Raw genomic sequence first — 128,503 nt, forward strand, 5'->3', positions numbered from 1 at the left:
ATTTGAAAATTGGATTATGAAAATGAATGAAATGTTCACATTTTTATCTCATATTATAAACTGAATAGCCCTATTGAAATCTCTCATGCTTTTTAAAATAACTTAATAATTTATTCTGTCTTTTGTAATTTAACAAAGTATTTACAGTATCTCTGAAGAAGCTGAACACAAGATTTCAGTAGCTGGCAGTAATGACTGGAAAAGTTGAATACGTGAAACTTCAACAGTTTGCAGTAAGAACAGGGAAATCAACTACAAATGATCAGGCACAATAATGTAAAGATTTCTGTTCCCAACGAATGACGTATGCACTTCCTGAAACTTAAATATGAGCCTACCTTAAAGTCCAAGAAACATCATAAATGATAGCCCCAAATGTATTACATTTATTTTTTAAAGGTTTAAGTTTTATGTTAGTTTGTTCTTTACTAATTGTATGCTAGCTCTTAAGTTTCTTTGGTGTGAGTCTTTATGTTTGATCTTTTTCAGACAGTCCTGTTATATCTACATTCAGAAGAGTGCAGCAAAAAAAAAATTAGAAGGCACTCATGATGTCTTTACCATTCTATCAAAGACACCATGACCATTATGACCGTGCATATCGCCATAAAGCACTGCAGTCAACTGTAAGCCAGTACCAAAAAGAAACCAAAAGCAAATCTGCTCTCTATGCTCAAGGATCTACAGCTTATGCTAGGGGTTCTGCAGCCTATCGCCATGCCTCTGCAGCAGACTTCAGCCTTGAGTCTTCAGCAGCATACAGCCGTGGCTCTTCAGCCTATGACCTTGAGTCAGCAGCCTACAGCTATGGATCTACAGCCTATGATCACTCTGCTGCACAAAGTAAAAGATCTGCTGCCTATAGTCTTGACTCTGAAGCCCTCAGCAAGAGCTCAGCTGCCTATAGTCATGGATCTGAATCAATCAACAAGCTGGCTGCAGCCTACAGACTGGGATCTGAAGCCTACAGTCTTGGGTAAGGCAAAAAGTACATCTACCTTTGAAACAGTATTCCAGAACAAAAATGTCTAACTGTCTCTTATTGAAATCAATGGTAAAACTCTCCAGTTCTTCAACACAAACAAGTTCTGTAACTTGTGTTAACATATTTTCCAGTTTTTCCTTGGCTTTGAGACTGGGAAGATCAGCTTAGTTTGCTGGGCTAACTCATGTGTGATGGTTGGATTGGCATGAGAATAGCACTTGCAATGCTGACGTGGCTGAATGATGACACATACAAGTTGTACCTTCATTCTCCAAACTGGCTGGGCATGAGCCACCCAATGTTTTTGCCATACTAAGAGAGCTGAAGTTAATCCGCATTGTTGAGATAGCTTTTGGGTTGGGGCTGGCTCTTACTTGGCCACATTGGAGCAGTAAAAGAACTTGGAGCTGTTCTCCTAAGTTTGAGCTGACATGTCCATATATCATTATTCCTTGGAATAAATGTTTCATTTTTGTGCTGAGTGAAATTGAACAAGAATTGTTCAAATTATTCAAGAAATTGAACATTTCACTGTGGAAATAGGTTGAGGTATACTATTTTCAAAGAGTACCATTATATTATTTTTTTTGTTTATGAAAGTAAATATTGCTCAATCAATGCATTAGCAGAATGTTTTAGATACCATAGCCTCACATTATTTTAATGTATCTCAGAAATTAACAGAAATTAGGGGAGCATTAAAGTAAGATTAGATCAGTTGTTAGCAGTGGAGGAAATAACAAACAAATTATAGACCAAAACATCTGCTCTCCATTATGTTAATATAAAATCAGAGTATTACTAGCAGAACCAATCATGGCTTGTTCACCGGAAAACTTGAATTCTGAAAACTAAATGGCCTCCAGGGATTTTGGATAAAGATGGACTCCTGGCCAAAGCCACTGAAGGAAAGGCTATTGTACCATAGTAAATAACGCCTTGCGATTGCAGCCTTCACTTGGCTTTCAGGAAGTTCAGGGTCATGTCTCTATTTGCCAGAGTTTGTTCATGAATTTGAACCTCAGGCAATTAGAGCCCAAATGAATGACTGGAGTGCCTGACTATCTTGGGCTAGATTATATCCTGTTTTTCCTGTTGAAACCATTTCTGTTGTGTAAATAATTAATCGCCGAATGGAGTAGCAAAAGAGTCTCATATGTAATCTGCTGAAGAAGGGATGCAGACTGGAGGTGATGGGACTATGTTTCTAGAGAGAGTCGGGTAGGGGGAGGTATCCCAAATGGCTCCTGCACTGTAGTGACGCAGCTATGTGTTGCTGCTCACCCTAACCCAAAGCCTCCCTATTCTCATAGAAAACTTTGAATATTCCAGTAAATGGGAACACTGTTTGAAGTTACAAAAAAATAAAAATGGTTGTAAAAATAATTGCTGCCTAGCTTCATTTACAATCTCTTCAGTGACACAGGTTTGTCAGATATTTCTTCTGAAACACAAGTCTTCTCACCAAGAACTCTAATGTCAGCAAAGCAATACTACAGGAAACTGAATTGTTTAATGTACTGAAATCGTACTGGGAGAGAGCTTAAAACATTTCTAGATTTCCTATATGTTTTAATAATAATAGTAATAATAGCTTTTGTTTTGAAACAGTATATTTGTTGCTATTTGCAAGCTACTCTGTAGTACAAGAGTTGCCAACAGACCTCATACTATCCTGGCAACCAGAGATAAGAATGTCTCAGCTGCAATGTCTCTCTGTGATCCTGTCTTTGTATTGGAGAAACTCAGTGCTGCTATGGGAGACAAGGACTTGGGAGATTAGGTTGACCAATTTAAACCTTTCTTGAATGAAATTTAATACACAGGAGAATATGGTTCTGAATGGCAATGTTTAACATAATTTAATGGTTAATATATCCTCAACGTTGGTATTTATTTAGTTTTGGAAGCAACTGCTTTGTGGCCATTTTGTTGCAATTTGCAAGTGGTACAAGTAGAAGAATACCATGACTATATTGTTAATTGTGGTCCAATTTAAAGTAATTTTCCCCAAGTTCATGCTATTTTCCCCTGAAAGCCCAAAACACTTCAAGAGATAATGAGGAGACAAAAAGCGTTACTCAAAGAAATTGAGCAAATCAAAGATGTTCTGATTTCATCATTATGAAAGAAACGGTGTAACAGAAAAAAATGAATGCTTCAAACACTTTAAATTTTCAAAAAGTTCAAAAGGCCTTGAATCCAAATGCTGCATCTAGGTGACCTGGAGCACTGGTGGTTGCTTGAAACCTGAATGTGCACACGAATCCAAAATCAGATTAAATTGTTCAAGTAACAGTTGATTATTGCATATCACTGGATTTTAGTATCACATCTACATTTATGTTTAATGTGTTTAAAACTTTTTATGTTTTGAGGATATATTGTTTTGAGGATAAACCTTGCTAAGCCCAAGAGGAAAAATATACAATTCAAATACTGAGCTTATATTCAAGACACCTCTTATTTTTATCTGAAGTAACTTCTGCTAAACTTTACTATTCCTGCAAAATGTGTCTCAACCCTTCCTGTAGCCACTTCACAGAAATGAGTGTCCATAAAGAGGCAATGTTGATATGCAGGTAGTGCAATGTGAGGAATTTATCACAGGAAAGCACTGGCAAAGGACTTGGGGCTGGGTAACCTGCAAGACCTTGACTTGATCCCAGTTCTCTGATGTTGGAGACTAGACTCGCTTGAGTGGAAAATATGGACAGCTTGAAGGAGCTGCAGTGACAAAAAAGGTTCCATTTGGAGACGGGCTGTCTGTTCTTTGCATTTCAAGCTTCCTTCAAACCCATGACAGCTTGAAGAAGAGGAGAGAAGTGAAAGCTGGCAAAACTAAGAGCAAGTGCGAAGGCTTTCAGCTCTGTTGGTAACCACTTGCCAAAGCTGTAAAATCCTGGGCTCATAAAAGAAAGCAAGCCTCATCATGCAAGGACTGCCACTTCACATCAAGCCCTGCACCAAGCCAGGAGGAGTACGGCCTGCTGCTACCCCATGGATCCTGATGGGCCTGCAGGCCCAGCTGCACGCTGGCAGCTCTGTCCCAAAGCTGTGGTAGTGGCCACCCGTCCTGCAGGGGTGTGCAGTGAGGTTTGTGTGCCCCCTATGTGGTTCTTCTGTCCACTCCCACAGCAGAGCTAGGCACCAGCCTTCTTCCACAGCTTCTCCATGTGCTTCTGAGAAGCTGAGTCAGGTCTGACAAATCTTGTAGCTGTCAAATTGGAGTGCTGGATTAAGTCCCTTACCTCTTCTTCATCTTCATTTTTCTTCTTTCTTTCTTTCTTTCTTTGGAAGCTCCTTGTTCAAACTTCCATTGCTTTTCCATGTGTAATTTTCCTGGCTGAGAGCATCAGATAATCCCAAGCAAAGGTAATTGTGTCACAGAGTGGTTATCTGCCACCAAACTTGCAATTAATGCAAGTGCCAGATAGTAAGAGTGAATGCTCTTCTGAGCAATAACGTAACTGGGAACAGGATAGGGCTGAATAAATATTACACTTTAAGAAACATGAGAAGACCATGATCTTGACCTCCCTGCTGGCACTGCTCATCCTTTGGTTTATTATAGGTGAGGGTTAAGGAGCAGGCTTCCAAACATCACAGCCAAGCATGGAAATTGATTTAATGCAACTTGCCATGTGGAAACAATTCCCCTTTAAAAAAACTTGTGGAAGCTGTGTGAGGGAACAGCATGATTATTGCCAGCAATATTGCCTGAGCCCATGACAAATCTGTCAGCAACTTAAAATGAATTTAGTCACCAAAGAGTGCTTCTCAATTTTAGAAGCTGTTTTTAAAGAGCTTTCTTATGAAAAACTGAAAAACTTTCTATTTATTTTTTTCCTGCTGTAACTACACCTTGAGAGATTCCTTTTGGCTAATGGAGCTCCTCTGCTACAGCTATGGTGTATACCACATGCATCCCTTTCTGCTGGTGGAATTAAGTGAAAGAGAGAAACATTTAAAGAAGCATGCTAAGGACAAGGTGCATGATTTACTAATGGTGTAAATGAGCTTACCAATGCCTTTTCATGCTGGGGTGGAATAACTGTGAAATAGGGTGTTGTGGTCCACTCCTAGGAAACATTTCTACCTCCACTGGGCTCAGGATCATTTTGTGCAGGGTGGGAAGCTTGTACCTTCAGGTGCAGAAACAAGGGCAGTGCCAACATACTGAAGTATATTCATATCTTGAAGGTATGAGAATATATATGGGAATAGGACATCAAAAAAAAACCCTCTGTTTGTGAGTTTCACAGGCCCTGTACAGTGTTGTATTTAGTTCCTCTGGTGGGCTAGAGGGAGCACTGTTAGAGGCTGTGCAGGACTATACCTGTGCCTTTAGCATTTACAGTCATCCAGCTCCCATTTCATTCCATAAATTCAGTGACTCTACTGAGAAACTAAGAAAATGTTGGCATTGATATTTTAACATGCTGAAAACTTATCAAGAAATGAGGACACTAATCTTGGGTCACCAACCTTGATAAGGCAGTACAGATAGCATCTGACCTGGAAAAAAATATATGTATGCTAGCTGGGCAGATCAAATGAGGCTGAAAGCTGCTAAAAGGTCATGGTACTGTTCCTCCCTGCGAAACTAGAGAGCACTGATATCCTGCTCCTTCTCCTCTGGGGAGATTCTGTTCCACATATCAGGTAAAAGGTTGGAACACTTTAAAATAAAGGGCAAGATTTTAGAATCTGGTTCAAGAAAGTGGAGTCCTCCCTTAGGCTACCTAAATAATGGTTGTAAGGCAGGGTTTGTTTTTTGTATTGCACAGGAAGAAACAGTAATAACAAGGAAGGAAAACATAGAATCAAACCTCATGATAGAAGTAATGACCAATTTGTTTTCACATGCAAAGGGGCCATTTGAATAAGCATTTCCACTAGACTCCATACAGCTCATCCTGAATAGATGCTAACATAAGGAGGGTTTGGAAAGGAGAAACATTTTCTACCATTTCAAATTTATTCATCTCAGCTTTTAGTTTATGCACTCCAGTTCTGAAAGATTTTGGAGTTACTCTGGATACTCCTCTGAAAACACCAGCTGGGTTCTCTGATGTGGACACAAACCAATTAGAAACTTAGGAACAGCTGTGGGAGAAAGTGAGAACAAAACAGACAGCATATTCTGTCAGTGTGTTAATCCAAGGTATGCTTGAAGCTGAAATACTGGGTTCAGATCCTACCATCTCATCCTAAGAAGTAAACAGGAAAAGATCAGAGATCAACAAGAACAGTAGTGGGAGGATACCTAGAGAAGGTATAGGAATTGGGGCTCTTACCTTGGGAAGGTGGTAAACATGAGCATGTAACATCAATGTATAAAATAATGAAAGATCTGCAGAGAATGAACAAGGAACATAAGGAACATTTTTTCCACTATTCTTCACACAGAGAAGCAGGTAAGCAGCAAATATATATATATATATAATGTCACAATTTAAAACAGGCTCAAAAAAAAAAAAAAAGTGCCATTTACCTATATTGCTACAGCAATGATTTCAGCTCACTCATGACATCCCCAGATCTTTGTTTGAAACCAAAAAGATATATCGGGGAAAGTATTTCTCTATATGAACTTAAAAAAAACAAAACACCTGTTGTTGACTATTGTTGGAGTAGAAAACTGGCATAAAAGCACCCTTGACATTATGCAGTGTAACACTGCTCAGAGGGGTCTTGCTTAGTCCAGATCGAGTTGTTGGAAGAACAGCATCTGAAGTAAATTGATTGGTGTCAGAGAGCCTGAGTCCAGCAGACAACTGCAGGACCAATGTGGATCTGTTATTCAGTTTGCAGCTATCACCTGTGGCTTTGATAGCGGAGTGGTCTGTACCACCACAAAGTACCTGGAGGCAGCTCTTAGAAGACAGCACAAAGACTCTCACTGCAGCTGCCCCTTCAAGCTGAAGAAGAAGAAAGGAAAAAATATCCAGAAAGGTGCTTTTCTGGTCCTGAGCACATACAAATGAGGACTGTTCACTATGCCAGCCAAAGCATGCAGTAATATGAAAGACCCAGGAGTACTAATCCAGAAAATAACCAAGTGTCTGCAGTGGAAGGTGCCTTGATCAAGAGACATGCAGCTTAGAAAACTCTGGAGTTACTGGGAATCAGCTGTTCATGTATAGTATTTTTATCCTATTCATCATACCTCTGAGAAAGTCCTAATTCCAGCCCAGTTTTCTCAGGTTGTGGTGGAGATCTCTGGCATTAATCTGAAGGATTTTGGGGGCATATTTTAATTAATGCCAGCTGTAGTAGGCAGAAAAAATGAAGATGAGTTATTCAGCTTCAGCTACTTGCAGTGTTTGATTAAAAACAAACAAACAAGCAACAACAACAAACAGAGCCTAAGAAAGAAAAAAAACATGCAGAGGAGATCTCAACAAAAGACCTGGCAGAAAGTGATGAGAACTGCTATGCATACTGCCTGATGATTCCCTATATAGGTGCAGGATCTAGACCTGAACTGAAAACCAAACTGATAAGATAGCCAAATTCTGCTTTATGAACAATGAGCAGGTTTGGATGTAACAACTCTGAAAAAAACTGAGCTGAGATTTTCACCATATTTCGTCTACTTTCATGAAAATCAAAACTTATTGACTTTTAAACTAAAGTCCAAAAGATACTGTGATTTTTTTCAAATTATCAGAAGCCAAGTGGTCTCCTTAAGGGTTCAGCGTAAAGCCTCCAGGCAATCTGATGACAGATTCACAATTCCAGGTTTGCCCCATCTTGAAATAGGACAGCTATAAAAGTCACCCAATAAGTAAAGGACTGCAGCTCCCTACAGATCACAGTTCATTAAAAACATTAAAAAAAAATGATTAAAAAAAATCAACCTTGGCTTTGCTTTTTCTCACCATTTATTTGACAATGAGTTGCCTCCATGCATTTGTGGTTGGCCATAGTGGTTGTACCATATCATCGCCAAACCCAAGAGGGGGGCAACCTTTTGCTTTACTCTGCCTGGGCTGTTCCCAAGTGATTTCTGCTTGGATTTCTCTCCCTAGAGCTGTGTCTGCCTCCTTTGGAGTCCCTCCCCAGCTGTCTGGGGCAGGGAAAAATTTATCTTCAATGTTATGTTCTACGTGCTTTACATTCTCAGGGGCCCAGTGCTGCTATGAGGTTTGGTTATTAGCCTACCAGCCTTACCCTGGGGACTGGGAGCAGGTTAGCCCTGTGAGAATGGTCCAGGTCTGGACGCAGGAGCCTTGCTGAGAAACAGTGGCCTTAATTCTGCTCCTCTGTCTTGTGCCATGCAAACAAAGCTCCAGTCCAAAAGCAGGTTCATCTATGATTTCCCTTGGCAATGTTGAGACAGAGATGAATAGGCAATTCAGGGATTTGTAAAAGTCTGAGAGCTAATGGGGATATTCCATCTCTAAGATATAAATCTGGCAGCTTAGGATGTATTTGGAGAAAAGGAGGGAGGTATTTGGAGTTCTGTTAATATTATTTGTAACCATGTTAAATATAAACCCAAATATGACTGCTTCAAATATGCTTCATACTCATCAGAAGTCCTCCCCTCTAGCTGGGGAGTCTTTCCCAGGTTTTCCAGAAGTCTTTCTTTTGGTTTGCTTTTCTTTCTTCCCACTCACTCTCCACTTGTCTGGGCAAAGTGAAATGACATTACTTCACTCAGATCTGTGCTTTCAGTAGTTTGGGGTGGTGTGGGAGGCCAGTGGGAATGGAAAGAGCAGTTACCGGACAATTCACTGCCCTATATTTTCTCTAAAAAGACCTAAAAGCATCACGACTTTGAATGTATTTGCCCACTGACAATATTTTGTTAGGGGATCACACAATTTGGGAACCATAAATTTTGGGAAAGTAGAGGCCATCAGTTCAGACACAATCTCTAGAATTACTTGGTGGTCTCAGTGACCTCAAGACCTACCAAAACTATGTATATAAACTCTCCAAGTCTCAAACCAATCAATGAAATATGCAGGTATATTGTTTATTCTCTGTATTTAGATTTAATATCAAGGGGCATCAGTGTTATATTTGTAATGGTCCCTTTGTCAAAAGTGCATTTAGTTATGTGTTTAATAACTCTGAAGCCATGGTTATTAAAGACAATATTTTCTTTCTTACCAAACAGAGAGCAAAAATGTGTAGTACTTTAATATTATGTTGGAGTGTTTCTTAACAGCTTTTTTCCCCTGATTTTAACAATATGATTTTTATTGCAGACTGAAAGATTCCAATTTAATGATTGAAGATCAATCCTATAAGATGAGTCCCAAAGCAAAAAGAGCAAAACAGAATTTGATATCTGAGGACAAAGAAAATGAAGCCATAGACTACTCAGTGCCTATATTCTCAGGACGGTATGTCCATTTTCCTTTTTTTATGGTACCTTACTTCTGTCATTTTATTAGCTAATTATAAAATAAGAAATCCATTGTTTTTTTTTTTTACACTCCTGGATCTCAAGGTGATTGTTTGCACTTCGTATGGGTGATAAAAAGACCAAGAGAAGTTAACTGACTGGCAGAAAATCCATCATGGAGGTCAGTCATCCAGAACCAGGACAAATGAATCCAGGTGTCTGGTCTTTGTTTCAAGCACGTCACCAGGGCCACTTTCTATGAAACTATGATATAATTATAACACTGCTTACCGGGAACTGGACAAACATGTTGTCCGCATAATTTAGCTTACTCTTGTGGTTTAAAGGCTTGTAATCCAATGTCCCCTACTACACATTAACCGTAGAAACAATGAACCAATGTGCTAATGTTTTGTCCTGGCACAGAGAAAACCTGGAATGAAACCAAGCAATTTCTCAAATCCGTCATAATGATTCATACTGATCTCACGTGTTGTTGGTATTTATTGCATGGTTACTACTGATGTAATATGTTTTACTGCAGCACTGTCCTCAGTAAAGCTGAATGTGAACTTTGTGTGGAAGCCAGAAACCACACAAGCAAGGAGGCTCCCTTGCCCTTTTCTGGGTATGGCATGATGATTTTATTAGGAGTCTGCAACAGGTCAGGTGTAGCCATTTGTTCAGGTTGATCCATACCAGGGTGTGGTGTGGAAAGCAGACATGAAGGGAGCCTGGGAGAAAAATTTCTTGCCCACCTGCAGCTGAAGAGAAACCTTTCTCCAACTTGGCTTTCTTCTGCCCAACACATCTTTTATGGGGCACATCAAAGCTGTTTGTGGGAGTCAGTGCGCTTGTGCCTGCTGCTTGGTCAGCACTCAGGAAAAAATGTCACTTCTGCCTTCATGTGAGACTGAGTTCCACCTTGTCATTGGGAGACATCACTGCTTTTGCCTTCTGAGCATTCTTCTTTTGTGATGAGACCAGCAGTTTTGGTTTTTATTCCCCCCCTTCCACTATCCTGGAGTAATATTTACTCACCCCTTATAGATTTATGTGCCAGATTCACTGCTCTTTGACCCCACCAAGCTTCAGAAGCGCACACTCTTGCATTTTTAAAGGATTTCTTTGGAGCTCCAGCTGTATCTGCTGTGATAGAAATACATAAATACGTCTCACACAAAGCTTGCTGTAACATATTTTCAAGGTTTCGCACTACCTATGTGCTTTACCCAGTGTTTCTGCCATCTGTCTCCCATGCCCTTAAACACAAATATGCTCCCTTTTTATTGTGTCTGGAGTCTACAAAAGTAAAATTTATAGAGTTAGTCAATAGCTGGAAATCCCAACTGATGGCCTGCACTCCTGGACAATTATTTTAGATTTTATACAGACTCCTGTGGTCTTAACAAATCATGGCTTTTTTTTTTTTTTCTCTCCTTTTTTTTTTTTTTTTTTCTTCATTTCACTTTTTGTTCAGTGAATACCGTAATATCTAATTCAGTGTGATGGTGTGTTGCATCATTGAGTTGTGTCTGTCTGACGCTTTGAGATACCACACTAAAGCACACTGACAGATTTTTACATCATAGTCACTATTCTTCATCTTATTACTGTTGTTGGTATCAGTATCATTTTTTGTGCATGATGACTCAGAAAGTTTTCTGTGCTTTTGTGCCACTGAAATTACCCAAACAGATCTTTTGTAACTAGTTTAAAAGTATATAAAAAAAAGTCATATGAGTCATGTTAGGGTGCCCAACTCAACATGGCATGAAGCATTTCAGAGTGCCTGTTTTAGTCTTTTTTCTGTTGGCATCATGTTAATCAGTGCATGCCGAGGCTGCAGAAGTTGCATGCCACATTCCTGTCAGATACTTATTTTTGTTTGAAAGATAACAGCTGAAGCCTATCGAATCATGTGCATGTTAGATGTCATTCCCAAATTCCCCTTGTGAAACTGATGTGTGGCTTCCCATACGCAGATAGCTTTTACAAGGAATAGTTATTTATAAAGGTCAGCTCTCTGTGTGTCCATCGGAGCTGTTGCCCATGCTGCTGGATGACCTTCAGCACAGGGTCACCCTTTCCATGATTTGATTCTATTTCAGACCCTTGGATTCTGCTGTATAAACTTTTTTTCACTCAGATTATTCAGCTCATAACTCTTCCCCTTAAGCACCTAGCCTAATCCTTACAAGATAAAATTAGGGAGAGACAGCCAGTATTCCAGATAATAAAAATATCTGGACCTAGATTTAACACCATAGGTGCTAAAGATACTGGATATCTCTCATGGGACTCTTTGCAGCCACTAATAAGTCTAAGACAAAGGACTGCAGATGGCAGATACTCTTTAAATAATTGTTTATGTGTGCCATTTGAAGGTTGATTCTCTTGTTTCTGTTTGAAAAGTATTTCCTATTGAAACCCCCGAGACTTGGCTGCAGAATCAATTCTTAAATGGTACTCTGTGCTGCTTCTGATACATTCATCATTTCAGGGGACTTGTTTCTCTTTGATCTTGGAAGATTATAACAGGAAAAAACGATTAATGAATCTAAATATTTAATACTGTTGATCAAAAGTGTCTAGGGACCACTGCTGCAGACAGTTAGGCTGAGTCCTGTATTAAACTGAGGATATTCATGAGCTCACAGATGATGCTTTATGCCTTGAGGATTGGGTCCATATTGTGAAGTTGCTTAACCACTGTAATCAAGGAGAAAATAACGTCAGCTTGCCTTTGAAAGAAAATGTCACTGATTCATTTAAACTGAATGTAGATAGCTACGTTCATATGCATTAAACTGCGTTTTCAAAGACGTCTTTAGAAATCTCTGTGGTATCTCTGAAGCTTAGATGATATTTGTGTGGGGAGCTGATACGCACAAGTGAAGGGTATCATCCCATTGATACTTTTAAGGATCATCCTGTTAAAGCAGCCTGAGACTCAGAAAGTTCAAGGCAGAGTTTGAACAGGAGGGAAGTCAAAGCTTGAAGCTTTTAAGTACATTTTTAGCCTTTTGAGGAATTTTTATGAGTAATTATATTTACATCATATTCTACTGTTTGATTGTCTTGCATCTCAATGAACTGACATCATTCTCCAAAGATTAGGAGTTGGATAGTTAGTTATGGGCTTGAATCCATATTTTCCTGAGTGATGAGATGTCCTATCAAATGCATAATATTAGCAATCTTAGAGAAAACAGAGAAAAATATTTTGATTTGTAGCAGTATTGTTTTATGATAAAACAATGAGGTTGTGTTTGAGTGCCTTCTGGAAATAAGAGGCTACTTTATAGTGTTTGCAAGATGGCACTTAACTAGTACTTACTCAGAGCCTCTTTTCATTATGTCATCTAATGTTAATCTAAAGTAACTAAACTCAGCAAAAGGATATCAATGCTTCTAATTAGGTCAAGGAATTCTCATTATGTATGCACTACTATAGGAACTATAATGTCCTGACAGTGCCAAAACAAAATGACTGCACTCGTACTTCCACATATGCCTCTCAAAATAGGATAGAATCCATTGAGAGTACCACTTTGCATCCTGATTTGTAGAAATCCTGAAGGAGATACTTCAAGGAAATCCTTAATTGTTTTTGTGAAGACTATCTTTGTGAAGAAAGGACTTCTGTAAGACCTTTGACACGGTCCCACATGACATCTCCAAACTGGAGAGGAATGAATTTGAAGGGTGGCCAATTCAGTGGATAAGGAATTGGCTGAAGGTGCACCCAGAGAGTGGTGCTCAATGGCTCCATGTCCAGGTGGAGGCCAGTGACATGTGGTGTCCCACAGGGGTCTGTCCTGGGACTGGTGCTGTTTAGTATCTTTATCAGTGACACAGACAGCAGGATCAAGTGCACCCTCAGCAAGTTTGCAGATGACACCAAGCTGAGTGGTGCAGGTGATACAGCAGAAGGAAGGGATGCCATCCAAAGGGACCTGGACAAATTAGAAAAGTGAGCCCATGTGAACCTAATGAGGTTCAGCAAGTCCAAGAGCAAGGTGCTGCACCAGGGTTGGGGCAATCCCAGGCATGAGCACAGACTGGGAGAAGATCTCATTGAGAGCTGCCCTGCAGAGAAGGACTTGGTGGTTCTGGTGGATTAAAGGCTCGACAAGAGCCAGCAGTGTGTGCTTGCAGCCCAGAAGCCAACTGCATCCTGGGCTATTTGAGGCCCTGCTTGGAGTCTTGCATCCATGTCTGGGGCCCCCAGCACATGGATGCAAGGAAATGGACCTGTTAGAGCAGGTCCAGAGGAGGGCCATGACGATGATCAGAGGGCTGAAGCACCTCTCCTATGAAGACAGGCTGAGAGAGCTTGGGCTATTCAGCCTGAAAAAGAGGAGAGGTCTGGGGAGACCTCACTGCGGTTTTACTATAGTTAAAAGGGACTTATAAAAAGGATGGAAAAGGATTCTTTACTCAGGTAGATAAAGACAGGACAAAGGGGAATGGTCTTAAACTAAAAGAAAGTAGAATTAGATTAGAAATTAGGAGGAAATTACTCACTGTAAGGGTAGTGAGGCACTGCAACAGGCTGCCCAGAGAGGTTGTGGATGCCCTAAGGTGTTCAAGGTCAAGCTGGATGGGGCCTTGGCCTACCTGATTTAGTGGGTGGCATCCCTGCCTATGACTAGATGATCTTTAAGGTCCCTTCCAACCCAAGCCATTTTATGATTCTAAGAAAATACATGGAAGATCAACCACACATTGAAGGATTGAATTCTCTCTTAACAAAGAGACCTTGTGTGATATGCAGTGATGTTCAGTTTTTGTATAAATCACAAATATACAAAATATATACAAAATACAGCAAATTACAGCTACAATTATTCCCTGTCCCTTTGGTATTGTTGCTACAAATGCTCTAACTGATACTTAAGCCTGGCAGATCTGTGGATGTGCTTGACACTCATCACTATGGCAATGGAGATACAGGACCACAGCAGGATAGATGTCAAGTGGAAAGTGTACATGATGTGATTATACAGAGAGACACTGAAAATAGCTACAGCTTCAGACAGTGAAGCTTCTTCTTTGAATACATGTGATGGTTACAGAGATAAAGGTCCTCAAAGCAGAAATGTGTTATGAAAGGCTGTTGGACATTTTACATCCACTGTGGTTGGCTAACTTGATAGAAAATATAAGTGGAATATGTTCTCAGCATTTTCCAATGGCATTCTATTTTTTACACCTTCTTTCAGTGAAGTGAGCATCAGTGGGATCACAGACACAGAAGAAGAAAGAATTAAAGAGAGTGCTGCATATGTTGCCAGGAGGAACCTTTTTGCAACCGGTGAAGGAGTTAGTGTCAGCAAAGTGGCCAAGTCATCTTCTGAAGAGGAACATCATGAGAAAAAATCAAGGAAAGTAGCAATCCGGGAGTCTGCTGAACGTGTGGCCCTGAAGAAAACGGTAAAAGAACAGAGATGAACACAAAGCTGTAAACTGCATGGGTCTTCTTTGTTTGGTGTTTGTCAAGTGCTTCACACATCAGAGCCCTGATTTACACCATGGGCAATCTCAATAACGGCAGTAAAGACCAAAGTATTTGCAATTAATGTATTTTCAGTGACTTAAAGTCTTGTTATCTTGGTGTCAGGTGGATAAGAAAAGAGGCACCAGGAACTTTGCAGTAATGCTGGGAGACAGGGAGGGCTAATGGAGCAGGGGAATTCTCTTTTTTTTTTTTTTTTTTTTTTTTTTTTGCACCCACACCTATTTGAATGGTGCAGCATCCCTTACCTGAACCACGAGGCAGTCTCTAGGCAACACTTGCTGATAAGAAAGTGATGGGGTAAATCTAGCATTTTATGGCCTGGGAACAAGCTTGTCCAAAGTGTTTACTCCTGGGTTTTAATCACAATGTGTAAATGATGGAGGCAACCGTCAAAGCATCTGGAACTATTTTATTTAGCTTTGATATTGTTGCGCAAATTGTTAAAAAACAATATTCAGAGGGTATTTACAAATACATTATGACCAGACTGGGAGAATATCAAAAGAAAATCAGTTTTGTTTAGCTGATTTATTAATGTTCTGAGCAGAAGAATTGGCAGTATGCTTCTAAAATATCCTCATGAGATGAGGTTGGAAAGGGTGTAAACACTTTGAAGGACAAGGTTAAAAATGCAAAATCATCTTGAAAAATTGAGAAATAGTGAAGGTGAAATTTGATAACAAATGGAAATTACTACACATAGAAGAGTACAGTGGGGAATGCCTGTCTCGGTAGAGGTACTGAAGGATCTGGAAGTTATAATATTTATAATATAATGTCAGTCAAAATCAGGATTCTGTTGTATAAAAACAAATGTCCTTCTAGAATGCATTAACAAAAGTATTTTTATTAAAACATAGGAGACAGTAACTTAATTATGTTGGAAACTGTTAGACCCCTGATAATGAATACTTAGCATTTAATGAATGTCGAGGACAAGTAGAACATATTCAGAAGTGAGAAACAACAAATGTAGGCAATATTGGTATTGCACATTTTATTAAAGATTGAGAGGATTATAAAAACTGTCTTCTTTTAATCGCCTTAATACAGGGAGCTGTAATTCTCCATATACATGAAAGTTAGGGCAGAAAGTTTAATTTGCAGAAAGCGGGATTTATAGTATATTAATAGCCTTTTTTCCAGCTCTGTGAATAGTCAAGCAGTTGAAACAGTTACCCTGGGAGGGTGAAAGATTCCCCTCAGAAGGAAAGGTTTGAGAGCACATCTGTCAGAGATGCTGTAGGCATACCTGATTTTGCATTAGAAGAGTAAAGAAGACATCTAAGTTTCAGGCCTATTTCACCATTCATCATGTACACCAAAAAACAAACAAACAAACAAAAAAACCAAACAAACTTAAATGTGGAAAATTATTTTACCTGTGATCATTTTAAGAGGAAAAAAATAGGAAAACCAAATCTAACTATTTTGGAAGGAGAACCTCTTGAAGATGAAAACATTGATTTCCATGTCCAAGTGAGATAAGTGCATTAAGTACATATCCGGATTTTAGAATGAAATTTCCATGCTATTTTACTGCTTTTAATAAATACAAAAATTCTTTTGAGAATTAATAGTTTGCACTTATAACTGCAGAAACCGATGATGAATTGTTTCTTTTCCAGCTAGAAGAAACTCAGGCATTCCACAAAAAGCTGAATCAAGATAAACTTTTACATCCTCCTGAGTTTATTATTGAGCCTCGTTCTCACACTGTCTGGGAAAAGCAAAATGTCAAATTTCACTGTACGGTGGCTGGCTGGCCAGAACCCCGTGTTACATGGTAAGTTTGTATCACTGAAAGTCACCACTTAAACAACATCTAAACTCACCTCAGTGAGTGTGGATTTTTTTCAGTAAAAATACAAGATCGGTAAAAATACAGGTAGAGAGGACACCCTTTTTATAACAAACACATTTCAAGTCATTGCACAAGAACAAAGAAAAATACTAAAAGGGAAATAATTTGTGTAACAACAGTACAAATACATAGATCTTCAGTACTATCCTTAAGAGAATGTTTTCCAAGTACTTCTGTGTAGTCTATAAATGCCATTAACCAAAAGCATTAACAAGAACTACCTGCTTGCCTGCTGAGCAGTTATACTGCTGAATCTCCGTAAAACTTAAATCTCAGGATGCAGGACGTTCATAGAAGACACATCATAATTATTTGAAATCAAAAGCTGCAAGTAGATCTAGGATCATCCAAATCTGAAATCTTTGGAGTCTGTTGGAGTCTTTTTATACACATGGTCTTTGAACCAAGTCATTATTGTAAGAACACCAAAATATACTCTTAGTCATAGCTGAAGGTCTGATTTGATTTGAATTAAGGTTTAACCTGAATGGAATTTAATTTAGCTTAATTAACACTGACTTGTGAAACTTTACAGTCTCACTATCTATTATGCTGATATTTCTTAACTCTTTCATGCTACACAAACACAGTCAAGTTGTTAAGGTAATAGGTAATAACTTTTTCAAACAAAATGAGTTTTGATACTCACTTTTTAATTTAAAAGATTCTTATAGAATGTGTATATAGAATGTATGAATGTGTATACAAAATGAAAAAAAAAAAAGCTCATGTTCAGCATTAAGCATTAATTAGCAATGAGTTCAATAGATACTCTATTGGCGGAGCCAATATAAAGCATCTATTATACCATGATGTAATACTCATATTTTGTATTTTACTTCTACTTCCCAAAACTGGATGTACTTAAACCAAGCCTTTAGTTATTTGATTTTGTTTTCACTGTGAACTGGCCTTTCATCTACTTGCTAAATGTGGATGGTGGAAGTTAATGCATTATTTTACAGTACATTTGAATTCCAAAGGGATTTCTGTTTGCCACGGGCTACTAATGGAAAAGATGATTTCATAGCCATTTCAGCAGGTGTCTTTGCTCAGAATTAGGGAATAGTTCTGACCTGGATTTGTCAGCTTTCATTCAGCATTTCTAAGTAAATGTCAGTTGTGTATTCCAAACAGACATTCTTTGTATAAGCAATGAAGACTTGTTCATGCTGTGCATGATAAATTATAAAGCTTTGTGGACTTTCTGTAGAGAAAATCTTGCTATGTGATGCAGCTGTCCTGACTCCCTTGGAAAAAGCATATGGAAAACCCAGGACATTTGAAACCAGTAGCAGAAAGCATAAACTATCAGTGCATAATGACAGTGGGAGGTTGCAGTCCAACATTAACTAATGACTTGGCTCTTCTGGAATTTGCGTTTCCAGAAATAACAAGTAGTCTTTCTTACATGAGTCCTATTCTTGCCATAGATTAATATAAATAAGTGAAAACTGAATCAATTATTGTTTAATAACCTGATAATGAAGACAAAATAAGTCTTCTCAGTGCTGGCTTGACTCACTTAAAACTTGTTTCTGCACAGCACTGCATGCCGTGAAATACCTTTGCTACCAACAGGATCCAAGGGATGCCCAGCCTTTTGGAGGAAAATTAGAGATCAGAGTCAAGTCCTGTTCCGTAGGATTTCATATGCCCTGGAAAACATTGGGAGCAAGTAGCATTATTCTATTTTCTAAACCATTTGACACAGTATATGGAATATAAAGATGCCCAGATGTTGCCAGCCAGGGGGACACCATTGTGCAGATGAGGTGAAGAGTGGTGGTGAATGGATTTACTCTTAGTGGACCCAGGCTGTAGGTCAAGATAATGTAGTAGGAGATCTGTAATGAGTTCAAGAAGATCTGCAAAGGTCTGAAGCCCAGAATAGAGAGTACTGTTCTGCATTAAGTCCCTTTCCATAGACGTTTTAGTGAGAGGAAGATTGGGATGAAAAGCATTAGGGTTTATGATCCTTGCTCACTTTGGCACTTGGACAAATCCCAGTGTATTACTGTGTCCAAATATTTGCAGTCAGGGAAATATATGTTATTGTATAACACAAAAAGTGCTGAAAGGCAGTGTTCAGATTTATTGCAGATATAGCTCAGTCCTGATATATAGCAAACTCCTAATATTCTTGGTAAAAATAAAATTGGATATTACTGACTCTTTTGGTGAAGTGGGACACGCCACTGGCAACAGACCAATTCCCTTTCCAGACTGATAACCAGGAGGGAAACTGATTTTTAAATTCAGAAATGAAGAAGCAAAGCCCTTTGGCTGGCTATCTGCTATGATTTATGTAGAGAAAGGTTTGTTTGGGCTACATCAAAGTGTGAGATGAAGATATTTTTATCTATCACCATTTGCATTCCCACTTCCCTCATATACACAGCACAGGGAAAGCTATACTAAAGCATTACACTATCCTAGGGAACACTTCTTCTTTATATACCTCAAATCAAACCTAGAAGTACTTAATACAATTCAGTATTTCATTTTATTAGACTCCTATTGCCAGCTTGTTCCATACTGCTCACTCAAGACAGGATTCACTTGAACAGTTATGCAGTTACACCATGTATTTTCCAGGATGAGTGACTGTTTTAGTGATGATTGGTGAGAAAGAACCTACCACTAAATTGTCCCTCTGCAAGTCTCACATAAATATTAATTTAAATTCTGCAATCAGCAGTGCCAGCTCACTACTGATCAGTACTGGTTCATTCCTTCAAGCTACTTACTGGGAATTTTGAACACTAAAATTTCCTACCTGACTCCCACTATTGAGGGTAACGCTCATAGTACGAGAATCAAGAACATACTCATAGTATACACTTGTAAAAGCTTTTTGATAACACAGTTTTCGCCAGGTGCCTCACTGCAATGCACTTTCTGACCAAGACAATTTTTTACCAGTCTAGCTCTATCTGCTTTGTGGTTTCCACCAACTTAATTATGCAAGTAAAAATAAAAATAAAGATAATTTCCTACATGGCATTTCTGTGAATATGCAGGTTTTAAAATTACATCAAAAATGCAAAACAAAACAATACCTTACCAAAGTAGGTAAGAATGTGACAAAATTTTTATTGTTTGCCATTCAGAAAACCATGAAATGTTGCTCATGAGAATCTTCCATTCCTTAACAAGTAGCAAGTTGAAGTTCATGGTAGTATAAGCTTATTTTCATCATGTTCAAGACTATTTTTCCTTTAGCTAGAAAATAAAATTCACCCGGGGCAGGAAAAAAAAAGAGAGAAGTTGAGCTTCCAAACATATATAATGCTTTCCCAAGATAAACTATATTTTATCTAAGAGAAACATGCAGAAATTGGTTTTATGTTTCAAACACCAAGCATTTTACCTTTTAAAGTATATAATTATGCTTCCATTTGTGATGTATTGTTTCTTTGCTTTTCCATAGGTACAAAAACAATGTGCCCATCGATGTACAAGCTCACCCTGGCAAGTACACCATTGAAAACCGATATGGGCTGCACTCACTGGAGATTAGCACGTAAGGGAATATTAGATAATTTAACAAATAACTTAAGCTGAAATGTTACTGTAGACTGAGACCTGCAAAGCATAAACATATCTCTTGGGGATATAAAGATAAGAGACATCAAGTTTATACATCTGAGATGTATGGTATCTTCTAAATGTTGAAGTAGCTCTGGTTTTCCTCAGCAGAGTATATGCCATTTACTTAAGTGAGTAATTTATCTTTAATATTAATATCTGCATTATTATTTTATTTATGGTTGACTCAGAAACATATAGAACACTTGTGACTATTTTTCCATTTGTCTCCTTCATGAGTACAGTTAAATACCGAGAAATACCTAGTTCAGGGTAACAACATTTGAGTTAACCATTTTTTCAATATAGCAATGTCCTGATTCTTACTGAAATGAGGAACAGAATGGAGGAGTCCTCAGTTATACACACACACACACAAAAAAAGATCTTTAACAGCATTCATCCTCCAACTGGGAAATTTTTGCAGTAAAATTCTGTCAAAAACCACTGAAATCCTGAGATGTAATCAACTACTTCAACCTTCAGCAACAATCTAGTTTTGACAATCTAGGTACTATTAGGTGCCTTTTGAAAATATTTTATAAGTACCATTTCGACAGTTTCCGTATCAGGCATCTCTCCATAGGAGAAAATAAATTAGAAATAACTTAAATATTATCAGACTTTTTTTTCCTACTTCTGCTGTACTGTCAATTTCAAATCTGCATGCAAATTTTGAAGAGACATTTTTTTTCAAACATGGATTTTTAATATTGAGAAAAGCTTAATGGCTACAACCAGTCCAGTGTCCTGTATATCTCCCACACTTTTACTGATTTATAGGTTTTACCCTGATTTATGAGTTTTTGTTGTTGTTGTTTGTTTGTTTGTTTTTTTAAAACATAGGATCGGGTATGCCAAGGATTAATGGGTGCCCTACCTAATAATTTCTCTAATTTTAGGTGTGATTTTGATGACACTGCTCAGTACCGGGCATCTGCTATGAATGTTAAAGGAGAAATTTCAGCTTACGCTTCCCTTGTGGTAAAGAGTAGGTTTGCAAAATATTTCCTTGTTTTTTTGTTTGTAAAATGCGTGTTACCAATTTCATTTCTGTAACTCAGAGGCCTTTTACCTCTTGGCGATAGTGACTGGACTTGCTCTTTTTCTGTGTGTGCATCTAGGGTACAAAGGAGACCTTGATGCAAGTCTTTTGCATGCTGGAACAGTTTCCCAGCCTCTGAGCTGTAAGTTGCAATATATGTTTGTTTGACACATCCATTTACAGTTGTGACATTATGACAAATGACTAAGCAGAATATTTTGTAACATTATATATATTAAAAAAAAAAAAAAAGAAGGAAAAAGCTAGTCATCTTTCAAAGGTACTGAACTCTCCAATTTCAGATAGCGTTTAGCCTAACCTGCAGGGGACGATGTCTTCGCCCTCTAGGTGCATGGCTACTTGCTTATACAAGAAGCATCATTTTAATATTGCTCCTGAACATGAAATAAAATCGTCAAAGAGAGAGACACTTCATATCTTGCAATATGTAAAACATATCCTGGAAAAAAGCTAGAGGGTGTGTGTGCTTCAGTAGACTGGCTGATTTAATAGTTTTTGTCTGCTATGTGATTTCATGTGGTGCAAGAAGGCATAGAAAAAATGAAATTGTCAGAAGCAAATCTGAATATGTTGGCTGTATCAAGATAAAAATCATAGTTTGTTTTACCTGAGACCCTCACATTTTGAAGTCATTTACAACAGTGTGCATACTTTCTTGATCAGAAATGTTAAGAAAATCCAGTAGCATATGAGTGCTGAGTACCCTAGGCACCCTGTGCATGGAAGGCTTGACAGATGAGAAACAAAGACATTTATTTTAGCAGGACAGATAAGTAGATAAGTTGGGATATGATGCAAAGGCATATGATATGTCATTTATGTACTGAAGCTCTGAAATTACAGAAATACAATTACACACTATTACAAAATGAAAGGCCATAAGTTTTTCATGTCATTTGGGATCTATCATTTGGTGATGGAGAAGGAAGATGACAATCTGTATATATGCATTGAACACAGGAAGACTGTGAGCTACCAGCATAGGGCATTGTGGAAAAGGAAAACGTGACCCTAGCTTTTATCAGCTGAGCTCTTTTCAAAAGAATGGTGGAAGGACCTGTGCCATGTATGTGCAGCACAGGTATAAAGCACATACAGTATTCTGTGAATACTGAATCATTCAGGAATTACGATATCATGTAAGGTAAGTTCAGGGGCAGGTACAGGCTGCACGAATGCCCGAGGGAGTGGAGAGCTCCCTTCAAAAAGACTTAGGGTTTAAAAATGAATTCTGAGTGGGCACGACTGCCTTAAGATGAAGCAAAGAGTTAAACAGGGGAAGAAAAGAGACATCTAAGGCAAAGAGCAGCTTGACCTGAACAAATCAGTAGTCATAAATAGAAGAATGCTTAAGTTATATGCATGATAATAAAATGACAAAACACTCAGTCTGAAACTTTGGAAATTCTGGGATGAAATTCTGAAGGAGCTTTTCCCTGATAAAATAAACTAGAGTTATATGAATAGAGAAATAATTGATTCCTGGTGATAGTAAGTGTTTGCATTATGTGACTCTACGATTACTTCTGAATACAATTATTGAATACATGTTGTTTCTATTTATACCTCAAAGTTTACCAGAGCTTGTATTCTTAATTGTTGAGTACTTTCACTAACTACTCTTATCTCAAAATGAAAGAAAAGGTAAAAACAACCAATATTTTTTCCCCTTATACAGTTGGGGTTACCCCGCATGGCTATGCTTCCAGGTTTGAAATCAGCTTCGTCGACAAGTTTGATGTAGCCTTTGGGAGGGAAGGCGAGACGATGAGTCTGGGCTGCACAGTTGTCATCAGTCCTGATATCAAGCGCTTCAAACCAGACATCGAATGGTACAGAAATGGTGAGCTACACTCATTGATGTAGATCTTTACTTCTTTCAGCATCTGCGAATGTCATGATTTGGTCAGTATTTTCTCAGCTTTCTAAGCAGTAATATTTCCTCTTTTTGATTCAAAGTTTTTCAAAATTTAGCATTCTGAACTGAAACCACGGTTAGAAAACAGAGGAATTGCTGTGAAAATGTCTTTTATCTTTCTTAAACAAATTTAAATACTAAAAGTTCTAACATCTCTGTGGCCCATCTACATAGCCCGCATAGCTTTTCCTACATATTACATTTTAAAAGTAATTACACAAAGCTGTAGTGCAATAGCTGACAAGAAGCTGTTCTTTTCTGAATGTAAACCTTGAAGATGAAGATAAAACTGACATGAGAGCAGAATTAGCTGTAATTTACGATTGTCTTTGAAGATAGAAAATTGTACAGCAGGAATGGTCTCTTATGCATTTCCAATCTTTTTCAAACTATTCACTGTATTCTCAATGCATTCCTTTAATGTTTTTGCCTAGTTCTCATCATGAAATTCTCTAATTTCTAGGTGTTCTTATTACACCATCCAAATGGGTCCAGATGCACTGGACTGGGGAGCGAGCTTCATTAACACTGACTCATGCAAACAAGGAAGATGAAGGTCTTTACACTCTACGTGTGGTGATGGGAGAATACTACGAAGAGTACAGTGGTTATGTCTTCGTTCGAGGTAGAATAATGGTTTATGAACTGAACTCATTGCAGAAATGAGGAAAATCTGCTGGCAAAATCCGTCTCTGTTTTAGGTGCTTTTGTCCAATAAAAAGATAAATATTTTTATAAATAATATAGTAATTTTTATATAAAATGAATTAAATTCATTTATGATAATACTTTATATTAATATATTCCAGCATTGTTGCTTCCAACTTTTATCTTTGGAAAAATTGAATGCGTACCTCAAGCTTTGGTGTCACATGCTAGAAAACTTCTAAACCACACTGGCATTCCAAGGAAAAAATTTGGGTTATTGATGTAAATTCCCAACTCCTTCTCAGTTTCAGCCTGTGAACAGCACCAAATGTAAAACATAAAGAGGAAAACTCTATAATTCAACTTAAAAATGTATTTTTGTAACTAACTCATGCTACCTAAACCACATTGTTTAGATCAAGATTTTTTTTTATGCACCATTTGAGGAGTTCTCTCTAATGCACGATACAAAAAGAAAAAATATGATAAAAGGGAAACACAAAGATCTACACGTACACCTGGGGAAAAACAACCTCATGCATCAGTATGTGCTGGTGGCTGACTGGCTGGAAAGCAGCTTTGCAGAAAAGGCCATAAGGATCTAGGGGAACACAGGGTGAAGAGGAGCCAGCAACATGTCCTTGTGGCAAAAGTTAGGGACATCCTGGGCTGCATTAGGAAGAGGGTCACCAGCAGGTGGAGGGAGGTTAGCCTTCCTTTCTACTCAGCACAGGTGAGACACATCTGGAGTGCTGGCTCCAGTTCTGGGCTCCTCAGTGGTTCTGTAACATAAAGCAGTAAAGCTGACACCATAATTTAAACAAAGAATTTAAATGTTGTTTTTCTGGATGTTATTTGCTTGTACCACTAAAAACTTCCTTGAGTTTCTATTAGAGTAAATATTTCTTTAAGAAGATCCATGACTATCAGGTTACGTGCTGAGTCTATATCTGTCCCAGCTGCTAAAAGCAGCTGAAGCATGTAATGCTAATTCAAAAGGCTCTGGAAATTTTTGGCTCTGAGAACATGCTTGGAGTGTCACTGCTTTCTCAACTGTAGCAAAGCTGTGTGAGATAACATAACAGTCTGCTCAGAAAATATGACTGAAGTCAGATGTTTTCATCACCTGAAGAAAGAGTGGACTGAAATGTGAGTCTGTGACCAAGCAGCAAGGAGAATCAGTACTTGTTTTCTTGTTTAAAATTGGGTTGCCATACAAATAAATGATCTTGTTCCTGTTACGTCTTCTAGCACTTCCAGCAAGGCAGGTATGACCTGACAGTGAACCAGCTACCCCTTTCACAAGAGTATCTTACTAGCCAACTGGTGAGCTTGTCAAATTCAAATTAGTTTAATTATTTTCTACTTAAATGCTCCCCATGGTCCCCTTTGGCTAGTGTGTTTCTCACCACTCCTCCTAATTTGTGGCCAGGTTACTCCAAACTCTTAAATAGTTGTTTAAGCACAAATAGATGTCCTGTGTCACATGTAGAAATACGCATGTGTATTGCTGGAAGTGAGTAGGGTGCCCATCAGGCTCATAACATCAGCTCTGTAGACAGGCTTAGAGAGAAGGGGTTACTCTTCTGCCATGGCTACAGGTCAGTATTTGTCAGCGAGCTGTCAAGGGTGAAATCCTAGCCCCACGGAGGCTGATGAGCAATGCTGATTGTCTCAGCTATTTCCCAGTCTGTCTTGGAAAGAAATTGTGGTGGCTCATGTTTTGTCAAGCAGGAGATACGGGCAATTAAACCTCTCATAGGCAGGTCATTGAAGATATCTTGTCTTTACCCTTAGTGTTGTTATTATTTTGCTATGTTAAATGGATTGCTTACCCTGTACATTATAGTTTCAAAAACTGGATCTAGTTAGCTGTAGTTAGAGCCTGCACTCAGTAACTTTGGCACAGCTTCAAAGCTTCCATATGATGCTACTGTGTCTAAAAGGGAAGATACAGAGTAAAGTTTTTTTTTTTTTTTTTTTTTTTTTTTAAGAATACCATTTTATTTAATGAAGAATATTAAATACTCTTATAAGGCTTTTTTTCTTTCTTTCTTTCTTTTTTTCTGAAAAACAAAAGCATAAAAATGGGAAACGACATACATTGTAATACAAAACCTTGTAATGCCCTGAAGCACCAAACATTTTAAAAAGTCTGTGTTTTAGATGGAATTCAAGAATAATATTTGTTAGCCAAACTTTGTTTTTCTTCAGGTATGTACAACTTAAGTCTTAAGTCAGGTCTTCCTTAGTAGTAGCTCACAACAGGGCCTGAAAAATGCTATATGTAATTGTACAAACTGATGCTGTTCCTGCAGAGAAACAGCCTCTTTTCTTTGAAAGTCTTCTAAATAATCTTCTTGCAAGGGTTATTTTTCCCTACAAGAAAATCACTCCATCTCAAAATTTGAACTCTGACTGTGTAAACAGTGTAATTCTCCAGTGCCCAGCACTGTGCATTACTATTTAAAGCTTTAGATAAAATTTGCCCAGAATCTGATGTTATTCAAGGCCCTTTGACACCAATAATCTCATATTTGTGATGAACACTTGAAAGGAACAATATGCTCATCCTTATAAAGGTTATATTCCAAAACGTGATATCATTAAACTTCAAAATGTTTTGGTACCTTTTCAGCTCATATCTAACCAAAATCAAACAATGAAGTACTATGTGTGAAGCTAAGACATTTAATTCATTTTAGAAACAGAACCATGTTCAGACTGGCATTTTCTTCAGCAGAGGTCTTTGTTCTGCGGCTGCATATCCAGCAAACAGTAGTTCAACAAAGTTGATCATTCCAGAGGATGACCTTGTAAGAAAGCAAAACAAAACAAAATAACAACAACAAAACAAGTATTTGAATAGAAGAGGTTTTGCCTCACAGCTCTCACTGTGGGGTCAGATGAGATCTGGTCAGGGAGCTATATGTAGCAGTATTGACCCCATCAGTGTTAGAGGTATGTGGCAGAAATCACAAAAGTGAAAAATGTGTTTCTTTTTAGACTGCAGTGTTGTGTATTCAGTAACTGAATCCTTTTGATTGAGCTATTGCCTGGCTGCAAGGCAAAATGTCAGCCTTATCTAAGTAACATAAGAGGTAAATAGAGAGTCTGCCAAGCTTTCACTTGTCTTGCCAGTGTCTCTGGCAGCTACCTCATCAGAATTCACGATACTAATATTTATTTAAAATGCCTAGATCTGTTATATTTACATTATGTTGTAACATGTTAAGTATTTGTAAATGTTGCGAAAAGCAAAACCTGGAAAGACACTGCCAATATAAAAGCAAATGATTTTTGAAGCCAGTAGTATAACTTTTTGGCTGAGAAAGAACAGAGTTTGGTCCTTAAAGATTAATTGTGAAAGAACTGTGGTTCACATTAGGAAATGTGTGTCTCCATCCTTGCAGATGCTGATGCTGAAATCCCAGGAGCCCCTGGAGCACCGCTGGATGTGCAGTGCTTAGATGCCAACAAAGATTATGTCATTGTTTCCTGGAAACAGCCAGCTGTTGATGGAGGAAACCCCATCCTTGGGTACTTCATTGACAGGTCAGCAAGCACACCAGTGTGAAAAACTGCTATGCATTCTAACTCAAAAACCTAAAAGCACGTTTAAATGACTGAGATAAAGTGGTCATTGTTATTTTCATTCTTCATGCTTGCCAGAAAAAAAACAACTTTTTGTCTTAGGTTAGATTGGCTGGGCCTGATCTAAATTTCAGGGAAATAATTATGCCTTGGTTTGTTTCAATACACAGAAATGATCCTGCAAATCACTGCTGAGCTCTCACTGATTCTTGTGAGGCTCAAAAGGCCTCAGGATTTTACAGTGCTGGTACCTCACAGGGTCAGTTCCTTCAAGATCAGAGCTCTCCCTCCTGTTTCCAAATAGTTACCATGCCCCAGAAAGCAAAATCTTATTCCAAAGGGAGTTGGATTTCTTTATGTGCTGTTGTTTTTCAAGTTCTCATGTTCACAAGCAAATTGCATTTATGTGTTTTTCAATTCAATTATAAGAATTGGAGATAATTTCTAAAAATATGAAAGGTGAATATGTCATACCATGACAGGATTCCAGAAGCTTGGGATTTAAGAAATTCAGTCACTATTTTGAGACTTACAGTGAAGTTTTCAGAGTTGGTAATATTTTTTTGAATTTCAGTAATAGAATAATACATCATCAGTGACATGGAGTTCCTGTTCAATTCAAAGCTATGTTACTGTTCTCCAGCACATCACCATAAATCAACTGCCGTGCTTTGGTATAAACTGCCCAGCAGCAAATGCCCATTTTCTGTCATGTTAATACGTGGATATAGCACGGCCTGTGGTGCATATTCCCCCACGTGGCCAAGTTTACTTTCCACCTCGCGATGTTGCCTTGTCATACCCTTCAGCCCCAAAGACACAGCAGCATGTCCTTTTGTGGGCCCTGTGGGGTGAAGCAGTCTCTTTATTTCTGCAATACCAAAAACAGCTTCCTTTGGGTTGTTTGAGCAGCAGCACACACCCAGGTCCACCTAATGAAATTGGTATATTTCTAGCATAGGATTCTAGAAGATGTGGTCAGATACTAAGCTCAGGACTGTTAGAAATGTTCCCTGCTGTGCTTTGGCAAATCGCAAATTCTGCCTGTGGATCAGTTACTGAGAAAACAGTGTTGAAAGCACTCAGCTTCCTCACAGAACCTTGCAGAGGAGAAATCCATTAAAGAGCATACATTTGCATGTCTTTGGTAGTGTTTGATTTCAGGGTAGGTATTTAGACACCCAGATATTCAGCCAGGCTAGCCCTTGCAGCATGAGCAAGCCACCTAAAGCAGCACGAACAGTCTGTGCTAAAGCTAAAACTAGGGCATCCTTCACGCTGAGCAGAAACCTGGACCACAAAACCACCCTGAGTAAGACCGTAACACTTGCCAGAAAACAGAAGTTTGCATGTACTGAGAAATCTAGGCTTCCCCCTAACATTTACTTCAGCAGGTATCAATAAAAAATCAGCAGCAATAAAATGCATCTCCTGAGCTGCTGGTTCCTTTTCCTGCTGCCCATGTGGCTGGATGCTGGGAAGCCACCTACAAGGGCTCCTGGGGTGATGGCTCCTGCTAGCTCCCTGAGCAGGAGTCGTTGCTCTCCCTGCTGCTGGTTCTCTTCTTTCTGCCAAAAAAACTGTGTCTTACCAGGGTGTGAGGCTTAGCAGTGGAATGAGCACCACACTGCTGGGTCTCATCATTACAACATTTGCAACCACAGCAGCATCCAAAGCAGGGCTTCAAATTCTTCAAATTTGAAGCTGGGTTTCTGACTTCAGTCATATTTACAGCTCTCTGTGTTCTGGGTTGGTCACAGATGAAATCTGAACAGAGGCTTCCACACACCATGAAGCCTCTTGCTGTACAGTAGGGCAAATGCATGCAGGATGAGCTCTGCTCCTGGCAACTGCCAAGGATACACGTATTTCATGTCCCTTCAAGTATGCTGAAGCTGACACTCCCCGAGCCTCCCAGAGCATACTTTGAAGGGTTGAACAGTGGAGTGAGTTCTGTCTGTGTCCCCTCCCCAGTTCGGGAAAGATGGAGCACAGCTGCAGGGGATTCAGTGCATAGGCAGGTGGCACTTCGACCCTGACCCCTTCTGCAGCTGCTTTGGTTTCACCAGCAGACACCAGTGCTGGGGAAGCTGGCTTGCTTCAGGCAATGAACGTGAACGGATGGTGAAACTAAAGGTCTGGGTGCCTGGAGTCTGCGTTTTTCCCTTCCCAGCACTACTCCTTCCTGCTGTTTGTATGTTTCAGGTGTGAGGTTGGCACCACCCACTGGACCCAGTGCAATGAGACTCCTGTGAAGTTCGCCCGTTTTCCTGTCACTGGTCTGATTGAGGGCCGCTCCTACATCTTCCGAGTCCGAGCGGTGAATAAAGTTGGCATTAGCCTACCGTCACGGGTGTCCGAGCCCGTGGCTGCCCTGGATCCTGCTGACAGAGCCAGGCTTAGAAGTAAGACATGCTTTTTGTAGCTTGCCTGAAAGGCTTAAGAAGCTGTATGAAAAATAAATAAATAAAAAGTCTCACTATTTACTCTTAAGCCTTCAAAATCCCACTAGAGGGAGCAATGCAAAAACAAAATATTTTTTGGAGACGTTTGCCAAGAAGGATTCATCTCAGTGCTCTTTGCACAAATCGCTCCAACAGCTTGAATGGCTTTGCTGGCTACAGTGCTGCACTCTGGACTTGCAGAAAGCAGGGAAAAGGCACAGGAGAGTAAATTGCCTGAAGAGACTTGCTTTTGTTCCACCAGCAAAATAGCTGAGTGGATCCTGTGAATAGTCACCCTCTGTGCTGCAGGCAAGGGCGGCTGATTCTGCACTCATGTGATGACCAAAGTCTTTCAATAACATCAGCAAAATATCAGGGCAGCCCAACAGATTATTGATCTCAAGCCCTCTGCTTAACAGTTAACTTTTTACAAGTCAGGCATATTTCTCCTGTAGCCTGGAGACGTCCTAGACACAAAGGCCTGGGTGATGAATTTAACTAAAAGTTTGCTTCAAATTCCCCTTCTCCACCCACATCCCAAAATCACATGCCTGAAATCCAGGTATTTCTACTCATCACTGAAGTTTTACTATTTAAAATGGCCAGGTATGACACTACTAGGAAATACTGTGGTCACACGTGAAACCTGAAATCTGGGAGGGCTTTTGCTTTTCACTGGGAAGTGTGGAAGCTGTCTCAGGAGAGGGAGTCTGATTTTGGTGACCTGTTGCATCTCCTTTTCTCCCTCATGATCCACTTTTCTTCCCATCTGCTCCATCTCTAGTCTAATTTCCAAAACAAATCAGCCAATGTAAGGTGAAGCACATGGAGGTGGAGAACAGCAGTTGCAAAAATTATCTCTGAAAATGCATTGACCTGGCTGACAGCATTGAGCTACATAGCTGTGATAATATGATAATGCAAAGGCACGGAGAGAGCCACCCAAAGCATATCAAGTTGGTGTGTTGAGTCAGGCTGAGTAATTTCTGTCTGTGACTATGACCCTTGTTCTGAAAGCTGGAAATGTGAGGGAAAGTGGGTTAAAAAGAGACGAAGAGCAGCCTTGCCTCTTCCTTTAATGAGTGAGCTTATAAACCAAATGAACAGAGTATGGAAAATGAAGTTAATTCTCTAAAAACAAGTGAGCTTAATACCTCTGAGTGAGCTAAATACCTCTGCTTGTCACTTAAGTGACTTCAGAGAAATTTCAGCAAGGAATATGTGCCTCTGTTGATTAATTTTTTCCTGATGTATTGGTTACAGAACTGCTTTAAACTAGGTTTGAGTATCCCTACACGAGTAACAGTCACAGCAGTCACCAAGAACTGAGCTCACGTGAATCCTGCAAACGTTAGTTTTGAACCACAAAGGACTCAGTTTGCTCAATATTTCAAAAGTTTGTGAAAGTTCTCATTTCCATCCTCTCTATGACATCTGTTTCAGGTCACCCTTCCGCTCCCTGGACAGGACAGATTATTGTCACTGAGGAAGAACCTGCAGGTAAACACAGCCCTTTTGCCTACAAAAGTCTGGCTGAGTAACTAGGAAAACTTCCATTGAGTTCAATGGACTTTGGCACACACCCAAAGTTCGTTGTTCTGAAGAGTCACTCAACCTTGAACAACTCTGGCTTTAGCTTTCGTTATTGAGGACTTAATAAATAAACATGTTTAACATTATAACAATGACATTTAAAACCAGTACATAGATTGCTTTAAATACTATGTTTTCTAAAAATATCAGGTGCCAAGATATGTTAATACCTGTCCTATACTTTAATCACAGCACTGATTCTGATACAAATATGAAGGAATTCATACTCATTTCCATTTCCTACTCTTCTCCCCTGTACTTCAGAGGGTGTTGTTCCTGGTCCACCTACAGACCTCCAAGTTATTGAAGCCACAAAGAACTATGTTGTGCTTAGCTGGAAACCTCCTGGACAGCGGGGCCATGAGGGTATCATGTACTTTGTGGAAAAGGTAAAACCAGAGAAAATCAGAATCATGTTGTGGCAATCTTTTTTAAAGTTTTCTTTGCCGGCTTTTCTGGAATTTCATTTCCACTTTCAAACTCAGGCTAGGACTAGATGTTTATTGACATAATTGTTGCTGTAGATTAAGATAAAGTAGGAGAAAAAAAAAAATAAAATGATACATGTAATTACAAAAATGGATGTAGAATGTGTCACACACTGTAATAGCCTTTCATGAACTGTGTCATTGACCGACCATAGGGTAGATAGGCTGGCAAACCCACTCTATAATGAGAAAGCACAGGGCAAAATCAGAGCTGTATATATATCATTCGTATAAAATAAGCTTGTCTTGAGGGACGGACTGTTAACATTTTGGAGGGAGGCATTCTGTGAGAGAGTTTCTTGGCATCAGCACTTTCTTCTCCAGCTGCCTTTTCATATTTATTGTCTTCGTTAGCTTTCCATTTGCTTCACCAACTCAACAAAGGTGACAATTTTTATTTTTCTAGAACAGAATCACTTTTAATTTCAATGTCCTGCTTTTCTGAGCTGTTTTTCACATGGCTGATAGCCTAGAAAGATCTTTACCACCACCATTTTAATAGTGTCTCATGGTTTCCACTAACTTTTTTATCTGTGCTTTTCCCTATCACTCTAGAGCTGTCATCATGGGAGATATAAATATCTTCCCATTATGTGTTTTTCATCTCTTATGAAATCTAGTCTAAATAAATGAGTTTCACTTAGCAACAGTCTCAGAGAGGATGAATATATGAATTTTGAGTTTCCATATAAGAAAGCTTTTTGATAACCTATTGCATGCTGAGTACCGAACATTAGTGTCACGTATTGAGATAATGTTCTCTTGAGAATTTGAAATCCCTCAGAAACAGGACCTATTATTTGAAATTATCTTTAATGTAAGGCAAAAGTTGATTGTTAATATTAGCAGTATAAGTGACCATGGTATGTAGAGCTTCTAGCAGCAGAGATAAAAACAATTCACAAATAAAATGCACATGCCTTTATTTTGTATTTTCTCCTCTGGGAAATGGAAGTCAGACTAATTAATTCTGATTAATTCTGGAAGTCACCCAAAAACATCCTCAGGAGTGGCATAATGGCATCTAGAAGCAACGTGGTAATATTAGAGTTTTGTTCTCTGGATGATGTTGAATGACTACAGAACTTCTTTTGAGGGTGGTCTATAGGGTTAGGTATGGAACTGAATACAGTTGATAGCAACATCACTTCCTTGCTGTGGAGAAGTGTTTAGCTTTGATATATTACAAGCAGTAAGCTTGTATGTGTGACTTCTGGAGTAGGTGGGCAGATTCATAAGCTTTGAAATACACCTTATTCTGTGGAATGGCTGAAACCAGGAACATGACTCCTTGTTTTCCATGTCAGATGTGCATTTGATGGTGCATGTAGAAAGCCTTGTCAGGTTAGATTCTCATTGGTCAAAGACTTCTGCTGCAAAAGTTGTTTCTGGGTTTGCAGTGCGTTGCTGGCACTGAGGAGTGGCAAAGGGTGAACACTGAGATTCCTGTGAAGTCTCCTCGCTTTGCAGTTTTTGATTTGGCTGAAGGCAAATCCTACTGCTTCCGGGTTCGCTGTTGCAATTCAGCAGGAATTGGTGAGCCTTCAGAAGCAACTGAAGCCACTGTGGTGGATGACAAACTTGGTAAGTGTGTGGTCATAAGTATTAAGTTACCTTCATGATTCTTTTTAAGTTTATGATGTAATTGTTTTGCTTGAAGATAGCTGTCCAGCTGCTAAATCAAATATGAAGAGTCAGTGATATATTCCCTTTATTTAACATAATTTTGGATTAGGTCATTGAACCTCTAACATATAGTCAAATGGCAGATAGAAACCAAGGGAACTGAGCTGCAAATAATAACGCCAAGAACTGTAAAGATTCAAACAATGGAAGAAAATGAAAACTTAAGAAAGGACAAAACCATTCTGTTTTACTTAGTCTGCATTGAAAATAAGCACAGACATTAGTAGAGTTTAACCTTCCTTGTTTGCCAAATCAAACAAAAGTGAAGAAGTTAATACTTATATGGATGCAGAAACTATTTCTACTGGAAGAAAGTCCCAGATGTTCACCGCAGTAAAGTATTAGTAGCTTGTCTACTAGCTACATAGTAGCTTTGTCTACATGAGCATTTTCTTTTTCAGAACAACAATACAGATTTAAGTCCCAGGTCATCTCTGTTTACTGCATACTGGTTCAGCTCACAGAACAGTTTGACACACATGAACTACAATTCCTTAAGAAGAAGAGTAAAACAGCTCTCTTCAAAAAACACTTAGATGCATTTTGCTATTTAATAGGGGCATTGGTTTCTGACTCCTGTGGCCTGTACAGAATCCTTCAAAGTGCACCTGACACTTTTTCCTTTTTAGAAAGCTCCACATGACATTTCTGGTGCAGATGTTCAGCACAGAGAAATAACCTAAATGTAATCTGAAGGAAATGTCCCAAACTGTATGCAATGGAGACATGAGGAATATCATCACCAAAACCTTGAACTTACTGATCCTGTCATGTTGTACAAAATTACTTGTTTGAGATCACTGTGGATTTTAGAGGGGTTAAAAGAGCATTCATTGTGTTAATACAGTCAAGAATAAGATGTCACCCTTATTTTTTATTTGTTAAATTTGACTGGCTGGTCATTAATTTATTTCTGTTTCTCTCCCAAAGATATCCCCAAACCTCCTGGCCGTATTATGCCAACTAGGAATACAGACACATCCGTTGTTGTCACTTGGACTGAACCCCCAGATGCCAAGGATCTGGTTGGGTACTACATTGAGTCAAGTGTGGTTGGGTCTGGTCATTGGGAACCATGCAACAACAATCCAGTGAAAGGCACGAGGTAATGGATTTGAAAGCATGGAAATTATGGTCACCAGTTTTTGTTTGTTTGGTTGGTTTTGATTGATTGATTGATTGTGTTTATGTGATTCCCAGCCACCAAGAGAAACAGCTCACTAGTTCTAACTATTGTACAACCTATCAGCTTGATGAAAAACAGTACAGTGAGGAATGAGGGAACTTACAAATATGGAAAACTAAACTGCATAATGTTTGGAAGAAAAGTCCTTCATTTGGAAGACTGCTGTAAACATTTATAGGACTGTATATCTAGCATGTCAGGAGGAAATGTGGATTATATCATGCTAACAATATTACTTTCTAACTACTCTTTCACTTGCAATTATCAAGATATTAATGAACACTCTTAAGCCGTGTGTGATAGTAAGATCTTAGAGGTCTTCTCCAACCTAAACAATTCTATGATTCTATGAATATTATGTGCTTTCACATAGTGTTTCATGCAAGTGTTGGTGAAGTTTTGTGCTATTTGCTTATTTCAGAATATAAAATTATTATTATATTATTTCAGAATAATATTATTGTATTATTTCAGAATATAAAATGTGATATTTATTCACCTTAGAAATAAAAATGTTGTTTTGAATTACAGTATCTTGCTATGTAATTGCACTGTTTAAATTTCTACCACTGCATTTATATTCTACACAATATAATTTATGATACAGACAGGCGCAGGCTGTCTGTTAACTGTTGGTTTTCTGGCTGAGTCAATTTCAAAGCATTAAATGTAGCTCATAGATTGCTTGCCACAGTATATTTTGATGTTTTGAATTGTTTTCTTCACAAATCCAAGTGAAAGCAAATGATTCGGAAAAGTCTAGTAGAATGGGTAGTGAAAATTCTGTTCTGAAAATTTTGATTCAGGTTTTATTTTTCTCCTCATAGTAAAATTTTAATTTTTTGAATATATTTTATGTTTTCCACACTTTTTTTTTTGCTGCTGGACATCGTTGTATGATGCCAGCATTGTAAATGCAGAATATAAAATTATGAAGTAGGGCAAAATAAAAGGAATGTGAAGTAAAATACACTTAAAATACACGTGGAAAAATAAATGTATTTTTGGAGTAAAATATTGAAACTTCCAAAACACATTTTTTTCCAAATTAAACATTTTCTGTGTTGGGATTTTTTTTTTTCTTTTTTCTTTTATTTTTTCAGGGTTTGTGCCAGAAGAAAAAATACATTTTTTCAATGCATTCATTATGCAATAAAGCAGAAAAACTATTCTAATACAAGAGTCTGTCTGACTTAGATTATAGAACCAAAAAAATTCAATAAAAATTTGGGTACTTTTTTTTAGCTCTTATACAATGCCCTATAATATCTGTGAATGCTAAAATTTTTCACTTCTGATTGGAAGTAAACGATGGGAACTTGTGATACAGCTGTCTTTTGCATATGTCATGAAGGTATCCCACATGCAAATATAAACTAAATCTTGTCTCTGAAGATTTTTGCATTGTTCCCATTAAGAAGTATGGATTTTATACATCATCAAAGGTAAGATAAGTAGGCCCTTTGGTAACAGGAGAACTTGTATAGTCTTAGGGGGGCAAGAGTATTGGTAAAAAGGGATATATCTAAAGATACATGAATTCGACATTATTTTATATGCGTGAATGAGGTGCTTAGACACATTCTGCATTCTCTGACCTTCACAGAAGTCTCTGGCTTCATGTTTTATCCTCAGTTTTCAGAAAGCAGAATAAATTTTACAGAAGAAATGCTTCCCCATTCTCATTTTTTTTTTTTTTTTTAATATTACTTTCTTCATAATATTCCTTCATTGGTTTGTTTTTAGATTCATTTGCCATGGGCTCACCAATGGCGAGAAGTACATTTTCAGGGTCAGAGCTGTTAATGCAGCTGGACTCAGCGAATTTTCCCAGGATTCAGAGCCTATAGAGGTGCAAGCAGCGATTGGTAAGTTATTTCCCATTACTCTGTTCAATGGTAAATATATATATATATATAATATATACCTTAGAAGTAAAGATGGTCTCAGCATTTATTTGTAATTGATTGTTTTGGTTTACAATGCTCTCCACAAATAATGCTTTCTCTATAGAGTCTATCTATTGCCTCACAGTCACACTTTCACTGTTACTGCACTCTTGTAGACAGTTCACCTTCACCATTCAGCCTTCTCCAGCTGTTTCTTGTGAACCACTGTAGGAGAGCACTACTAAGTTCACTTCATAGCCATCCTGGAAAAAGGAATGTCGTTTGGACCCTCTAAAGTGGTATTTATCACCTCTAATGCACACCATCTCATAAACAGGCAACTCCTAAGAAACATGCTTCCACACCTAAACCTAATAATAAATGTGGTATGCTTTTTGCAAACCTTCTATAACCCTGTGTGTTCTCCCTTTGTTAATGAATTATTTCTGTTTGCCACTGCCTGAACTAATCCATAAGGATTAATGAGATCATTGTACTAGAACAAATTGTGTGTCTGCAACACACTCACTCTCATTTGTATTGAAATTGCATAACTCTCAGTCATAGAGCAGAGAGATGTGGCCCCAGGCAATTTTATGAGATCATGTTAAAAGGATAAAAATATGAGTTGGAAGATCTAATACTAAAATAATTATAGCAAGTGAAGATTACCATTAACGTTTCATTTTTCTTCTGCTCTGAAAATTAGACATTATTAAAAGAACATAATTTGTGAGGAGGTTGAGAGGTATTCTATGCATTTCAAATTTCTGTGTCTGTGCTTAGCTTTTTGTCCATAAAAACTGTGATTTGTCATATTTTGGCTGTATTGTTCACTGTTTGCATTTCTTCACTCTGTTGAGTAAATGAAGAAAAAATAATGTACTCTAATTAAAAATGTCTTTGCTGTTTTCTGGTGATTATAGGGGGAGGACTGCTTCATGGTGTGTGTCCTGAACTGAGTGGTAAAGCTGGCGGACTAACAGACTGCACTACCAGCTGGGAAGGCATGCATGAGTCCTCCCAGCCTATATTTGACACAGATGCTTTGCTAAAATGCAATGCTAAATTTAATAGAGACCCACTACCCAGTAGCTCTGACAAACTGGGCAGTACAGGAGACAATAACATGAGAGAAATGGTTAAGGACGCTGTCAAATCTGCACCACAAAAAGTTGCTGCTGAGCAGGCAAGTAAGTCTCAACCCGGGGATCCTTTGACACTGGAAAAAGTGACAAAGAAGAAAGATGTAGGTGAGAGTTAATAAATAAATAGCTTTCACAGCTCTGGTACATCCCCTTTGAATGGGTGCAACCTGTACTCTTCCACGCCGCAAGTGAACGTTCTCTCCAGTGATGCATCTTCCAGCAGACCTATTAATTATGTGCTCGACTCTCTGTTAAGGTCATTATGCATGTAATGTTATCAGAGACCGCTTCGCAAACTTAGAAACTATTGAAAGTGAAATATATACACCCATTTACTAATTTAATAGCTCGTCTGAGTACATATTAATGTATCCAATACTGTATGACTTCCATATCACATCCGTAATTTGTTCTCTGTTAGGAGTCTTCTTACCTAGTCTCTGGGTTATGTGTGTGTGAAGGAAATAAAATCTGGTTATGATGGTAAGCATGAAAATCTATGTTGTGTTAAGATACATGAAGATCCTTTGTGAATTTATGCCTAAGCTACAGCTTATCCTCTGAGATGCAGTGCTAATGAATGTTGTGTTCTATTTCTGACTGATGATAATACATAATGAGGGATACCTATTAAGTTGAAGACACATGGACAAAATCACATTTTATGTTGTCAACGCCTAAACACCCATCATGCCTAAGAAATACGGAGCTTGAATTTCATTCAAGTCCTGGTACCTGGCCAGTGAACTAATTTAGTTCACCTCCCATGCCATGGGAGATTTATGAAGTGAGATCCAAAAAGCTTGTAGCCAACAAACTACAGGCACCTGGGGCTAGCTGACTGCATGATAAAACTCCAAAGACAAAGGGAAATATATATGATGAAGGATTTCCATCAAAATTAGAACTTGAAGGTCACAAACAGTGCTCTTAACTGGTACGTGATGTACTGAGTGTGGGCAAATATTACCCCAATAGATATAGAAAAAGCATTATAAGAAAATGGATTGGGATGAAGTTAATGATTTCTGTATTTTTGAAAAGTATTTATAAAAAAAAGAGGATAATGCTGCAAATTTTCTAAAGTAAGTTCCAGTAACAGACGTGTTCCATTTCTGGTCAGTCTACAGTGCCTGTGATCATGCTTCCTTCCATTAAGGTAAGATGACGTGAAGGGTGCAATGATAAAATTTGCACAGTGTGTAAATTTAATAATAAAAATAAAACACAGATAAGCTACATTCTGTGAAGAGAAGAATGCGAGCCTATTAAACAAATGAGCTACAATAAATATGTGTGTGAAAAAAAGGTTCACTTTCAGCAAAAGAAAACAAATCATTGCATCTCCAACTTTTAACTTTTCTTGTAATGTTAGTTTTAGTTCCTCATTTTTCACGGTTTTAAAGCAATTCCTCATCACTTACATCAGAGCTGCAATTGCAACACATTCTTTCACTATGTCTCAGCTTGCTTCTCAAAAAACAAATGATTTTGAAAATTAATTCCTATGCAGTTTGGATGTTTACATTTGGTTTATGGAAGCTTTTATTCTGCATTTCTCATTCCAGTGAAGCCCCCTCCCCCCAGCTAAGCAAATATTCTCCTAACCTGGAAATGCACGATGGGGGCCACCTGAATATGATAACCAAACACCTGTCTGCCTATTGAAACATTACTTCCTACTTATGTGTTGTTCATGTTAAAACAGCTGCTCCATCTCCTCCTTATGACATCACGGTACTTGAGAGTGTTCGTGACTCAATGGCACTAGGATGGAAACAACCCAAAGTCACCGGTGGAACTGAAATTACCGGCTACTACGTGAACTATCGTGAAGTGATTGGTGGAGTCCCTGGGAAATGGATGGAGGCCAACATTAAGGCCATCAGTGAGAGGGCATACAGGGTAAGAGGTCAACTTCTGCTATTGCTGGGGGTGCAAACAATATTTCCAAAAGACATCTTAAAGATTAAGATGAATTATGATTCAGTGTGCAGATTGCTGTTCAGAGGCTTTTACATCCATGGCACATGTTTCTGTTGTGTCTTCTCATGCAAACATACCTTAAGTATATTAAGAATCATATTAAATTATTTGTTTTATTTCCTCTAGGGTTTTTAAGAGTCTTTGCTTGAAAGGTGGTACACAAATAATGGACATTATTACACTAGTAAGGGTGACCTCAGAAAACTAACAGATGGTATTAAAGCAGTGGTTTTATGTAGGATAGTTAATGTGTTACGGAAACTGTAGCTTCTTGTACTACAGAAATTCCATAGTGCAGTGAAATACTCTTATCATTCTACTAACTTTCTTGTTAGTGTTTGTTCAAGGTGATAAAAATTGTCTGTTCACAGAAGTTTTATGTATACATTTAGTGCAATGTCCACATTGTTAACCTTATTGCATTAATCCTCTTGTTTAACACGTAATTCGGTAAAGAATAGAGAAGCATATGGATGATAAAATTTAATTAATTTTGTTAAACTTCTCAGCAAAATTATTTGCAAACTTATCTGTTACTCTGGCACAGAATTCATCTGTGAATTCATTCCTCTGGACATAGCCTAAATTTTTGTTAGTCAGGCCCTCAGAACAACTGGCATTCCTAGTGGACTTGGTGGACCTACCCCAGTGCTTAGTGGTGGTGGAACTAGCTCTGTGCCAGCTGGCTTTTGTGATTAGTTTTTGACCCAATTTAGAGGTACATTGCTAGCTACAACTTAGCTGAGCTGCTTTACAATTGTAAAGTAATGCTGGGACTGGGTTTCACCCTGCTGCAAGGACAACTCTTGCCTGAAGTGAACTTGCTCTGTATCACAAGACATATCAGTATACCTGTTGAGCAATACCCTGCTCCCTCCCTGACAACCAAAATGTCTTCAATAGGAACAGGGTTTTAGAGTTTGAGCATGCTAAGAACACTCATGTATGCTCTACCACCGAAAAAGGAAAGGCAGGAGAGTTATCCCCTTAATGTATGATGTCAATAAAGCTTTCATCTCTTTGGGCACTTAAAAGCATGCTCGTGTGCTGAATAATTGTCATTGTGACTTTCTCCTAAAACCTTAACCCAAAGTTAATAAGTACCATTTTATTGGTTCTGCAGATACAAAACCTGAAGGAAAACATGGTGTACCAGTTCCAGGTGGCTGCAGCAAACCTGGCTGGGGTTGGGACACCCTCCCTACCCAGCCAGCCCTTCAAATGTGAAGAATGGACCATTGCTGTACCTGGTAGGATCCTGAGTGGGATGTTGAGGTTACTGCCTGCCACAAGGTGCTCTTGGACAACTAATCTAAATTGTCAATGTCCTTAGTTCCAGGGGAGTCAATGGGCTCTGAAGTTCATATCCAGGCCTAAATCTCCATCACTTTGGTTTGATGCACTGATACATTAAGCAATCCCCATGTAACAAGTAACAATTTACAAGCAGCTTGTATTTTCTTTATCTTTCCTGTTTGGTTTCTCTACTGTGTCTTCCACTGTGCTTCCTGGTTTAAGTGGTAGACATAAGCACCTGTCTAAGGGACAAGGCAAAGAAGAATGAAGTCCTGTAGCCTGTGTGTAAACATATCGCCTCAAGGCCAGATCTCTAACCTTTTAACACCCATTGAAATTAATGAAAACAATCTCCATTGATATCAGTGGACTTTAGAACAGTCCTTGAAGCAGCATGTCAGCTTAATAATTAACTTATTTCCCCAGCTTTGGAGATTATTTGTCATTTTTGTTTGTTCATGGATATTTGATCAAGATACCAAATCTCAAAAATTTGGATTGTTTTTGGGGCTAGTCTTTTTATTAGGTAGAGGTCATATTCATATCTGGTCTACATCTGACAAAGGAACTGCACGTGTTGTGTCAGGTCTGGGTGTGCAATGTGGTGTCTGGTTTTGTATTGTTGAAAAATTATGCATTAGTCCCTTTGGGCTTTCTTTTGATACCACAACTCCAATTTTCACTCTTACCTTTCAGGGCCACCTCATGATGTCACATACACAGAAGTCAGGAAGGATTCTTTGGTTTTATTGTGGAAAGAGCCAGTTTATACGGGTCGTAGTCCTATAGCTGGTTATTACATTGACATGAAGGAAACTGAAGCAAAGGAGGAACATTGGAGAAGTGTCAATGAGAAGCCACTTCAAAAGAAATTCTTGAAGGTAAAATAGTTTAAGATTCAAATAGAAGTATGACAGTACAATCTTGAAGAATTCATTCATAGATAGTATCATCTTTCATGGTTCCATTTAATGAAACACTAGGATACACATGTATAATGAACGTGTAGTCATACATGGCAGTGACTTGCAAGAGGATACGGTATGAGAAGCCTAAAAGCAAAAGGAAACACTCCTAAAACTACTTATCATTCTTATAACACAGGAGACTTCCCTAGCATTTGCTTGCCTAAAGGGTAAGGTAGGCATCACTACACAGAACAGATGACACGAAAACAGATTTTGTGATAATGTGGTAGGTGATTTTTTCCAACACAAAGTACCCTCTCTACACATTTAATGGCAAGTAAAGCCCAAGCTTTTTCCACTATACCATTTTGTGGAATGACTTTTAAATAAGTGATCAGCTGTACCTCAATTCCAGAGATATATCTGAAGTGGCTTCACTACTTTTGTGTTTTTCAGAACATTTGGAAAATATTACCTGTTTTAAAGGAGCATTTGCAGGTGTTAGAATATTATTAAGATTGCTCAAGTCACTACAAAGCATAGAAGCATAGGGTTAAGTGCCATTCTGGTTCTAGATGGGTGTGACTGGGATATTTTGCCCTGATAATTTTGTTTTTAAGAGCCAGAATTTACCTGCAGTAAGACTGTCCTGTTCCAGAGGTCAACGGACGTGAGTTAAAAACATCCTGTTCCAATAATAATACAACAATGCTCCTTTTATAAATAAATCAATGACAGTTATGACACTGGCTAAAATGTTAGCTATGCATACAAGGAAGGAGCAAAACAAACAGATTAGTCATGTCACTCAAACTGAGAAAAAAAAATGAGGAAGAAATATCTGTCAACTAGAAAAGGAGCAAAACAAAAAAGAAAGGAAATATAATTGTCAAGCATCAAGACTAGAACTGTAAGAAATGTGAAATGGAAATCAGTATTTTGTAATAAATCATGCACGTATTGTTTGCTTCCTGCAGATAGGTGGCCTAACAGAAGGTGTGAGCTATGTGTTCCGTGTGCGGGCGACAAACCAGGCTGGGGTTGGGAAACCATCAAATACCACTGATCCTGTTGTAGCTGAGACACGACCAGGTTTGTTAGAAATGTTTCCTCTTTTTTGTTTTGTTTAAAGAGGTTCCTGTTTGTGGTATGTTTGCACACAGGCTGTATGCGAACAATCTGACCCCCCTCAAGTCAAACATTTTTACTATGCAGGAAACAAGTTGAGGGTCATATCTTTTTTTTTTTTTTTCGGATGTATTTTAAGGTCAGAACAGATTTCCTTACCATAACTACCTGTTCAGGAATATAGAAATACAATAAAGTTGTAATACTTGTATATAGCAAAAAAAAAAGATGCACTAAAATCAGCCCAACCAAACAATTGTGCAGGTGTAGGTTTTGCCCTTCCTATCATAAACCATTTATTTATCTCTCTCTTTTCTTTAATTTATGCAATGTGCCTGAGGAAAGGGTAAAAGAAATTACTATTTTCCCTTGGCATTTAAAGTAAAGGTTTTAAAAATTGTCAAGTCATTTTGGAGACCATCTTCAGGAAGAATTCAAGTGCAGCTGTTCACTGGAGTCATCCTTGATACCTGGCACCAGCATGTCTATAATGCCAGAAGAAAAACAGGAACTGGTACAGAGACAGAATCTCTGTACCTGGAACTTCAGAAACCCCCTGAACTTTATTACAATAGATAGGTATCATGGGTGACTTGGGTGACCAGCTTTTTGTCACCATTCCCTAAGAGGAAACACAAGCATGGGCATGTATCTCTGAGAGCCTTCCTTTCTTTGTCCTTGTTTGTGGTCAAAAGGTTACCGAGTAACAGATTTTTGTCTCCTCATAAGAGATGGGACTTCAGATACAAAACTAAAAATAAACAAAACCCTAGAGCAAGCTAATTTTAAAGCTCTCTGGCCTACTAATCCATAGACTGTGTTAGAAGTGGAGGGGCTGGACCCACCATACCCCTGTTTTTCCTCAGACAAGTTCCTTTCCTCTGCTGGGAGATTCCCATGCCTCATCCCACCTGGGAAGGTTTCTCAGAGACCTAAGGGCACAGGAAAGGAGGCAGGGGTGTGCAGGGACACTGACGGCTGGCACAAGCCAAGGAGGTGATGACCTGGGCAGGCCTACACCTGAGCCCTGGCTGTCGTGTTGGACTCCCAGTGAGTCAAGAAAGCCTGAAAAAGGAGGTTTGAATCTGGGGGTATAAAAGAACTGGAAAACTTGGAATGGGGAGACTGGAGAGACTTAGTGAAGCTGGGATGGGAAGAAGGGGCTGGAAGTAGTGGATGGCAGGTTGAGAGGGGGCAAGATTGTGGTATGGAGACTAAAGAGGATACACCATGTGGGCAAAAAGGGCTTGGGGCACGAGAGCAAGGCATAAGCTGTGAAAGGACTAAGAACACTTAGCTGAGAATAGGTTTGGGCTAGATTAGGAGGCAGGTGTGGTTGTAGTGGAGATGTGGATTGCTCTCTGATGAGAAGATCAGCAGCCTTAAAATGGTCACAGATTGAAGCGGGAGGATTATGGAGCTGGGAGCCCTAAGGACTGGAGGCTTGGGAAGTAGAGGCCGTGAGATATTTGGGAGGAATAACGACAAAATCGGGAGTCTGGTAACTCTGTGGTGCTCTGCTGTACCGGATGAGATGAAAGAGGGCACCACAGGGTAACTCTTACCATATTGACAGCAATATCTGAAATAACAGGACATGCAGGATTGTTAGTCCCTCTGCTCATCTGCCATACATCCCTTGACTTCATCTCTCACAGCTGTTGCATCTTCTTTTCTCTTTCAAAAAAACAGTAACCCTAATTTTAGATCTACAAACCACTGAAGCATTAGGCTTATTTCCATCACCTGCAAGTGGAGCAAGGCAAGGCTAAGGAGCTTGTTCTTGAAAACAGCTTAATACTGCAACAACAACCACTCTTAAAACAAAAATCAAGCCAATATTAGTATTAAAATTTTGGTTTTATTAATACATTTTCCTTCAAGGTTAATATCTGTCAGATTTTTGATAAAAACTTGTTATGATAATAACCTTCAAGTGTACTAGGAAAAGGATTGGTCATGCCATTAGAATTCCAAAAATACAAGAATGTAAACTCTTGCAAAGATGATAATCATGAAAAAAATAAAAATAAAAATAAAATGATGATAATAATAAAAAAAGCACAGCAATTTTGACATTTTTTATACATTTACTTATACAAATCTGGTTGACCCATATTTTGAGCTGAGGTCTGCGGATACAGTATTCACCAAACTAAGCTTCTTAAAAGTGTTAAGAAGGAACAAAAGGCTTATTAAAAAAATATTTTGGAAAGCAGTCACTTGGGTAGGCTTTCAGCTTTCTCACTCAAACCTCACAAATCTCAAGAACAATGACACCATTTTAAAAAACTGCCACAAATCATTTGGTGTTGCCCAATGAATGCTGCTTTTATTAACATCTTAGATGGAGACAAAATATTGTAAGGTCTCTGTAGACAATTCCTGCTGGAATGTGGCTGGAATGTTGCTTTTGGCAAATGTCTAAAATCACCAGGAGACTGAGCTGTCCAACCAAAGAATGTAAGTAAATAACATCCTGAATGAAAATACTTGTTTTAGTATGAGTGGTAGCAGTTTTCTTTATCCAGTAACATATGTTAATATAATGGTGTAATAGTTTGCATCCACCTTCTGTTTGAAAACCATATTCAACTTTTACAGTTATCTCTTAAAACTAAATGAAAAGCCCATACACATTAAAATAAATAAATAAATAAAAATCCAGGCTAGTTTTGAGCTGTAACTTTGTCTTCAGGCAAAATCACTTTGGTGTGTATGGATCTCACAGGAGGCAGAGGAAGTCCAAGAGCAGACTGCAGCTCTTCCCTATTACTTCCCAGGTTTGCCTTAGTCCTTGTGCACTTTGGTGCAAAGTGAAGTTAGCTTCTGATCCTGCATCAGGCGCTTCAGGAGGGCTTGGCACAGGAATATTATCTGCCCTGGGGGTCAGACTATGGGGTCTGACCTTCACCCTCACCTGAAGAGCTTCACTGAGGGATTTTGTGAAAGGAGCCTTTTTACAGGAGGGCTCCTGTACATTTCTGTGAATCCTTGGCTATAAGACCATGCACTTGAGGGTTGTTTCTGCCAGAGCAACCTGCTCTCAGTTACATCTGCGAGGCTCACCTTGTGAGGCCACTCTCACACCAGAATCAGGAACACACTAAGATGGTGTAAAATAAGTTATCTGCTTTTCTTACACTACCTTAGGTGCTGCTATGACTGAAGCCACAGCAGACCTCAAAATTTAACCCTATGGCTGCCACAGCCTACATCAATTGTTTCACTTTAATCACACACCCATTTATCCATCAAAATCCCTTCAGCTACCCAATAGCCAATGCCCATCTTGAGAAGAGAGGCTTTGGGCAGTGTGTTTTGAAAGTTTTAAGGCCGCATCTCAGAAATTAATGAAAAAATGTCCCATTGAATTTTTTTTTTTTTTTTTTTTGTAGACAAGATGATGCCAGTAACTCTAGAGTTTTATGTTATCTCTTTCCTTTCAGTGCAGTGAAACCCTGGAGATAATCAGTATTTGTTCTGACATCTAAGTATTTTATTTCTTATGATAACTTTATGAGTGACTTTGGATGCCCTGTAGAAACCACCAAGCTATCTAGAGAAGGCAAATTAGACTGCTACTGTTATGGCAGCCTCTTCAGTTTCACATTGTAGGACAGGTGGAGCCCTCTGCTCAGTAATTAAAAATTTTTTTTTTGTCTTACTTCCACATAAATATTAGAAGTAAAAACCATCATCACTTCTGGAGATACATGCTATGCATTGTTATCATAATGTCAGTGCTTTAAAACAAATATAACAGATGTTGTCCCCGTAGGGAACTTCTGGCTGTGATTCTCTGCACATTGCATAAGCTGCCATCCAAAGATTCACGTGCTAATGATCTACAGGAAACTAAATACTAATGAAATATAAAGTGATGAATTTGCATATAATAAATTACATTATAACATTCTTGAAAAATGTGCATCTGCCTAGAAAAATACTTGTAGACCAAATCACCTGTTGGTACTCATTGTGCTTCATTCCTGGGAGGGCTAGTAAATAATAGGACCAAAACAGGAATATTAATCTAATCTTTCATTAAACAGTTATGGCAAATTATAAAGAATAAGAAGGCTGCACGTACACCTATTGTCATTACAGGAGCTACTCACAGTGCTGGAACAGGACACATACAATACTAGGGTGACGAAACACAGAAATCTCCTTGCATACTTGAGGCTCATTAAGAATTATGATGAAAACAAAGCTCTTAATTTCAATGTCAGGAATAGGGCTCTTGTCTTAAAGATACAATATGTTGTGGAGAAAGCATGTCATTAGCATTCTGGGCAGCCTGAAATTGCCTTAGACTGAGTAATACACCACGAGTGCCCCATTCAGATGTAAGACCAAGCTCGGAGCTGTTCAGAGGAGGAAGCTGGATGTCCTCCAGCACATCTCAGTTCTCTGTGGTATTCTCAGACAAGCTGTTGAAATTAAATTTAACACCACAGATGACGAGATGCCCAGATGAAATTCCCTCGGCTTCACCAGTGTGCAAGGGAGCAGGCAGGAGGTACATTCAGGTTCCTGACCTGGGCCTCACTCTCAGGGCCCTGTAAGGACAAACTGGGTCACCTTATTCAGCTCAAGGAGGTACTGGCAAAACAGGGTGGGCGACTTAGCCGCTAATTGCAAATATTCACTCCCTTTGTGGGTCCAGGATTAATGCTGCAGACGGTGGCAGGGCCAGATGCCAAGCATAGCAATTAAACCAACCTCCTGGAGTGAACCCAGAGTCCCTGAAAATGTGCCTCGGTTGCACAAATGAGCACTGCTTGGGCTGCTCGGTTGTTTCCTCTTTTGCCTCCTGCACCTTTTGAAACATCTGCATTTGTACCCAGTATTCCCTTCAGAGCTCTTATTTGACTAGGGAATGAGAAATTCATACTACATAATGAAAGCGCTGACTACCCCTTAGCTGGAAAAATATTGCTATTTAATATTTCAAGCATTTAGTGGATTTAGAGACTTGCTTCCTCCCCCTTTTCTCCCCCCACCCCCTTAGGTTTTTCCAGAGCAAATATCATAAATCTCTTGTGTGCTTAGGCATGTTCAAATAAATCTATTGATTTATGATGCTCTTTAATCTGTTCCTTAATTTTACGGCCTAGAATGACAATTCTAATCATGAATCAAGGACTGAGGATGCCAGTGTTTTCAGTGATTTATGTGCCACTTGAGAAAATGGCAAGGATCTTCTTAATCCACACTATGAATCATACCTATACATTTGTTTGCTGGTATCTCTAAGAAAGTGGGATTGTCTTGTTCTGATCTTTCAGGAACTAAGGAAGTGGTGGTCGATGTGGATGACAATGGAGTAATTTCCTTGAACTTTGAATGCGATCAGATGTCTCCAAACTCTAAGTTTGTTTGGTCCAAGAATTATGAACCAATTGAGGACGACTCTCGACTGGCCATCGATACCAAAGGCGGAAAGTAAGAGCCCTCAGTAGTAACAGTCATCCCATGTTTGATAAACCTAGGCTGGTCACAGAAATTGATCTTTCTGGATGTATGATCTCAGTAAGAATTGTATCTGCCTTTGTTACCAAAAGGCTCTGGATGAGTATTTTGTTCTCCAAGAAGTCCCTGTGCAGACCATTGGGAAATTGTAGTTTGCACAGGATGAGTCAGGCCTCCTGATTAAGCAATTAAGTTACATTCAGGCATAGGGTGAGAAAATTGGTGCTCTGTCCTCTTATAACCTGCCAATCAGGACAGGTGATTATTATTCCTGTTGCTGTCACTGTAAAAGTCCAAAAGCTAAAATTGTCTGCTTGCAAAATGCTTTTACCATGTAACACTGTCACAATCTTCTGAGAAGGCCTCTGTTTTGATCATGTCACCATAGCCTGATCTGTTAACTTCCACAATGCTCCAGGAGCCTAATATGTTTCTTCAGGCGTTTTTCAGAAAGGAAAAAATAACAAATGCACAGGTGGAGCCTATGAAGCTATGTGCTCTTACAGCTATAGAAACCATACAGGAAGAAAGGGTGGCTCATACCACTCTTGGTATTGCATATGAAAATTGAATCAACCTGCACTTACAGTATCCTTCCACAGTCACTGAAGACCTGACAAATGCATTTAAGCATGTGTGAGCTAGCTTTGGCTAGCTCCAGTACTGTTGGCACTACCTGAGAGCTTATGCAGCTTCCTGGAGAGGTTGTGCAAGTTGTACAGAGGTTGTGCAGCAGAGGCAATTGGTCAACTTTTACTCTTATGGTCTCATGGATGCTCCTGGATCTCCCTTCATTCTTTGCTTTAGTAACTGAATCCTCTTAGTCCCGTTGTACTGGCTGTGCCGTCTCCACTTGTACCACATGTGATAGGGCTCACCCTGGTTAATATTGGTCAGGACACCTGTCTTTGCCTTTTAGTCAGAGCAAAAGCTAAAAAAAGAATTATTTTTATCTGGTGTTATAAGAAGGAGCTTGGTTCAGACTGACCTCACCTTTTAATCAAAATGTTTCATTTTTTTCTAAAGGTCCAAAGCAACCTTTAAGGATCTTGGAGAAGATGACTTGGGAATTTACTCTTGTATTGTTACAGACACTGATGGAGTTTCATCAAGCTACACAATTGATGAAGAAGGTAGATACACAATGTCTATTAAGCATGCCTGTTTTGCTTTCACTTCTGTTTTTTCCTGCTGCTGTGTCTCTCATATCCATAAGGTATGCACGCCTATCTTGTTTCATGTCTTTTGCAGAAATGAAACGGCTGCTTGCTCTGAGCCATGAACACAAATTCCCAAGTAAGTGAATCAAGCATGTCTGTAGGGGAGAGATTTGCATGCGCATGGGTATGTATCACAAAGCTCCTGCCAGCATCAGATTTTGAACCTGCTACATGCATTTCAAGTGAAAGTGGTTTTGAACTGAAAATCTAAGATTTTTTTTTTTTTTTTTCCCCCAGTATGTTTGTGTATTGCTTTTGTTCTTCCTCTTCTTTTGCAGGCTGCTGGTCTAAGCATATATTAAGTCTCTATATTAGATTGAAAATAAGTATCCCAATGGCTTTACTTCTTCTGCCAGGAAGCTTTCTTTACTTACTCATAATGCCTAAGCTGATTTGAAAATTCTCTGCCCCTCTAACTTTACCCCAGCTGAAGTTAACAGAAGTTAAAAGTAAGGCTAAGAGAACATGCAACTGTAGTAAATTCAGCTGTAATTTTATATACATATATACACACAGAATTTTTCAGCTGAAATTCATTCCCTCCCTCTTTTTTTGTAATACTTGATAACAAGAGCACCTTTCTTTTTGCTTGGAAGGATATTTTTTTCAAGTCCACAGAACTCTTATACCTTTATGATATCCTGGCAGTAGTACAACCCTGTTATTTTCAGTGGAATGTGACTTGAATACTTGAAGAAAATAATAAATTGAATTGTAGAAAGAATCCTATTACACACAATGTGATGAGATCTAAGCCTTGTCTTATCTCCTGCCACTACCATCTCTTGTGCTCTGTTCCAGGCTCTACTGTTCTTGCCTGGTTTTAATACCTTCAGCTTTGTGCGTCTGCTGCTGGCACCTCTGCCAGCTCAGCCCATGTTGTGCCTCCCAGGCCAGTCAAAGCTTGGCTGCAGACATTGCCTGTCTTTCTGCCCACATCATCTCTCTTTCTCATTTCCCTCTCTGCCTTTTCCGTATCAGCTCTGCTCTTCCCAACATATTGTACCAACTTCTGACAGCCTAATGACAGCCCAAGCACCCCCTTCTTTACTCCTGTTCCTCCCAGACATTTCCTCTTAATCAGGTCTTCACAGCGAGCGTTAGTCATCACAACCCCTTATTGCTGCCACTCTCCCCAACCCTTCTTCACTGAGTGCTCTTCCACACTCTGTGTTAATAACTAATGTCACAAAATAAGTTTCTCAGCTCAGGACACACAGACTGAGGGTTTGCGTTTTTAACATGTTTTTGTGTTTCAGTATGCTCCAAGCTGTGTATGAACTTCATGGAAAAACAGACCAAAAAAAAAAAAAAGAGATCACTGCAGAATTTATTGTAATGTTTCAAGGAGAAAACTGCTTTTCTTGCTTTGGCCATCCTAGGCCCTGTGGACCCCACAAAAAAAAAACAAAACCAAAAACAAACAAACAAAAAAACCACACAGATTATCTAACTTCAGTCTAGTTGCACATGGTAATTTGTGATGCTATACAAATAAGATCTAAAACCTTGTAAGCATGATGACTGGAAAATCCCTGAAGTCATCAGTTGGTGTTTAGTAAAATGGATTTTTTTTTTTAAATAAGTCTTTTGCTTGTGGAATACTCTTACATGGATCTCTCTGATTCGTTTGGACTGTGGAGTGAATGGTCTTTTCCCAAAATACAAACCTTTTACATCCTTTCAGCCCCTTCTTGAACAGTTTCTGAGATATTTTCCTCTCTCCCATTTTAGACTAAGATATTAATAGTTAATTACATGCAAATCAACTGGGAGTTTAACATTGCCATGGAGCTGACAGTGAAACAAAAGCAGTGCGGGCTGATATCTATTCTCATCCTCATCCTGTTGCTTCTGAGACTCCTGTAGCATTTCAGGCTCTTTGTTCTGAGAAACCATGCAGCATCTGAGATTCCTTTTGTTTCTCACAAGCAATGCAGGAGGGAAGGAAGCTTCACAAGTACCATTTCCACTGCTGGGGCACGCTCATAACCCGGTCCCTTTTGGTACCTCTTTCCCTCCAGAACTCCTTTTTAACCATTTTTTTTTCTCTTCCATGTTATGTCCATGTCTTTTTCATAATTCTTTTTATTTTTTTTTTCCCCTGGGACTGTTGCCTCACCTCCCAGAAGCTTTATTTTCACCAAAGATATGTTCTGTACCACCAAAATGTACATAAGTGTGGAAAAGTATAGGTGCACAGAAGAGGTACCCTTATGAAAGGAAGACACAAGGAGGCTTCCTCACACATGGCCACTACCTGGGATTGACAGCAGGGCGGAATGGCAGTCCTGCTCCAGAAGGCACCCTGTTGTTTAGGGTGGTGAAAACAGGAAGATGAGAGATGCCAGAAAACTACCCCAGCCCCAGTCCTCTCCTGCTGCAGCTAGGCTTTTCACACATGAAGTTAAATAAACAACCCTGTCCTGTGATTTGTCTGGGAGAAGGTGTAGGTTGACACCCATCACCACACCACATAATCAAGTATTTTGCAATGTGTTTGCACGCTCTCCTCAGTTACACCCTTGCAATGCAGACTTTACATTGCTGTGAAAGTGGAGGTTGGGGCAGAGTTCATATATAGCATACGTGCTCCTAGGAGTATAAGGTTTTGGAAACTTGAGCACCCACTAAGACAGCTAAAATGATGGTAATGAAAAAAAAAAAAAAAAAAAAAAGAGCAATGTGCCCAAATATCAGAGTCTAAATGCCTGTATTTAACATTGCTGATTAAAATCTCTTAACAAGAAGTTAAAGTGAAGGCACACTGAGGACTTTTACTAACAAGAACAAGGAAAAGTTAAAAACAAAACAAAACAAAAAAAGTTAGCAACAGTAGAGTACTCTTTACAGGATTTTTTTTTTTCCTGCTTACACAAGGAATTGTTCTATATGTGGGGATTTCCATTATTCATATGTAAACAAAATGTACTGGGGAGATTTATTTGGGGTATGTTGTGATACTTTGTGTATTCTGGAGATAAAGTTTCCACTCAGTGAAGATCAAAGTACTTATAAAAGTCTCCCAACCTGCAGTCCACCAGCTGACTTTCTGATCTGCCTTTGTGCTTGTTTGTTGTTGTTGTTTTCCACTGAGTCAATTCCCTGCCTTACAATAACATTGCTAAGCGACTCATTAAAGATGTGTCTGCCCTATACAGGCTCACATCATGCTGCAGAGATGCTTACAGTTTACCTTTAGCCTTGTATTACAATGGAGGAGCCCCAGTGCAACTCAAATCATAATTTCTGCTCTGTTCAGACCTAGTGATAGAAAGATCAAATGATTCAATCTCGCCTGTCACCCTGTGTACATGTGGGTGGAGAGGTATTCCAACTATATGAAGAGCTGTCACAAGCTAGTCACCTTGCATACATTAGCTGAAAGAAAGACGTGGCTTTTACAGAAGAAAATAGTTGTTGGGGCACGGGCAATGTATATACTTCATTCCTGTCTTTCTTCTTTGTAGCTGTTCCACTTGTCTCTGAGCTGGCAGTGGAAATTTTGGAAAAAGGAGAAGTGAGGTTCTGGTTGCAAGCTGAAAAACTGTCTGGCAATGCAAAGGTCAACTTTGTATTTAATGATAAGGAGATTTTTAATGGAGAGGTAAGGCTTTTCATTGCTTACAGATGTTTGCATGTTTATAACAAATGAGTATTAGTGTATCCAATATTCTTCCAACTAGTGTTCCATGCTAGTGCATTTTTGTCAGAAATAACATATGTCATCGAAAACATCACTAGGAAGATTTTGTCCATAGTTTTCAGCTCCAGCTGAATTCTACTGGATGCAGTTTATAAAGTGGAATTAAATGACTTCCTACCACGTGGTCTGTTAACTAATGGAGACCATAAGAGTTTCTGCAGTGAGGTAGTCACAGGTAAGTAACTCCTGTGGTCTTCAAGGAGTCACTGCAGTTGCCCAGATTCATCCCATGTCTTTTATCTGTGGCTTATCTACGGCCCCTGTGGTCACTTCACACATTACTATGCTGTTTGGAGGAATTTCGTACACCAAGGGCAAATTCCCAAGTGGTTGTTTCCAGTAGCAGAGCTTGTTATTTATGAAGACAGGATGTATCATGCTTTTGTTGCAATACTGATAGCAGCTAGAAGGCAGGGATAGAGCTTTTCTAGACTCCCCAGGGAAGTGGTCATGGCACTGAGCCTGCCAGTTCAAGGGGGTTTGGACAATGCTCTCATAAGTGTGTTCTGATTTTTGGGTGGTCCTTTGGGGACCCAGGAGTTGGACTTGATGATCCTTGTTGGTCCCTTCCAACTCGGGATATTCTATGATGCTTCATTCTACACAAAAAATTATATAAATATTGTCTCAGAGATGATAGTGTTCTGAAGAGATGCAAATCTAAACCTCAGTAATAAAAAAGGACACAACACTCACCATTGAACAGGATGTTCACATGCTTCCATCCTTATCAGATTTCTTATTTATTTGGTTACATCTAGCTGGAGCTAGAAATAGTAGGAATTTGACTGAAGAAAACAATCTCACCTAAAGATATGAAGCAATGTTTGCCAAATACTCTCTGATTCTGATATCTGTTAATTGTTGCTTTACTTTCCATTCCTGAAGAAATATAAAATGAAGGTGGACCAGAAGACTGGCCTTGTTGAAATGATTATGGATAAACTTGAGGACAAGGATGAAGGGACTTACACTTTCCAGCTGCAGGATGGAAAAGCAACCAATCAATCCAGCCTGGTGCTCATTGGTGATGGTAAGCTAATCTATGCTATGCAGAAGGCTGGAAAAAATTACATCAGGGTTGGTTGTCATTTTCACTTTCCACTGTTTTCTCAATGTATTTCTAAAAATTTTCATGTCACAGCACTTCCCTGCCTCAGATAAAACAGACCATGTGTGTGAACTGATAAATTTTAAGTGCCCAGAGGAAAGGGAAAGGTTTTAGAAATGTAAAATATTGCAGGCTATCATGGCTTGCTTTTCTATGGATTTTCTATGAAAATTTCCCTTGTAAAATGCCTCTTCAGCGAGGAATACACACCTGTACCTCTTTGCATTGCCACTGCTTGCCAGTTCGGCTGCCGCTCCTGTTTGCCTTCCTCCTAGGAGTGGAAAGTGGTTGCATGACAGGGGATTACACTTCTTCAGAGTGATGCGTTAAACCCCTGATGGCTGCAAGCAGCTTGGGAAGTTGGGTTAGCTGTAATCAGCTTCTGACCCTTGGAACTGTTCAGTATTAAGTTGCTGAGAGAAAATTTGACCATATCACAGGGTTCTTATTGGCCTCCAAGGGACAGAGCTGTGCCTGTACAGTACTGTACAGTACTGGACAAATAACACATGTTGTTTAACCTCATATATGTTGCTGGTTTTAATTTCTAGTATTCAAGAAGCTGCAGGATGAAGCAGAATTCCAGAGGAAAGAGTGGCACAGAAAACAAGGTGATAATAAGAACATTCATAAGAATCACATATGTGTTAGTTTGTTAAGTATGAGAATTTGTTTATATTAATATATGCTAAGTTAAAATACATGGTTTTATTCTGTTGTGTAGTTGCTTGCCTTTTGAAGGAGAAATGGAAAAAAAAAAAAAAAAAAAAAACTTTAAAATATAACAGTATTCTTGTCAAGAAAAACACATTAGCCTTTGTTTTTGTATCTTGCATACCACTGATGTAATTTTTTAAATAAAATATCTGTAATTTCAAACAGGTCCTCATTTTGTGGATAAGCTGGGATGGGAAGTTACCGATGACTGTAATGTGATGTTGAAATGTAAGGTAAGGGACAAGTTAAAGACTAAGTGCAATGTTCAGAGAAGCACTTTGTCCTACTGCTGCTTAGATGCTGAGGGAGGAAAAGGACTAAAGACAAGTCTTTGGTTTTGTATTCCCAACTGCATATTGAGTTGTGGAAGAGACTGAAAACACATGGGCTAATCATGCTGGAGTGATTGTAGATAGTCAGAGACTTGGGCAAAACTCCTTCCTGTCCAGCAAAAAGCAGCTCAAAAACTGATGAAGGAGAAGATGGTGGTGAAAAACAAATAGATTGTCCTCCTGCAGTATGATTAATAAACTCTGCTTTCTTTACAGAAATACTGTATCTGAACAAACAGCAATGTGTCGGTTACTGTGCTGGAAATAGAAAGAGAGGCCATCTGCAAAAAATCATTCAAGAAGGGAACTCTTTATAACACACTTCTTGTGTATCACCACTGGTATTCAGGGACTTGTTAGATGTGCCCGTACAGCTTCCCAGTTCAGGCATTTAAGATAGAGACTGGCACAGGAGCAGGGTAGGAGGAAGGTAACATTTGTTCTGAAGGGATAAAGAGCACCTGCCTCTGGACCGTAAATTTGTTATCCCCTGACAGCTCTCTGGTCACGTCTCTGCAGTGAGCTAGGGCTGCCGTTCAGTCCTCTGTGTCCCCCCCTTATCACAAGCAGAGGTAAAACAAATCATCCTGTGCTCTTGCTGTTTTTTTTTTTCACACAAAACACTTTGGAAAATAGCTTAAATATTTTTCTTCAGGTCTGCCATCCGTCTGTCCGTCCATCCGTCCGTCCATCCATTCATCCATCCATCCATCCACCCATTCAGGAAAACAGACCTTAATAGGAATGACGGATCCTTGTGAACTCGGGGACTGTCTGCAATGTGAGAATAATTGCAATGTGGTTTTCATCCATTTTAGGTGGCTAATATTAAGAAGGAAACACACATTGTATGGTACAAAGATGACAGGGAGATAATGGTAGATGAAGAACATGACTTTAAAGATGGTGTGTGCACTCTGCTGATATCGGAGGTGAGTGACTGTCTTTGCTAACCCTAATCTGAAGTCAGTGTTATGAATTCAAGTGAAAGATATGATCTGATATTTCAACAGAACAATCAAAATAGGAAGTGGGTTTTAAAAACGGAAAAACTCATGAGGCGTCTATATTTTAGCTAAAATAAATTTCTATCTATAACTGCTCACTCAGATTTTCAGGAAATGATGACAGTAGAGATAATAAGCATGTCGCTTCCTTTGCATGTCAGTTAACAACCGAATGAGACCACATCTCTGTTGTGACTTGCACTTAGGAAGTGCTTGTCACTTGGGCTTCCAGAGGACCGCCCTCTCAAAGTCACCCAAGAGACACACTTGAGATTTGTGGTCCCTGCCCAGCTCTGCTGCAGACACAGGGTGTGACCTGCATTAACCACTAAATCTCTTTGCTTTCCATTCCTCTGGCTGAAAAAGGGCAGAAGCCCTGTGGTGGATGGGGGCCATGATGGGGCTGTCAGGGCAGGACCTCCCAGCCAGGTCCTGACCCACCACCCCAGCCAGGAGCTGGGCACAGGAGGCACCAGGGTAACCCCAGCCCTGGGCATCGGGCACCTCCTGTAGGACAGGGATTGGGATGGTATGAGATGAGGCCGGGCCGGGCCACAAAATCTGGATTTTTCTACCATAACTGCTCTGAATACTGTTTTTACAGTTTTCTAAGAAAGACACTGGCACTTACGAAGTCATACTGAAGGATGACAGAGGAAAGGACACCAGTGAGCTCAAGCTTACGGACACAGGTCAGAGCCCCTTTCTGCATGCTCTAAGCCATGCAGCCGACAGCCTGCAAGCAAGATCGAGGCAATAAAGATAACTGCATAAGTCTCCTTCCTGTGGTTTCGTTCCTCCTGTATATAAGATCATCTCATTAGAAAAGCAGAGATTGTTTAGCACAAGTAACATTTGAATATGCCTCACTGCATGAGGATCTTGTATAATTTTGCGAGAATGTGATGACTAGTGCTGAGCAAAATGATAACACATTTCCTCAGGGGCTCACCAGTAGTTTAAGTCTGCAATTATAGAAAGAAATTACAGAGCTAGATACTTTTAAAAGATCTCACTTTTTAAAATGTTTTGTCATTACTATATTTAGAGGCTTTTCCATTCCTTGTGACCACTGCGTTTTTAAAATTTCAGTTATAGTTAAAGTTCCAAGCAAGTGGGAAAAAATCATATCCATTGCAATGTACACAGATAGGTCAGCAGTCCTACTGAATACGGTCATTTACAGGGTAAAAAAAAAAAAAAAAAAAAAAAAAAAAAGAATACAGTTCAGCTGCAGCAGTATTCATAAAGGTTAAAGTCTGGAAACTGTGGAATAACAGGTTACATTTTGGCATTACTTAGCTTTCTAATACTCTTTTTAAGGTAGGTCTCATTTCTTGTTGGACCCTACTGGGGAGAATATTTCAGAATCGGTGCTTGGCCTATGATTGACTGTGCTTGAGATGCAGACACTGAGTTTAGTCTATGGATTTTGTTTCCACAGCTTTTGCAGATCTGATGAATGAAGTATGCAGAAGGATTGGTAAGCTTTTAATTCTCTTCTGAGATGAATGACTCATTGTGACACTCAATGAATGCCTGCATGGCTGCATAAAAACATGTGGTCTTCTTGCAGCTTTATCTGCAACAGACCTGAAAATCCAGAGCACAGCTGAGGGTATCAGACTGTACTCCTTCGTCACCTATTATGTGGAGGATCTGAGAGTAGGCTGGGTACACAAGTAAGTATGCAAAAGCTTTGCAAATATCAGTGTGGTTTGTTTTTTATAGACTCAGAAAGAACCTGGGTATATGAAACAGACTAGGCACAGCTGTCTTGTCATCATCTCTCAGGGGTCTTTCTCTCATGTGAGTTAGTTTCAGTGAACTTCACCCACGAGGAACCAGTAGGAGAGTTAGGTCTTGGTGGCACGGGGCCTTCCTGCTGTTTTCATGTGAGACCGACAGTCCCACGCCATGTGCTGCTGTCAGGGCTGTGCTGCTTCAGAGGGCTTCCCACCTCCCGAATGGGATCTGCATCTTCCTCTGAACTGGTTTTGAGGGGCAACACGAGTATGATCTATGGCACTGACAAGCTCTGTTAGAGGCCTGCACATCTGGTTCAGAGATACCTGGCCTGGAGGCCTGCTTGTCTAGGAGCCATAATTCACAGGAACTGGGGCAAACGGGCACATCCTCTTCATGCATGGGTTCATGTTTTGGAGGCAAAACAAGATTGATTCAACACGTGCCTGAGGCAGTAAAATCCAGACAGGCCCTCCTGTGAGCGCTCAGAGCCTAACAAGGACAGACAGGAGAACTGAGACTCTTACAAAGCAGTTGAATACCCAGCTCCCCATAAAATTAATGGGAGTTGTGTATCCAAGTCCATGAGACAGCTTTGAATTTTCACTCAGCATAAACAGCTTGTACTGAAAAACTCAGAAAAGTAAACAACTTAGTTTATTTTAAATCTATTATTAATGTTCTTGCTGTTTCACTTCCTGTGTATATGGTAGCAGTTTGAGGTCTTCCTCTTTCTTGGCATACATTTTGATCTGGTAAAACCAGGAGACCCGAGCATTACCAAACTAGATGTGAATACGAATTGCCCTGGATTTTTTCTCTCCCTTCATTTTGTCTCTTTTTCTATACTTCTTGCTTGTCTCTCTCTTTTCTCTATTTAATTTTTAGAAGCTAATTTCATCTTGAAGCACATCAAATTGCTCTTTGACCCTCTAGCATATTCAAAGCTATCAATTGAAAGATAAAAAGAAAATGAGCAGCTTATTTGACAAATATCTTCTGCATTTTCCAGAGCAATTAACTGCTTAGCTAAGAAGCTGAAAATTGGTATTTTTCATGTGAGATGTATTTGTGTCAAGATACATTTAACTGTAAAAGCCAAGGCATAGCAGAACATGAGAAAACTTTCAAACTAGGCAAAAACCATTTGTAACAAAAGTGTTTTTCTTCAGGTACAGCCCTATGTAGTTTTGCTTTGCTCAAGCAGAAATAAACTTGTGCTAGAGAGAACACAGAAACATTTGAGGTATTACCATCAGATATCTGGGTCTTAAGTCTGTGTAATATTTCTATGACTCAGGTTCATAACCTGTCTGCAAGCTTTGAGGAGAGCTGGAAATTGAACAGAAGAAGACTGTCATGATAAGTCTGTCCCTTTGGTCTCCAGTTTAGCAATGAATTGGCTTCAAAAGCTTCAAAATATGATGGCATACTATTGCACCTTGGAAATCATTTAGTAACTGCAGGTGTTCTGAGTGACACAACAGGAACAAATCCTGTTTATATTCCAGTAAAAATGAAGGGGTGACATTGTTTTGTATTTTTCAGTGACACCCAGATTAGGTTTACAGACAGAGTGAAGACTGGTGTCACCGGGGAGCAGATCTGGCTGCAGATCAATGAGCCAACTCCTCAGGACAAAGGCAAATACACCATGGAACTCTTTGATGGTAAAACCGCACACAAAAAGACAGTGGATCTGTCTGGACAAGGTAGGCCATCCATGCTGTTAATATCACCTGCACATGGGTATGACGCTGTGGTAGGGCAGGAGCATCTCTAGCAGGATCAATCTGATACTATTTGGGTATCAGGTTAATTTTTCCCATTCCAAATATCAGCTTGCAGTTTGCCCTGGAGTTGCCTATGGAGATGTCAGCCCAGTTTCTGGGTTATCTTACAAAACCCTTGGGTTGCTGGCATTGATTGACAATTTTAGACACAAGTTGTTGCACTGAATGCCTTCTGTATCTTCCCCTTCCAAGTAATAATACTCAGAGAAGGAAGTGAGGGACAAGTTTGTTCTGTTACTTTCCTACTGTATTTCTTTGATGGATATAATAGGGCTCCTTATTCTTCAGAGATGTCAAGACTGGTCCCTTTCATCAGCACAATGAGGGAATGTTACGGGAACAGCTAAAATTAATTCAACTGACTGATGGAAGCTCTTACTCTGAGAGAGCTCTCAGAACCTACGAAGCACATTAACTACTTCTGAGTTTCTGCTTTCCATCCCCAGCATTTCCCATCCCTAACGCTTTGCTTTGGGCCTATAAGACCTGTGTAAGGATGATATACTTACAAGCATCTCTGGTTGCTCCTTCTTTACTCTATCCTCATTTTTTGAGAAAAAGTGTGAAAAGCACTTAGGAAAAATAAATCTCTGTATCATAAGCAAGTGGTCTGCAAATTGGAGTATATATGACAATCCACTGGGGTACAGGAAAAAAAACAACACAAGAACTTCAGTAGCATGTGTATATAATTTATAAAGAATTGCGTATACACATATGGAGGGTACTCAAAATTGTATTACTAATAGGGGGTTGTGATCAAAAAAAGTTTGGATGACTTTAGTGTGGTATATTTTGGGTTTCCTCCTCTGTTTTGTGAGGTAATTTCAGCCTATCATTCTCCTATCACTCTGTGTGAATTTTTGACCTTTAGTAGAAAAAAGAATTGTGTTTATGTATGCATATGTACATATAATAGTTACCATATACAAGACTGCCTTTATTAGTTGAACCACTCAGCATTTTAGGGCTTATACAGTATCACAGCATGTATCCATACTTGAATATTTCTTTAATGATGTCTACATTTTAAATTAATTTCTGCATTTTAAATGAACGCTTGTGGTGGCCTATCTTTGAACCTACCTTTAAAATCAACTTTTCTCTTTACAAAGCATTTGATGAAGCCTTTGCTGAGTTCCAGAGACTAAAGTAAGTATTATGCAATTCAAATACAGCAATGGCACCCATAAAATAATAATGGTATTTGTTTGTTTTGTGCTAGAGCTAAAAATATCGTATGAAACAAATCCTAGTCCTACAGAAGCCTGTAGGAGTTTTGCATGTGACTGCTTTGGTATAACTCTTATGTAACAGTTAGGTAATGAAGAAAAAGCAGTATTGCCAAATGACAAGAGGCATTTTCTTTTAACTGATTAAGGCAATTTAAAAGACGAGCTATTTTTCCATCACTCTAAGTAAACCTTAAATAAAATTGGATTTTCTTTTTGTTTCTTTCAACTCCAGGCAAGCTGCGATTGCAGAGAAAAGTAAGTGGGCCTTCTTTGACAGTAATCACAATAAGCTGTTTATGAGGGTTTTCTTCCTATACAGGAAAGTTGTGTGTTGGGAGAGAGAGAGGGGGCATGTATGCACATGTACATACCTGTGCGCATCCTAAAACTAGTTGACCTTACACCAAGGGAAGCAAGGAGCATGATTTAACATTTTGCACATTGCCGCTAATTTAACAATTTAATTTTACAATTTAAGAAGGGGTTACGTGGACTTTTCCAGAATAAGCTCCTGTTCCCATCATAGGGCATAACCAGAGTGAGAAAATTTGGGGGAGAAAAATATGGAGAGGGATCTGAGTTAACTCCTCACTGGATATAGACTCCAAATGGAAAGGGTTTGGGCTATGTACAGCAATCCCTGCTAGTTCCAGCTGAGGTAGCAGGAAAGGAGCAGGAACAGCCCTGCCCTGGGCAATTCATTTCTAACTCTGCATGATTCATAGAGGGCTGGCACAGGCAACATAGTCGTGCTCATTACTTCATCAAGTTGCCATTTACTCCAGAGTGTATATTTTACAGAGTATATTAGATGAGAACATGCTCTATAGTCACGTCCTTCCTCTGCCAGGCTCCACCAGGACTTACAACTAAAAAAATCCATGTTCCAGAATAGGTACCTGAAAGCCTGCATGTGATCAGCTTATTTGTTTTTATGTAAGATTCCTATGGGACTTTGAGCTTAACCTGTAGAGCAGATACCGACCTTGTTTACGTCCAGGTGCACACAAAGGGGTGGCATTTCACTGCTGTCACCAAGACTGAAGCCTGTTGTTGTTTTTAGATCAAAACCAAATCTTCAGCACTGTCTTAGCTGCCATTCATTCCTTATCAGAAACACGTTTCTGGTTTATGACACTAAAAATTTAGAGCACCAGATCTCAAAAATTCAAAATTTTTTTGTGTGTGCATGTGTAATCACAAGCAACACTGAATCAGTGGCTAAATCTGCAGGACACAGCACATGGACTTTAATTCCCTCCTGTAAGTGACTGATGCCAGCTGTTAACACTTCTTTTGCTGTGAATCAAACGTTTCTAAAGTCCAAATGGTGTGCTAAGAATGCTGAGTAATTCTGTCCTAGCGCAGATATCAGAGACAAGTTGTACATAAATAAGATAAGAAGAAAGAACTAGAGGGGAAACAGAATCTGGGACAGAGTTGATTTTGAGAGACTAAAGAAAATTATGTTCATTTCTTTTCAGACCGTGCACGGGTGCTTGGAGGTTTGCCCGATGTTGTCACCATCCAGGAAGGCAAGGTACAGTGAATTCACCAAAGCTTTACACAACAGCTGAACAGCTTGAATGCCTTTCAATGACAGCAAAATATTCACCTTTTTTTTTTAAAAAAAAGATTCCATCTTTAAAATCTGCCACATTATTTATTCATTCCCTGTCTTCTGTACATAATGCAATGGTCTTGCACAGATGGGTTTATTTATTTAGGGCAGTGTCTTTTCTTAAGCATTAGATAAAAGTGAGATGACAATGTGAGCTGAGACTAAAATTCCTTATGTAACCAGCTCTTTAAAAATTCATGCGCAGGTTTCACTGTTAGGTTTATCTATCTATCTATCTATCTATCTATCTATCTATCTGTTTATTGTAACAGGGTACCATGGAAGATTTTGATTCCCTTTTTTTCATAGGATAGTTACACATTTTGTGTCTTATGGAGTTAACTGATAGTCAGATCTGTCAAAGCTGCCTTTTAAACAGGCTAAAAGCAGTAAACCTTTCTAACTCAATTCTCTTTCAGACCAAAGGAGAAATTTTTCTCTATTTCATTGGGGTTAGTGGGAAGGAAGTCAGAGGAAGTCACTGGTATTACATCGGACTATATTAGTGGAGTTTGGCTAAAAGTTTTTTGTAAGGCAGTCACAGGGGAACACAGCCATGTCACTGCTCAAGCACAGGACAGACATCCCAGGAAGTCAGTTCATAATCTTGTAACCTTTTCCCAGCACTCTGCTTCTACAAGCCGCAGCAAAGTAGCACTGAGACCAAAAGCATCTGCTCTTCACCTCCCTCTGGTCAGCCATAAGCCACTTCCTTTTCAAAGTGTGGGCGAACACTGAAATGAGACATTTGAATGTAGTTGAAAAGCTGTAACAGGATAACTACAGTAAGACAGCTTCTTGATATTTCCATTTTTTTTCTGGTAGTGGGTCAGCTGGGTTAGAGGTACTTGGTTATAAACTGAGCAGAAGCATTAAAAATCTAAAAGCTTGACAATGCAAGACAACAAACATAGCCACCAGATAGTGGGTTGCAGCAGTTCAGGGAAAATTAAGCATCTTGACATTACAAAATGGAATAACATTTGATTAAACTTTTCATTAAAGGATTTAGTGGCTCATGGAATGATGTAAAAATAAGCAGCATTCATACAAGTATTGTAACTGTAGGCAGAGGACAGAAAGAAATAGAACGAATTTGCAGAATTTCAGACAATATCATTTCTGCTTGAATATGAGATTCTCATACAGGTTTGGCAGGGGATAAATTTGGGTGATTATTATCAGGTTAAAGCTGACAAAAGAGAGTTGAAGTCGAGTATAAGCTCACTAAAGCAAATTGTGTAGTTTACAACAAAAGCAGTTCATAAAAAAAAATGAGTTGCAAAATCTTACCCAGACACACATTGTCCTTGACAGCAAGGACATTTGTGATGTTTGAATAAGCGACTGGAAAACTCCCAGAACTTGAGACAAATATCGTTGACCTTATGTGTCTGGATTCTGTAGATGATCTTTTTGAGAAACAGAGTAGGGCAGAGAGCATTCAGGGAAAGCACTGTGTGTTTGGGTGTTGTTGGCTCATCTGCCTACTGCTTGCATATATGCTGGAGAGAGGGGGAGGGTGGTTTTCTGTACCTGGTGTGTAATCCATGCAAATTGCACAATCAGCAAGGATTTTGAATATGAGTAAATGAGGTAGTCGAGAACTGGCAATTGCAAGTTTTGGTTCTGAATACAAGTGCAGCCATAACTGGATCTCAAACTTAAACTTAACACTGCGATTGCGATGCTATTGACTGGCTTTTTACACATGAGCTGAAGGATATGTGTGGGAATACATGAGCCAGCACTTACCTAGTGTTAATCAAACAGTGCTACAGATGGCCTAAGAGGCTTCCACTGATAGACATAAAAGCTCTTCAGCATTGGGTTATAATTGGAAAAGGCTAAGTGTCAGTTCATATTAGGGAAGTTCATATCAGACAAAACTAGCATAAGTTTTGCATACAGATGGCCAATTTAACCTAAGTAGTTGTTTTAACAAAAGTAAGGGGTTTTATTTTTCAAAGGAGACATTGGATCCTGGCAGACAGGCACTTTCAGACCTAGAAGCGACATGTTACATCCTCCTGCCCACCAGCTCCCCCTGTTCTCCCCTTCTGCCAGGGTTGGTGCCCTTATAGGTAGGCTGGAAGAAGGAGCATGTTCCCATAACTTAGCTGCTTTAATTAATACCCTGGCATCTTAGTCCAAACTGCCCATAAATGTGAGTATGTGATAATATGCAGGTGAAATGGCAATACTTGAAATACAACACATTTTCCTCTCCCATCTGCAATACCCTACTCATGCTAATCTGCAGTGAAATGCAGAGAAGTCAAGCAGAGACACAAAGGGTCTGGACTTGCAGCACCTGGTTGCTCCAAGTGCACGGGCATCAGTGTCCCAGCTGCAGATTTATGATGTGAACTTCTGTATGGAGCTTTGAAATACAGAGATGTGGTTGAAAGAAGTGAGGTTTACTCATGCAGGGTTTTTCAGATAGATCAGATTTCCTGATAGATGCCATTTACTCACTGTAACATCTAGACATGTTTCTAGTCCACCCTCCACCCCCTTCTTTTTTTCCCCACTGGACAATCATTAGAGCCAGACAACTACTGGAAAAGATGGATTACTTTGGAGGGGAAAAGTGCCTCTTACCCTTAGCAGGACAGAACACACTTTGTTACTGGGATAGGTATTTCAGGATAAATACTGCATTATAATCAGGGTTTTCTGCGAGTAGTACAGGCATGAATACATGAGCAAGAACTATAACCTGCCCAAAGAACAGAAAATCTGAAGCAGACAGGTACAGTCACAGAGGGTAACCACTTCTGCTTGGCTAAGGCTCCATAATCATGGAACTGTCTTCCAGAAAACTTTGGCATGACCAGAGATCTTGCCATCAACATAGTGGATTAGAAGATACATCTCTACACACTAATAGCCGGAAAATTAACAAGAGTTGGGAACATAAAGAGGAGCACAGATGTCAAGCCGGAGCTAGTGATGCAAGGTTAAGCCAAATGTGGCTATTTTGATGAATGATTTAGAAGAAAAAAGTCATTGTTGATGCTGTATTCCTTTGAATTAAGGAGTACTGCACCACTTCAAACACCTGAGGTTTGAATGATGCCCCTATTAGAGCAGCCCAGACAAGGACATGAGCTTATTATCATCTTGGAGTGGTAGATGAGGTAATTTAGTGATGACCTCTTGCTTGCTAGAAAACCAGAACACATTAAAGAAATACTGAATGCTATAAGGGACACGTGCAATTCTTGGCTGAGACCAAGGCAGAGGACATGTTTGCACTGATAGTGTTAAGGAAAAGGGGGAAATGTAAAACCACTTGTTTTCCCCATCTTTTTGAAAAGATGAACTGATATGGTCAAAACCACATTCTTACCAGTGGGCTACAGGAGAAGGCATCCATAATCCCCAAGTTGTCATCAACTGTAGGTGCTGCAGGAAATCAGATAGGGGCCATTTCCACCAGGCTTTCACCACCCCACACCCAGTATGTGTCTTTCCTTCAGTACCAAGATATATGTGTTGGTGGTGGTTGGGGGGGAAACTTCACCCTCCCTTTTGTTTTCATTCTGTTCTTTAGGATTTGGGATTTCTGTGATTATGATTTTTGTTCTCAGAAGTACAATGCCTTTCTGACATGACAATATATAGGGTCACAATGTGATTCTCCTCAGTTGCCTCTATTTTTGATGTATTTTTATCAAAAGCCTTTAAAAAATGGACAAGAAACTTGATTTCAGTCAAGCAGAACCTTGTCCATTCCTTATGTACCACTGAAGACCATTTTCTCTGTAGTATATTTTTCAAATTTTGCTAGAGAAAAAGTTAGATTTCTCTCTGAGGAATATTTTCAGTTTGGAGCAATGTACTATTTAGTACTTAGACATAAATCAATTCCTTACTAAATAAAGGTCAGAGAAAGGTGTATGTACACTAAAGATTCATGTGAATATGTTTTACATTTGACTTTCTATGTGATGTTCACTGTTGCAAACTCTTTGAGAAGATTCCTACAGCATTGTGAGTGGAGGAAGGGATAACAGCATCCCTTGTGATGTCCATATGTAACACATATACCTCAGTTGACAACAGCAAAAAAAAAAAAAAAAAAGAGACCCAAACATTGTATGCACCTTAGATGTGCCAGCCTGCAGAATCTATTAAATGGCTAGTGATCTCTCCAACAACTGACTTGATAATGAAGATGCTTCCTTCAGTCTGTTTGGACTTAGGAAGCTTACTAACATCGAAGGGATATACTTACATGAGCACTGAAGAAACAGTAAAGTCTGTTTTGATTTCAGTTAAAAATAGTTTTATAGGACTGCATAAAACAAATTAAGGTAGTTGAAAGAGCTGTCAGGGCATGGTTTAAAAAGATCCTAAATTAAACAAAATATTCCAGGGACACTTCGCCCTTAGTCATTATTTCCAAAAGGAAGACAGGCTTTATTTGCTTCTGTGGCAAATACGTAGTGAGCTTAACCTGAACAAATCCATCTAATAGATCCTCAAATTCATATTTTGGGTCTACCACAAAAATGCAGCTGATATCTGGTTTTGTATTAAACATTATGCATGGAGAAAATCCCAGTAATCATTATTAGAGCAGAGAAGAAGGTCCATAAAATATTGAAAAGGTCGTAATGGAGTTTTTGAATTAACTGAGTTCTTTTTCTTTACGATACAGAAGACTGTGACAAAAACTATTGATCACTGATGATGACATGTATCCATTTCCTAAAAGCAGGAAGCTAAATGGGAGGAGGTGGAACATTTGGAGAATTGTGCATCAGAAAACACAGCAAGTATTTATTGACTCTTACATATAATCCTTTCATACTTTTTTCTGTAGGCACTCAATCTGTCTTGCACTGTCTGGGGAGATCCTACCCCAGAGGTCTCATGGCTGAAGAATGAAAAATCATTTGTATCGGATGCTAACTGCATCCTGAAATTTGAATCTGGAAAGAACGTCAACTTCACCATTTCTTCTGTGTCCACACTCGACTCTGGGAAGTACAGCCTCGTGGTGAAGAACAAGTATGGCACAGAGACCAGTGATGTCACTGTAAGTGTGTTCATACCAGAGGAAGAGCAAGAAAATAAGAAGGAAGATAAGAAAACGAAAGCATGAATTTAAGACTAGGAAACAGAAGTATGGGGGAGGTTTTGGATGACAATGCTGACATAATGTGTGTGTGTAAATGGCTTACTGTTTTAGCAGGTAGCCTTGAATTTTTCCATTCATTTCATTTGTGTTTCTAAAGCCCTTAATTGTGCCAGGGAAAATAGTGCATCTCCTAAGTATTTTCTCACTGCTAACTTCACAGAACCTTGTTGTGCCATCCTCTCACCCCAGCCAAATGCATGCTGGCTGTAAACACTGGTCTGCAATTTGACCCCCTTCCTGGGGCACTTGACCACACAACACAAAAGAAAAGGGTGACAAAGGATTTGAGTGGAGGCAACTGATGAGGCAGATGGAAAGATAAAAAAAGATCAAGGCATTTCTCAGCTGCAGTTTAGATTTGTTCCAACTTTGGTAAAGTAGCATAGATGGAATGTGTTAAGAGAATTCAAACCTTGGAGAAGTTAGTGCTGGTTTTCGTCTACATTAAGGCCCCCTTGTATTGCTGTGTTACTTTAGAGAGGCCTTAATATGGGTGTAATTTACATCCATAAATATTGTTTAATCTGCCCAATTGGGGTAAAAGTACTGTAATATAAATGAAAACGAAGACTTAGGAGGCTAGAATACTACTAATGTCTGCATGTGTCTACAAATATGAATGAACTCTCCTCTATGTTCACAAATAAATGGGATTCACTTCTTTCATTCTGTCATGAGTTTGTTTCACTGTGTCATGTTTTACTGGTCACGGCTGTCCTGGTTGTTCACATTATCTTATTATCTTAACCTTTTCACCACTTTATTTACCTCTAGCTTCACTTTAGATCCATGTTAATCTTCACTTTACTTGTCACTGCAAAATCCCTGATGGCATCACTTCACATTTCTCAGTCCAGACCTTCACTGCTTCACATCTCAGCTCACAAAGGTATTTTTGCCAGTTGAGGCACAGGAGTAGTCTCATGCAGTTCAAAGGGCCTGATCGTGAATTTTGACTGAAGGGTGGTAGGTAAGTATGTTGTTAGACTGAGACCCTAGTTAATTTCATCCACATTTAACACTGAAGATCAGAAATAACATATTTCTTTAAGATCCTTTGAGGGTACAAAAATAATCTTTACTGGAACTGAGAAAAAAAAAAAATATATTTTTTTTTTCAGATAAAAATATTTAAGAACCTTTCATCCAGATCCAAAAATATTTCAGAACCATTTGTCCAGATCCTGAACACACTTCTATAGATTAAAAAATCCTTGTCAGCCATTTTACAACAATGCCACTGATTATTAGCTGAGGAATAGCAACAGAATGCATATATATTTCCATCCTGTTGGACATATTTGATATGATATTATGCCATCCTAATAATTCTTTTCAGAACTGATCTCGCAGCAGCACAGTGATTTTTCACATCAAAATCTAAAGAACAATTGTATATATTTCCAGTGTTCTGTGTAAGGATGATCTGTGCGCATCCTTTACATACTTCCTCATCATTTTTAACCATGGTGGCTGCAGAAACAGTGCTGTTTCCCAGGCACTCATTTTGCTGCAGTATTGGCATTTCTGTGAGGAATACACAGTGCTGTGTAAGTGCTGTGCAGCTAATGCTGACTTAAATCCTTGCCATCTGAGGTTTACTGTCAACTACAGCTAATGTTAAAGGCCAAGTGGGTGCATGAGGGAATTCTTAATGTCTAGTACGTGGAGAATTAAGTGCTGGTTTGCTGGCATTGTGTTTAAAGGTCTTTGTCTTCAAAAAAAAAAAATTGGAGTATAGAAACTAATAACGATATTAATAATTCAAAAAAATATATCCAGATTTAATTCAGATTTATAACATATCAAAACATTTTAGCATGTGCTTAATGTTATCCATGAAAAGTACCACTGGGACATGGTAGGTTTATCTGGTATACATCTTTTTTCTTCCAGAATGGTTTTCACATCAGTTATTTTTAACATGAAATTACATAAAGCTACCATGTTTTCAGCATCTCACATAAACAGTAAATGTGTTCAGTCATCACATGGCCTTATCTACTAAAATATTTTAAACTCAAATATTTAATTTTATTTAATAATATTTATTGGGATTACTGCAATCTTAAGTGTGCAATTATGGACAGTAATCAATCACAATCTCAGTTAAAAAAAATCAGACTATTTAGTTACACAGCTGTGTTTCAGACAACGTAAAATAGTTTGATTATTATATTTCAAAATATTAGCAGGAGAATATCTGTAATTTGAGATACATCAAGCTTCCTGAGTTTAGAGAAGAAATGTCAAATTATTTGATAATTTCTCTTAGTATAATATGAGGCCAGCCCAGGGGTGATAAGCAGGTCATTTCATCCTCGACTCAGAACATTATGCTATGTAAAAGCAACAACATTACATCTCTTGTCCATCTTCCCAAGTGAAAACAAGAATCTAACTTGCTCCTTGCAAGTCCTGGTAGCTGATGTTTATTATTTAGCGTTAGCATAATTTAAATGATAATTGCATTTTGGCAGCAGCTTATTTCTACTATTGCATCTTCAAAAATCTGTCCTGCTGCCTCCATCCATTTGGCAGAATGGCAAATTCCATTTGGCAAGGGAATATAAGAAGTGGGTCATCTCCCAGATAAGAATCAGGATTCTGCTTCTCTTTGGTTCAGAAGACGTATGTGCCCTGAAAATTCAAGGAGTAGTTTCTAAACATATTGCTGCCAGGGACTCAGTCCCCATCTCTCGCTTGTGCATTTTCTGTTCTTGCTTTGCTTCAGGTGATTGTGATTTCTGTGTCAGGCCAGACTGACATGGCTAAGCATGCTGCTAGTGTCCAAGGACAAAGTCAGAATAACGTAACTCTATCTAAAAAGAAAAAGGCAACTACAGCAAGCAAACAACATAAGGAAGGGGAGAAGAAAGGTAAGAGTGCTTTCACCTTTATGACAGCTGCTCCAATGGAAAAAAAATGTTGAACATTATGCAGATAGTAGTCTGTACTGATCATCACCTCACAGGTCCCAAAGAAACAAATTTACTGTATGCATGTGACAACAAATGCAAAGTATGAATTGCCAGGTTAAACCTCAGTGAGATTTAAGTCCCCATCCCACCGAGCTACCAGTTCTCACCTTGGCTCACTTGACTGATAGAAGTTTTTTAAGCCATAATGTTACTGCCCAATTGCTGAATGCAGAGGAAATATTTCCTAAGCATATGTACATATACAGATTGAATTATTTTTGCCAGCTAGACATTTGACACTTGCAAAAAAAAAAAAAAAATATATATATAGGCTAGGTAAATGCCAAAGTGTTTTAGAAAACTCTGACCATATGGGTATTTGAGATCAATAAATTATTCTCTCTTCATTTTAAGTCCATATTGAATGTTGAAGTCGGAATTATAATCAACCATATTTCCATCCAGTCTAGAGAAAGGGTGGAAAATGAAAAGCCCTCTGGTGATTCAGCATTCTTGTGTATTACAGATTTTTTCTCTTTGGTTAGACTCTTTTTTTATATAATTGCTACTTGGACATTGATTTATTCTTCACAGCTACATTTCCCTTATGTAGGGCATTTTAGATCCAAATAAGCCTTAAATTCCAACATTATCAGAATATATATTTTATATGCTTTTGCCCAAGTATTTTTTGTTTTTATACATTTGTACAAACAAAATGTTTGTAAAAATGTTATATCATTGCTGACAGACCATTTTATAATCTTACTCCTCCTGTTTTGGTTCCTAAGGCAAGAAGTAGTAATTAACAGCATTTCTTTCCTCTCTTGCCTTGCTGCTATGGGTAACTTGGACATTTCTGAGCAGTTGTGTAAATGAGATGCCTTACGTAAGAAACAATTATTTGTGCATGTAAATGTTTTGCAGGCTCTATCCCTTAACTTATTTAATTAGAGATCATAAATATTTGGCCTTGTTGTTGGTTCTGTGAAAAGTAGTAGCGTCTGTGATACTGAATCTCTTTGAATGGGTATAAGAAGAGGAAAATAACATAATAAGGTCATAACCAGTGCTAAATGAAAATCTAGCTCTGCATTCCTCCATGTTGCCAACTATAGTAAATACAAAGGAAATTTTATTACTTCTCCTAAATCAGATTTTATTAAGCCACATGTAGATGAAATTATTGCCACAGAAGAGACACCTGACCCAAAAGGAATCCCCACAGTGGAGAAAAAAAAGGATGCAAAGAGCAACCAGCACCCAGCAAAGAAGACTGATGAAAAGGCTGCAGCAGCAGAAACGGTTCCTTAGCCCACAGAAGGCCTGGAAACAGGGAAAGAAACCACTGGGAAAAAAAAAAAAAAAAGCCTCGAGTTAAATCCAATGTTCTTGAATGAAAAGTATGATCTTGCTGTGATCTTACTATGTACTAATACATTTTAGCTGAGTTTTCATGGGTGGTAGGCTAGCCATAGTACTTTAACACCAAAGTTTGTGTTTATTTTTATATGATTTGTGATACTTCGTAACTTTAAATGCACAGTAGGCATCCACTTAGGTCTCAGTATCAGAGTGGTTGTATTGCAGACCTTTCTAAGCACCTTGATAATGCCCCATGTACTGGCAAGGTGATTCTAATTGCTAGAAAATGTCCATGATAAACAGAGGTTGTTAGAATGAATCCTGTCCAGTAAATAACTGACTTTACTGCCCTGTAAAAGAATGTCGATATCAGTTTTGTGGATCTGTTAATACTCGTAGGCCAACATAGCTTGAGGCAGGCCCCATTTCCTTTCTCAAAGAAACCGTACATATGGTTCTTTTCATGACACGTGGGCTGCACTTTTCACCGTGACCACTGAAGCCACAGGGGAAGATCTTCAGAAGCAGAACCATCTCCTACAGCCACAGGGAGGCCACAGGTAGGTTTTCATTCAGTTCAGGTTTCTCCCATCCACATCTCTTTCATCAGATGGACGATGTTTGGTATTTCTTACCACTGAGATTCACATGACTGCTTTCCAGTCCTTTCCACTTCCTTAATTCCCTCCCTGCCTTGGTGAAGTACTGTGGGTATAGCACTAACCCATAAAGCATCAACTGCCCCAAATGCACATTTCTCTACACCATTTTTGCTACTGAAATCATATTTCTGCTTCCAAAGCCTGCCAGACCCACTGTCCTCCTTCCCCCCAGTGACTCAGCCCAACACCAAAGCAGTTAACCACCTCTTCTTCTCCTCCCTGGGGTCAGGCCCAGTGGCTTCCTATGAACCACAGGAGTCAGCTACATTTAAGCCTACATATATATAGCCCACACAGCCTTTGTGTGTGGCTACGTATAAGCCAAGAATCTCTGCTTTAAGTCATTACTGTGTTCATGCACACATTTATTTAGTGAGGATGTAAGAAAATGCAGCCTGTGGATGCTCAGATATGTTGGAGGACAGAGTTCGAGCTGAAAGATCAATAAAGCAAAGGCCAGAATTTCTTTTGTTAATATGCAACCTGAATTCAACTTCTAAGTCACCAGAAGTTATTAAGTACAAGAAATAAAACTATTGTAATTAATAGGAAAATATTTTTATTGATTTCAATTCTTGGAAGGCTCAGTCATATTATATTGGCTATCTCCAGATGTATTGCTGATGGAAGGTTGCTAAACCCTGGTGATACTTCTAGGGTGTTAGATCTACGACAGAAGTGGATATACTGAAAACATGAGAAATACCAGTTCCTAGTCCATTTTTATCGAATTGTTAGTGTGAAAAACAAAGAATCTTATATTGGCTTATATTGGCTAAATCTTATATTGGCTAAATATTGACTGCTACACCCTCCCCCCCCCCCCCAAAAAAAAAAACCAACAAAAAAAAGCAAAAAACAAACAAAACCAAACAAACAAAAAAAAAGTAGTAGAAACTTAAAATCCAGTACAATTAAAATGATCCTATTAGACTTGGCTACTGTTTAACACAGAGCTTTATTCGCTATTACATTGCATCTTGTTCTTCATCTATGTATCATAGTTTAAATTAGCAAAAGACTGGAGCAGCATGGCAGGGAACTACCCAAGTGTAGGTCTCGTACAGGAAGGCGCATTTCCAAGCTAGGAGACATTTTAAATGAGACCCTTACGTGCATGTAGGTGCTCATGCAGTTGTTACAGAAGTTGATAAATATCTACAGATGTATGATTACATCACGCTGCCAGAGAGTTACAGTCTGGCCTTTCAAAATGTTTCCCAGCTGCAGGTTGTTTCACATGACTCTTAACTTTCTTTGCCATGGTTATTATTTCAACTTGATTTACCTAACTAAGAATCCATCACTTCTTACAGTCCTTTTGGGTTGCAAGTCTGTCTCTCTCTCACACAGCCATCAATGGCAGTGTATAAGTTATAAATAGAACAGATTCTACCACTCAGAGCCTGATGCAATTCCTGTAGAATTCCTGCCAGGGCTTTTTTCATGTGTTTTAATGGAAAACAAGCCAGAACTTAGAAGAACACTCAAACAGTCCCAAACCTCAGATAATGAAGCCCACTTTACTCCCTGTGAAGCCAAGGGTGGATCCTTTTGCTCTTATTTTAGCAGAATCAGGTCTTAGCTTTTTGTTGAAAGAAAAGTCAGAATTCTCCTGATATTTCAATTCATTTTTTTTTTTACTCTAAATAAAAAGGGATCAGAAGGTGGTTTGATTTTTTTTTTTTTTTTTTTTTAATTTGGATGGTTCCTCAAAAAGCTGGAAATGCAGTCACAATAATATTGTTCTACTGGAAAATATTTTCTAGGCAGAAGTATAGTGCTGTTATGCATGGTAATTGAAATACATAAATAAATATTGCAAAGATAAAAAAAAAAACTTTAAAATTTTCATGTTTATTATTTAAGCTGTAGATGTTCACAAGTGTAAACAAAACATTGATATTAAATATTCATATTAAATATTAACAGAATTGTTGAATATATGCTTGATGAAATTTTTCTTGCAACCTAAGTGTAAAATTTACATTCTATTCTCCTTGATAATTATGAAAATCGTTTCGATCTGTGTCCCTTACATACCAATAGAATGCAAATAATTTCTGAAGAAACAGAATTGCCTATCAAACACACAGAACCATTTGACTATATTTAAAATCAGACACTGGCTGCAATATTTAACTGAAATCCCACTTCTGGATCAAGTATTGTCACCAGTATATTCCATTCCAGAACTCTGGAACATACTGGAATACCAGAATATACTGCAATGCTCTGGAATACCCTTTATATTCCAATTGAGGAGTGTATTATAAATTCATATTTTTTCATTATTTAAGTGTGGGAAAGTGTTGCATATGAGCTATATTATCTAATCACCTTCCAAAATTATAAAGTGTGTATTTCAAAGATTAAAGATGTTAAAGACAGGCTTTGTGTAGCACCAAAGTAAAGGCATTGTGTTTCCATGTGTTCCTGACTTCTTCTGAGAATTATCTCTGGATTTGTTGCCAGTTATTGAGGAAGATCTGTCAGTGGCCTGAGACTGATAAACCATATTTTGATAACATGTAAAGCAGTAATATTTGAGGCAGCTAACTGCAAAATGAGATCATCCTTAAACTAATTAGTCTAGGGTGGACCTCCGCTCTGTATCTTTGGAAACAAATATAAAGGGAATGCATGAACAATATTTCATTTAAACTGCGCTTGCACTGACTGACACCTGAAACAAATCTTTCCATGCAGCAAGTTTTCCAGTGTTGCTAAAAGGAGAGTAAGTTTTAAGAACTGAAGCAAAATGTTGGCCAGAGGAAAGGGCAACAGAAGCTGTAAAGTGAAAAACATTAGAGAAACTCTGTTCCACAAGGGCTTCTGGAGATGAAGGTGAGAGGGACAGTGAGGGGAAGAGACTGATAGCAAGGGGAGGAAGGAAAACACCAGATTCATCTGCAACTGCATTCTGCTGACTTTTCTCCTTGTCTCACTTCCTATTTCATTTTGTGGGATGCCTTTCCTGTAATCTTCCTCCTTCTGCACATTTTCAAATGCAACATCTTTTCTCTTTCCCCAGCCTTCATCTCCTGCCACCCATCCTATCTGCTACAGTCAGTTCCATTTACTGTGCATCACTCACACTAACAATAGTAGAATACAAACTCCTACTTAATTAGGCTGTGATTTTGGCACAGATAAGGATTTCTATCATGTCCATATCAGAAGATGGTTTGTGAAACACCTGCCAATGATTGACAAAGAATGGAGAAATGTTGCTCACGTGAGACTTGAGCTGAGTGTGCTGACAGCCAAATAGCCCAAACCAGCAAACAAGCCCATCAAGTACAGTGGGACTGTTGGTGTGATTAAATATTCCAGTGGCTCAGGTGGCTGGTAGAGCCCTGATGGGGAAAAACAAGAGCAACGTTTGTGGTGAAATGGCAAAATAAGCATAAATGACATGGCCTGGAGGCCTTGGTTTAACTACCGGTGAGTTATGGTTCAACAAGGACTGCAAATCACACACAGATACAGATATAGCGAGATCCTATCTACACCAGTACGTGTGGAACCCCATGCAGCTAGAACGGAAACAAATCTCACTTAATACAGCTGCAGAAAACGAAAGCCATCTTTACAGCTTGATTTTAATTTTCTGTGTTTAAGTGCAAAAGAGTAGAGAACATAAAAGGAAAATAATGAAGGCTGTCTACTCCAGACCTTCTGGTTGTCTGGAGATGATGATTTTGGAATGGAAAAGATTACCTAAGGGGAAAACGTTGTGTTTTCGAATGAATACCCCTTTAATCAGAAGCTCCTTCTCCAGGTCTGAAATACAAAAGCATGACTTACCAATTTGCTACCCCTTTTCAAGTTAAGATTTTTCTGTCAGCTAAGAAGCTGGCCTGCTTTTGGATTAGGCTTAATTTTATAATAGGATCTGGCTTAAATTTGATATTTGAGGACATGCCATAAATTTAGCCTCCTACCTCTTACCTCCCTGCAAACTGTTCTGGCTGGTGTTGGAAAGGAGAACCCCCTCAGCTGAGAAATCACTTGCTGTTATGACTGGCAAAGATAAGATCACGGAAACAAAAATGAAAATATTGTTAGAGCAACTTCTGATGCAGTTACCCTCAGAAACTGAGGAACTAGCACGCAAAATAAGGAACACAGTAAAGATTGGAAATGCCCTATTATGGATGCTTTGCCTTTTTAGCTGAAGCACAGACTATGTGTTTGTGGCAGATGTTATGCTAAGATGGCTAGGTTATTATGACTCCATTATAAAATGGGAGGCATCTTTAGAAAACTGCTGCAGCTGAAGCATGCTTGCACTGAAGGGTGGAAAATTGCTCCATTAATCTGTGTTGCGTCCTCATACCCAGCGCCCTAGAAAGTGTTCCAAAGCTGGCTCTGAATTTACAACATAATCAAAACGGACAGGTGCGAAATCTGCCCTTTCGTTCTTTTTACCTATGTGTATATAATATATAGTCACTCTACCCATGTAATTCAGTGTTTGTGTCCTCTTCCAAGGACTGCTTGCTTTACAAAAACACACCGCATGTCTTGCAGGGATAGACATTTAGTTCCATGCACGAAGGGATTTAAATACATTATTTGCAAATAAGCAAACTCTCTATAAATTTTTTACACAGCTTGCACCAGGAGGTACAGATGAATACAAGGATCGTCTTATCTGTTTGTAGGACTGGTACAAAAGATTTTCGAGGAGGCTCTCTCAGCTGCACTGAGTGGTTTGTTAATCAGCCTGTTTGCTTATGTGACAGCCATGCAGAATGGGTGTGAGAGCATGGAACGGCTCCAACACCAAGGTGGGAGCAAAGCAAACACCTAGTCAACAGACTGGCAGGTGAAAAAGTCACTGGTAAGCAAATAAAAGTACACTAAAATAAAGAGGCAACAACGGATAGTGATAACACTAAAATCATGTTTGGAAGACCTGAGCTTTATTTCCAACCATGCTGCTTCTCTCTTCTCTTGTTTATACTGCAGATTGTTTGGGGTGAGATTACCCTGTTTTAGTACAGTTTGGGGTGAGATTATCCTGTTTTAGTGTATGTATCAGTACCAAGTGGGCCTCTGGGCTATACTTGGAATCAAATAATCATAATCAAGGCAAACTCCCTCAACAGCAGCGTAAATGACAAAACACATGGGCCAAGCAGCTGCGGACCTGAAATACCCACTTGACCTGCTGGACACATTTGGATTTGGCAATTTTTGGCAACTAAATAAGCCACCTGCAGCCCTCCCCGGGTACCACGCCACCTTTCCACAGAGGGATGCAGCGGGAGATGCGCGAAGCTACCAACACCCCCCTCCACCCCAAAAAGCCGTGTTTCTCGTGAAAACCCCCCGTCACGAGGGGCTAGCAGCGGGATATAGCAGTAAAAGACCCTGAGGAAGGGGTGCGAGGAACTGTGGCTGTAGGACACGCCGAGTTAGGGACCCCGCCCGCTACAACGCCCCGGCCACACAACATGGCGGCCGCCCCACAACACTTGGGGCAACAGCCACCACGCACCCGCCGCCGGCCCCGCCCACCCCCCGTGCGGTCACGTGGCGAGGCGGGGCCGCGCCGCGCCGCTGAGGTGGCGCGCGCGCCCACGTCCGCCTTGCCCACAGCGAGCGGAGCGGGCGGGCGGGTGCACGCGCACGCGATCCAGCGTGCACGCGCTGCGCCAACCGCCTCAACCGCCGCCTGGCGCAGCTCGCGGCCAGCCCGGCGCCGCTTCCATCCCCCCCCCCCCTCAACGTCCTTCCTCCTCCTCCTCCTCCTCCTCCTCCTCCTCCTCCTCCTCCTCCTTTGCCGGCCCCGTTGAGGTAAGCGATGGGGAGGGGGTGGGGAGGGCGTTCTGCTCCCTCTTTTTAATTTATTATTGTTATTTTTTAAATAAGGGGCGTGTGGGTGAAGTTGTAACGGCTGGGGGGGGGTAGGCTGCCGGCTCGGGGGTGCCCGCTGGAGTTTCAGCCCGGTGGCTGTGTGCTGTGGGGGCTGTGTGGGGGCTGAGCGCCTTCCCCCCCGTGAAGCGGTGCCCGGCTGCCTGCCGGTGGCTGGGCGAGGCGCTGTGCCGCCCGGGCGTAGGGCGCTGCCATCCCGAAGAGCGGTGTGGTGGATGCAATTCTCTCCTGTATCAGCGTCTGATCTTTCGGGGACGGTGTTCCAGAGTGAGGAAGGATTTGTTAGCCCGTAACGGTATGTGGTGTTATTTAGGGTCGTGTCGGGGGGGAGGAGGATGATGGACAGTCCTACAAATCACAGGATCAGTGAGTTGGAGAAGACCTCCAAGGTATCTGGTCCCTACCACCAATCTCTCTCTCTTTCCAGTTTTGAATACTGAGCACCTAATGTTTGAAAAATATGTTGGAAAGGCAGTCGTGGGGAGCTGGGGGTCGGCCTCTTCTCACATAACTAGTGATAGGACAAGAGGGAATGGCCTCGAGGTGTACCAGGGGAGGTTCAGGTTGGAAATGAGGAGACATTTCTGCTCAGAAAGAGCAGTCAGGCACTGGGACGGGTTGCCCAGGGAGGTGGTGGAGTCACTGTCCCGGGGGGTGTTCAAGGAAAGGTGGGACATGGCGCTTGGGAACATGGGTTACATTGGTGGTAGGGTGGTGGTTGGACCAGGTGATCTTGGAGATCTTTTCCTACCTTAATGATTCTATGTTTCTAAGAGGGAAAATGAGTGGGTTTATATGTGTTTGAAGGATGTACAGGTATCCATTAGTTAAAATGAAAAAATCCTAAGTCCCTGTGTGACTTCACTTTGTGTCACTGGAAGTGTGGGCATGGCAATCCTGCACATATGTATGTGTGTACATGACCGTGGCCTGTATGCATGCTAGGCAGCTAGCTCCAGCCACAGCTGTCAGTTCTCTCCTAGCCCCTGCTCTAGGCTTTTTGCATCCCAGAACATACAGGAATGTAAACAATTCTACTATCTCTTAAAGAAAACATCAAGGAAATCCTGTTTTATTGAAGTAAGCAAATGTTTGGTGAGATGTCCTTTAAAAACATCGCTCTTATATGGTAGAATAACAGAACGGAGAAGCTGATGTTAAGTCTCTGAATAAAGTCAGGACGTTGGGGAGTTTGAAATGCTCCATTGTGTGGCAATATTCATACTACAGTAAGAAGAGGCAGTGCTGAAAGGCTGTAGTAAGCAATTACAGTATTAATCGTTAAGCTCATAGCTTAACTTTTCAGTTATCAAAATATTTGTGTTTTTTGTTTGTTTTGCTTTGTTTTTTAATGGCCTATAATAGAAGTGGTGTTTGAACTTGTCTTATTCCTGGAACTTGATGTTTTGGGTTGTTAGAAAATGAAGTTACTTGTTTGTTATTGTGCACTAGGCAAACATACATCTGAAATGTTCTTGCATTGCAGTGCAGAGAACTTTGCCCTTTCTCCCTACCTGCAGCATTTCTTGCCACTTGTGTAAGGCCGTGATCAGTTATGGGGAAACGTAAGCTGTGCTTTTTGCACTTCACACCTCCTTATGTATCTGAAGCCCAGAGGCTGCACACAGGAGCCATTCTTTGTGCTACATGCTTTTTTAATGTCTCCGTCTCTAAGAAATTGCCGTCTAGCTCAGATAAAGCTGAAAAGATTTTGTTCCAAGTCACACTGGGAACTTTAATAAAAGCTAAAGATTAAATTAGTTGCATTTGGTATTGTGTTTTTTCTCCTCAAAGATGCTTACATAGCTAAGATTCCAGAATTTTCTTCTTTTTCATTTTTTTGGAAGTTAAGTGCAAGGTTGCAATGTGTAGGAGACCAGGGAGTCAGTTCTTCAGTGTCTTTGTGTGTGAGCATTGAGTATCTGAGCTGAATTAGATCACTGCTATTTCCGCTTTTAGCAAAATAGATTTGGCTTCTGCATGGAATAACTTCTAATCACTGCTTATATTGTGAATTGCAAACACCTGAAAACTGTCTGAAAGAGATGAAAGGATAGCTTCTGGTGTGAGATCTGGTGCTGCAAGTTAAATATATCACAGCAAAAAAGCTTTCAGGTTTATACAAACCAGTGAGTGGTACATTTGTGATCAAATTTCACTCTAAAATACATGCTTTAGATGTGTTCCTGCAATACTGGGCAAATTGTAAGAACGGAACAAAGTAGCATGCTGTATCCCAATGACTTTTGGATCTCACAGTGCTGATGAGAAGTACTTGCTTGAACTTCTGATCTCACTGCTCTCTGCAACTTCCTGGGGAGGGGACATGCAGAGGAAGGTCTGTCTGCTCCTGGTAACTGATGTCAGGACGCACAGGAACAGCACAGAGCTGTGCCCAGGGAGGTCCAGACTGGACATCAGGAAACATTTAGTTACCTTAGGGGGTTGGTCAGACTCTGGAACACGCTTCCTAGCAAGGTGGTTGGTGCCACATGCCAGTCAGTGTTCAAGAGGCATTTGGACAGTGCTTTCAGCAACATGCTTTTTAACTTTTGGTTGGCCATGAGAGGTCAGGCAGTTGGACTGACTGATCGCCCCCATCCCTGGAGCTGTTCAAGGCTGGGTTGGATGAACCTGATCTAGTGGGTGGCATCCCTGCCCATGGCAGGGGGCTGGAACCAGGTGATCTTTAAGGCCCTTTCCAACCCAAGCCGCCCTATGATCTCTGAAGGTCCGTTCCAACTGAACTACTCTATCTAACAAGTTGCTAAATGTATATTTTAAAGCTCTACAGTAACACAGAAGTGTCATTTCTGTAAATACCTCTGTAGGCGAGCAGAGTTTAGAGAATTATAAATGAAATTATCTACTTCAAGCATAGAAAAATACTGCTGCTGCAAATGATGTTTTGCTTTCAAATGAGCTTTTACTCTGCCTAGCTGCCTCCTCTCCTTTGTGACAAGCATTCAGGTATACCGTAACTTCAGGGCTTGTGTTTCTCTTGGTGTTGCCAGGCTGCTTTGAGACGCAGCTCTGGTGCCAAGTCAGGCCTGAACATAAAGACATTGGAGGACAGAGCTTACCCATGCTTTGGGGGGTTAACATTTCTTCTTTCTTTAATAAGAATTTAATGTTTTATTGTGCTTATGTTTCAAGGGAATTTCAAATAAAGGATGCTAGCTTGCTCTTGCTAAGTATTTTGTTGTTATCAGTGTCTTTCAGCTTTGCGATAATGCCACTTGACAACATGCAACCACAAGTTGTCCCAAGTCGTTCAGTGCTTTTCCCAAAACCAAGGGAGATCTCATCACTGTAGTCTTAACAGAGTGAACAGATAAGAATTTTAGCTGAGCAATTAGGCCATTTCTTTATCCAAAATGCTGAAGTTCAATACCAGAAATCCAAATACTCTAAATAATAATAGAAGAGTCTCCAGTTTACCATGTGGCATTTCTGTGTTGGTCACTGTGGCTGAAGTGAACACGTGCTAAACCAGTCGTAGGCCATGTCTTTAGACGTACTAGTCTTTTTCAACTGCGTAACTGTCTCCTCAGGAAATACAGGTTTTTTGGCTTGATGGTTATGACAGGCCTTTTAAAGGATACATGTAGAGGACTCTTTGCAAAGCTCTTGTAAGGAAGAGCTTTGAATGATGAACTGTAGCTGAGATCCCATTACAGATGGAAGAAATTCTCTCTCACTTGCTTAACTGTAGAATTTAGTGTGTTCTGTGAACTAAAACAGTGATATTTTTTTAAAATAAATTCTTGGCCTTAAAGACTTTTATTCCTCAAATGCAGTGTGTATGTTAACAGAAACAAGAAATCTGTAGGGCTGCTTTGCAGGTTTGTCATGTCTTGTATGTATTGTACAGGCTTGCTGTTATATGCTAAGGGTGAGGAGAAGTATCCTTCAGACCGATGTGTGATCTCTGCTCATTAAAACTTAATAATGCTGGTAGATTGCATTGGGTGAATGAGTAAGCATATGCTGCTTTGCTCAGCTGTATTGAGTTTTCCCCTTCCCAACATCTCATGCTGTGCATATCTTTGGGTAGGAATTCAGCGTTTTTACCTATTTTTCTAATAAAATAGGAGTCTTATGTACAAATTGAATGTATAGATGTCTTTCTGTTTTGATATGAGTGCATCAACTCAAGCAAGGCTATGGAGAGTTTAGCAAATAAAAGAGGTTTCTTGTTTGCTTATGTATACTATATTTTGAACTTGGGTATTTCAGGGATTTGTTTCTCAGAATAAGTACATTTCTGTTTGTTCCTGTCAACCTAAAGATACGTGCTAGTCTCAGATCTTATACTCATGTATCCATCCTAAATGTAGCTAAGTAATTTACTGTTAATAGATAGGATGCTTTTCTTGCTTAAATACACGTGCTTTGATTTTGAGGTAGGGTAGGTTGGAGGAAAGTGTAAATACACCTGAGGTAGATCAGTGTATGGAGAGATTTCTTGGGCAGTGGAAAAAGTAGACAGGTAATGGGTTGCTTGTAGTGCTTTCTAGAAAGGAAATTCAGGAAAAGCTTCATCTGGCTGCTTCTCTCGTGTCATGCAAAATGAGATTCAGACATTTTGGTTACTGTGGCATGTATCTAGAGATAAGTGCGACCAAGGGTGATGTGGCAGTGGAACAGTCTGTGCTGCTGGAAATAGATTGTCTGCCAAGTGGGGCAGACACTTGGGTGCGATATGCCCGTGCAGATTTTGAAAGGGTGAAGTCTGCACTAGCCAGTTATTTCTTTTCAGTACCTTGAAAGAAGCTAATGTCTTCATGTACGTTGCTTTTTTGGTGAATGTAACAAGTTTTCAGTTGAACTGATCAATTCATCAATATTTTTTATTTATTTTTTTATTTATTTTAACAATACATTTTTATTTATTTTAAACTTGCTTTATAAGCTCTTGAAGTATTCTTTCTTCTTCCTCTGAAATTCCTCTGTAAACAGAAAAAAAAATTAAGAAAATTGAAGATAGGGCTCAAGTTAATGAAGGAAAGATGCCATAGTACTGGAATCAGATGATTCATAGTAAGTCATTCAGATATAAGTGGTGACACATCACAAAAGGGACATGCCTATGCAAAGTGGATTTTCTTGATACCTTTTTCCTGAAATCAAAAAAATACTTAAGCTGCACTGACGAATCATTGATTGATTGATTCAATCAATCCTTTGAATGCCTAACTGCCAGGAGATCTGGCAGAAACTGTTTGCTATCTTGCATTCCATATGGAAAACTAGACATTTGATTTTATTTATTTTTAATCACTGGTTTAGGGGACAGTGCATTGCTTGTTGCTTTTGTATCACTGGTGTTTCTCTACAGTCTGTTAACTGCTTGGATTCTTGTACCATCCTATTATTACTTGTGATAAGTGCTTTATTTTCATTACTTTAATACTTACATTTTGGCCAGCTGGAAATTTTTAGGTAAATCAGGTAACACTGCCTTTTATTTTTTTGGCATTTTTGAGCAGGACTTGAATTTTATTCACAACAAAATTCATCTAAGTGAAAATATCATTCTCACTAGATGCTAGGCATGTTTAGCCTTTATATGGAAAACTGTAGCAGGTATTTTAATTTTGTATAAGAACTGAAACTAGGTAATATCTTTCCCCGCTAGGTAATGTCTTTCCCCTAGAGGAAAATCTCCAGCTGTTTTCTCTGGGAAAAATTCTCTTTCAGAAGGGACTACAGGCAGATGGTCTTCATTCAGTATGTCTTCTGTAATTCATGCGCAAATAGATTTTCACTTGGCATACTTATTAGTCTATATATTAGGTTTAAAAGTCCATAACAAGAATGGATAGACTTCTGCAGTTAAAAGTAACAATGATGCTGCACTGAATGTATTTTACCTCAAACAGGAATGAGCAGAGCTTAATATCCAGGTTTGGTAAGCAACTGCTTCAGTGCAGGGCTGCAGGCGAGATCTCAGGTGCTGGAAAGCATTCTCAGTCACAGTCTGATTTTCATAATACCTATGGGAGAATTGGGAAGTCTTCCACTTTGTTTGCACCCTATAGCCAAAGCATTGCCAATACATGAAAATTAAGTGGGCTGGAATTTAGGATTCAGAGTTGGGCCTTAGGGAGAAAGGACCTTTTCCAACATCAGGATGAGGTGTGGTGCTTAAGACTTGGCTAATGGTAAGTAAAAGGGTTTGGGGGCAGGATGGAGACGTGTGGGACATGGACAAAGACAGGTTGTCCCGTACTTGCTGTATGTATAATGATTTCTTAGAGAAGGATACACTTGTCTCAATCGCTTGTCTCAGCAAATTTCCCCAGATCTGTGAGTGACTTGTGATTGTGTTCTCACAGAAGCTCCTGCCAGCAGGATTTCTGCTTGCTTCCTTCTCTCTAGACCTTAGAACAACATGTACTGAGGAGAGCTGGAGAAGAGTCCTGGAGCTGTGTTCTGGCCTTGCTGCTTCTACAGTTCACGTGCAGTGCAATCGAATCACTGAGATGTAACTTCCACTGGCAATCAGCCTTGTTTGTTTGTTTGGGAATCATTACCTGGGATATGTCAATATAGCATATGGAATAAATGTTTTGAATATACCTCTTTGAGGTAAATAATGTTGTAGGGGAACTCTGCACAGTCAAGTCTTAACTTAAAAAAAAAAAAAATAAAATCAAAATCTGTGGTTTTAATTCCTAAACTCCTGGACTTAGTTTTCCATTGCATAGGTGAAAAAAAAAAAAAAAGCCTGCATCTCTGGGATGCTTTAAAACTAAATTAACAGAGCCAAATGTATCATGACGCATACTACAAAAAAAGTACCATTTAAAAATGGATTTATATTTCCATCAGGAAGCATGCATGAGCAATGGGGTAAGATGTGGAGATCCACAAAGAGAAGGGAAGAAAAAGAATACAGTGTGCTGACTGATCTTTGTCAGCCGTATTTGCTTGCATGAGTCTAATTAAAAAACTTACGTATGCTTTCTGAGGCTAAACCGCAACAAAATCTACCCCATAGCAAAGAGCTGGTTTAAGGCTGCGTGGCAAATACTGCTTCTAATGCTTTCCAAATTTTGTCTATTTGCTTTTCAAAACTGAAGCTAATTTTCTTGTATGAATGGTAAGTAAATAGCATTGTAGTTAAAAACAAACTTACTCAGAGGGAATTACGTTGAATTTAACTTATTAATATTGTGAAATAAAAGACAGGGAGGCTTTTTAAACATGCAGAGCTTATTACCTAAGCCTTACCTTACTACCTGTATTCAAAAAAATAAAGCAGTGACTACAGTGTGATCTACATTCTGGAAAAGCTGTTTTCTAAAACACTTCTAAAAGCTTTGAAGAAAATTAATGCTAATCTGAAATACTGAGCAGTTCTAAAATAAAACAGATATAACAAAAAAGGTTTGGTTTTTGTGTGTCCAAAGTCAAAAGTGTTTTAAGAGAAGCACTGTCTTAGAAAGCTGGCTTTTGTTCTGCTCACAAACTTGTTTCTTAATGTATTTAAATGGAACACGTGATAAAGGAGTGATGAACAAGCAGATGAAAACTGAGTGTATCCTAGTAATTCCTAATGTCCTTTGAAAACCCTCTTCAGATCTGCTAACAAAACCAGTAATCTTTCTTGTGAAGTTCCATTAAATGTGAGTTTATTCAGTATGTAGAAAAGGACCCTTTTGGGAGCAGCTTATTGCAACCTTACTGCAGTTGTAGTGATCCCACCACTCAATGCATGAGTATGTCATCAAGCCTGATTTAATTTTGGCCTTGGGTGTAGTTCTTGAATTCTTCTAGAAATGCAGAAGTGATTTGGTTGCATCCAGTGTAGTTAACGCATCAGAGTTTAACACATCAATTTAAAAAACATAGAGGAGGAGAGAGTGCAGATGGTAGTAGAATTGGAGATGGTCTTTGAGTTTGTAATCCAAGTAGTCCTACACAGCTTTATGTAGTAGGCACAGGGTAACAATGTGGGGGTTGAGGGGTGGCAGAAGAACATTAATGGTCCCCAGGAATGTGTCTCCCATCCCCGGATCACAGGGATAGAATTGTTTCCTTGTCCTTCTCCACTTCCTCACCTAGCCAGGGTATGATTTAGAGAAGAAATGACACTTCAAAATTCCTCAGAACAAAAAAATCTTTTTCTTAGTCATGGAGCATACAGCAAGCTTTGTATGTGTTGTCCACGCATCCAGTTCACACTGCTTTAACAATTCTGTTTCAACAAAGTAGGAATACTTCCACAGGAGGAAATAATGTTTATTCTGACGTACCTTTTTTTGTATGGTTTGGTATAAGCTTGATACCACGTCAGTAGTCTATTTGGTATTACAATGCTATTTCAAAAAGGGGGAAAACGTTCCACAAATCTCAGCTGTCATCATAGTTGTCCTATAACCTTGAATACGCAACCCGGTGAAACCATCAGCAAAGGGAACAGGCCCTTGGAGGGGCAACTGGTGTTCTTGAACACGGTGTGCAGCAGCCTGGGCTCGCACTTGGAATGCTGCCACAGGGGAGTAAAGTCATAACAGTGGGCAAAAAGTCTCCAAGTGAGCCAATGTAGACTTTACTTAAGAATCATTAACCAAATCCCTGTTTCTTTGCGTGGGAGCTTCAGCTACAGCCACGTGACCAAACGTAACGCAAGATCATTACCTATCAGAGCAAACATATGGCAAAGTCTGTCTGTGTTAGTGCTTATCTCAAAGAGTGCAAGGGGGCTGTGACATTTCAAGCAAAGCCTATTGGTGAGGGAGTTTCTATGTGAGGTTTCTTAAAGAAGTGCTTCCTTTTTAATCTTTGGTCTTGCGTGGGAAAGTACACCGAGCGTTTTCCTCTAAGAGACCAAAAGTTTTGCATAGCTCTTCTACCCCTCTGTGGAAGGAGAAGAAATGCTGATCCAACGTTCTGCTATGGCTGTGATCTTTGCATTTACTTGTACTGTGGAAAGTTAGTTTGTTGTTTTCTGAGATGAATTTCTCAGAAGAGTATGATTTTGAAGATAACTTCAATAGAAATGTTGCTGCTGCCCATGGAAGGGTTCCTTCTGGAATCTTGGTGAGTGTGACATGTATTGCTAATTACAGGCTCCTATAGCGTAATTAGCTACTAAATCACCTGCTTACATCTTTCTGTGTGGAAGAAGACTTAAGGTGGTCAACAGATTTGCTTGGTTTCCCCATTTTTGTTCCGTAAGTGCTCTGTGCGGTACTGGGAACAATCCTAAACCACAATTAAAATCTTACTCAGGAGGGAAGTTGGGTTTGTTCTGGTTGTTTGCTTGTTTTTTGCCAAGTAGACCTTGTGCTACAGTGGTTGTTTTGTATGGTCTCAAAAAGCTTTTCCTCTGGTTAGGTAAAGCACCTGCCTCGTAAATATATATGCATGCAAACATAGGCAAGGTGAGATAAACCGGGGGAAGCCAATGCTACGCTTGATTTTATTTTGCTTTTCTACATCATCTCTTGAAATACATGCAACTTCTTTACTGTTTATATCATTGCAATCTTTTAATCCTCTAGCTGCAGCTCAAAATAAATGGGATAGAAGAATATATACTCTGTTTTAGGCTAAGATCTACATTTAACTAACTTTTTTTTTTTCTATAATAGTTAAAATTCATAACCTCTAAAGCCGCGTCTCTCTAGAGCAGTCTGATAACTTGCATGCTTATTTTTCTGCTGTTGAACCAGGCAGTTGTAGTGTTCAGTCCGGGTGTGCCTGCATGAGAGGTGGCGCCTTTAAGAACACCAGAACAAACAAACAAGCAAAAAAATGGTTTGTCTTTGGACTATATCATGTGTTTGTATTTCTTGAAGGACATAAGTTATTCAGGAAGACTTGTTGGTTTTGTAGCAGCCAAAATAACATCTATGCTAATGGTACATGGATATAACTCTCCCACTCAGGTTATACAAACATAAGCATTTCCTGGATCTTGAGTTCTTAAAACTTGGATATCTATTGCGTAGAGAATGTTAAATTCTTAATCTGAGGTGTAGTACAGTTTAATCATTTTTGAGAGCCATTTTATTTCTCATTCCTGTAGCATGAGGTGTTCAACCAACATATGCAGGGTTAGTTTAGCTGATTGGAGTATTTTATAGATGAGGGTAGGCGAATTTTATTTTTAGTTCTTGAACTTCCGAGGCAGATATTTTCCTTTGCTTTTATGTGTCTTCCCTTCCTCTCTTACCCTTCCTGCCAGACGCAGTTTCAGTTTCTGCCTATTTCTGTGTGAAGGCTTCTTGCTGCGAAAACAATCTTTTTATGTTTTAGGACAGCGTCTTTCAGACCCTTTCCTCCATTCCATTTTCAGTTCATTTCACTTAGTAATGTTAATATATTCAGCTGGATGAGTTCATGCAAGTTAGGTAGAATTGCTTAAACGTTCAAAAATCAATCTCTCTGGAGCCCCAGAGTCACAAAAAAATGATTTTCTGCTGTGAGATCTTAGATATTGGTAGGCTTTTAAATCTTCTATCCTAGAAGAATGTGTAGTAGTGAGCCCTAACAACTTCATCTTTGTGCAGAGTTCAGGAATTTGGCTGCCTCAGGTAATATGTATGCTCCGGATAGCAAAACAAATTTGAAAGCTAAACAGGATTGTGAAGTGTTACTGCTTTGCCCTTTCTGAACTTGTCTTGTCCATCAAACGGCTTGAATTGCAGAACTGGAAATTGTTTTTCGGTTGTTGTGGCAGGTTATGAAGGCATATTGCTCTTGGAGTCATGCTGCTTTCAGGGCAATAACACTTGAAAAATGTTTACTAAGCTTGATATAACTAAGAATGTTATCTAGGAAGTTCTTTATCTTGCTTCCTATTCTGTAATCTGAGGTACTTCTATACATTTGCAAGAATTATCACAGGAACATTTTGCATTGTTGCTATCTGTAGTCAGATTCAGTGCTGCTCACCACAAATTTTCTAGCCAGGAAAAAATCTAGCCAGGGTTCTCTTGGCATTTGAGATAAATGAAACACCTCATGTTTCTCAGGTATGTGGTCACACTGCTTCTAATCAATCTGTTGTTTGCTTTAGTTTGAACCTTCTTAAATAACATGTTTATCTTGCAGAGTGAACTGTTATGTTAGAAGCTGAACTTGTAAATTATGACCATCTTTTCTTCTTGCCTTTTTTTTTTTTTCCCTTTAAAAATATGTAACAATAAGGGTAGATTAGTCTTGTAAGTTCTGATACAGATGTGTGTTTTTTTTCCCTTCATGGCTTTGCTTTTTGCAGCTGATGTCTTTCAGTAATAAGTGCTCTGTGGTGAGGAAGTTGTTACTGTAAGGGTAGCAAATGACTTATCCCTGGAAGGTGCTTTGTAATCCTTATTTTACAAAAAGTGTCTCTCTAGGTATCTCTTGGATGACTTCGATCCCAAAGCTACCAAAGTGCAGCTGCTTCTGAGGTATGCAGCACATATCTGGACTCTTTTTTCTGGGTGGTCTTTAGGTCCCTTCCAGTCTGATCCTTTCTATGGTTAAGACTTGGACCATAAAAAGCTTCTTTGTAAACATTTTTGATACTCATTAGGTTTGAAAGCTCTTTTTTTTTTTTTTTTTTTCACACATGAGGGGTTATTCTGTTTGTGCAATCCAAAAAGTCATGCTGTGAGCTACAGAGCTCTCAGTGAGATGTGTAGAAGAGGTAACCTTCCCTGCAGGAAACGAGGTACGTGGTTGTAGTCTTAGGGGATTTGGGAGTGGTTTTCTGTGGTTAGGTGAGATCACTTACATGTCTGTGAGGACAACTAGAATGCCTACCACCTCAACTCAATTCTTAACAGCTGGAAATTCTGAGCTTTTAAATAGCCAGTACGTAAATAATAAAGAATTCCTCATTGAGGCCTGCTTTGTTGAAATGAAACATATGGGATGGATACTCTGTAAAGGATGGCTGTTCCTGATTGTGTCAAATATCTAACAAATTCAGTCATCCTGGCATCATGAAATCACTTTTCTTGTGTAAGCCAGTACCAGAGTCCCCTTGGAAGTGGCCAACATCTGGATGTGAATGACAACATTTGTCCGAGAATTTCCCCTGTAGCTTAAGTAAGGATTGACTGTCAGCATAGGGCAGGATTAATTGCTTAAAGAATTAAAAAATAAAAATATTGCAGCCTTTCTTTCTTGGGTTGCAGCTCCATGGGACGCAGCAAATATCTCCCCTGCCAAAAGGAAGATGTTCAGTTCCCTGCTGCAGCCTTTTCTTGTAGCGCTCTGGTGTCTGCCTGGTGTTTGTCACGTTCTTGTGTGCTGATCAAACTTCCTGACTGAAGCACCCAGACAAAAACTGGGTGTGCTTCTTGCAAGCTGCAGGCAGCTCACTGAGAGGGGCTGCTGAGGAAGCGTAGAAGTGTGGCCTCCCAGTCTTGCAAGTGAGCTGCTATTTGGTTAGCAAGCAATTTTACAGTTGCACGTGAAACTAATTGGAGGTGAAACTGATTTTTATTAATTGCTAATTTTAATAAGGAGGCCGTTCTGCTAATTTCATTAGTCGCTCAATGACAGTTTCTTCTCATCCTTGTCAGCCACGTTGTGCAAAAGCTGTGGGAGAAAATTCTCTAGCATGTTATCTAGCGTGGTAATCCTGTGGTTTATACCAAAACAGTTTTCAATCTAGATTGTCAAGCCTCTATCTTTGCTTGTTAGCGTTGCTATCCTTTTAAGTTTTCTGGAGAAGAATGGTGTTTTGTAATTCTAAATCTCAATATGATTAGCTAACGTGCGTGTGTTGGACTTGAAAAGCCCAGAAAGTGGAAAAATACTTATATAGCTGTGCTCTCTCTGAAAGTAGTTTGAGATTTCTTGCACGTTTACAGTTATATTGGTCCTGTTAGATGCCTACAGAATCAGTTCCTTTTGAATGAATGCAGTGCACCCTGTGTGACTCTAAAGCAGGCTTTGAAGGCTCAGAATGGAAGTACTTGATGAATTACCCAGCCAAGGAAAGCAATATCAGGAGGAAGAATTCTTGTAGTGTAATAGAGTTTTGTTTAGAGGCGTTAAGGAAAATCTTAAACGTTATTGTGAATAGAACTTGAAACCCTGTTTGGAGGCTAATAAAAACAGATAAGCAAATCGACAAATTAACTTTGGATCTCTTTGAACAAATATTATTCCCAAATAGGTTTTTATAGTTTAAGCCCAGTTATAGGTTGCATTTGTGTGCTTTGCTTGTTTGCAGTGGCTCTTTGTTCTCCCAATAGTGGCTTCAGCTTCTGAGTTGTGCATTCCCTTTTGGATGCCCTTGAAATGGGTTTGTAGCAACCTTTTGGGTGGGAGACAGGAGAGGGCAGAATGAGGAAGGATTGCACTTAGTTCTCCATTAGAACATTTTTTCCTCCTCTTTCGATTAAAGCTGAGATGTTTTTTGGACTTTGCTTCATAGTTCATGTTGTGTTCTTAGTCTGAAAGACTTAGTCATTCAGAAGGTTGCTTAAGTATTTTAATGGACTACAATAATTGATAAGTGATTGTATGTGTTCTTTGTTTATCTTTGCATTTTGCATTTCTTTTCAGTTTGACCAGAGAATAACCTTAATGTTCATCTTCTTTTCCTTTCTTTTTCTGTCCTAAGCTCCCCCATTCTCATCTAGCAAGGGTTTCTTAACCTACACTAAAATTGGTCTTTTCAGTTTCGTGATGTCAGGAGTGTAAACAACTGCAAAAACTAAGAAACTTGTTTTCTCTTGACTGAAACTTTGTGAAACCTCCGTTGTTTCCTAAGATAGCTTTTTGCACTTAAAATAAGTTGTTGCATGACTGCGTAAACTTGGTTAGGACTTGCTTTTACATATGAGAATGTATGTATCATTTAGTGTTTAACCTTTGGATATAGTTTCTGTGGAAATAATGGTTGTTAACTGGTAGGTTGTACTCTAGTTCCTGTAGATGAGGGGAATGCTCAAGACAAGACAATGTCCATGCTTTTCAAAAAAGTTTTTACAAGCCCATAACGTTGTTGCAAGAGTTTTTAGCATTTGTTTCATGACAGAATAAATTCACTGGGGTTGTGCTTCACTTATATAAGAAAAAAAAAAAGGATTCCTTTCCCATTTATTTTTTCCAAACTCCTTTGGGCAGCTTGTGTCTCTCAGTTAATCTTTTGATAACTTGAGGTGACTTAGGCATTTTTAAAATACAGCACGGTGAAGGAAGAGTTGCATGTTGTGATTCTATATAACTTACTCTGATGCTTAAGGTTTTCTGCATCCTTGCGTATAGTTATTTCTATTTTCAATAAAGAATCAGTTGTATTAAATAGGCAATCTTCAGAGAACAAATTTCTCTGAGCTTACCTGAGTAATTAAGCACTATTTGAATCTAGGCCTTTCAGGTTTTAAAATGACATAATTCAAGATTTACCTTAAAATACTAAATAAATGTATGTTCAAGTTAACCATAAGCTATTAAGAATGGTCTGGAGACTGGCAAGAATTGGCTCAAAATTCCGTTGACTCTTCAAGGCATTTTTGTAAAGCTTGTTAATTTAAGCAGAGTAATTGATAAATGATATAGCATATGTATTTTGATTTTTAAAAGAACTTAACTTTAAAAAAAACCTTCTTTTTACTTTATTTAATTACTTTTTTTCTTCTCTTTCTTAGTCTCAGACTATGAACTACGTAGGACAACTTGCGGGACAAGTCCTGGTCACTGTGAAGGAACTGTACAAAGGCATTAATCAGGCTACCCTTTCAGGATGCATCGATGTCATTGTGGTCCGGCAGCAGGATGGCACATACCAGTGTTCTCCTTTTCACGTCCGATTTGGGAAGCTTGGTGTCTTGCGCTCCAAAGAGAAAGTGGTAAGTCCAGAAAGTGGGCCAAAACAAAGCTTTGAATACCAATGCATTCGCTTTTTTACTCCTCTTTCTTCCTTTCCCAGCCCCCCACATATCCAGTTAGCAGCTTCATTAAGTGTAGAGCAGTTTCTTGTTATGGAGTGATAATTATGGAATGCAAAACAGGACTTCCTGTGGTAATCTAAGAATTCTGCAAGAAAAAAATGTTGTTTTAAAAACAGTTCTGACAGCTCTTGAAGTTATCAAGTAAAGTATTATACTACAAGCACAGACGCTTCAGTCTTAAAATATTTATGTGGTTATTTATTTATCTATTCAAGTATGCTGGGAAATAAATGCTAAATGCATTTAATGCATCCCTGATGCCGAAAGCAACTATTTTTGGGATGTCTGAGGGATAAATAGAGTATATCTTAAGGGTTGGTGACCTGTCATAAATATTACCAGGGCTGCATTAATACAGGCATGGCCAGCAGGCAGAGGGAGGTGATTGTTACCCTCTGCCCTTCCCTTGTGAGGCCCTGCTAGGAGCCCTGCATCCAAGTCTCGAGCCCCTAGCACAAGAAGGCTGAGAGCCTGTTAGAGCGGGTCCAGAGGAGGGCCATGAGGATGATTAGAGGGCTGGAGCACCTCTTCCATGAAGGAAGGCTGAGAGGGCTGCAGTTGATCAGCCTGGGGAAGAGAAGGCTCAGGGAAGACTTCATTGCAGCTTCTCAATATTTCAATGGGCCTTATAAAAAAGGTGGAGAGTGACTTTTTGCTCAGGCAGACAATGACAGGACAAGAGGGAATGGTCTTAAACTAAAAGAGGGGAGACTGAGATTAAATATTAGGAGGAAATTCTTCACTGGAGTGGTGAGGCAGTGGCACAAGTTGCCCAAGGAAGCTGTGGATGCCCCATCCCTGGAATTGTTCAAGGCCAGGCTGGATGGGGCTTTGGGCAACCTGGTCTGGTGGGAGGTGTCCCTGCCCAGGGCAGGGGAGTTGGAACTAACTTTCTTTAGTTATTTTCCTTCTTTTCTAACTCATCTTTTAAGGTCCCTTCCAGCCCAAGCCATTCTGTGGTTATCTTTGTTTAATGCTGATACTCAGTAGAAAATGCAATTGTTAGTATCTACAAGCAAATAAAAATTGGGGATTAAACTTTGTTCATTGTTGGGTGTGTTAGATAGGGAATTGTACTGGGTACAACTGTCTGGCAGGTCTGAGACTGTGGTGCTGCAATCCCCTTGCCCAGGCTTTAGTAATCCTGTACTTAGGGAGTGGGCTGGATTGGGTTATTAATTTGATTTAAAATGAATCTATTGTGGTGGGGAGTTTACATCCTTGTAAGAATTCTAAGTACTCCCAGGAGGGAGTACTGTGTATGACAATATTCCCTGGGGGTTTGTTACTGAAGGGCGGATTGATTTAAACAGATCATAAAACTTCAGGACTATATACAGCTATTCTACGAAGTGAAGTGGCACTGCAGGAAACTACCCTTATCTTTATATTTTTGTTGTAAAAGGAGAAAGAAGAAAGGAGAAATGTTTTGGGCAGCTTTTTGTTAAGGGTGTGGTCATACTCCAAGTTGCATGCATTAAGATTTTGTGCTTCTCATAACACAGGCTATCAGCAGTTTTCCTCTTTCTTTTTTTGTTTTGTTTTGTTTTCCCACTTGCTAGTGTTCTCTTAATGAGCACACTGCTGAAAAAAAGTTGATTTTATTGTTTTCCTTAACAGTTCTGCAGTAAATTACATCATGAATGCTTTTTCAGCAAGGTATAAGAGAGGAGATACAGATGAACTTTAAATGCCTAACGTCTGTAGAGCAAGTGAGATACACATACAGCAGAAGTGATTTGAAACTGAGCTTGATAAATGTCATAAGGTATCTTTTAATGAGTCTAAAAACGTTTTCCCTCTTGCAAAAGCACTATGGTTGCAGAAGAGTTGAGGTACCATGTCATATTCTCATAAACTCATGAGAAGGAAAATCTGAAACAGTATCTGAGTTGCAGAAAGAATTGTGCGAAATCTGTCCTATTTGGAAGCATGAGGTTAAGGTTCCTTCTCCGAAAAAATACTGCCTTCAGTGGTCTTCCAGTTTTCTGTCTTGAACTTCTGGTCTTTGTGACTGGTTTGTGCTAGGCCCCAATTCAGTCTGAGCTTAAGTATGTGAATACTCTGTCGTTTATCATTCTTCCAGGAAAGAAAGACTAGAGCAGTGCTTATTAATGCTTCTAGCTCTCTAAATCAGGTGAGCAAGATTTAGTCATCAGATGTTTTCAGTTTTTCTTGTAGGTTTTAGGATCTCTACTAACAGTCTGATGTATTTTCAGTTAACAAAATAAAGACCATTATAACAAGCTTCTTTCAGAAAGCAGAGGAGGGAGAGAGTGATGATTATGCAATGGATCAAAGTTTATCATCAGAGATGAGCAAGACTCCTGGTCAGTGCTTTCCCCTGTGATGAATTAATAATGTTAAATTGTCTCTTTCCACAGATCGATATAGAAATTAATGGTGATGCTGTTGATCTTCATATGAAACTGGGTGACAATGGAGAAGCTTTCTTTGTACAGGAAACTGAAGAGGAAAATGTAAGAGCTTTGTGCATTATGATGGCTACGATGCTGTGTTAACAGAGTGATGTGTTGAAAATGCTTAATGTAGTATTGTCAATATGGTAACTCCTGAAAGCTAGATTTTTGTGACCGACTCTTACATCATTTTCATGTACTACTAAGGTGCTTGGTGTTTCATAGAGTTACGTTACCAGTGATAATAAAGTAACTAGTTGATTATTACCATTAGACCATTATTTGAAGGTTACCATGTTCTATTACATTCATTCTGGTTATACAGATTATAACTACAGTTATACAGATTGCAGTCTTATAATCACGTTTTGTCATATGTTCTTATAGCTTACATTACAATCTCTGTACTAATGAAAGTGGATTAATTTGGCATATTTTTTCTTACAATTTTTAGCATACTTTTTCATGATTTTATTTATGAAATTTTCACTAGTTAGCAATAGCTGCTTTAACTTGAGAATTCTCATTGTATTAGAAAGCAGGAAATAATGTCCCAAGACATTTTTCAGCGGGAAGATAACAAGCTTCTGAGAAAACAGGAATAGTTCATTTTTAGTCAGGTTTTCTAAGGACATGGAACCTGTGTTATTGCAGTATTTTTCAGTATAGAGCTTTGGTTTTGATCGCTTCTGTTTCAGGAAGGATATTCAGCAGCATAAAAGGAAAGGAATTTTAAATATAAAAATCCAGAATGTTTAATGAAACTAGAGGAGAAAGGGAAAAAAATCTGTCTCAGCAAAGTAAAGGATGAAGTGTGTGTATTCACTGTTGCTATTAGGAATCAGTCTTTCAAGGAAATGAGCTTGATCCTCTTACTAGCTTATGACAGTGCTTGTTTACTGTGAGGGAATGGAGGAAGCTCTCCTTTCAAAAGGAGATATATTACTTAAAGTGGAAGAAGAAAATAAACATCTAGACTAGTGACCTAAATGATAAGTTGGGGTAGGAATTCATAATATTTAAGAGAAAGCAAGTATGAGTTCTGTTGTAACATTCACCATGAATAAAATCAAAACTGAAAGTGCTTCTTTATAGCTGCAAGTTGTTAGCCATTGATGGGAACTGATCAGTCTTAAGATTATTTTCAGAAAGCAAGGGTGATTACCACTAACTTTGTATATTAACTTAGAGCAGAAGTTTTATATTAACTTAGAAGTCCCTTACCTGTTCTTAATGTCTTCTGGAAAGCTGGTAGTTCATGCTGAAAATAGATTGAGTTAGGTAAGAAGCAGCTGATTGAGTTATTTCTAGTGCTCACAGATGCTTTTTTCTCTGCATTTCTGCTACTGGTCAACATTTCCTTGTGGTAACTTCTTGAAGCTGTGTTTAATGCTAAAGCTCTCATCAGAGGTCTCAATGAATTTGGAAAGGCTCTTTCAAGTGGTCAGTCTTTGCTGTTTTCAGAACTTGATATTCAGAAGAAAGATCACACACAGGCATTGAATATTTAGTTCTATTGCTACCATTAATTTGAGCCCATAACTTTTTCCCCTCCATGGAAATTCAGTTATCTTCTCTTTCTGTTCACTTCATATTTGTTCCTTCACAGTGTATTTCTTTCAGGTCTTGATATGTTTCAGTTTGTTGTTGTGATGTAAACAAACACTGAGTGGTTATTGGTAAAGCTTTTTCTTCATCTGTATTGTTGCTTCTGTAATTAATTGAGGGTTGGTGCTGGTTTTATTTTTGCTCTTTGTTTTAACCTGAGTAAATTATAGTTCAGTTTATCTTTTTGGAAGATACTTTCTGTAAATGGTGTCTGACATGAATGACAAGACTTGAAAGCATCTTCAGTTTTGTGGATAACACAGAACTGGGAGGAGGCTCCAACTTGACATGGCCGTGGATATCCTAACCTAAGGCCCTACTTTCAACAGAAGATTGAACCAGATAACGTCCAGATACCAATTCCAACCTTTCTGTGAATCCAACTTTTCAACGCCTTTCTATGAATCTGTTTCAAAACAGATAACATTGGGTTTAATTAGTCTGTTTTTAGTAATGCATTTGCTAAGTATGGATGGAACTGTTGTGACTGTTTTGCTATCAAAATCAAGTGTGTGTGTGCCTTAAAACTGTAATAATATTAACGTTCATTTATCTGAACTTTCTGTAATCCTTCCAGTGAACTTCCGTTTTGGACATCAGCCTCTTATATCGCTGGGCTATTGTATGGTTTCATGTCTAAAAATAGATGCAAAGATCAGTAATTATCCTGTATGCACATAACAAGTTCTGTTTTTTTAAAAGAAGTTTGTGCTTTATTTTCTTTTTTTGTTTAGGAAAAAGTTCCTGCATATTTGGCAACATCTCCAATACCCACTGAAGACCAGTTTTTTAAAGACAGTGACAATCATTTGAAATCAGGTGAAAATGAGAGGACATGTGCAAACTCAGAAATTCCACATTCTGTGGAACCAGAGACTGTATTCACCCCAGGTTCTGTGAAAAAGAAAAAAAGAAGAAGAAAGAAATACAAGCAAGATACGAGGAAGGAAGATCAGATGTCTTCTACTGGGACAGAAGAGATTTTTGAAATGGAAATAAGCTCAGATGATGAGAAAAGTGTTCAACCCCTAAGGTAAACTATCAAATATTCGCTGAGTGCTTTTACTGGTATTACTGAGCTTTTTATAAGTGACTTGCAACTTTCCTCTATGCAAGTAATGTCTAAGTTTCAATAAGCTTGTAGGTAGGCTCTTCTTAAACAAAATTCCAAACTGTTGCCTTCTATATTCTTACAGAGTCATTCAAGTTTGGCCATTTTGTTGTAAACATGAAATCCATTTAAGTCCATTCTCATAAAGAAAAATGTCCTGATCTGTTGTGTAACTTCTTTGAGGCAGGGTGGTCCAGTAGTGTTTGGAAACCTGTAAGTAAACTCTGATGTGGAATGTCTCTAGTACACTGCATCTGACTCCTCTTGTAACTTGAAGTTTACTTCAGTAACTACAAACTACAAAAATTAACACTCCTTTACGTTAATAAAGAGAGCTCTCTACATATGTGTAGTTGTGGTGGGGAATAACCAGCCCTGTATGCTGAAGTGGATAAACTATTAGTAAACTGGAGCTTGCAGTAAAGTTGTAACACGTACTGAGAAATGTTAGGAGAACAATCGGAAGGATTATGGACATAAAGCTATCAAGCATTTAAACATTTAAAATCCAGGGAAAGCCTACTCAACAGGGTTTCATGGAAATTTCTTAGGCTGTGGAATGAAAGAAGTGAAGTTAGTTTTTAAACAGAGCTCAGTGTTTTATTGGACAACTTTACTGCTAAATGTAGTATGAATAAATTCTATATCTGCTCTGGGAAATGGAAGAATGCTTTGGTACAAGAATAAAATGTAACTGAAAAATATCTCCTTCAGTATGGGTCTTCAGGGGAGTCACAAGCTTAATAATAAGTAGCGGTCAAAAGGATGAGTGCAGCAGAAGAACATGAATCTAAGTGATATCACACCTATGCCCAGTAAAACACAACAAAATTTGGAATTTTAGGTGTCTTCTAGAATATTTGTGGTATTACTATTTCATTTGTTTTCATTGTCATGCTTATGTCAAAGAATTTTCATTTAGATACTGCTCTCTTGAAGATGAAGATTTGGTATTTCATTTGGCTTGATTTTTTTCTGCCTTTTTACTTTTTTTCCAGTTTAAGAAAATGTTTAATCAGGCTTCAGTGCAAGAGCATTAAGACAACAGTATCTTGTCATAGTGAAAACAACAAAAATCAACCATCAAGTATAGGAAGAAAGCAAATACACCCTGTAATGATTTAGTCTTCATTCAATAAGTCATTGCAAAATTCATTTTCTGTCATTGCAAATTTAAGATGTTACATCAATAGTAGTTGATTTCAACAAGTGTTCAGAATTCAAATTAATATTCTAGCAATTATCTTAATATGATAAGAGATGAGTAAAAATTTGTAGGTTTGACTGAAATGTCTGGTCTAGTTGTAGCTGAACAAGCAATAGTGTTTCCATAAAGGTTACCCCAGTTTTATTTTTGTACTGTCTAGAACAAAGGATTGAGAAGGCTTTTTATTTGTAAACCATAATACTTTTAATAACAAAAACGGCAGTAGAAATGCCTTGTCAGTGTTGTGATGCGAAAGGAAGGTGACCTTATGAAAAAGGAATGCAGTTTTCATGTGAATGATCATTAAGTGCAGGACTGAAAAATTAAATTGTAGTAATTGAAACCCAGAGACAGTAAGTTCATGGCTATGTATCTATTAGTGGAGTTCATGGATGATCATTCCAGTGGCTTACCAAGGCAGGAAATAAAATGCTTTGTGATAAGCTTATACAGTTTCTTTTCCAGTTGAAGATACTGTTGTAGAAAAACATTTGTAAGGTTTCTGTGCACATCCCGTGGGGATGTAAGGTGCTATCAGTAGGTTTGAAGTGTTTTTATAGCCCTGTGTGATATCCATAAATGCCTGGTACTGAAAAAAAACCTCTCTATAAAGAAATAAAACCTTACACTGCTATTAGACATATCTTCAGATTGCAGAGTGACACTGAGAAAGGAAAACAGAGGGTGGAGTTCCAACAGGAAGGTCAAAAATTCAGCCATAGGTACCAGCACGTCATGTCTTACCTAGTTCTTTCCTTACAGAGTGCTAAACAAGCTGTTTCCTGTTCCTCGGGAAAATTCAAAATCTATTTCCAAATGTTTATGGAGTTTTTTTTTTAAATGGCCTTTGTGTCTTCTAGCTATGATGGCATGCTGTAGATCTAGTTATGTTACAAATGCTTCAATAATCTAAAATACCAGCAGGACTGAAATTAGTGCATGCGCTCAGAAACAGAGGGCGTTTTTTTTTTCCTAGTGCTAGGGGTGTTGCATAGTGTCAGTCCTGGGTCATGCTTCACGACTCCTCCCAGCCCTGTAAAATGGAAATGATTTTCACTTTCAATCCACACAATTCATCCGTGCTTTCAGGAAGGCATTAAATGTATATTAACCTTCTGAAGCGTTCTAACATAATGCCTTTAAATGATTCATTGGTTTCTTAAACCAGCCATGCGGTGCATCAACTGGAAGAAGTTACCTGTCTCCAAAATCTTCAGTATTTTGATTCAATATAAAATGGATATGTATGAGAGGAAGTGGTAGCAGTCTTTATGAACATTACAAAATTAGTAATTTGGAATGAATAGTGAACTCATGTTATAAATTGGTATACACTGATTAATTCTCCACTCTTATTTTCAGTGATCTTTGACTGTGTTTGTATTTTTAATCTTAGAGATGAGATTTATTCACTTATAGTTTTGTGGGATTTTTTTTTTGGTGCTTCATGTAAACTCATTTGGTGGCTAGTTTTTGGTGAATAAAATCTGTTTAGAACCCCACCTACTTGTCATCTTGCCCACCCTCTGAAGTCAAAATATTGAGGACCCCTCTGTAATAGTTTTCTAGTGTGCTTTTGTTAATCTTTTGATAAAATCTTTTGCCTGTTTTTTAGATACTTAGCACTGAATAAAATAGTATGAAACTTTTCTATCACAGCTTGGTTTGAGTGCAAAGGTGTGTACAAAAGTCTTTGCAGCTATAATATCAAGCCAAGCTTTCATCATCAGGATTCTCATTTCATAAGAATAATAATACCCAGTATTAAATACTGAGCTTAGAAATGTATCTTAACAGAGTCTAGACTCTTCCAAATGAAAGACTTGCTCAAATGAGAGATCATTGTAACTGCTTACAGCCTAAGTAAACTGCAGTATTAAATAAGTGTGTAAAATCTAAGTATTCATGTATTTTAATATATAGTGTTAATTTTTTTTCTATGTCCATAAGATAATTTAGCATTAGCATTCCAAAAGAGGTTCAGCACAAGCATGCTGCTAATGGAGGACATATTTCTTCTTTCTTTCATAATAATGTCTTAAAATAACTTTTCACATTTTACGCTGAAGTTACAGACTCATCTTTTTTTGTATTATTTGCACTGTGCATTGTGCATCCATGATGCAAACATGGATGAATTGTGTGGCCAGCAGCAAGTCTAAGTGAGGGTTTGGGGTTCAGCTTTGGGTTTTGGCAGTATTAGCTGGCTGTAGAGAGTGGTATCACTTAAGTTATCGTGAATTCCTTGTTCAGTATTAACTTACATGATATCAGAGACCTTTTAAACTTGCAATATTTCAAAGCATTTGTTTCTATAATAATTAACTTGTTTACAGGTGTGCTGCAAACAATGAATTCTTTAAGCTCTACACTTCTTCCTTTAGATCTTGGATTTTTAATAGCATGTAAAGTCACTTTTCTAACTGAATTAGTAATGCAGATTTCTTACAGTGACTTATTAAATGTCTCATGTTATTTCTGCAGAGGATCCTCAAATTCATCACCAAAAGGCGAAGAACAAAAAGAATCTTTGATTTATCACTCAACAGATCATTACCCCTTATCTGATGGAGACTGGTCTCCTCTGGATAAGTAAGTCACTTTGTAATGTCATTGTGCATATAAAGATGAATGATTGTAATAAAAGTGCCTTTTTATTATTATTTTTTAATTCTTGATCTGTAATACTATCCAACTCGTCTAAGTTCTGTGATACCCAATGTAGCATAAGCTGCTTATTTGGAACTTTGGGGAATTTTCCACTCTATGTATTAAACCAAATTTTTGTCTTTTTCCTCAAATGAACAAAATGTTCTTGCTCAAATTCACTATCAAAGAAAGAAAATACCTTTCTCAACAAAATCTTATTAATTGTACAAAAAGTTCCTGTGTTCGCATGACTCACACTAGCATAAGTAACACTTGATATGCCATAAGGCAGAAGCACTGGGTATGTAAGTTCGAACTTGTCAGGTGCAAATTACTTGAGGTAAAGCGAGGTCCTTAGCTTGGATCATTGCAGCACAGAACAGAGGATTTGCTAGGTACCAGAACGCTAGCCCAGAGATGCCAGAAGCACCATCTGTTGATTGTGGATTCTTACAGATGGCATGATAAGGCTCACCAGTCAATTTTCAGTTAGTGACTGGGGCATTTATGAGCTTTTTCAAGACTCATTCTTCAGAAGTTTGGCTTTACCACTCTAACACTAATCTCTATTAGTGTAAGTAGATGCAAACCTTGAGGTGAATTTTACCTGAACACTGAGCATAGGGAAGGGCGTGTATGTAACAGAAGATGCTGATCAGCATGCTGTGATTCATGTCAACTCTGGTGAGTGTCTAGTTTTACTGCTTTTCAGTTTGAGGAGTCTACCTCACAGCAGATACTTTCATGGTGTCATTCGTGGTGACCATTACTGGTCAGCCCTGTGTGATGGCCATTGTTGCATTTTTAGCTGCTCAGTGTACCAGGTGCCTGTTTTTCTTTACTCATACAGCAGAATAGATTAAGCTTCAGAAAATACTTAAAAATAATCTCCCTGCTTTGGGTGTTTTCCAGGGCCGTGGCCTCAGTAAGTCTGAATGCACCACACCATGCTTGGTGCCTGCTAATTCCCCAATTCCCCCAGTCATAGCTTGTTAATGAACAGAAGCCTCTCAGAAGCAGTTGGACAGGAAATCCCATTATTGTTCCTTTTTATGTTTTGGGCTGACATCCACATCCTCAATTGTGCTTAATAAGTGTAGTGTTCAAATGTTCCCTAAAGGTTTGTGGTTGAAAAGCATCCACAGTGTTTGACCCTGAATGATACAGTGCCACATGGATTATATCATCTAGTTAATTGTAACATCAAGTCCTTCATCAAGACAGGCTGGTACTTCTTTTCAGTTTATTGAACTCTAGCTAACATAGGCTAGCAGATTATATCTAGGAGACAAGATCCTTTCAGTGCTAATCTCCTTTCTTCTTTACATGTTTATTGAGGTAGTCTTCTATAGCAATTTGTCTGTGAATCTTGTGAGATGCCTGGACCGTCTGTTTTTCATTTTCTTTTTTTTAACAAGAAGCTTTCCAGTAATAAAGAAATTGCCAATTTTTATTTCCCTTTTTTTTGGGGGGTGGAGAAAATCTACCTGGGAAAAGGGAAGTTTTACATTGAATTATTTCTCCTGAGCCACCAAATAAAGATTCTTTAATGCATATATCATACAGTGAAAGAAATTAGAGGTTATAATAACCTCTTTTTTTTGGGAGACCTGGAACAGCTAATAGTCTTTTTTTTTTTTTTTTTTTTTTAAATTAATATGGTAACTTTAGCTGTTACCATATCTCAAAAAGAGGATTACTTCACAAGTTAATCTTTGAGATGTTTTCATATGAAAGTTTCACAAGGCATAGATACGTTTGATTGTGAATATAGTGTTTGTGATTTCTGGTCTTGTCTTTTAATTAATGCAGCCTTGAAAACTTTTTACTGCAGGTGCTGCCTATCACAATAGTTCATCTCCGGTGGTATCTGGGTGACTGGTTGGTAAATTGCCACTTAAGAGAGTAGGTTCTCCATTTCTTGGTTAGCCTGTGTCAGTGTTTGGATGTCAGTGTTCTTCCTATCCAAGTACACAGCATTAACTGAAGTGACTCAAATCTGGCAGCTAGATACATCTCTCGCTTCTGCAGTTGTAGTAGTTGCAGCTGAGAAATCTAATCCCTTATTTGTCCTTTTTTTCTATATACAACAGCGTACATGGGTATATTTTCTTTTGAACAGAACGGTATGTCCAGCTGTACCCATCCTAATGCTTAGGTACCATCTGAGGGATAAATTCACTTGAGTCCCAGAGCAAATCTGCCTCTGGTTGCTCAAAGTCCCATCTAGCTTTGGCCTTGAACACTTCCAGGGATGGGGCACCCACAACTTCTCTGAGCAGAAGTCCATCCCCAAATGGAAACTTCATGGCTAGTGTGAGTCTATATTTGGACTGTACACATTGAAGAATTTTAGCTACTAATCCACACTTTACAAATGTGGGAGAAAGTTGAGTCATTTAAGGTAACAGAAGTCTAGGGGAAAGACACTAAGTAAATCATTCACATTTTTAGTCATAGGATTTCTTTCCTAAATCCAAAAAGCTTTGCTCCTACTTCAGAGAGCAATCTCTTTGATAAAAGCTTAAGAGACAGGAGGCTTGCTTACCCTTGGGACAAGATAGGATGCTAATTATTTGGGATGCTAATTGTTTGCACTAAAGGCTGTGTATATGTGTAGTGGGGCTATGCCTGTGTTCAAATGTGCTAGGTATTTTATTTAAGGAGCAGTATTTAGCTTTGAACAGGCACTGCATTGTTGCCTACTCAAAATAAATAGAAACAGCCACTACAGATACACAGATATATGGTGGTAAATTATGTTGTGTTTTGAAATTGATACTTTATTCATTAGGGTGGTATCTACTTAGTAGTTTTGTGTTTGAGAGTGGGGCCACATTCATTTTGAAGCAGAGGAAGGCCTTAGGATGTGGTTTCATTTTTTCCATCACAAGAGGCAGGCATGGAATGATACTTCACATTAAGAAAAAGTGGAAGGTGGTCACAGGTCTTTTGGCTCTCTGGTCTCATTTCTTCTAATAAAAGACTAGAAGTTCTTCCATGTATATTATGTGTTCAAACCTGAATCTTCCAAGACTTCCATTTTAACCATTGTGGTAGGTAATCATGACTTTCTCAAAATGGGGAAGGTTTTTTTTGTTGGACAAGTTGAAAGGCTGGTTGGGATTTTTTGCCTTTTTTTTTTTTTTTTTTTTTTTCTGGAGATTGGCCCTCTTGCTCTTCAGAACCTTTGCAGGGAGCTGAGTGAATGTAACAGCCCAAGTCTTTCAGGGAGGTGCTACAGTTTCTTTCAAACCACTGTCCTATTCGCTAGAATAAAACCAAAGGAATAACCATCAGCTATTTGTTACCTGATACCGTCGATGATTTTCCTGTTTTAACAAGCAATGTTAGCATGACTGGATCACTGTTACAAGCATGAGCCTTTCGAGTAGACTTCTCTCTGAGAATGATAATGGAAAACTTGCACTTCAGGGGAAATGGAACAGATTTTGCCCTGAAGTGCTCAGTCTTTTGCAGGTACTGCTGATTATTAAGAATTAGGCTAAGAAACAGGTTAATAGGTCTGCTTGGCTTCCAGTTGACTTGTGATGTAGGCAGAACAAATTATTTGACACCAAAGGAAAATGAGTTTATATTCCTCCTCGTAACAAATACGTGCATGTATTTTCATCAACGTATTACTTTAAGTTGTTCTAACAGTGTAGAAAGTGCAAACTTTTAGTAGGAAACTTTTCTTTTGTGTCCTTGGATAATGAAGACTGGAAAAGAGCAATGTTGTTAAATCACATGTAGACTTGCTTAAATGTACTGCTACCTTGGATTTTCTGGTGTCCCTTAGAATGTTATTAAGGACACTTACTGTTTGGATTGTGATCAAGTGATCGGATTTGCTTGCTTCCAATGTCTGTTCCTTATTGTGGAACCCTGGTTCCACAAACCTCCAGAAAGTTTCAAATAAGATACTTGCATTAATTAATTCTTGAAAGAACTTTATATGTTTATATATATATATGTATGTATATATACATGCACACATAAGTGATATACCTGTAGGATTTACTATAAAATTTTCAGTATTCGATATCAAGGTTTATATTTAAATAAACAAACAATCCCCAAACATTGTGAATGTCAAAGTGTAAAAAGAGCAGAATTTCCATAATCTGAATTATAAATGCCTTATTTGAGAGTGGACAGACTTGGACCTTTCCCAACCCCTAAATACTGCGTCAAAACAACATCATGTGTTTCCCTTCTTCCCTAAGACCTGAAGAGCAAAATAATTTCGAAACTTTTGAAATCACACCTTTCTTACATTTTGTAGAGTGAGTTCTAACTACTTTTAAGCCAAAAGAAGTAAATTTCAAAGGGTCTTTTTCTGATTTATGGATAGTAAATGTTGTGGGAGGAATAAGATAGAACTTTAATAAGTCATGTAGCCTGAAAGAAGTTTTCAAATAATCTCCCTTGCCTCTCCTAAATTACCTTGCTAATGTTGTTTTTCCCACCTGTAGACCAGGATTTGGTGTTGCTTCATTCACATGTGAGTTAGGTTTGTAAAACTGCTGTTACTCAGGTCTTGGCATAGCAAGTTTAAATGCTGTATCTTTATAGAACAAAGAAACTCAAAGCAGACTTCTGCTGTACTTTTGGATAATCAACTTTTTTTTTTTTTTTCTGTTTGTTTTTTAATTGAATGTGGGCTTAGGAGAGAGCTATACCTACACTGCAGATAAAGTGAAGGAATCTGTTTAGGGTGATCACCAAGGAAGTCCTTTAATGTGATTTTGGTTTTAACCTAATTTCTTGCTGTCTGAAAACTGCTGGGCTTCTTGCCATGTTGCAGAATAATTGAACCTCTGTTAAGCTGTAGAAAATTCTACCAACAGTAGCTGCACAACAAATGCATTTTAAACACTGTAGCTTTCTTGCTTTTTTTTTTTTGTTGTTGTTCCTGTTGATTTGCTAGCCCTTACGCTGAGCCAGTCTGCCCTAAAAGTGATTCAGAACTAGAAGTTAAACCTGCTGAGAGCTTGCTCAGGTCTGAATCTCACATGGAATGGACATGGGGAGGATTCCCAGAATCAACCAAGGTATAGTTATTTACCGTCGCAAATTTTTGAACCGAATTTTGGCATATTTAAAATTGTGCACTGCAAGTGGTTTGTAAATCTGCTGCTGTTCTTCAGAATAATTCAGCTGAAGTAGGAAAGTAGCACCCCCTTGTGGCTGCCTGATAGTCGATGTTACTGAGTTCAAAAGCTGATCAGCAAAGTAATTCTTGAAAGCTTTGCAGTGATGTAAAATTTTTGAATTTCTAGATAGAAACTGACAAAAGCAACTCTGGAAACAGATTTCCTTTATTTTAGGATAAACTATAGTTTATCCTAAAGAGGAAGGGTAGCCTTAATAGATGGAATATGTTTTTTTCTAACAGGACAGCTGATGGCATAAGCCCTATCACATCGATGCTTACGCGTTTTTCTTGCTGTTGTGTCATCATGTCAAGACTTGCCAGTTTTTTTTATGGAACTTGCTAATAAGCTAGTATAAAGTTTTTCTTATAGGGAACTTTGCCAATACAGTAGGCCATGTTTTATGTTGCTAAAATACATGTTTAAATTCTTACCCAGTTTACTTGTGATCAGGGCACCAAGTTTACTGACAAAATTACCCCGAGTACAGGTTTAATGTTCAGACCAGAATAAAACAAATATGTGAAGTGAAAGGATTGACTGGAGTCTTGTTTTTCAGATAAGCAAGAAAGAGAAACTGGAACAGCCCAGAACAGCTACCATTACACCATCAGAAAAGACTCATTTTAGGGTCATCCTCAGCTCTGATGAAGTTGAAGATGATGATGTAGTGAAAGATTCTGTCTGTACGGTACTAAAACCTGAGCCAAGAACTCATCCTCTTCTTAAGCAAATGGATGTTAAAGATTCTCTTGCTTCTGCAATCATAGAACCACAGGATTCCTTAACATTAGATGCTGACCATCATTCCAGACTATTGGTAGACCCTCTACCAGAAACAAAACCAACAGCAAAAACTGACTCTCCTTCAAAAAAGAAAGGTATAAAACTGATTATTTCCTTCAGCTTGATCTACCAGATAGAGGCAGTAATGGAAAAAGCACAAATGTGCCTTTTCATTTTTTTCTTAAAACTCTTTGAAGTCTTGATTAAAACCATAATTAAATTCTTCAATTTATAAATGCTGTAAGTCTGAATCTTCCAGAATTATGTTTGTCTTTAATGCCTTTAGATCTCATTAACCTTAATTGTTAAAATTAACAGGGGTGCACAAGCGAAGTCATCATCAGGGGCCTGATGATATTTACTTGGAGGACCTAAAGGCTTTGGAACCTGAAGTTGCAGCACTCTACTTTCCCAAAAGGTAACTTTAAACTAAAATTCCATGAACCTAGGCTTATACTGCAGTTGCACTATGTAAACAACTACACGTATGATGTGTCTCTAAGAAGAGAATGGGACTTCAGGTTTCTAGGTGTTCGTGAAGAAGCTGGTCCTAATCTCATTGTGGAAATTGGTTTCTGATTTGGCAAGAAACACGATGAAAGATCATGTGAGAGTTTTACTGAGAGATTTTCATCTTTGTATAAACTGTATGTTCTGAAAATATTGTTAGCTCTAGATAAACACACATCAGTTTATTTTTTACATGCCCTGTACATTCTTTCCAGCTAGTTTTTAAATATCAAAACAGACAAAAACAATCACTTACAATCTTTGTGCAAGGATCAGTCTCAAAATTCCCTCGTTTTGTATTTTATGAAATCTAAGCCTTCTAGGTACTCTTAAAATACTCTACAAAATTCTTCCAGGACAGTCATTCTGGAAAAATACAGCCTAATAAGGAAGAAATGTCTAACTTCTGTTGACCTGTGAACTTTTCAGTTTGTGGGTCTGGGGGCAGGATTGATAGCAACAGGAGAACATAACTGTAAAAAGTTTTAGTTTTATTTTGATAGTTACTAATAATCATAATGTTAGATGTCAGTATGGTATTTTTCTTATTTAAAAGACAACCTATTGCAGTTCTTTTTCCAAACAGTGTTCTAAAAAATATAAAGCAATGTCCTTTTTCCTTCTTATTCTTATTCTACAACGTTCTGGTAAAGACTGAGGAGCATGGTATTGTTCTGTGGCTATAGCATGTAGAGGAATTTTCCTCATTTAAATCCAGTTTTGTTGCAGGCAAAAGAAATGTAATTACTTCCCAATTTAGATGGATGTTGGGAGGAGAACTGGACACTATCGATAGAGATTAATAAAGGGTTTGCGTGTATGTGTCTGATTTCTCTTTATTATTAAATTTATGTATTTATGTTGTAAAATGATGCAGGACATTAGAAAAATGCAACAGCAAGATCATTTTTGATTAATCGTACAGCTCATTCCATAATCTAAAATCTATACATCTGCTTGCAAGAGAAATAATTATGGAAAATGTGATTCTTTTTTCCTTTTTTTTCCTTTTTTTTTTTTTCCCTTCCCTGTAGTGATTCCGATCCAGGCTTCAGGCAGTGGGCTGAGTCAGATACCCTTTCTGGTTCTCAGTCACCCCAGTCAGTAGGAAGCGCTGCTGCCGATAGTGGCACAGAGTGCATGTCTGATTCTGCTATGGACTTGCCTGATGTTACTCTCTCACTTTGTGGAGGTCTCAATGAAAACGGGGAGATTTCTAAAGGTATGTGAGAAACTAAATCATAAATGGTAGTAAAGCTCAGGCAGTTAAATGAAGTGGTGTGTGTGTGCGTGCATATATATGGTAGAAATAGAAATTATTTCTACCTTATGAAGCTTTGGCCTATAATTAGGCTTATGTTGAGAAGCATATTCCATTTTCTAAAATTCTTAAGCATTTGCCAAGCAGAGATTGTGGAATTTAGCCTGAAGTTAGTCAAGAGCACGTAGAGTCTTGAGAAATGCTTTTCTCCTTTTTCATGCTACACATTACGCGTCTGACTAGCCAGTCTTATTTCTGTTTGCAGTTCCTTGTTTACTCCAATATAAATCTTCACAAACCGTATTCTTCCTAATTGCTTGGTGTTTTCCCTTGGTGGTGTTTTTTAGCCATTGCGAGACTAATTTATTATCTTATCTCCTGTTCTACTTTTCCTATCCTAAATGTTTTTTAACCCTTAGCTTTCTTACCTGTTGATTCTTCTGTCTTTGTACTAACTTCAGTGCTAACAATGTTAACTTCAGCATTTAACTTCAGTTTTATGTATTCTGAGTAAGCTTCTAGTAGTGCATAATTTTCATCAGTGTTTTTAGTATTACTTTTTTTTTTTTAATGATCATCCCATCTCTTAAGTCATCAAGTGAAAATTGTATGAATATTATAAGGGCTCAGAACAAATCCTTCTTCTAGTTTCTTATTTCTTACTTCCTGTGACTGTTAAAGTGTTATGAGAGTTTCCTTGCTACTGAGAAGGCAGTCAGGTTCTTGACAGGTAGGCCATATTAGCATATCTTAAGTGATGCTGCAAAATTAGCAAAGACTCTGAAGTGACAAAGCATTTTCCTAGACACAGACTAATCAGACATTTTAGGATTCCGTATTACTAATTTTAATCCAAATCTGCTTCTATTGCAGAAAAGTTCATGGAACATATTATTACTTATCATGAATTTGCTGAGAACCCCGGACTCATAGACAATCCTAATTTGGTAATAAGGATTTACAACAGGTAAGTCCTCTGTATCATAAAATCAGTTCGTAGAGAACCTTATTTAAAATGTACCCTATCAAGCGAGTGCATTTCTCAGCTTCCATTTTGACTTATTTTTTGATGGATCTGCTGCTTGGTCATAAAGAAAAATGCTTAAAGCTAGATTTAGTGCAAGCTTTTAGTTCAAAATCAAAGTGAGATTTCATTTCAGCACTGATGTTGGTGTGTATATTAAAATAATTCCACTTGCAACAAACTTTAGTTGTTGGCAGGAAACACATCTTTTCATCAACAAAAGGACAGTTTGCACACTGGTATTTATTTACCTCTATTCGGGTTTTGCAATAACTTATCAATAATGTGTTTTTAAACAGGTATTATAACTGGGCGTTGGCTGCTCCAATGATTCTGAGTTTGCAAGTGTTTCAGAAAAGTTTGCCTAAGGTAAATGAGATGTATACTTCTTAAAGATTTTGCATGTAGTAATACACTTACCTTTTTATTCTGTTTTTTTCTACACAAACTTAAAAACATACCTATTTTTTCAGGCTACTGTTGAGTCTTGGGTCAAAGAAAAGATGCCAAAGAAGTCTGGAAGGTGGTGGTTCTGGCGCAAGAGAGAAAGCATGACTAAACAGGTAATCAATTTTATATTTTCCTCATCTATTAAAAGATTTTAGAAGTCCATTTGTCAAAAGTGCCTCAGAACACTTCTCATACAGCTCTGTCACTGACTGCCAGCTGGGAGTTACTCACTGTTGCAGTACCTATTGCTACTTCTGAATATTTCATCTGAAATACTACATAATTTTTCATTGCTCCTAGTTGCTTCAACAACTTATTCAGCTTTTGCACATTATTCTTCAAACCCTTTCTTCTAAGCCATAAGCTTAGTCAAGTCAAAGCTACTCTTCAGTCATTGCAATATATTTCAGGAATTTATACACAAATTAAGTAGGTGCACAGTAGATGTTATGCTGAGACACTCCATTTTAGACTGTTATCTAAACCTTGAATATGTCCTAAATCTTCCCTTTTTTAAAAACCTGATTTTTACAAGCTTAGAGATCGACTTTCCTTTAATGCTAAATTCATCATTTCAAACTAGTATTTCTCAGTTTCGGGTGCGTGGAGTGTTTTTTGTTTTTTTTTTCTTGGTAGACTGAAAAGCTTTAACAGATCACTCCTTCATAGGGAACCTTTTTGTTAAATAATTCTCAGAATGAGTGATTCTCAGACTTGATGTAGCGTATGTACTATACTGATAGCTATTTGCTTACGTATGAACTGTTGAGTTCACTTGGATCATTTTAAAATGCTTAAATATCAATGCGTTCTTTATTGTCATGTTGCTTTAGATACCAGAAGCAAAAGAGGGGAAGTCTGAGACGCAAAGAGCAAATGAACTGCCAGCAACTATAAAAGAGCAAGTTAATAGTAGGTGTGTTCCTGCCTGAAGAATATTTTGTGTACTGAATAGTCTCTCCCTCTTTCTCTCTCTCCTTCTCTCCCTCCCTCCTTCCCTGCCTCCCTCCCTCTCTCGAGGAAGAATTCAGTAGGAGTTCACTGTGGGAGAAATGTTTTCCTCTAAGCTATTGAAGAGAAGCCAGATGTGTTTGGTAAACAACTCAACAAAATTAATGTGGCAGTAAACATTGTAGCAACTACAAATACACTACAGTTATGTCCTGAATCCTATTGTTTTTACTTCTTAAATTCCAATGTAACTGACAGAACAACAAAGACATATATGGTAACCTTTAGCAATGGGCCACCACCCTATAATTTACTAGTGGGATTGTTTGAGATATCATTTGATGTTCTTTTGTATAATCATAATAGGCTTTGAATAACTTAAACCATATGCATTTTTTGTAACATGAAATAACTGAAACAATAAAATGGCATTAGTTACAGTACACAAGTTGCCCAAGATTGTAATGGGAAACTAGCAGTATTTAGCACAAAACTGTTTCAGTCTAAATATGTACACTCATATTTTCCCATGATTTCATGAAGATACTTGTAAATGTTTTTGTTTTTAAAATTTAAGAAACTGAATATACTGTGAAATTAAGATAAATTAAATGCTACTTTTAATCTTGAAATCTCTAATTAGCAGAAAAACAAATCTGAATAACCTTAAAAGGTGAGCTACTCTGCTAATTTATCACATAGTTTAAAAAAAATATAGTGACTGTGACAGCTTTTCTTTAAAAACAGGACACTATTACTCTCTTAGTATCCCTTTTCATCTGCAGTATACTTAATTAATCAACACAGTATTAGTGACCAATTGACAATGTCTTTACTAATTTCATCATGTGTGGAGCCAGCTAGGCTGTGCATAGTAATACTTAGAGCTTCATCAGTAGTAGCATGCTTTACAAGTCTTATTTGCTTATAGGCATGTACTGACTTTTTCTGGGCACAAACTAGACTTTGGACTTTGTTAATCTCTGCTATCAGGCTAGTAGTGAATCCTTGGCATAACCAGAAATTAATCTTGTGTAGGAGTCTTTCATCATTAAAGAAAGATTTTTCTGGCGCTTACAATTATTCTGTTTGATGTCATGTTAGACCTCCAGAAGATGATTCTTCTAGTGATGAAGCATCACAAGAGTTGAAGGAATCCTTGAAAATAGATTCTACAGTAGAGCATCCGACCCATGGGAACATTCCATCTTACAAGAAGTCACTTAGACTCTCTTCGGACCAAATAGTAAGTGGCATGCCTTCATTGCACATAGAATGCGTCATAGTTATACTCTTTGTTTGACTGTAGAAGTTGGATTTTTTTTCTCATTGTTACAAGGTAAGTGTAAACACATTTCACAAAGGCAAAAATGCTATTGGGTTGCTCTTTCAGCAGTAGGAAAAAGGAATGGGGAAACTTAAAATGCAATATTTAGTTTTATTTTTAAATTTAAATGAAGTATTTTCCATTGCTGGTGTGGGCAGCTGCATTATTATTTTCCCTTTTTTTAAGGATCGTGATTCTGTATTTTGATTTAAAAAAAAAAATATTGTTAAGAAAGTGACATAGTCACTTCCTGCAATTTGGATATCCTGGGATATTAACTGTACATCTAGGTTAGTGTGCTGTTTATTAGTTTCAATCTAACTTACAAGTTCCTTCTGCTGTCTAAATATATGATCTCCATCATGGAAGAATTTTGAGGAAAGCACCCACTAGGTAGAAAATACCATTGCATGCTTGGTTGTTTACACATTTACTAAACAGAGTTATTTATATATATGCTAATATATTAGCAAATAGTATTTGCTAATAACATAAGCCTATGGTAATAGCAAGAATTAAAATAGGAAGGAGTCAAACACTTTCTGTTACTGCTGTGGTCAGTGCTGCTGTAATCAGATAAAGAACTTAGAGGCAAATACATGTACCCAGTACAAAGCAGGCTTTGCCAGTGAAATTGTGCCATTGTTAAACTATGGTTCACTTTTTTTGACGAGTTGATCAAAGCTGAAGAGGAAAATTTATAGGAGCCTTTTTCTGTGAGTTTATTTTTGATTCTAAAAATTCTATATTTCAATTTATTCTAAAGGCGAAGTTGAAACTCAGAGATGGCCCTAATGATGTTGTATTTAGTATTACAACCCAGTACCAAGGGACTTGCCGTTGTGCAGGAACAATATATCTCTGGAACTGGAATGACAAAATCATCATATCAGACATTGACGGAACAATAACCAAGTAAATATTTTTTCTTTTTTTGTATTTGATGCATTATCTTGCTTTATTGATGCTATCCTGCTTTTCAAGATCAGATAAAGAGGCTTGATTTAAGGTGACTTGACATTTTTAACAGCTGTAAGAAATATGTGTTGCTTTGATGTTGATTTGTACAGCAAACTAGAAGAGCCTTTTAAGAGACTAGTGTGACTAGCATGTGGCAACTGCCCTTTCCAGTCAGACTTCCTTCAGTTTAGCAACCATGGGTTAACTTGGAAACTGACTTGTGCTTTATGGCCTATCTAGTATTAACTAGTAGATATTAACTAGTACTATATCTAGTACTAATTCTCTTTTGAAATGGTTAGGACCTTCTGCAGAGGTATTTCTGTAAATACTCATAAATTGTTTATTCATTAGTAGTTGTCTTTAACGAACTTGTACAATTCCACCTATCTCCAATTTTCTTTTTAGGTCTGATGCTTTAGGACATATTCTCCCTCAGTTTGGCAAGGACTGGACTCATCAGGGCATTGCAAAACTCTATCATTCCATAAATGAGTGAGTATGTAATCTATGAGCAGCTAGGGCTTTCTGGAATTTGGGAATTAATGGGCAGGTAATTGAATTGCTGTTAATAATTTTGCAATTCAGTACGATGTGTTGGTCTAAATGATGGAAGGGAGCTACTTCTGTCATATACAAACAAAACTAAGTTTTTTTCCCTCAGATACTTCAATAGGAATGAAAGCCAACACTTTTACTAGTTCCTTTTTCAAATGTTTGATTCTGCATTTGAGTTCTTAAAAACTGTGTAATATCATTGTGACTATGAGAGAGAACCATAATAGAAATAGCTTCTCAAACAGTCATGCATATGTTTATCTTCACCAACTCAGGTTAATCACAAAGTCTTTACAAGCATAGCACCCTGTAAATTCAAACCTAAACAGTGCCCTCCCAATATCTAAATATTCTGTGTTTTAATGTTTGCTATCAAAGTCAAGTGAACTCTCCTTAGGATACATTTTTGTGTCCTGAAATGAACCTAATTAATAACTTGCCACTGACACAAAGGTTGGCAGCCTGGTTCAAGTTCTCTGTCACTCACTTTGCTGTGTTTCTGAAATAAGCTAACACCATCCAGCAAATCAGCAATTTCGCCATCTGCTCTCTGGGTTAGTCACCTGAATGTGCTCACCTTGTCTGCAAGAGCCATCAGAGGCAGCTCATGTGACTAGAAAAGGGGAGGAAGGAGATGGAAGATGATTTCACTGTTGTTGCAGTGGTGAGGTGTTCAGTTCAGAAGTATTGTGAACCACAGCCTTACAAATGTAGTGTGCAGTTAAGAGGAATATAGCCTTATTGTATTTATGTCCAACAACTTTATGCAGAATAAACCTGCATTGTTTCTCTTCCTTAGATTTGGTCATTTAACAAACTTTCAAACAAACCATACCAAAAAAACATGTGCGTTGATGATAGAAATAATAATTTGGTATTGAGGATAATGGGATGGCTAACTGTTAAAGCACTTCGTGATCCACTTAAAATAATCCATTTTTCTTTGGCTTAACATTTAGTAGTTTTTCTTTCCACTAAAATAAGTTTGGGGTCTTGGCAATCCATTTTTTGTGTGTGTGGTATTACATAGAGCTAAATTTTGTCCCTGGCCCCATGCAGTCTATGGAAGATAACCAGAACTTTGTTTTGTGCTCAGTGTATAATAGAAGAGTAATTTTGGGATTATTTGCCAAATTGAATCTTGTCTTTGAAAATGCACATAAACACTCAAGCCTTTTGTGTATGCAGTAACTGTGTACAAATCTGTTTAACAGATGGATCTACGAAGTCTTTAGGAAAAAAATTAGGGGCCGGATGAATGCTGGTTGTGCTTCCTTTGCTATGAGCTGCAAATTCTGGTAACAATATGGAGGAAAAATAAAAGACAGGAGATCTGGTATTCAATATTATGGAAACTGGGTGAAGCCAGTGTGACGTTTATCTAAACAGAGCTGAGTCCATCTAAATACATAATCTTAGTATTACCATCCTTGTTCTTCTTGCATTTCCTGTTTTTCAGTTTTGATTGAGTCGTTTTCAAACTATTACATGCTGTTCTGATTTAATAACAGCAGAACAGTCTTTTCACTAGGAGTTTGTGAAGCTCACTGCAGCAAGCCAGTACCTAAACTGGTGCCTCTGGATGCTGCTGGTACAGGATGCCTGTGTTGACAAAGAATATCTTCAGCAGGAAAAGGAACTAAGTTGGTATTTCTTTTCCAGAAATGGTTACAAGTTTCTATACTGTTCTGCCCGTGCCATTGGAATGGCAGATATAACTAGAGGATACCTACACTGGGTGAATGACAAAGGAACAATTCTTCCCAGGGGACCTCTCATGTTGTCCCCCAGCAGTTTATTTTCTGCATTTCATAGGTAAGCACATGGGATTTCATATATCCATTCCCTCCTCATCTCAGACCAGGAAGCGAATTAAAAAGACTTCGGATGCTGATCATTATAACTGTGTATCCAAACATTCTGCTCTCTGCTTGGCTTGCTACTGAGACTCAGTGCCCCTCTAGTGATCACTTATAGGCGATTTGCATGAATTTCACTTGAAAGAAGTATACTTTTGTTTCTACGGACATGTTAGATGTGGCTACTAAACACAAAATGCCTGTCACAGTGCAGCTTGTTTTCTGCTTTCTATGTTCTTCCAATCTGTGAGTGATTACTATTAGGTTCTGCTTTCATCAGTGCTCTGATGCAAGATAAATTTAAAAACAAACAACAAAACAAAAACAAAACAAACAAAAAAAAAAAACACGACATACCACTTAGTGTTAACAGTCTATCTTGCAATACTGGGAGTGTTCCGTACGTGACTGCTTACAGCTGGGTATGGAATTTAGCTGTGGCTCAGCCCAGCCAATCTTTTGAACCAGCTACAGTCTGCCTCATTTTTGATTGGAAGAGCTAATAGTGTAAAAGTATTTTTGTTCATTTTGTTGTTGTTGTTATTATTAAAATCAAATAACTGAGTCATGGCTAACAATGACAGCAGTTTCTGTTGTGGTCTCCTATTAGTCCTGCAGATTTTTTCAGAGGCAGGAATGGTAACAAGCTTATGTGTAATTGATTCAGTCTTCTGCTTTTGTTCTAGATGGTAATGTACGATAAAAGCAGTTCATAAACTGCAACCATGGGCTGTGAACTTCATCACAGTTAGTTAGCCTAGCTTAGTGAGTTTATTCACCTGTTTTTACTGTGAGTGTTGTTTTTATTCTTCTATTGTTTCTTGCATCATCCTTGGAAAAGTATTTGCCAGTATCTGTGTAACTAGCCACACTATGAACAGGAAATAATGAGAATATAAATATCAGATAAATTGGTGAAGGAGAGTACCCACTGCTTGGTCATGATTTAGAATTTGACTATTAATTTTCTATTTTAGGGAAGTCATAGAAAAGAAGCCTGAAAAATTCAAAATTGAATGTTTGAATGATATCAAGAACTTGTTTGCTCCCAGTAAACAGCCTTTCTATGCTGCTTTTGGAAACAGGCCCAATGTAAGTCTGAGACTTTCTCTTTGAAGGGTTAAAATGCATGAAGCACTTGGGAGGGAAGGGAAATAGGCTTTTCTTTTTGTGTCTGTTAAAGTTTGAATGTGGGAATGGGATACTGATATTTCTATAGATTTGGCCATGCAGATTCTTAAATAAAAACTATAGCTTTAGAATTCCTTTACAAAAAAGATTACACAGATGTATTAGTGTTCCCGGGGTCTTACTAAATACGTAACACCTTTCTATATTTTTTTCAGCAGTTATGACAGCATTATAACTTAGGGGAATTCCATACTCCTCAAGCTTGAATCTTTTTTCCTATCATAGTTCCTGTACTTTCTCTGTAGCTCAGTGCTATTGTAAGAGAGCTTGAGAGAAGGGGTATTCCGAAGAGGAATGTTGTCACAGGGAGTAGTACGAGTCGTACCGTGTGGTAGAGATTTTGTGGTGCATATTTGTGGTCCAAGGCTTGAGAACAGACTTACGGGTTGTGGGTGGGGGAGATGCTTTGTTACAACGTATGCTTGTTGTTTATTTGTTTTAAGGAGTTTTTCTATATACTGTTGGATCAGCTTTTAAATCTCTTATTCCTTCAAGAATTTGTTCGGTATATCACATTCAATAAGAAAGTGTCAAAGCATGTGCGTTTGTTCATGCTTTTCACAGGATGTCTATGCCTACATGCAAGTGGGAGTTCCAGACTGCAGAATATTTACTGTGAATCCAAAGGGTGAACTGATCCAAGAACGGACTAAAGGAAACAAGTCTTCGTAAGAGCATTTTTATTATTTCAGTTAAAGAAGGTTCTCGGCAATGAGATTACAAAATAATTACAGTTGTGACCATGATGATTCCTTATGATCTTCTGTTGCATGTGATACATTAAAAAAAAAAAAAATGCCAGAGACTTACCACTTTGGATGCTTAACTTAAAACTTCTTGAAAAGAAAAGTAAGCTGGCAAAATAAAATTGAAAATTGCTTCTGCAGTAGTTGTACCTTATTTGACTATAGTTTTCTGGTCTAGACTTCTAAAGCTCTTTTTTGGCTACAGTTAACAGTAACTAGACTGTTAAATAATGGTCTTTCTTCTTTTTTAATATAGGTATTACAGACTAAGTGAGCTTGTGGAATATGTGTTCCCACTGCTTAATAAAGAACAGAGTTCTGCGTTTCCATGCCCAGAATTCAGCTCCTTTTGCTATTGGAGAGAACCTCTTCCTGACCTTAACATGGAAGATCTGGCTTGAAAAATACTTCTCACCTAGAAACGGACTTTCATGTTCAGCTACTCAACTTCAGTTTAAATGTGAAGAACTTTCTTAATGAAGATGCTAATTTATATACTGGTACCATAAGTCTTACTAAAGAAATCACTTTAACTCCGTTGGTGTAAGACGAAGAAAATGCAAAGCTACTGTCCATTTTTATGTTCTTTTTTTTTTTAATGATATTGTTTGTCTTTATTGCTTGTCTTTATATACCTGTACTAAGGCACTTGAAATTGGCCTGCCATTGATGGCCGTGGTACTCAAGTGCTTCATGGCAACTAAATGCTGAGTGACTTTGCATTTTCATCAATCAGACCTTATTGTAAGCATAGATATTTTTTTTTTTGTGTATTAGTCTTAATAGTATATTTTCTAAAACAAAGCCAAAAAGTGTATGGAAACTGCCAAATAGAATGTCAGACCTATTAATAGAAAACGTGGTCTAATGTTCAGGTGAGCAATTAGGCCATTTTGCAGAGGAGCCAGAACCTAAGACCCAGTGTGCTCTTTCTCAGCTAAAATACAGAAAGGTGTAGATATTATTAGCCTGACAGATTCTGAAGACATAAAATTCATCTTTAAATGTAAATATGCCTTTTATCACATGTACGAGACTGTGCTTGTACAATTAATGCTCAGACTAATTCTGCTTTTTTTATATGCAACGCTTAAACTATTTCATTATCTTGTTAAAGTGAAAGTTGTCTTCAGATACTTGTATGGCTTTTGTTGCTTTCAGGCTGCACTATTTCATGTTGAATTTCCATCAAGAGAAATCTTGAACGTTTCTGTAAGAGTTGGAGAGCTGGCATTTTAATTTTTTTTTTTTCATCATGGAGATTCATATGTGTGTGTATGCTGTGTAGGCCAGTAAAAAGTATGTACAGATTATATTCAGGGAATTGTTATACTAAAAAAAAAAAAAAAAATGATGTATTTAATTTTTTAATTATCTACTGCAGGTCTTTCCAGAATTCTGTATTACAGGTTTTCACTAGCTGGAAGGAAATGCAGCTCAGTAGTGGGATTCCAGGTATGAGAATGGTTAAATGCTGCAGAGCAGAATAAAACCTTTTTTTCTTTTTCTTTTTTTTTTTTTTCTTTTTCCTTTTGGTTTATTTGTAAGCATCATGCTGGTCATTCCTCAGGTTCAGATCAAGAGCCTGTGAACAAATTGCATTCCAAGTCTAGTGTTTATCAGCTGTGAAAGCAGCTAGTATTTCTCTCTCCAAAAATACTTGAAAACAAAAGTAGCTCTGCTTTTTAAGTTGGGTTGGTACATTTAAACTCCTTAGGACAGGTCCGTGGTGAGAATTGTATGTTTCCAACCCAGACAGCTTAAGGCCTACAGTCATTTAAATTTCAGTCCCAGGCTTTCCGTGGTGCACAGTCTTTCCTGTCACTCCTTAAGCAAGTTCCTGAGGCTGTGCGTTAACAATCCCACCAGGGCGGCCATGTCCAGAATTTCCACCAGGCTCTGGGGCCAGGCTCTCTCCCTACACAGCTCCCAGTGGCCACACACTCCTGCGCAGGGAAGTGTGAGTGATTTTGAGCAGGCACTTGTACAGCTACTGCTAGGGTGCTTAGCCAGAGCTGCTTTTGATAGAAACATGGCTTGGGCAGGCCCCTCTGCTTCAGCTTACATGGCCTGAAAGCAGGAGAGGATCTCTACCTTTCTTTCACTACCCATAAAAGAGCATGCTCAGAGGATTTTGCCCCACCCACACGAATATTTTCTTTATCAGGCCTTAACCTTAATAGGTTAGAGTCTTAACCCTATGTTCTGAAATAACACCAGCCTAATGCTAGACAACTGGTGGACTGCTTGGGGGCAATAATTTTGGGACTATTTGTTTTCTTATAAAATTCTGGTGTATTCCTGTGACTATAAAACATCAGAAAAGAAGGGGAGAGGGAGAGGGTCAACATGAAACCTCCCTTTCAAAGCAGGAGTATGAGGGTGGGAAAGAAAACGCACCTGCCTGTCACTGTGTGCCATACATGTAAAGTGACTTGAAAGGCATCCTTCTTGTTCTTACACAGTGAGGACGAGACATTTTGTGACTGTTTCAGCAAATTCTTGCTCCTGTCACCAAACTACTTAGTGTTTAAGTAGATTTCATGGATTCAATTCAAAGCATGTTTTGCAGTACTGCATTTTTTTTGCACTTTCAGAAGCTTGCAAACATCATTCCATATATTTTCCTTTATTTTCTTACCTTTTATTCCATAAAATTCCATAGAAACTGAAATTCTCATGATCACTAAGTGCTTTGAAAATTGACAGAATTTGAGCTTTTAAGTCACTTAAATACTTCAAAACTTACAAGAACCCAACATATTTTAATTCCATTCCTCATGAAGGGAGTGAAGCTGCCTCTCCTAAAACAGTCCTCTGTGGATGACAAAATTTTCTTTACCATCCTTAACGTAGTCTTGGTGGCCTTGGTATTACACAGATTTTTGGAAAAAATAAAAGAACAAAAACCCACTTCCAGCAAAATAACTACCAGAGATGGGATTCCAAATTGTGATGATTGTTACTAAGGTTTGGCCATGTTTTGCTAACTTTTACTGAGTAAATTTTTTTCACTTAAATCCTATTCATCTTTTTGGATTGTCATAAAGACAAGCTGTGGATTGTAAGGTGGGGACTTGGATAAATGGGCAGGGTGGAGACATGGTATCAGGTCTGTCTCCAAATCCATGTAATTTAAGCTGGTGTGGTATGGGCGTGGCTGCAAAGAGCTCCCCATTCTGCTGACCTCTTACTTTGCAGTATAGGGATGTCCGAAAAGTTGCTTAGTTAACAATTCTGCTTTTCAATCTCTCTAACAGTTTTGATATTTGGGTTTTGATAAAATGTAAAAGATTTCTTGAGTATTTCTGATACAAGTCAGTTGTGGTGGGTTTGTTTGTTTGTTTTTCTTTTTAATTGACTTGTATTTGAAGCTTTGTTCCAGACTGTTTGTTAACCCTGCGTAGGGACAGAATTTGGGGTACTGTACCTGTAATTGTGTACCTACATGATTTGGATTCTTGGGCACTTTATTGACTAGAAAAGACATCTCATTACTATCAAACCGTAGGCTTGTGCTGCAATATTAATATGAAGTGGGGTGTATAAAAACTACGCATTTGCCTATCCGTTGTTACTTTAGTTAAGAGAAGTGGCCTGAAGTTAATGTCTGAGAACAAGTTGTGCTATACGTATTCAAAACTAGCGCAAGTGAAATCATTCTTTCTATGAAAGAGGAACTTCTAAGTGTGTGTGTCTGCAGGCGCACGCGCATCCCTGTTAAGACTGTGTTGTTGAAGATGCAGATCCTCTTAATGTTGGAAGCATGTCAAAAGCTGAGTCAACGATACCTGTCTGGGAATTAATAAAGGAACATTGCAATTCAGAACTTGTTAGTGACTTGGACATTTCCCATTTCTATAATGATTTTAAGATCAGTAACTTAAGTGGTGCACATTTCTGGATTCATCTTTTTACACTGTACAAAACATGCTTGTACTTCAAAAGGTTGGGCTTTAACCCCTAATGTTATACAGTTGCATGTGCAATATGGCTCGCGTATCCTCAGCTTCTTGTCATCAGTGTATTCCTTAAAATATTTTTTTTTTTCAGCTGGAAAAGTTTTAACACTTGTATTGACTCAGTTATGGAACTTCTGAAGCAAACTCTGAATCCACTTATGGTAAAGACAAAAATAAGATTTCATGTTAATATTTCATACAAGTCTTCCAGAAGATGCTGTCATACGAATGAATTGTTTAAATGACTGTAATGCGAATTCATAATGAAACATCAAAAATAGATAATGGATTTGAGATGCCTTTAAAGTGTCACTTTTGCCTAAAGAAGTTTGTTTCCAAAGTTGAATCCTGCTGAATAGAATGGAATTGTTTGGATTTTTTTATTGCAGTGTTAATTATTTCCAGATGAAAGTTACATTTTGGTTGAGTTTGAGGATAGGAAAACTCTCTTCATTAGTTTGTTTCATTTTTTATGTTGAAGATGTGAAATAACTGATTATTCAAGCAACCCAATCACTAATAAGGTAGAGTGTTTAAAACTGTCAAATCTGTGACCATACCAATATAGTGGTTTTTGTTAAGACTGGACTATCTTGGGTACAGTAACCCACACTTCAGTGCAATGTTTATTGATGTTCAGAACAATGTTATCACAATAAACAAACTTAAACTAATTTTTTCTTCAATTTGTGTTTACGAGTTCCATTCTTGTATTGCTAATCTAGTAAATGTGGATTTATTTAAATTGTGTTCATATCTTATATTTCAAGTTGCTCTAAGGACTGTGACATTTGCTTTCTTTCACACTTGGTTTACTCCTAGAGTATTTATACAGATGACAAGTAATTGCTGTTATCAAATTTACATTGTCTTCCAATACCATTATTAGGTTATAATTTAATGAAAGCTAAGCATACATTCATAATGTAGAATCTGAGGTAACATACACTGTAGTCATAGACACATCTCAGGAATACACAAGCTGCCTTGAATAAAATACTGCAGCTACAGGGTGTGAACACTTGTACACCTGCCCTAGTTTGGAGTTTCATCCTAATTAAATCCAAGCAACATGTTCATTTCAAAGCAAAAAACAAAACAAAACAAACAAACAAAAAAAACCACCAATCATTTCAATCACACAAATGTATGATAGATCTGCATGGATGTGTAAATCATGTGGTGCAATGCAGGTGTACCACTTGTACTGCTGCTCCCACTGCACAGCAGCTCTCTTCTGTCCAGATACAGAGCCTGGTGCTAGAATTTTATCTCCTGCTGCAGAAGCAGAGTTTCCATTTCTATTTAGTTTCCCCTGTGACTCTGCTCATACCCTGTGCCCTTCACACCCGGGTCTCTTCAGTCTTCATACCATGCTTCTGTCGCTGCCCATCTTTCACACCTAGGTTTCAGCACTTGTCTGTGGTGTGCAGTGAGCAACAAAGGGCAGGCAAGTCCTGTGCATGCCAAATGCTCAAAGGTGTTAGAGGAATATTGTCTGTGCTCAAATTGTTCCTCCTGTATCCCTCCTATCCCGTTCTTGGTGGGTGGATAGTTTTGTCTTGGAGGAGTTGTCTTAGATCTAGGGCCCTCTCTGACCTACAGATGTGCCATCAGCTCCCTTAGACTGCTGGAGGACCGGTCACCTTTCTCTGAGGGTCCCAGGTGCCAGCAGGGACTTTCATCTATGGCTTGCTGAATTCCTACTGCCCTTCACAGGCCCTGGCACCCATCCCCTTGAGAGCCCTGGTATGCTGCAACTCCTCCCAGCGCGTGGGCTTTGGGGCAGGGAGGTGGTGAGAGGCAGGGAGGCCCCTGTAGGTTCGTGTCCCTTGCATCCCACTACTGCACTGGGATTAAATCCCACATACTGCAGTGACATCGCTGTATGAGGGCCCGGTGTTATGCCATACATCCTGCTCCCAGTAATAGACACTGTGTGTGTGCAGGGCACCCTCTCTAGTGTCACCTCCTGGGAGGATGGGGCTGATTCGTGCCTTGCATTCACACAGAGATCCTCGAACAAGGTATGGTTAACAGGGCATTGGGGTAACTACAAGCAATGCTGAGCCACCTCCTCGTGAGTGCTACAAGTGCAGGTCTTCACTTGTAAGGGCGTAAGGCCAGAAAGAGTTTAGTCATCTTTCACCTTGTACTGCTCCAGTTCTCGTGAAGGAGCAGGTAGCTGCAGGTCCTGCTTACCCCAGCACTGAGAATCAAGGCACTTCGTGGTTCTTCCCAATCCCTCCTTCTTCATTCCTCCCCTGCCTTTTCCTCCTTCCTAACCTCTGTTCTCTGCCCTAATATTTTGTCTGATACTACTTCATCCCCAGATGTTTCAGGGAGTGAAATAGTCAGGAATCAGGACACTGAATGAAGAAGTGTGTTGGCAGAACTTCTATGCTGTCTATCCCAAAACCTATATAACAATGCCTGAGACTGAATTAAACACCTAACCCACACATGCAGGCTTGGCTACGAAGCCAGAAACTGAACTTTTAAAGGTGGTGGAGGAAAAAGCCAAGGTTTTGGCTTACGGTACTGCTGTACTCACTGGAAAGCAAAGGGGCATCAAGACATCACAAAACAGGCAGGCTTTATTTGGACATGTCAGCAGCTGGCTTCCTTCCATCAAACAGTTTTCTCCGTGCTCTCAGGTATCAGACCCTGTACACCCGCGTATACATGCACACAAAGCATATGCTCAAATGCACTTCTTTGAAAAAATCAGTAACTTTTTTTTACAATCAAGATAGCAAAATGGATAAATGCCAAGACCTGCTTACGTATGAACACATTATAAGATGCTCTTTGAAGTCTCCACGTACAAAGCATTGGCAGAGCAGTTCTGCATCGCGCCTGAAGTCTGCAGGGTGCCTTGCAGGAGGTTCGGTGCGTGCAGGTCTGCCGTGTGATGACAGGACGCGGCCCCAGGTGTTCTGGCAGCTCGACAACTGGAACTCTGCACCTTTCTCTGGGAGCAACTGGGAGCCAAAGTGTACCTGCAGCGAGTGTCTCAGTGAAGCAAATATCCCTCGCATCGCTAAGATGATGCTGCGTGTGAGCATTTGTGGTTTTGGTGGCCCATTTGTATCCAGCACTGTGCCACACCATAAGGACTGACTGACTGCAGCTGTAACTTGCTTCCAAATGCAGGATGCAGCCTTGGAACCACTGCACTCCTGAGGCTAATCTGCTTCTGGTTAAGGAGCCCTTTACCTTGCATTCCCAGCACATTTGAGCCTTTTAAAGCCATACAGGGTGCTCACTTACGCTTTGGGCCAAGTTGCCTTCCCATGCCTTCCTCTTACAGGTGCACTTCTTTGATCGTAATGCTCCTGGAGTGGCTGGCTGTCTCCACCAAGTTAGCTACATCCTCTGGCTGCTGAATTGCACAAAGTTGCTGCAAGTAACCTGGCGTACATTGAGAGGCGACGTGGTGGAGGTTGGTGGAGACATCTGTGGCACACAGCCACTGCTTTAAGTGCTCAGCATAGCAATGTCTCCACTGTCTCCGAAGTCTAAATAGCAAATGAAAATAATGAGGTAGTTTCACACGTGTTGCGATGGAAATTTGCATTCTCACTTTGCTCCAAGCTTTCCTGTGGTTTCCTCTGATATTATTGATTTTTATGGCTCTTTGCTGCCTTTCCCATCTGCTCTAGGATGCACTGTTTGTGTCAGGCCAGGGCAGTGTGTCTCTGGCTGGCACCACTGGTTTGTAAAACATGCAGTGTACCCGCCTTACAGCTTCAACCTACTGCATGTTGTTTTTTAAGGCATTGTTATTTCCAGATGCTTCCTATTTGAGGTGGGGAACACTTTCCTATGTGGTTGCTGAATGAACCAAGAGTGTGAAAAGGTTCTTTCAGTGCAGGTTATTTCCTTGGGCTGTTGCTGATTGCCACTGAAGATGTGAATGCCTGTCAGCGGGTTTGGGGTATTCTGAGCAGTGCTCTCACCCTTTCCTTTGAAGCTGAGCTGTTTCATACAGCACAAATCCTCAGTAGGCCCATGAATTCATCTGTGCCTGAGTCTCTGCCAGCTGCTGCTAAATTTAAGGAATATTTTACCCAAGCACTGACTGAGGCGGCGATTAAGACCCTGATTCCTCCTCCCTGTGCTGTTCAGGGGCTGCAGCACAGCAGTCTGCCCAGCAGAGTGAATATTCCACCTTGAAGGCTCCAGTAGGGTAACTTCATTAAGAGAAAATGAGCCACTTACCCTGATTACAGCAATTACTAAAGCAAGGCGGTGGTTCCTCACCAAAGCTGATAGCTTCAGCCACTGTGCTGCTACAGATGGTGGATGGGGAGATAGCTCTAAAAGGTGTTCTCAAAATATGCCTCAGACTCAGTCCTGTTGTGACGTAGCTTAGAGAGTGCTTTACAACCGGGTATAAATCCTGGTTAGGTCGCGTTATGTGGGATCAAACAATCCCAGCACCGTCAGCAGCAGATCCTGGGCACGGGGAGAAGCTTTCTGTCAGAAGAGAGCCCTGTCCGACAGCACAACTGGGCTCCTGAGGACGTGTGGGCTGGGCTTAGAAATTTACCAGATCAGTCAGGTAAGAATTAGGTGATGAAATATTTG

The 128,503-nt window shown here is 38.8% G+C and overlaps 2 protein-coding genes across 3 annotated transcripts; both read left to right on the plus strand.

The window, feature by feature from the left end:
• Positions 1-548: 548 nt before the first annotated feature.
• On the plus strand, positions 549-72,660 carry MYOM1 (myomesin 1). The gene is made up of 39 exons (XM_032182594.1): positions 549-976; positions 9,211-9,348; positions 14,579-14,789; positions 16,503-16,660; positions 20,172-20,264; positions 21,232-21,320; positions 21,454-21,516; positions 23,074-23,238; positions 23,777-23,938; positions 27,375-27,516; positions 29,761-29,960; positions 31,443-31,499; positions 31,857-31,981; positions 33,481-33,664; positions 34,697-34,871; positions 36,699-36,820; positions 37,768-37,785; positions 39,698-39,894; positions 41,099-41,225; positions 41,968-42,152; positions 43,157-43,271; positions 48,602-48,758; positions 49,812-49,918; positions 50,037-50,081; positions 53,476-53,612; positions 54,600-54,744; positions 55,374-55,433; positions 55,705-55,772; positions 56,690-56,803; positions 57,483-57,570; positions 58,323-58,361; positions 58,455-58,560; positions 60,173-60,336; positions 61,533-61,569; positions 61,885-61,907; positions 63,137-63,192; positions 68,108-68,323; positions 71,160-71,304; positions 72,503-72,660. The coding sequence occupies exons 1-39, from the start codon at positions 549-551 to the stop codon at positions 72,658-72,660; spliced, it is 5,019 nt and encodes a 1,672-aa protein (XP_032038485.1).
• A 6,502-nt stretch (positions 72,661-79,162) lies between these two features.
• Positions 79,163-121,286, plus strand: LPIN2 (lipin 2). 2 transcript variants are annotated; one of them, XM_032182071.1, is made up of 20 exons: positions 79,163-79,181; positions 93,869-94,069; positions 96,556-96,651; positions 98,934-99,232; positions 103,002-103,109; positions 108,100-108,223; positions 108,885-109,206; positions 109,430-109,529; positions 110,656-110,843; positions 111,756-111,849; positions 112,206-112,275; positions 112,380-112,469; positions 113,190-113,272; positions 114,412-114,553; positions 115,401-115,549; positions 116,003-116,089; positions 117,815-117,967; positions 118,989-119,103; positions 119,767-119,870; positions 120,205-121,286. In XM_032182071.1, exons 2-20 carry the CDS (start codon positions 93,878-93,880, stop codon positions 120,347-120,349), a joined length of 2,661 nt encoding a protein of 886 aa, XP_032037962.1. In that variant the 5' UTR covers positions 79,163-79,181; positions 93,869-93,877; the 3' UTR covers positions 120,350-121,286. The 2 variants fall into 2 exon arrangements, with proteins under 2 accessions (XP_032037962.1, XP_032037961.1); XM_032182070.1 differs by lacking the exon at positions 79,163-79,181 and adding an exon at positions 79,510-79,554.
• The last annotated feature ends 7,217 nt before the right edge of the window (positions 121,287-128,503 follow it).

Source organism: Aythya fuligula, chromosome 2 (assembly GCF_009819795.1).
Source record: "Aythya fuligula isolate bAytFul2 chromosome 2, bAytFul2.pri, whole genome shotgun sequence".
NCBI lineage: Eukaryota > Metazoa > Chordata > Aves > Anseriformes > Anatidae > Aythya > Aythya fuligula.

Coding starts and splice junctions, on each gene's coding strand:
- MYOM1 (XM_032182594.1), top strand. CDS start 549: ATGATGTCTTTACCATTCTATCAAAGACACCATGACCATTATGACCGT. Junction 58,561..60,172: donor AGAGTAGGCTGGGTACACAA/GTAAGTATGCAA, acceptor TGTATTTTTCAG/TGACACCCAGATTAGGTTTA. Junction 61,570..61,884: donor GCTGAGTTCCAGAGACTAAA/GTAAGTATTATG, acceptor TTTCAACTCCAG/GCAAGCTGCGATTGCAGAGA.
- LPIN2 (XM_032182071.1), top strand. CDS start 93,878: ATGAACTACGTAGGACAACTTGCGGGACAAGTCCTGGTCACTGTGAAG. Junction 94,070..96,555: donor TGCGCTCCAAAGAGAAAGTG/GTAAGTCCAGAA, acceptor CTCTTTCCACAG/ATCGATATAGAAATTAATGG. Junction 103,110..108,099: donor GACTGGTCTCCTCTGGATAA/GTAAGTCACTTT, acceptor TTGATTTGCTAG/CCCTTACGCTGAGCCAGTCT.